The 144,179-nt window shown below is 45.4% G+C and overlaps 2 protein-coding genes across 3 annotated transcripts; one reads left to right on the forward strand and one right to left on the reverse strand.

Moving 5' to 3' along the window:
- Positions 1–323: 323 nt before the first annotated feature.
- On the reverse strand, positions 324–67,228 carry LOC130282688 (uncharacterized). Of its 2 annotated transcripts, none has more exons than XM_056531200.1 (2): positions 67,177–67,228; positions 324–2,599 (listed from the first exon to the last, which is right to left on the reverse strand). In XM_056531200.1, exon 2 carries the CDS (start codon positions 2,269–2,271, stop codon positions 1,279–1,281), a length of 993 nt encoding a protein of 330 aa, XP_056387175.1. In that variant the 5' UTR covers positions 2,272–2,599; positions 67,177–67,228; the 3' UTR covers positions 324–1,278. Both variants share the same exon structure in this region, with proteins under 2 accessions (XP_056387175.1, XP_056387176.1).
- A 74-nt stretch (positions 67,229–67,302) lies between these two features.
- Positions 67,303–109,201, forward strand: PRPF19 (pre-mRNA processing factor 19). The gene is made up of 16 exons (XM_056531199.1): positions 67,303–67,476; positions 69,630–69,779; positions 70,221–70,297; positions 71,053–71,194; positions 72,489–72,559; positions 72,647–72,709; positions 72,808–72,849; positions 76,148–76,222; positions 78,437–78,512; positions 84,674–84,783; positions 85,051–85,206; positions 85,709–85,778; positions 85,860–85,945; positions 98,164–98,334; positions 108,270–108,375; positions 108,786–109,201. The coding sequence occupies exons 1-16, from the start codon at positions 67,458–67,460 to the stop codon at positions 108,881–108,883; spliced, it is 1,512 nt and encodes a 503-aa protein (XP_056387174.1). The 5' UTR covers positions 67,303–67,457; the 3' UTR covers positions 108,884–109,201.
- The last annotated feature ends 34,978 nt before the right edge of the window (positions 109,202–144,179 follow it).

Consider the following 144,179-nt stretch of genomic DNA (forward strand, 5'->3'; position numbering starts at 1 on the left):
CGGGCCAGCCCGAGTCCAAAGATCGCCATCGTTCAGTACTGGACCTAAAAGAAGAGCAGAGACAAGAAACAGGAAGAGACTCAGAAAGAAAGGGGAAGAGCAGGACACAAAAGGAGGGGAACAAAAGGGAGAGACAAACAGGGATACAAAACAGTAAACGAACCACTGGCACTAGAGCCAGAGAGGAGACCTGAGTAAAACAAATCAATAATGCAAGAAGAACAAACAACAACGTTACTATATTTGTCATAGTAACGTGGAAGTGGAAGTACGCATCAGAGGGAGGTCACACCAAGAAATAGAAACCCCATCCACCCAAAGGCCATGCCAAATCTAAACTGTACAAAGGGAGCCAGAAGGGCACCCGTTAATTTAGAGGCAGCAGTAAAAGACAACTATAGTAAATTGCAAGTAAAAGAACACAGCACCCCGCCAGGTAAGGCGAGAACCAGACAAGTAGTCACAGAACATGCGGGCCCAGAACATAGTTCCAGTATATCTATCAGGTAGGGTCATGACGGGATCCAGATGAGGATTGAGCACGCTGGCCCCTACCACCTCCACGACGTTTCCCTCGAACTGGCTGCCATACAGGAGGAGGCGGAGGGGGAGGGGGTTGTAGAGCCCAGTCGGGAAGCTTCGGGATTTGGAGATCTAAGACTGCACAGAACTCCGGGATATCAGGATGTGAACGTAGAACTGCAGAGCGTCCATCCCGACGGGCTTGGAGAGCAAATGGGAAGGACCACCTGTAGGGAATCAGAGCTGAGCGTAGAGACGACAGGAGAGGCTGCAACATCTTGCGCTTACGTAGGGTAATCCAGGAAAGATCCTGGAACAGCTGGATAGGTGCCCCATCAAAATCGAAGTCCCGGAGGGTGCGTGATTTAGCCATAATTCTCTCCTTCAGTTGAAAGTCATTGACACAACAAATCACATCCCTTGGAGGGCCAGAGGTAGGGCGGGGGCGGAGGGCCCGGTGGGCTCGGTCCAGTTTAATCTTGTGGGATGAGGGTTCACCCAGGATCAAGTTGAAGATAGCTTCCAGAGTAGCATGAAGATCTTCGTCCCGGGTAGCCTCAGGCAATCCACGAACCCTAATATTATTTCTCCTACCCCTGTTGTCCAGGTCCTCCACATGTGAGTGCAGGTCACCAAGAAATGCAGATTGAGCAGAGACGGCTTCATGCAGGTTAGCAATGTAAGACCTAGTAGAGTCATGAGCTTCTTCTAAGTCCACTCGGCCTGAGACATGTTGGAGATCTCGGCGCATATCCGCTATTTCGGCCCTACAGGCCTCTCGGACTTCAGCAATAATATCTTGAAGTCCCCCTTTGTCGGCATTTGAGAGAGCAACAGAGAGAGGTCAGGGGTAGCCGGGACAGGAGCAGGGACCCCCGAACACTCCAACTCGGAATCCAGGCCAGCATCCCAGCCACAGGGCGCAGCAGACAAAGAGGGAGCCTCCAGAGGCTGTGTGAGTGGGTTCTGAGGGGTGGGTGCCCCGGGGCGCCCAGCCGAGATCCTGGAGGCAGACATATTCCTCTGCGGCTTAGGAGAGGTGCAAGAGGGCCGGATAAGGGCCCCAGGGAGATCCGTCCCAGCAGCTTCAGCAACAAGGTTGTCAGTACCTGCGACTCCAGAAGAGGGCCCTGGCATGAGAGGAGCCGAGAAGGAGGCCAAGGGGACCGTAGGTGACAAGCCCCGTGTCTGGGTATGGGGCAGAAACTGAGGCGATGGCCCTTTAAGCGGCACAGTTCCAGGCGAACAACCTGCGTCTCTGGGGTCCGGGCCTAGCAGGGCCGAGGGTGCTATGAGGGGGTCCAAAGGAGGAGAGGCAGTCCCAGATGGAGGTATAGGGTGAAATAGGGCCGGAGAGGCACCTACCTCCACAGTGCAGAAATCCACAAGGCTGGAGCCCAGGTCCCCTGCAGCCACCCCCACCTCAGGGGGAGAAGAAGATGGTGGGCAGACTGTCCCTCCAGGTAGCACACCGGGGTCCGGAGCAGTCAGCGGCAGCAAAGGTGATGGTGCAGGAGCCCCCGTAGAGTCAGGAGGGTAGCTGGGCAGGTCCGGTCCTGTAGCAGAGCGCACCACCGCAGGGCCGACTGAGCGGGATCGGAGCGCGCGTTCGTGGCCTGGTGATGCCGGAGGAGAAGCCGGGGCTGAGGCAGAGACTTGGCGCAGGTAGCATGTGATGGCCCCAGGGAGCTGTCGAGGGTCCGTGCAGGATGGTGGGGTCTTCCGGCACCGGCGGGTGCACCTCGGCATGAGAGTACAGGCAGGGAAAGCAAATTAAGCGAAAGAATGGCCTCAGGGTTCATGGAGCTCACAGCTCAGGTGGCCATCTCTGCTCGCGGCAAGCCACGCCCCCCGCAACTACACACATCTACCGGACATCTTAACGAGACCGCTCCCTCTCCAGGCTTGCCAGCATCAAAGACACGCTAACCTGGCAGTGTGTGAGCTAGCTAGTTGGATCTGCAGAGGGCAATTGAGAGAGCACCGTGGGACTTCAAGATCAGTGAGCGGTGCTTAGTAACACGCCACTGTACTGCATATTAACTCCACAGGAGCGGATGTATCTTCATAGAAGATCCTAAAAGAATGGCAAGCAGTGCAGATTACTTTATTTTATATGCCTCAAAGGAAGTCTTCATAGAAGACATTTATACAGTATCAATAAGCTTACCTAAAACAACTCTATGGCCCAGATTTATGAAACTGTGTGAAAGAAAAAGTGGATTGATTTTCCCGCAGCTCAGCTAACAAGCTCTGGTAAAAGTAAAAGCTGAGCTGTGATTGGCTGCTGTTGGAAAATCACTCCACTTTTTCTCTCACACAGTTTGATAAAACTGGGCGTATATGTGCATGAACTTTCTCCTGTCCCTCTCAGTGTGCGGCCCAGTGAGTATTCCCCCCGGGTCAGCCTGACCCGTATCTAGCTGGGAGGCAGAGGGCAGTGCTCCCCTTTACATTCACACCCCTGGACTTAGCACGACACCCCTTGGCACCCCCTGGTTCCTTGGCTTCTTATCCTTAGTGATAGAAGTGACTAACAGGCAGGGCCAGACTGGGACCAAAAATAGGCTCAGGCATTTTAAAATAAACAGCCCATTTTTATGGTGGGGGTCTGACTCATGGGACCCCCACCAATCACCTTGGTCCAAGTGGCTCCCCAGATGTTGGAAAGCTGCAACTCTCATCATGTCTTAAGTGACTACAGCTGATGGGACAGTCAGGAGACTACACAATGATATCAGTGACTACAGCTCTGATGGGACATTCAGGAGAATACACAATGATATCACTGACCTGAGTGACGTCTTCTCTGTTGTCTTTACTTTTCTTCATCTGGTCCAGACACCAGGATTTCTTCCATCTTCTCTGTAGAGTCTGACATCTGGACATCATTGGTTCCTTAATTTGTCAGTAGATCCTCATCCTCTGTATGATGACAATAATCATTATAACCTTGCCACATACTGTACCCCCTGAATATAATACTGCCAACCACTGTACCCCCGAATATAATACTGCCAAATACTGTTCCCCTGAATATAATACTGCCAACCACTGTACCCCTGAATATAATATTGCCAAATACTGTTCCCCTGAATATAATACTGCCAACCACTGTACCCCTGAATATAATACTGCCAATCACTATGCACCACTGAATCACCCCATACACCCCACGCACTCCCTCCTCAGTCTCCTCATCACCCCATACACCCCACGCAACCCATCCTCAGTCTCCTCATCTCCCCCATACACCCCACACACCCCTTCCTCAGTCTTATCCCCCATACACCCCACACAACCCATCCACAGTCTAATCATCACCCCCATACACCCCATTCTCAGTCTTCTCATCACCCCATACACCCCACACACTTCATCCTCGGCCTCCTCATCACCCCATGCACTCCATCCTCAGTCTCCTCATCACCCTCATATACCCCATCCTCAGTCTCCTCATCACCCCATACACCCCACGCACCCCATCCTCAGTTTCATCACCCCCATACACCCCATGCACCCCATCTTCAGTCTCATCACCCCATACACCCCACACAACCCATCCTCGGTCTCCTCATCCCCCCATACACCCCATCCTCAGTCTCCTCATCACCCCATACACCCCACACACCCCATCTTCAGTCTCCTCATCACCCCATACACCCCACGCACCCCATCCTCAGTCTCCTCATCACCCCATGCACCCCATCCTCAGTCTCCTCATCACCCCATACACCCCATGCACTCCATCTTCAGTCTCCTCATCACCCCATGCACTCCATCCTCAGTCTCCTCATCACCCCATGCACTCCATCCTCAGTCTCCTCATCACCCCATACACCCCACACACCCCATCCTCAGTCTCCTCATCACCCCATACACCCCACGCACTCCATCCTCAGTCTCCTCATCACCCCATGCACTCCATCCTCAGTCTCCTCCTCACCCCATGCACCCCATCCTCAGTCTCCTCATCACCCCCATACACCCCATGCACTCCATCCTCAGTCTTCTCATCACCCCATGCACTCCATCCTCAGTCTCCTCATCACCCCATGCACTCCATCCTCAGTCTCCTCATCACCCCATACACCCCACACACCCCATCCTCAGTCTCCTCATCACCCCATACACCCCACGCACTCCATCCTCAGTCTCCTCATCACCCCATGCACTCCATCCTCAGTCTCCTCCTCACCCCATGCACCCCATCCTCAGTCTCCTCATCACCCCCATACACCCCATGCACTCCATCCTCAGTCTTCTCATCACCCCATACACCCCACGCACTCCATCCTCAGTCTCCTCATCACCCCATGCACTCCATCCTCAGTCTCCTCATCACCCCCAAACACCCCATGCACTCAATCCTCAGTCTTCTCATCACCCCATACACCCCATGCACTCCATCCTCAGTCTTCTCATCACCCCATACACCCCATGCACTCCATCCTCAGTCTCCTCCTCACCCCATGCACTCCATCCTCAGTCTCCTCATCACCCCATGCACTCCATCCTCAGTCTCCTCATCACCGCATACACCCCATGCACTCCATTCTCAGTCTCCTCATCACCCCATGCACTCCATCCTCAGTCTCCTCATCACCCCATACACCCCATGCACTCCATCCTCAGTCTCCTAATCACCCCATGCACTCCATCCTCATCACCCCATGCACTCCATCCTCAGTCTCCTCATCACCCCATACACCCCATGCACTCCATCCTCTCCATCCTCAGTCTCCTCATCACCCCATACACCCCATGCACTCCATACTCAGTCTCCTAATCACCCCATACACCCCACGCACCCCATTCTCAGTCTCCTCATCACCCCATACACCCCACGCACTCCATCCTCAGTCTCCTCATCACCCCATGCACTCCATCTTCAGTGTCCTCCTCACCCCATGCACTCCATCCTCAGTCTCCTCATCACCCCCATACACCCCATGCACTCCATCCTCAGTCTCCTCATCACCCCATGCACTCCATCTTCAGTCTCCTCATCACCCCACGCACTCCATCTTCAGTCTCCTCATCACCCCACGCACTCCATCTTCAGTGTCCTCCTCACCCCATGCACTCCATCCTCAGTCTCCTCATCACCCCATGCACTCCATCCTCAGTCTCCTCATCACCCTATGCACTCCATCCTCATCACCCCATACACCCCATGCACTCCATCCTCAGTCTCCTCATCACCCCCATACACCCCATGCACTCCATCCTCATCACCCCATACACCCCACGCACTCCATCCTCAGTCTCCTCATCACCTCATACACCCCATGCACTCCATCCTCATCACCCCATACACCCCACGCACTCCATCCTCAGTCTCCTCATCACCTCATACACCCCACGCACCCCATCCTCAGTCTCCTCATCACCTCATACACCCCATGCACTCCATCCTCATCACCCCATACACCCCACGCACTCCATCCTCAGTCTCCTCATCACCCCCATACACCCCATGCACTCCATCTTCAGTCTCCTCATCACCCCACGCACTCCATCCTCAGTCTCCTCATCACCTCATACACCCCATGCACTCCATCCTCAGTCTCCTAATCACCCCCATGCACCCCATGCACTCCATCCTCATCACCCCATACACCCCACGCACTCAATCCTCATCACCCCATACACCCCACGCACTCCATCCTCAGTCTCCTCATCACCTCATACACCCCATGCACTCCATCCTCATCACCCCATACATCCCATGCACTCCATCCTCAGTCTCCTCATCACCCCATACACCCCATGCACTCCATCCTCAGTCTCCTCATCACCTCATATACCTTAACCCCTTAAGGACGCAGGACGTAAATGTACGTCCTGGTGAGGTGGTACTTAACGCACCAGGACGTACATTTACGTCCTAAGCATAACCGCGGGCATCGGAGCGATGCCCGTGTCATGCGCGGCTGATCCCGGCTGCTGATCGCAGCCAGGGACCCGCCGGCAATGGCCGACGCCCGCGATCTCGCGGGCGTCCGCCATTAACCCCTCAGGTGCCGGGATCAATACAGATCCCGGCATCTGTGGCAGTTCGCCATTTAAATGAACGATCGGATCGCCCGCAGCGCTGCTGCGGGGATCCGATCATTCATAACGCCGCACGGAGGTCCCCTCTCCTTCCTCCGTGCGGCTCCCGGCGTCTCCTGCTCTGGTCTGTGATCGAGCAGACCAGAGCAGGAGATGACCGATAATACTGATCTGTTCTATGTCCTATACATAGAACAGATCAGTATTAGCAATCATGGTATTGCTATGAATAGTCCCCTATGGGGACTATTCAAGTGTAAAAAAAAATGTAAAAAAATGTAAAAGTAAAAGTAAAAAAAAGTGAAAAATCCCCTCCCCCAATAAAAAAGTAAAACGTCCGTTTTTTCCTATTTTACCCCCAAAAAGCGTAAAAAAACATTTTTTATAGACATATTTGGTATCGCCGCTTGCGTAAATGTCCGAACTATTAAAATAAAATGTTAATGATCCCGTACGGTGAACGGCGTGAACGAAAAAAAATTTAAAAAGTCCAAAATTCCTACTTTTTTAATACATTTTATTTAAAAAAAAATTATAAAAAATATATTAAAAGTTTTTTATATGCAAATGTGGTATCAAAAAAAAGTACAGATCATGGCGCAAAAAATGAGCCCCCATACCGCCACTTATACGGAAAAATAAAAAAGTTAGAGGTCATCAAAATAAAGGGATTATAAACGTACTAATTTGGTTAAAAAGCTTGTGATTTTTTTTAAGCGCAACAATAATATAAAAGTATGTAATAATGGGTATCATTTTAATCGTATTGACCCTCAGAATAAAGAACACATGTCATTTTTACCATAAATTGTACGGCGTGAAAACAAAACCTTCCAAAATTAGCAAAATTGCGTTTTTCGTTTTAATTTCCCCACAAAAATAGTGTTTTTTGGTTGCGCCATACATTTTATGATATAATGAGTGATGTCATTACAAAGGACAACTGGTCGCGCAAAAAACAAGCCCTCATACTAGTCTGTGGATGAAAATATAAAAGAGTTATGATTTTTAGAAGGCGAGGAGGAAAAAATGAAAACGTAAAAATTAAATTGTCTGAGTCCTTAAGGCCAAAATGGGCTGAGTCCTTAAGGGGTTAAGCACCTCATCAGTATTACACAGCTGACACCCCCCAGTCCTTCTCATCAACATTAAACCCCCTAATCACTACACCCCTGACCCCCCTTCTGGTCCTCCTTATCAACACTACGCTCTCCCAGACCCCCAATCCTTCTTATCATTACACCACCAACCTCTTCAACACCCCTCCTGTCCTCCTCTTCATCATCATTACAATCCCCTCCCCAACCCCCACCGCCCTGCACCCGATCGTCGCTCTCCTCACCTTATCTGCTCAGCGATGGGGCCGTGTGAGGCGGGAGGGTTTGCTGCTCCTGTCGCTTCTGCCGGGGTCAGAGGCCATGACACGTGACATCAGGGGCTTGGAACAGACGTGCGTGCCTGCGCAGGGCACGTCTGTTCCCATCAGCCCCTGGCCTGTCTGTCCGCCCCGGCCGGTTTAAAGGCAAATTACTGCTGTCAGCTGCAGGTCCGGGACCTGTTGCTGCAGCATTTAGTATGAAGTACTGGCAGGGGGCCCTGCAGGGGCCCAGAATGTGAGGCCCAGGCTGTGACCTGGGCCACTAGGGGGGCCCCCTAACACGCTGGGCCCCTGTGCAGCCGAACCGGCTGAACAAGTGATATGTCCGCCCCTGACCTACACTATAAGTAATATCATCTTCTAATGCCAGCAATTTAAGATAGCAATATTCAAGCTACTCTTTCAGTCTAAACAATCAACTATTTTATTTGTTTTCATTTTACATTGTTTTATTCCTTAAGTGATACATTGATTTTTATGTACCAATCTGTGATGTAACCCATTACATACACAGTATTTTAACTCCTTGGGGACGGAGGGCGTATGGATACGCCCTCGTGTCCCATCACTTAAGGACAGAGGGCGTACCTGTACCCTCCGCAGTTCCGGTCACCGCCGCTCGTCGGGCGGTGATCGGACCAGGATGAATACTGATATCTATCAGCGGGCATCCCATGGCGATGCCTAGGGGGGTCCTGAGACCCCCCCCCATGTCAATTCAGACAGGCGATTTGCGCCAATCACCCAGAAAATAAGAATGATTGGAGCTGTCAGAGACAGCTCCGACCATCCTATGGCAGGAGGGGGCGGGAGGAGTTAGAGTTAATTTTCCCCGCTCTGCCTGCCGATCGAAGTCCGGGCAGAGCGGGGGGGGGGGGGGACACAGGCGGTGAGTGTGGAGCATGGCTGGCTTACCCGGCGGCGGCATCTCCAAGCAGCGGCGGCATCATCGGAGCGGCGGCCGGAAAGTGCGGCGGTGGAGAAGGCTGCAGTGAAGATCACGGTAAGTGATCTTCACTGTGGCCTTCTAAAAGCTGCAAAACTACAACTCCCAGCATGCCATGACATCTAAAGGCTGTCTGGGCATGCTGGGAGTTGTAGTTTTGAAACATCTGGGGGGGCCACAGTTTGGAGACCACTGTGTAGTGATCTCTAAACTGTAGTTCTCCAGATGTTGCAAAACTACAATTTTCAGCATGCACTGACTGTCTGGGGAGTTGTAGTTTTGCAACATCTGAAGTTGCACAATTTGGAGACCACTATACGGTGGTCTCCATACTGTAGCCCTCCAGATGTTGCAAAACCACAATTCCCAGCAAGCCCAGACAGTCAGGGTTGCTGGTGTGTACTTCTGCAATATCTGGCCCTTCAGATGTTGCAGAACTACACCTCCCAGCATGCCTGGACAGTCTGGGCATGCTTGGAGTTGTAGTTTTGCAACATCTGGAGGGCTACAGTTTGGAGACCACTACTTAGCGGTCTCCAAACTGTTCTTCCCCAGTTGTTGCATAACTACAGCTCCTAGCATGCCCAGACTGTCCAGGCATGCTGGGAGTTGTAGTTCTGCATCTGAAAGGCCAGATATTGCAGAACTACACGCCCAGCATCCCTGACAGACCATACATGCTGGGAGTCGTAGTTTTGCAACAGATGGAGGCACACGGGTTGGAATCACTGAGCTAGAGTCTGTTTCTTAACTCAGTGGTTCCCCACCAGTGTGCCTACAGCTGTTGCAAAACTACAACTTCCAGCATGTATGAAATGTCAGTGCATTCTGGGAGTTGTAGTTTTGCCACAGCTGAAGGTTTCGGGCACCCTCCCCCCATGTGAATGTACAGGTTACATTCACACGGGTGGTGGTTTACAGTGGCTTTCCTTCTACAAGTTTGAGCTGCGGGAAATGTTCCGCCGCAGTTCAAACTTCCAGCGGAAAACTCACTGTGAACCCAACCGTGTGAATGTACCATAAAAACACTACACTAACACAAAATTAAAAGTTAAACACTACATATACACCCCCTTACACGTCCACCCCTGCCCCCCCCCCCCCCCTAATAAAAATGTAAAACGTCTCAAACAGCAGTGTTTCCTAAACGGAGCCTCCAGCTGTTGCAAAACAACAACTCCCAGTATAACAGCTGGAGGCACCCTGTTTGGGAAACACTGCTGTAGGGTTTTGGTGGAGACAAGCCCCATCATTGTATCCGGGTCCGCCGCTATTGCAAATTCCTCATTTAGTCCTCAAATGCGCCATGCGCTCTCGTATTTCAAGGCAACAGTTTAGGGCCACATATGGGGTATTTCCGTACTCAGGAGAAATTGCGTTGCAAATTTTGGGGGGATTTTTCTCTTTTTACCCCTTATGAAAAGGTAAAGTTGGGGACTACAATAGCATGTTAGTGTAAATTTTTTTTAATTTTTTCATTTTAACAAGAGGTAAAAGGAGAAAAAGACCCCCAAACTCTCTAATGCAATGTCTTCCGAGTACGGAAATACCCCATATGTGTACATAAAATTCTCTGCGGACTAACTACATGGCTCAGGAGTGAGAGAGTGCCATGTACATTTGAGGCCTAAATTGGTGATTTGCACAGGGGTGGCTGGTAGTAACAGTGGTTCTGATATGAACACAAAAAAAAAACTACATGTGACCCCATTATGGAAACTACACCCCTCACGGAACGTAACAAGGGGTATAGTGAGTTGGACATGAACATTTTAAATTCGTTTTTTTTTCCTGAAATGCTGGTGTTACCGCAAATTTTTCATTTTCCCAAGGGGTAATAGGAAAAAAGGTTCCCACAATTTGTAACACCATTTCTTGTAAGTAAGAACATACCCCATATGTGGATGTAAAGTTCTCTGTGGGTGAACTACAATGCTCAGAAGAGAAGGAGTGCCATTGGGCTTTTTGAGAGAGTATTAGGCTGGAATTGAAGGCTATGTGTGTTTACAAAGCCCCTTTGGTGCCAGAACAGTGGACCCCCTCCACATGTGACCCCATTTTGGAAACTACATCCCTCACGTAATGTAATAAGGGGTACAGTGAGCATTTACGCCCCACAGGTGTCTGACAGATTTTTTGAACAGTCGTCCGTAAAAATGAAAAATGTAATTTTTCATTTGCACAGCTCACTGTTCCAAAGATCTTTCAAGCGCCAGTGGGGTGTAAATACTCACTGCACCGCTTATTAAATTCTGTGAGGGGTGTAGTTTCCAAAATGGGGGTCCACTGTTCTGGCACCATGGGGGGCTTTGTAAACGCACATGGCCCCCGACTTCCATTCCAAACAAATTCTCTCTCTAAAAGCTCAATGTGCTCCTTCTCTTCTGAGCATTGTAGTTCGCCCACAGAGCACTTTACATCCACATATGGGGTATTTCCATACTCAGAAGAAATGGGGTTAAAACATTTTGGGGGCTTTTTCACCTATTACCCCTTGTGAAAATGAAAAATTTGGGGTAACACCAGCATTTTATTGAAATTTTTTTTTTTTTTTTACGTCCCAATTTTACGAAAGTTCGTCAATCACCTGTGGGGTGTTAAGGCTCACTGTACCCCTTGTTACGTTCCTTAAAGGGTGTAGTTTCCAAAATAGTATGCCATGTGGGTTTTTTTACTGTTCTGGCATCATGGGGGCTTCCTAAATGCGACATGCTTCCCAAATACCATTTCAGCAAAATTCGCTCTCCAAAACCCCAATGTCGCTCCTTCCCTTCTGAGCCCTCTAGTACGTCCACACACATCTTTACATCCACATATGAGGTATTTCCTTACTCGAGAGAAATGAGGTTAAAAATTTTGTGGGGAATTTTTTCCTATTAATCCTTGTGAAAATGAAAAGTTTGGGGTAACACCAGCGTTTTAGTGTTGAAAATCAAATTTTTCATTTTCACGTCCCACTTTAACGAAAGTTTGTGAATCACCTGTGAGGTGTTAAGATTCACTATACACCTTGTTAGGGTGCATGCACACTACGTTTCTTAAGATACGGGACCGTATATGGCTGGGGAGAGGGTCGGAGAGTCGGGGGTGGGGCAACCGCACACTGCCGTATGCGGTCCCGTATTTTATGTATTTCTTTGAGCGACCGGAGTGAAACGCTGCCTCCGGTCGGCTCTGTTTTGCCCCGTATACGGTTTCCCGACCGGACCTAAAAACGCTGTTGACTACGTTTGTATTTCCGGTCGGGAAATCATATACGGGCCAAAACGGAGCCGACCGGAGGCAGCGTTTCACTCCGGTCGCTCATTGAATTACATTAGATACAGGACCGCATATGGCAGCGTGCGGTTGCCCCTCCCCCGACTCTCCGCCCCCCTCTCCCCAGCCGTATAGGGTCCCGTATCTTAAGAAACGTAGTGTGCATGCACCCTTACGTTCCTTGAGGGATGTAGTTTCCAAAATTAGTATACCATGTGTTTTTTTTTTACTGTACTGGCATCATAGGGGCTTCCTAAATGTTACATGCCCCCCAAAAACCATTTCAGCAAAATTCGCTCTCCAAAATGCCATTGTCGTTCCTTCCCTTCTGAGCCCTCTAGTGCACCCACAAAGCACTTTACATCCACATATGAGGTATTTCCTTACTCGAGAGAAAATGAATTACCAATTTTGGGGGGCCTTTTTACCTTTTACCCGTTGTAAAAATGAAAAAAATGGGGCTACAATAACATTTTAGTCTAAAAAGTGGAGATTTAGATTTTTTCCCTCCATTTTGCTGCTATTCCTGTGAAACACCTAAAGGGTTAACAAACTTTTTGAATGTCATTTTGAATTCTTTGAGGGGTGCAGTTTTCATAATGGGGTCCATTATAGGGAATTTCCAACATAAAGACCAGATTCACTTCTAAACTTAGCTGGTCTGGAGGCGCATGCGCGTGGCTCACAGGAAGGCAGCACCTGATGTGAGCTCCGTGCTGACCGGATACTTTCAGCCCTCTTAAGCGCCGACATCGGCTCCAATTTTGCAGACACTTCTACCTCTGTGGAAGGGAACATGTCCCACTCCTCCAGGAAGAAAAATCTGAAACTTTCTCAGAGCAGACCTCTTCAGAGCAGGATAAGAAAAAATATGCCTATGATAATAGTACGGTCTGCATATGACCAATATATTCCCGGATAATTCAAGTAAAAAAAAAATCAACAAAAAGTAGTAATATTTCTTGTGCTGATCGGAGGGGAACTCCATAAAATCTAGCTTTTAATGTTTATAGTTAAAAGCCACCAGAGTAATCAGAAAGGAGTGCTCAAAACTATATCCAACACCAAATAATAAATCAAAGGATTACCACATGTCAATGTGGATTTATCAAGAATGATCCCAATCTAATGCTCGTAGTGTAGACCCAACGCGTTTCTACCACATTTGTGTGGTGTCATCAGGGGACTAAAGAAGATACTGGTATGAGGCTATTTGTTCTAAGCCTACCATGCACTAGAAGTAATACAATTAGAAAAATGTTTAGGAACTGAGAACCACGATTACTCATGGAAGGGGTACACCCGATACATAGTGTGCCCCATGCAAACTTTCAGGACACGGACTCCTAAGCAACAGGGTTAGTTGTCATCAGTGGATCTGTAAAGAAAACGTACACAGAATGGATGGTTTCAATAAACATTCCTCAAAAGTGCTAATAGATTCCACTTATAAAATCACTCACATAGCCCTGAAGAGTCCAAAGGTACCTAGAGGGAAATAGAATATAACTTCCATAAGTGTACTGCTTATGTGTACCTGAAAGGAAAAGGGTGCAAAACGCACCAGCAGATGTACTCACTGTTAGGATGTACTTGCTTCCGGCAAATAAGGTCTCAGTGCTGCGCTCCTACCCGCAGTGGCGGGGAGCCGTCTAGTAATCACGGCTGCTGAGCGCACACTGAGACCATGCCGGCGTCTGACGTAATATCCGCTGCCAACCGGAAGCCGCGTCTTAGCGCCCAGCCCTCTAGACGCGAACAGAGGGCGGCGCTAGATGTGACAAAACAGCGTCCTTAGTAACCGCAGCGATATAATAGTAATCTGACAATATGCCTGATAGACAGAGGGAACCCCAATGTGTCACTATATATGTATATACTCGGAGCGAGGTAAGTTAGTTCCTACCAGAGGACAAAACATTAAAGACCAAAGCGTATAAGAATTATGTCACAGACAAAATTAGGGGGGGGGGTTGGGGTTTGTGTGCCTAGCTAGGAGAGGAAGGGGAGATCTGCAACGCATCCATGACCTTTAAAAGGATGCAAGGTCCCGCGAGCTAACTAAGCAGTAAAAACCCATGAATTATGACTCTCCTCACAAAGAAACCCCCATTTAGGTGGAAGGAATTAATGGACTATGATCTGGAGCACCCAAATGTCTCTATACTATTCTAGAGTATATGTATATATAAATATAGATGAATACAAACCCCCACACACATATAACATATCATGCGTATAAAATGATAATCGCTAGTGTGAATAAGTACAATAGGGGATAAAGACTCTTGGTCCATAACTCTAGAAAAATAATCGGTCATAGTAATACCAGATGGAATGGTGGTTATTTATATAGTGAATGATTAGAAAATGATGATGACTAGAGAAAGCGCATGACCTGCAAGGATCAACCCAACCAATAAATGAGGAATAAGAGGTCAGGGTAAATAGTAAATATGGAGAATAGTCCAACTATGTGGACCCTAATTATATATCCTAAATAGGTAAATTAGGAAATTCAAAAACCAGATGGTTAGAAGCTCAAAAGCTGGAACGGCTTGAAAAATCCCAAGGGGGGATAACATGCGGGGGCCTTTTGTGACCTGCAACATACACCAGGGCAAAAACTAGGGGAGAGTGACAGGGAATAGACAGGGGCCTAGGGTGCCTAATCTATCCCTGATCTAGCTAGAATGCCCTAATCCCTAGGCAGGGTGGACGCCCTAATAAGGGCGGCCCCGCTCACGTACCTCCTACTTGGCCTCATAGAGCCCTATCTATATGGTGATACTGACTGGTAGGCCCACTAGGGTCTCCACTAACTGCCTAGGAATCACCATAGAGGTGAGAGCAGGTCACAGAAAGCACGCATAATTAAGTTGTTCATTTAGCCCCTCCGGGCCACTAGTACCTAGTTCATAGATCCAGCGACACTCTTTCTGTAATAACCGTTGATCGAAATTTCCCCCTCTGGGTGAAGGTTCCACTTTTTCAATCCCAAAGAACTTTAAATTGTTGGAGTCATTCCTGTGAAAACAGTTCATATGTCAAGCTAAGGGAGTATCTCGGTCATGCCTCACATCTCCAAGGTGTTCAAGGATCCGTTTCTTAAATTCTCTAAAGGTTTTTCCTATGTACTTTTTAAGGCAGGGACAAATGGCCATGTAGATGATGCCTCGTGTGGTACAGTTAATAAAATTACGGATCCTGAACTCTCTACCTGTGCTTGCACTTCGAAAGGATTTATTCCTGAGAATATGAGGGCATGCTTTGCAATGACCACAAGGGTAGTTACCCATTGGTTTATGGGTTCTATCCAGCCAAGTCATCCGATCCGATGTCACTGGGGAAAGATGGCTATTAGTGATCATATCCCCCAGGTCACGACCTCTTCTATATGTGACCTGGGGGTAATCAGGAATTACGTCCTTGATGTCAACATCCATTTGTAGGATGCCCCAATATTTTTTCAGGACATCCCGCATATGGGTGGCACCTTGGTCAAAGGTGGCGATGACACGCATAGATGGAATAGTATCCGGGCTTTTCTTAGGTACTAGAAGTGTGTCTCTGGGGGTCCTCAAGGCATGTTGATATGCTGATCGTAAGGTGTATTGAGGATAACCTCTATTGGTAAATCTCTTCCTCAGGTCATGCGCTTCTCGAATGAAATCGTGTTTGTCAGAGCAATTCCTCCTGAGGCGGAGGTACTGTCCCCGCGGTATCCCCCTTTTAAGGGGGACCGGGTGACAGCTCTCCCACCTCAGGAGAGAATTGGTAGCAGTGGCTTTACGATGTACTGTGGTACGGATGCTACCGTCAAAATTCTTATGTATGGCTATATCCAGGAAAGAGAGGGACTGTTCATGATATTCATAAGTAAAAGTTAAACCAATATTGTTCACATTTAGTGACTCCAAAAATTGCTCAAACTGCTGCGTGTTCCCCTGCCAGAGAATAAAAATATCGTCAATATAGCGTGCCCACAATAGGGCACGCTCAGTAAACTGTTCTCTGAAATCATAAAAAACTTGGGTAGCCTCCCACCAGCCCAGAGTGAGATTCGCATAGCTGGGGGCACAAGGGCTCCCCATTGCGGTCCCTCTGAGCTGGTGGAAGAATTTCCCATTAAATAAAAAATAATTGTGGGTAAGTGTGAACTGCAGCAGTTCGAGAATGAAATCATTATGTGCCTTATACTGGTTACCTCGAAATGCTAAGAAGTAGGCTACAGCCTTCATTCCTATTTCATGGGGTATTGAAGAGTACAACGCTTCCACATCGATACTGGTTAAGATAGTGTTCCTATCTACAAATATCCCCTCTAGTTTTTTGAGGAGGTCGGTTGTATCTCGAGTGTAGGAAGGAAGAGCTTCTACAAAATCTCTTAGTATCCGGTCAATGTAAATCCCAGCATTCTGTGTGAGACCTCCTATCCCTGCCACTATAGGTCGTCCTTTAAGGGGCGTAACACCCTTGTGGACTTTTGGCAGGGCATAGAAGGTCGGAATGGTGGGATTTTTTGTTAGTAAAAAATCTAATTCCTGGTCACTAATCAGTCTCCTGGATCTAGCTTGTGTCACAATAATCTTTAATTCCTGTTTATAAATATTCGTAGGATCTAAAGTCATTATCTCATAAGTAGATCTATCGTTCAATAATCTATTACACATATTAATGTACTGGAAACGATCCAGTACTACGATGTTGCCACCCTTGTCTGCAGTTTTTATTATCAGATGTTCATTTTTTTGTAATTGCTGGATGGCTTGTTTTTCTACACGAGAAAAATTCATCCTAGATGCAGATAGGGTGGGTACCTCCATCATCTCCATATCTTTACAGCCAAGTTCTAGAAATACATCTATACAAGACGTCTCTCCAATCGGGGGGAAGGCCTTGTTAGATAGTTTGCAAGTAGTGAATGGTCCCTCACCTCGAATGTTGGGGTTATCGTCAAGCAGAGATGCTAGGTCACGTACCACTGGGAGTTCTTGAATACTGATTCCTAGTTCTTGGCATTCCTTTCTCTCTCGAATTTTATGGAATTTATGCCATTTCAATTTGCGTATGAACAGATGGAGGTCCTTGGTCCACGTAAAACGGTCAAATCCCACAGTTGGGACAAATGACAGACCACGGCCAAGGACCCCCATCTGTGCAGGAGTAAGAGTGAATTTAGATAGGTTAATCACTTGTAATGAACCCTCATCATTGTAGTTTATTTTCGGGGTTCCCTGACTCGCTGAGGGTAGGGGTCCCTGGAGGTTTCCCGAGAATCCCCCCCTAAAAAAGGTGGAATAAAGGATGAGCCCGAGGGAGAGGGCCCAGAGGGATTTTCGCCAGACCATTCTGTACCTGGATAGGGCTTTCTATTATTATTCTCTCCTCTACCTCTACCTGAACCTCTACCTCGTCTTGGGTAGTAGTTGCCTCGTCCACGTTTGCCTCGAGACCCTGTTTTATCACCCTCCCCGGGTTCAGTGTCTGATGATGATATTTCTGTATCTGTGTCCCGATAATTAGAACTCCTAGATAGTACAGTGTAAGCCTTATTTTCACGGAATTCCTGCAAATCCCTAATGAACTGGGTGTGTTTACGCTCTTTAAGTTGATATTGGAATCTCTCTAAGACAGTCTTAGTATGTGTCTCTTTTGTGCTGAAATCAGGGTCGTCCTTAAATTTCAGGACGATCTCTCTCTGTTCTTTCAATTTAGATTCAGCTAAAGTTAAGTTGGCCTTCTCTTCCTCCAGGAGGATTTCAATAAATCTCAGAGAGGTGGACGTAGCCTCCGATTCCCACTTCTTTAGGACCAATGGGGTCCTCAGCCTAGCTGCTGGTAATACTGGAATACGGAGGCCTCTAGGGACAATTTTATGTCTCAGATAGTTCTCAAATGCTTGAATCTCCCAGAAAGAGAGGGCATACTGTTTATAGCATACAACCAGATCTCTCAGGGCTATTTTCAATGATGGAGTGTACTTAGGTTGTGTAAATGTTCGCGCAGAGAATACTTCTTTGGCCTCTGTGAGCCACTCAGCCAAATTGGGTACCTCTGTGACCAGACTTGCCATAACAGCTTAATAAGAAAAAATATGCCTATGATAATAGTACGGTCTGCATATGACCAATATATTCCCGGATAATTAAAGTAAAAAAAAAATCAACAAAAAGTAGTAATATTTCTTGTGCTGATCGGAGGGGAACTCCATAAAATCTAGCTTTTAATGTTTATAGTTAAAAGCCACCAGAGTAATCAGAAAGGAGTGCTCAAAACTATATCCAACACCAAATAATAAATCAAAGGATTACCACATGTCAATGTGGATTTATCAAGAATGATCCCAATCTAATGCTCGTAGTGTAGACCCAACGCGTTTCTACCACATTTGTGTGGTGTCATCAGGGGACTAAAGAAGATACTGATATGAGGCTATTTGTTCTAAGCCTACCATGCACTAGAAGTAATACAATTAGAAAAATGTTTAGGAACTGAGAACCACGATTACTCATGGAAGGGGTACACCCGATACATAGTGTGCCCCATGCAAACTTTCAGGACACGGACTCCTAAGCAACAGGGTTAGTTGTCATCAGTGGATCTGTAAAGAAAACGTACACAGAATGGATGGTTTCAATAAACATTCCTCAAAAGTGCTAATAGATTCCACTTATAAAATCACTCACATAGCCCTGAAGAGTCCAAAGGTACCTAGAGGGAAATAGAATATAACTTCCATAAGTGTACTGCTTATGTGTACCTGAAAGGAAAAGGGTGCAAAACGCACCAGCAGATGTACTCACTGTTAGGATGTACTTGCTTCCGGCAAATAAGGTCTCAGTGCTGCGCTCCTACCCGCAGTGGCGGGGAGCCGTCTAGTAATCACGGCTGCTGAGCGCACACTGAGACCATGCCGGCGTCTGACGTAATATCCGCTGCCAATCGGAAGCCGCGTCTTAGCGCCCAGCCCTCTAGACGCGAACAGAGGGCGGCGCTAGATGTGACAAAACAGCGTCCTTAGTAACCGCAGCGATATAATAGTAATCTGACAATATGCCTGATAGACAGAGGGAACCCCAATGTGTCACTATATATGTATATACTCGGAGCGAGGTAAGTTAGTTCCTACCAGAGGACAAAACATTAAAGACCAAAGCGTATAAGAATTATGTCACAGACAAAATTAGGGGGGGGGGGGGTTGGGGTTTGTGTGCCTAGCTAGGAGAGGAAGGGGAGATCTGCAACGCATCCATGACCTTTAAAAGGATGCAAGGTCCCGCGAGCTAACTAAGCAGTAAAAACCCATGAATTATGACTCTCCTCACAAAGAAACCCCCATTTAGGTGGAAGGAATAAATGGACTATGATCTGGAGCACCCAAATGCCTCTATACTATTCTAGAGTATATGTATATATAAATATAGATGAATACAAACCCCCACACACATATAACATATCATGCGTATAAAATGATAATCGCTAGTGTGAATAAGTACAATAGGGGATAAAGACTCTTGGTCCATAACTCTAGAAAAATAATCGGTCATAGTAATACCAGATGGAATGGTGGTTATTTATATAGTGAATGATTAGAAAATGATGATGACTAGAGAAAGCGCATGACCTGCAAGGATCAACCCAACCAATAATTCTTATACGCTTTGGTCTTTAATGTTTTGTCCTCTGGTAGGAACTAACTTACCTCGCTCCGAGTATATACATATATAGTGACACATTGGGGTTCCCTCTGTCTATCAGGCATATTGTCAGATTACTATTATATCGCTGCGGTTACTAAGGACGCTGTTTTGTCACATCTAGCGCCGCCCTCTGTTCGCGTCTAGAGGGCTGGGCGCTAAGACGCGGCTTCCGGTTGGCAGCGGATATTACGTCAGACGCCGGCATGGTCTCAGTGTGCCCTCAGCAGCCGTGATTACTAGACGGCTCCCCGCCACTGCGGGTAGGAGCGCAGCACTGAGACCTTATTTGCCGGAAGCAAGTACATCCTAACAGTGAGTACATCTGCTGGTGCGTTTTGCACCCTTTTCCTTTCAGGTACACATAAGCAGTACACTTATGGAAGTTATATTCTATTTCCCTCTAGGTACCTTTGGACTCTTCAGGGCTATGTGAGTGATTTTATAAGTGGAATCTATTAGCACTTTTGAGGAATGTTTATTGAAACCATCCATTCTGTGTACGTTTTCTTTACAGATCCACTGATGACAACTAACCCTGTTGCTTAGGAGTCCGTGTCCTGAAAGTTTGCATGGGGCACACTATGTATCGGGTGTACCCCTTCCATGAGTAATCGTGGTTCTCAGTTCCTAAACATTTTTCTAATTGTATTACTTCTAGTGCATGGTAGGCTTAGAACAAATAGCCTCATATCAGTATCTTCTTTAGTCCCCTGATGACACCACACAAATGTGGTAGAAACGCGTTGGGTCTACACTACGAGCATTAGATTGGGATCATTCTTGATAAATCCACATTGACATGTGGTAATCCTTTGATTTATTATTTGGTGTTGGATATAGTTTTGAGCACTCCTTTCTGATTACTCTGGTGGCTTTTAACTATAAACATTAAAAGCTAGATTTTATGGAGTTCCCCTCCGATCAGCACAAGAAATATTACTACTTTTTGTTGATTTTTTTTTTACTTTAATTATCCGGGAATATATTGGTCATATGCAGACCGTACTATTATCATAGGCATATTTTTTCTTATTAAGCTGTTATGGCAAGTCTGGTCACAGAGGTACCCAATTTGGCTGAGTGGCTCACAGAGGCCAAAGAAGTATTCTCTGCGCGAACATTTACACAACCTAAGTACACTCCATCATTGAAAATAGCCCTGAGAGATCTGGTTGTATGCTATAAACAGTATGCCCTCTCTTTCTGGGAGATTCAAGCATTTGAGAACTATCTGAGACATAAAATTGTCCCTAGAGGCCTCCGTATTCCAGTATTACCAGCAGCTAGGCTGAGGACCCCATTGGTCCTAAAGAAGTGGGAATCGGAGGCTACCTCCACCTCTCTGAGATTTATTGAAATCCTCCTGGAGGAAGAGAAGGCCAACTTAACTTTAGCTGAATCTAAATTGAAAGAACAGAGAGAGATCGTCCTGAAATTTAAGGACGACCCTGATTTCAGCACAAAAGAGACACATACTAAGACTGTCTTAGAGAGATTCCAATATCAACTTAAAGAGCGTAAACACACCCAGTTCATTAGGGATTTGCAGGAATTCCGTGAAAATAAGGCTTACACTGTACTAACTAGGAGTTCTAATTATCGGGACACAGATACAGAAATATCATCATCAGACACTGAACCCGGGGAGGGTGATAAAACAGGGTCTCGAGGCAAACGTGGACGAGGCAACTACTACCCAAGACGAGGTAGAGGTTCAGGTAGAGGTAGAGGAGAGAATAATAATAGAAAGCCCTATCCAGGTACAGAATGGTCTGGCGAAAATCCCTCTGGGCCCTCTCCCTCGGGCTCATCCTTTATTCCACCTTTTTTAGGGGGGGATTCTCGGGAAACCTCCAGGGACCCCTACCCTCAGCGAGTCAGGGAACCCCGAAAATAAACTACAATGATGAGGGTTCATTACAAGTGATTAACCTATCTAAATTCACTCTTACTCCTGCACAGATGGGGGTCCTTGGCCGTGGTCTGTCATTTGTCCCAACTGTGGGATTTGACCGTTTTACGTGGACCAAGGACCTCCATCTGTTCATACGCAAATTGAAATGGCATAAATTCCATAAAATTCGAGAGAGAAAGGAATGCCAAGAACTAGGAATCGGTATTCAAGAACTCCCAGTGGTACGTGACCTAGCATCTCTGCTTGACGATAACCCCAACATTCGAGGTGAGGGACCATTCACTACTTGCAAACTATCTAACAAGGCCTTCCCCCCGATTGGAGAGACGTCTTGTATAGATGTATTTCTAGAACTTGGCTGTAAAGATATGGAGATGATGGAGGTACCCACCCTATCTGCATCTAGGATGAATTTTTCTCGTGTAGAAAAACAAGCCATCCAGCAATTACAAAAAAATGAACATCTGATAATAAAAACTGCAGACAAGGGTGGCAACATCGTAGTACTGGATCGTTTCCAGTACGTTAATATGTGTAATAGTGTCACGATGCCGGCTGGCAGGTAGTGGATCCTCTGTGCCAGAGAGGGATTGGCGTGGACCGTGCTAGTGGATCGGTTCTAAGTCACTACTGGTTTTCACCAGAGCCCGCCGCAAAGCGGGATGGACTTGCTGCGGCGGTAGTGACCAGGTCGTATCCACTAGCAACGGCTCAACCTCTCTGACTGCTGAAGATAGGCGCGGTACAAGGGAGTAGACAGAAGCAAGGTCGGACGTAGCAGAAGGTCGGGGCAGGCAGCAAGGATCGTAGTCAGGGGCAACGGCAGGAGGTCTGGAACACAGGCTAGGAACACACAAGGAAACGCTTTCACTGGCACAATGGCAACAAGATCCAGCGAGGGAGTGCAGGGGAAGTGAGGTATAAATAAGGAGTGCACAGGTGAACACACTAATTAGAACCACTGCGCCAATCAGCGGCGCAGTGGCCCTTTAAATCGCAAAGACCCGGCGCGCACGCCCTAGGGAGCGGGGCCGCGCGCGCCGGGACAGGACCGACGGAGAGCGAGTCAGGTACGGGAGCCGGGGTGCGCATCGCGAGCGGGCGCCACCCGCATCGCGAATCGCATCCCGGCTGGAGGCGGTATCGCAGCGCCCCGGGTCAGTGGATCTGACCGGAGCGCTGCAGTAACGAGAGTGTAGCGAGCGCTCCGGGGAGGAGCGGGGACCCGGAGCGCTCGGCGTAACAGTACCCCCCCCCTTGGGTCTCCCCCTCTTCTTAGAGCCTGAGAACCTGAGGAGCAGACTTTTGTCTAGAATATTGTCCTCAGGTTCCCAGGATCTCTCTTCTGGACCACAACCCTCCCAATCAACTAAAAAAAAGGTTTTCCCTCTGACCTTCTTGGATGCCAGAATCTCTTTGACGGAGAAGATGTCCGAGGAGCCGGAAACAGGAGTGGGGGAAACAAGTTTGGGAGAGAAACGGTTGATGATAAGTGGTTTAAGAAGAGAAACGTGAAAGGCATTAGGAATACGAAGAGAAGGAGGAAGAAGAAGTTTGTAAGAGACAGGATTAATCTGGCACAAAATTTTGAAAGGACCAAGATAGCGTGGTCCCAACTTGTAGCTAGGGACACGGAAGCGGACATATTTAGCGGAGAGCCATACCTTTTCTCCAGGAGAAAAAATGGGAGGAGCTCTTCTTTTCTTATCAGCAAACTTCTTCATGCGTGATGAAGCCTGTAAGAGAGAATTTTGGGTCTCTCTCCATATGATGGAAAGATCACGAGAAATTTCATCCACAGCGGGCAGACCAGAGGGCAAGGGGGTAGGGAGGGGAGGAAGAGGGTGACGGCCGTACACCACGAAAAATGGGGATTTGGAGGAAGATTCAGAGACTCTGAAGTTATACGAGAATTCGGCCCATGGTAGAAGATCTGCCCAATCATCCTGGCGGGAGGAAACAAAATGTCGTAAATAATCACCCAAGACCTGGTTAATTCTTTCTACTTGTCCATTGGATTGAGGATGATATGCAGAAGAAAAGTTTAATTTAATCTTGAGTTGTTTACAGAGAGCCCTCCAGAATTTTGACACGAATTGGACGCCTCTATCCGAGACGATCTGCGTGGGCAACATGTGTACAAAAAATTGTTTAGCCAACTGAGGCGCTGAAGGAAGACCAGGAAGAGGGATGAAATGTGCCATTTTGGAGAATCGATCAACGACCACCCAAACAACAGTGTTGCCACGGGATGGGGGTAAGTCTGTAATAAAATCCATACCAATCAGAGACCAAGGCTGTTCGGGGACAGGCAAAGGATGAAGAAAACCAGCGGGCTTCTGGCGAGGAGTCTTATCCCGGGCACAGACAGTGCAGGCTCGCACAAAGTCCACGACATCCGTCTCCAGAGTCGGCCACCAATAGAAGCGAGAGATGAGTTGCACAGATTTCTTGATGCCTGCATGACCTGCGAGATGGGAGGAGTGACCCCACTTGAGGACTCCGAGGCGTTGGCGTGGAGAGACGAAGGTCTTTCCTGGAGGAGTTTGCCTGATGGAGGCTGGAGAAGTGGAGATCAGGCAGTCAGGAGGAATGATGTGTTGCGGAGAGAGTTCAACTTCCGAGGCATCCGAGGAACGAGAGAGAGCATCGGCCCTAATGTTCTTATCGGCAGGCCGAAAGTGAATTTCAAAATTAAATCGGGCAAAGAACAGAGACCACCTGGCCTGGCGAGGATTCAGCCGTTGGGCAGACTGGAGATAGGAGAGGTTCTTGTGATCGGTGTAAATAATAACTGGAAATCTTGATCCCTCCAGCAGATGTCTCCATTCCTCAAGTGCTAATTTAATGGCTAGAAGCTCTCGATCCCCGATGGAGTAGTTCCTCTCCGCCGGAGAGAAGGTCCTAGAAAAAAAACCACAAGTAACAGCATGCCCGGAAGAATTTTTTTGTAGAAGGACCGCTCCAGCTCCTACTGAGGAGGCATCAACCTCCAATAGGAAGGGTTTAGATGGGTCAGGTCTGGAGAGCACGGGAGCCGAAGAAAAGGCAGACTTGAGCCGTTTAAAGGCGTCTTCCGCTTGAGGAGGCCATGACTTGGGATTGGCATTTTTTTTGGTTAAAGCCACGATAGGAGCCACAACGGTAGAAAAATTTGGAATAAATTGCCTGTAATAATTGGCGAACCCCAAAAAACGTTGGATAGCCCGGAGTCCGGAGGGGCGTGGCCAATCTAAGACGGCAGAGAGTTTGTCTGGATCCATTTGTAGTCCCTGGCCAGAGACCAAGTATCCTAGGAAAGGAAGAGATTGGCATTCAAACAGACATTTCTCTATCTTGGCATAAAGTTGATTGTCACGAAGTCTCTGAAGAACCATGCGGACATGCTGGCGGTGTTCTTCTAGGTTGGCAGAAAAAATCAGGATATCGTCCAGATATACAACAACACAGGAGTATAAGAGATCACGAAAAATTTCATTAACAAAGTCTTGGAAGACGGCAGGGGCGTTGCACAGGCCAAAGGGCATGACCAGATACTCAAAGTGTCCATCTCTAGTGTTAAATGCCGTTTTCCATTCATCCCCCTCTCTGATGCGGATGAGATTATAAGCACCTCTTAAGTCCAGTTTGGTAAAGATGTGGGCACCTTGGAGGCGATCAAAGAGTTCAGAGATGAGAGGTAGGGGGTAGCGGTTCTTTATCGTGATTTTATTAAGACCGCGGTAGTCTATGCAAGGACGTAGAGAGCCATCTTTTTTGGACACAAAGAAAAATCCGGCTCCGGCAGGAGAGGAGGATTTACGAATAAAGCCCTTTTTTAAATTTTCCTGGATGTACTCAGACATAGCAAGAGTCTCTGGGGAGGACAGAGGATAAATTCTGCCCCGGGGTGGAGTAGTGCCCGGGAGGAGGTCAATAGGACAATCATAAGGCCTGTGAGGAGGTAGAGTCTCAGCTTGTTTTTTGCAAAAAACATCCGCAAAGTCCATATAGGCCTTAGGGAGACCGGTTACAGGGGGAACCACAGAGTCACGGCAAGGGGTACTGGGAACCGGTTTTAGGCAGTCCTTGAAACAAGAGGGCCCCCAACTCTTGATCTCCCCAGTGGACCAATCCAGGGTTGGGGAATGGAGTTGAAGCCAGGGTAGTCCAAGGAGAATTTCGGAAGTGCAATTGGGGAGGACCAAAAATTCAATTTTCTCGTGATGAGGTCCGATGCACATTAGAAGGGGCTCCGTGCGGAAACGTATGGTACAGTCCAATCTTTCATTGTTTACACAATTGATGTAGAGGGGTCTGGCGAGACTGGTCACCGGGATGTTGAACCTGTTGACGAGAGAGGCCAAAATAAAATTTCCTGCAGATCCGGAATCCAAGAAGGCCATAGTAGAGAAGAAGAAGGCAGAGGCAGATATCCGCACAGGCACAGTAAGACGTGGAGAAGCAGAGTTGACATCAAGGACTGTCTCACCTTTGTGCGGAGTCAGCGTACGTCTTTCCAGGCGGGGAGGACGGATAGGACAATCCTTCAGGAAGTGTTCGGTACTGGCACAGTACAGGCAGAGATTCTCCATGCGGCGTCGTGTCCTCTCTTGAGGTGTCAGGCGAGACCGGTCGACCTGCATAGCCTCCACGGCGGGAGGCACAGGAACGGATTGCAGGGGACCAGAGGAGAGAGGAGCCGGGGAGAAAAAACGCCTCGTGCGAACAAAGTCCATATCCTGGCGGAGCTCCTGACGCCTTTCGGAAAAACGCATGTCAATGCGAGTGGCTAGATGAATGAGTTCATGTAGGTTAGCAGGGATTTCTCGTGCGGCCAGAACATCTTTAATGTTGCTGGATAGGCCTTTTTTAAAGGTCGCGCAGAGGGCCTCATTATTCCAGGATAGTTCTGAAGCAAGAGTACGGAATTGTACGGCGTACTCGCCAACGGAAGAATTACCCTGGACCAGGTTCAACAGGGCAGTCTCAGCAGAAGAGGCTCGGGCAGGTTCCTCAAAGACACTTCGAATTTCCGAGAAGAAGGAGTGTATAGAGGCAGTGACGGGGTCATTGCGGTTCCAGAGCGGTGTGGCCCATGACAGAGCTTTTCCAGACAGAAGGCTGACTACGAAAGCCACCTTAGACCTTTCAGTAGGAAACTGGTCCGACATCATCTCCAAGTGCAGGGAACATTGGGAAAGAAAGCCACGGCAGAATTTAGAGTCCCCATCAAATTTATCCGGCAAGGATAGTCGTAGACCAGAAGCGGCCACTCGCTGCGGAGGAGGTGCAGGAGCTGGCGGAGGAGATGATTGCTGAAGCTGTGGTAGTAGCTGCTGTAGCATCACGGTCAGTTGAGACAGCTGTTGGCCTTGTTGCGCTATCTGTTGTGACTGCTGGGCGACCACCGTGGTGAGGTCGGCGACAACTGGCAGAGGAACTTCAGCGGGATCCATGGCCGGATCTACTGTCACGATGCCGGCTGGCAGGTAGTGGATCCTCTGTGCCAGAGAGGGATTGGCGTGGACCGTGCTAGTGGATCGGTTCTAAGTCACTACTGGTTTTCACCAGAGCCCGCCGCAAAGCGGGATGGACTTGCTGCGGCGGTAGTGACCAGGTCGTATCCACTAGCAACGGCTCAACCTCTCTGACTGCTGAAGATAGGCGCGGTACAAGGGAGTAGACAGAAGCAAGGTCGGACGTAGCAGAAGGTCGGGGCAGGCAGCAAGGATCGTAGTCAGGGGCAACGGCAGGAGGTCTGGAACACAGGCTAGGAACACACAAGGAAACGCTTTCACTGGCACAATGGCAACAAGATCCGGCGAGGGAGTGCAGGGGAAGTGAGGTATAAATAAGGAGTGCACAGGTGAACACACTAATTAGAACCACTGCGCCAATCAGCGGCGCAGTGGCCCTTTAAATCGCAAAGACCCGGCGCGCGCGCGCCCTAGGGAGCGGGGCCGCGCGCGCCGGGACAGGACCGACGGAGAGCGAGTCAGGTACGGGAGCCGGGGTGCGCATCGCGAGCGGGCGCCACCCGCATCGCGAATCGCATCCCGGCTGGAGGCGGTATCGCAGCGCCCCGGGTCAGTGGATCTGACCGGAGCGCTGCAGTAACGAGAGTGTAGCGAGCGCTCCGGGGAGGAGCGGGGACCCGGAGCGCTCGGCGTAACAAATAGATTATTGAACGATAGATCTACTTATGAGATAATGACTTTAGATCCTACGAATATTTATAAACAGGAATTAAAGATTATTGTGACACAAGCTAGATCCAGGAGACTGATTAGTGACCAGGAATTAGATTTTTTACTAACAAAAAATCCCACCATTCCGACCTTCTATGCCCTGCCAAAAGTCCACAAGGGTGTTACGCCCCTTAAAGGACGACCTATAGTGGCAGGGATAGGAGGTCTCACACAGAATGCTGGGATTTACATTGACCGGATACTAAGAGATTTTGTAGAAGCTCTTCCTTCCTACACTCGAGATACAACCGACCTCCTCAAAAAACTAGAGGGGATATTTGTAGATAGGAACACTATCTTAACCAGTATCGATGTGGAAGCGTTGTACTCTTCAATACCCCATGAAATAGGAATGAAGGCTGTAGCCTACTTCTTAGCATTTCGAGGTAACCAGTATAAGGCACATAATGATTTCATTCTCGAACTGCTGCAGTTCACACTTACCCACAATTATTTTTTATTTAATGGGAAATTCTTCCACCAGCTCAGAGGGACCGCTATGGGGAGCCCTTGTGCCCCCAGCTATGCGAATCTCACTCTGGGCTGGTGGGAGGCTACCCAAGTTTTTTATGATTTCAGAGAACAGTTTACTGAGCGTGCCCTATTGTGGGCACGCTATATTGACGATATTTTTATTCTCTGGCAGGGGAACACGCAGCAGTTTGAGCAATTTTTGGAGTCACTAAATGTGAACAATATTGGTTTAACTTTTACTAATGAATATCATGAACAGTCCCTCTCTTTCCTGGATATAGCCATACATAAGAATTTTGACGGTAGCATCCGTACCACAGTACATCGTAAAGCCACTGCTACCAATTCTCTCCTGAGGTGGGAGAGCTGTCACCCGGTCCCCCTAAAAAGGGGGATACCGCGGGGACAGTACCTCCGCCTCAGGAGGAATTGCTCTGACAAACACGATTTCATTCGAGAAGCGCATGACCTGAGGAAGAGATTTACCAATAGAGGTTATCCTCAATACACCTTACGATCAGCATATCAACATGCCTTGAGGACCCCCAGAGACACACTTCTAGTACCTAAGAAAAGCCTGGATACTATTCCATCTATGCGTGTCATCGCCACCTTTGACCAAGGTGCCACCCATATGCGGGATGTCCTGAAAAAATATTGGGGCATCCTACAAATGGATGTTGACATCAAGGACGTAATTCCTGATTACCCCCAGGTCACATATAGAAGAGGTCGTAACCTGGGGGATATGATCACTAATAGCCATCTTTCCCCAGTGACATCGGATCGGATGACTTGGCTGATAGAACCCATAAACCAATGGGTAACTACCCTTGTGGTCATTGCAAAGCATGCCCTCATATTCTCAGGAATAAATCCTTTCGAAGTGCAAGCACAGGTAGAGAGTTCAGGATCCGTAATTTTATTAACTGTACCACACGAGGCATCATCATCATGGCCATTTGTCCCTGCCTTAAAAAGTACATAGGAAAAACCTTTAGAGAATTTAAGAAACGGATCCTTGAACACCTTGGAGATGTGAGGCATGACCGAGATACTCCCTTAGCTAGACATATGAACTGTTTTCACAGGAATGACTCCAACAATTTAAAGTTCTTTGGGATTGAAAAAGTGGAACCTTCACCCAGAGGGGGAAATTTCGATCAACGGTTATTACAGAAAGAGTGTCGCTGGATCTATGAACTAGGTACTAGTGGCCCGGAGGGGCTAAATGAACAACTTAATTATGCGTGCTTTCTGTGACCTGCTCTCACCTCTATGGTGATTCCTAGGCAGTTAGTGGAGACCCTAGTGGGCCTACCAGTCAGTATCACCATATAGATAGGGCTCTATGAGGCCAAGTAGGAGGTACGCGAGCGGGGCCGCCCTTATTAGGGCGTCCACCCTGCCTAGGGATTAGGGCATTCTAGCTAGATCAGGGATAGATTAGGCACCCTAGGCCCCTGTCTATTCCCTGTCACTCTCCCCTAGTTTTTGCCCTGGTGTATGTTGCAGGTCACAAAAGGTCCCCGCATGTTATCCCCCCTTGGGATTTTTCAAGCCGTTCCAGCTTTTGAGCTTCTAACCATCTGGTTTTTGAATTTCCTAATTTACCTATTTAGGATATATAATTAGGGTCCACATAGTTGGACTATTCTCCATATTTACTATTTACCCTGACCTCTTATTCCTCATTTATTGGTTGGGTTGATCCTTGCAGGTCATGCGCTTTCTCTAGTCATCATCATTTTCTAATCATTCACTATATAAATAACCACCATTCCATCTGGTATTACTATGACCGATTATTTTTCTAGAGTTATGGACCAAGAGTCTTTATCACCTATTGTACTTATTCACACTAGCGATTATCATTTTATACGCATGATATGTTATATGTGTGTGGGGGTTTGTATTCATCTATATTTATATATACATATACTCTAGAATAGTATAGAGGCATTTGGGTGCTCCAGATCATAGTCCATTTATTCCTTCCACCTAAATGGGGGTTTCTTTGTGAGGAGAGTCATAATTCATGGGTTTTTACTGCTTAGTTAGCTCGCGGGACCTTGCATCCTTTTAAAGGTCATGGATGCGTTGCAGATCTCCCCTTCCTCTCCTAGCTAGGCACACAAACCCCAACCCCCCCCCCCTAATTTTGTCTGTGACATAATTCTTATACGCTTTGGTCTTTAATGTTTTGTCCTCTGGTAGGAACTAACTTACCTCGCTCCGAGTATATACATATATAGTGACACATTGGGGTTCCCTCTGTCTATCAGGCATATTGTCAGATTACTATTATATCGCTGCGGTTACTAAGGACGCTGTTTTGTCACATCTAGCGCCGCCCTCTGTTCGCGTCTAGAGGGCTGGGCGCTAAGACGCGGCTTCCGGTTGGCAGCGGATATTACGTCAGACGCCGGCATGGTCTCAGTGTGCGCTCAGCAGCCGTGATTACTAGACGGCTCCCCGCCACTGCGGGTAGGAGCGCAGCAGTGAGACCTTATTTGCCGGAAGCAAGTACATCCTAACAGTGAGTACATCTGCTGGTGCGTTTTGCACCCTTTTCCTTTCAGGTACACATAAGCAGTACACTTATGGAAGTTATATTCTATTTCCCTCTAGGTACCTTTGGACTCTTCAGGGCTATGTGAGTGATTTTATAAGTGGAATCTATTAGCACTTTTGAGGAATGTTTATTGAAACCATCCATTCTGTGTACGTTTTCTTTACAGATCCACTGATGACAACTAACCCTGTTGCTTAGGAGTCCGTGTCCTGAAAGTTTGCATGGGGCACACTATGTATCGGGTGTACCCCTTCCATGAGTAATCGTGGTTCTCAGTTCCTAAATTTTTCTAATTGTATTACTTCTAGTGCATGGTAGGCTTAGAACAAATAGCCTCATACCAGTATCTTCTTTAGTCCCCTGATGACACCACACAAATGTGGTAGAAACGCGTTGGGTCTACACTACGAGCATTAGATTGGGATCATTCTTGATAAATCCACATTGACATGTGGTAATCCTTTGATTTATTATTTGGTGTTGGATATAGTTTTGAGCACTCCTTTCTGATTACTCTGGTGGCTTTTAACTATAAACATTAAAAGCTAGATTTTATGGAGTTCCCCTCCGATCAGCATAAGAAATATTACTACTTTTTGTTGATTTTTTTTTGACTCTTCAGAGCAGGGCCTAGCAATAAGATGGCCGCCTCCCGCTCCAGCTCTCCAGCACCGCACACTGATGAGGAGTGTTACGCCGAGCGCTCCGGGTCCCCGCTCCTCCCCGGAGCGCTCGCTTCACTCTCCCCGCGGCAGCGCCCCGGTCACGTCCTCTGACCCGGGGCGCTGCGATTCCGCTGCCAGCCGGGATGCGATTCGCGATGCGGGTAGCGCCCGCTCGCGATGCGCACCCCGGCTCCCCTACCTGACTCGCTCTCCGTCTGTTCTGTCCCGGCGCGCGCGGCCCCGCTCCCTAGGGCGCGCGCGCGCCGGGTCTCTGCGATTTAAAGGGCCACTGCGCCGCTGATTGGCGCAGTGGTTCCAATTAGTGTGTTCACCTGTGCACTTCCCTATATCACCTCACTTCCCCTGCACTCCCTTGCCGGATCTTGTTGCCTTAGTGCCAGTGAAAGCGTTCCTTGTGTGTTCCTTGCCTGTGTTTCCAGACCTTCTGCCGTTGCCCCTGACTACGATCCTTGCTGCCTGCCCCGACCTTCTGCTACGTCCGACCTTGCTTCTGCCTACTCCCTTGTACCGCGCCTATCTTCAGCAGCCAGAGAGGTGAGCCGTTGCTAGTGGATACGACCTGGTCACTACCGCCGCAGCAAGACCATCCCGCTTTGCGGCGGGCTCTGGTGAAAACCAGTAGTGGCTTAGAACCGGTCCACTAGCACGGTCCACGCCAATCCCTCTCTGGCACAGAGGATCCACTACCTGCCAGCCGGCATCGTGACAGTAGATCCGGCCATGGATCCCGCTGAAGTTCCTCTGCCAGTTGTCGCTGACCTCACCACGGTGGTCGCCCAGCAGTCACAACAGATAGCGCAACAAGGCCAACAGCTGTCTCAACTGACCGTTATGCTACAACAGTTACTACCACAGCTTCAGCAGTCATCTCCTCCGCCAGCTCCTGCACCTCCTCCGCAGCGAGTGGCCGCTCCTGGGATACGCTTATCCTTGCCGGATAAATTTGATGGGGACTCTAAGTTTTGCCGTGGCTTTCTTTCCCAATGTTCCCTGCATCTGGAGATGATGTCGGACCTGTTTCCCACTGAAAGGTCTAAGGTGGCTTTCGTAGTCAGCCTTCTGTCCGGAAAAGCCCTGTCATGGGCCACACCGCTCTGGGACCGCAATGACCCCGTCACTGCCTCTGTACACTCCTTCTTCTCGGAAATCCGAAGTGTCTTTGAGGAACCTGCCCGAGCCTCTTCTGCTGAGACTGCCCTGTTGAACCTGGTCCAGGGTAATTCTTCCGTTGGCGAGTATGCCGTACAATTCCGTACTCTTGCTTCAGAATTGTCCTGGAATAATGAGGCCCTCTGCGCGACCTTCAAAAAAGGCCTATCCAGCAACATTAAAGATGTTCTGGCCGCACGAGAAATTCCTGCTAATCTACATGAACTTATTCACCTAGCCACTCGCATTGACATGCGTTTTTCCGAAAGGCGTCAGGAACTCCGCCAAGATATGGACTCTGTTCGCACGAGGCGTTTCTTCTCCTCGGCTCCTCTCTCCTCTGGTCCCCTGCAATCTGTTCCTGTGCCTCCCGCCGTGGAGGCTATGCAGGTCGACCGGTCTCGCCTGACACCTCAAGAGAGGACACGACGCCGTATGGAGAACCTCTGCCTGTACTGTGCTAGTACCGAACACTTCCTGAGAGATTGTCCTATCCGTCCTCCCCGCCTGGAAAGACGTACGCTGACTCCGCACAAAGATGAGACAGTCCTTGATGTCTACTCTGCTTCTCCACGTCTTACTGTGCCTGTGCGGATGTCTGCCTCTGCCTTCTCCTTCTCTACAGTGGCCTTCTTGGACTCTGGATCTGCAGGAAATTTTATTTTGGCCTCTCTCGTCAACAGGTTCAACATCCCGGTGACCAGTCTCGCCAGACCCCTCTACATCAATTGTGTAAATAATGAAAGATTGGACTGTACCATACGTTTCCGCACGGAGCCCCTTCTTATGAGCATCGGATCTCATCATGAGAGGATTGAACTTTTGGTCCTCCCCAATTGCACCTCGGAAATTCTCCTTGGACTTCCCTGGCTTCAACTTCATTCCCCTACCCTGGATTGGTCCACTGGGGAGATCAAGAGTTGGGGGTCCTCTTGTTCCAAGAACTGTCTAAAACCGGTTCCCAGTAACCCTTGCCGTAACTCTGTGCTTCCTCCAGTAACCGGTCTCCCTAAGGCCTATATGGACTTCGCGGATGTTTTCTGCAAAAAACAAGCTGAGACTCTACCTCCTCACAGGCCTTATGATTGCCCTATCGACCTCCTCCCGGGCACTACTCCACCCCGGGGCAGAATTTATCCTCTCTCTGCCCCAGAGACTCTTGCCATGTCCGAATACGTCCAGGAGAATCTAAAAAAGGGCTTTATCCGTAAATCCTCCTCTCCTGCCGGAGCCGGATTTTTCTTTGTGTCCAAAAAAGATGGCTCCCTACGTCCATGCATTGACTACCGCGGTCTTAATAAAATCACGGTTAAGAACCGCTACCCCTTACCCCTCATCTCTGAACTCTTTGATCGCCTCCAAGGTGCCCACATCTTCACTAAATTGGACTTAAGAGGCGCCTATAACCTCATCCGCATCAGAGAGGGGGACGAGTGGAAAACGGCATTTAACACCAGAGATGGACACTTTGAGTATCTGGTCATGCCCTTTGGACTGTGCAACGCCCCTGCCGTCTTCCAAGACTTTGTCAATGAAATTTTTCGTGATCTGTTATACTCCTGTGTTGTTGTATATCTGGACGATATCCTAATTTTTTCTGCCAATCTAGAAGAACACCGCCAGCATGTCCGTATGGTTCTTCAGAGACTTCGTGACAGCCAACTCTATGCCAAAATTGAGAAATGTCTGTTTGAATGCCAATCTCTTCCTTTTCTAGGATATTTGGTCTCTGGCCAGGGACTACAGATGGATCCAGACAAACTCTCTGCCGTCTTAGATTGGCCACGCCCCTCCGGACTCCGTGCTATCCAACGCTTTTTGGGGTTCGCCAATTATTACAGGCAATTTATTCCACATTTTTCTACCATTGTGGCTCCTATCGTGGCTTTAACCAAAAAAAATGCTGATCCCAAGTCCTGGCCTCCTCAAGCAGAAGACGCCTTTAAACGACTCAAGTCTGCCTTTTCTTCGGCTCCTGTCCTCTCCAGACCTGACCCTTCCAAACCCTTCCTATTGGAGGTTGATGCCTCCTCAGTGGGAGCTGGAGCTGTTCTTCTACAAAAAAATTCTTCCGGGCATGCTGTCACTTGTGGTTTTTTCTCTAGGACCTTCTCTCCAGCGGAGAGGAACTACTCCATCGGGGATCGAGAGCTTCTAGCCATTAAATTAGCACTTGAGGAATGGAGGCATCTGCTGGAGGGATCAAGTTCTCCTGTTATTATCTACACCGACCACAAGAACCTCTCCTACCTCCAGTCTGCCCAACGGCTGAATCCTCGCCAGGCCCGGTGGTCTCTGTTCTTTGCCCGATTTAATTTTGAGATTCACTTTCGTCCTGCCGATAAGAACATTAGGGCCGATGCTCTCTCTCGTTCCTCGGATGCCTCAGAAGTTGAACTCTCCCCGCAACACATCATTCCACCTGACTGCCTGATCTCCACTTCTCCTGCCTCCATCAGGCAGACTCCTCCAGGAAAGACCTTTGTTTCTCCTCGCCAACGCCTCGGAATCCTCAAATGGGGTCACTCCTCCCATCTCGCAGGTCATGCGGGTATCAAGAAATCTGTGCAACTCATCTCCCGCTTCTATTGGTGGCCGACTCTGCCTGTCCCCGAACAGCCTTGGTCTCTGATTGGTATGGATTTTATTACTGATTTACCCCCTTCCCGTGGCAACACTGTTATTTGGGTGGTCGTTGATCGATTCTCCAAAATGGCACATTTCATCCCTCTTCCTGGTCTCCCTTCTGCGCCTCAGTTGGCTAAACAATTTTTTGTACACATTTTTCGTCTTCACGGGTTGCCTACGCAGATTGTCTCGGATAGAGGCGTCCAATTCGTGTCTAAATTCTGGAGGGCTCTCTGTAAACAACTCAAGATTAAATTAAATTTTTCTTCTGCATATCATCCCCAGTCCAATGGACAAGTAGAAAGGATTAACCAGATCTTGGGTGATTATTTGCGACATTTTGTTTCCTCCCGCCAGGATGACTGGGCAGATCTCCTCCCATGGGCCGAATTCTCGTATAACTTCAGGGTCTCTGAGTCTTCCTCCAAATCCCCATTTTTCGTGGTGTACGGCCGTCACCCTCTTCCCCCCCTCCCTACTCCCTTGCCCTCTGGTCTGCCCGCTGTGGATGAAATTTCTCGTGACCTTTCCATCATATGGAGAGAGACCCAAAATTCTCTCTTACAGGCTTCATCACGCATGAAGAAGTTCGCGGATAAGAAAAGAAGAGCTCCCCCCGTTTTTTCCCCTGGAGACAAGGTATGGCTCTCCGCTAAATATGTCCGCTTCCGTGTCCCTAGCTACAAGTTGGGACCACGCTATCTTGGTCCTTTCAAAATTTTGTGTCAAATTAATCCTGTCTCTTATAAACTTCTTCTTCCTCCCTCTCTTCGTATCCCTAATGCCTTTCACGTCTCTCTTCTCAAACCACTCATCCTCAACCGTTTTTCTCCCAAATCTGTTCCTCCCACTCCTGTTTCCGGCTCCTCGGACATCTTCTCGGTCAAAGAAATTTTAGCTGCCAAAAAGGTCAGAGGGAAAAATTTTTTTTTAGTGGACTGGGAGGGTTGTGGTCCTGAAGAGAGATCCTGGGAACCTGAGGACAACATCCTAGACAAAAGTCTGCTCCTCAGGTTCTCAGGCTCTAAGAAGAGGGGGAGACCCAAGGGGGGGGGTACTGTTACGCCGAGCGCTCCGGGTCCCCGCTCCTCCCCGGAGCGCTCGCTTCACTCTCCCCGTGGCAGCGCCCCGGTCACGTCCTCTGACCCGGGGCGCTGCGATTCCGCTGCCAGCCGGGATGCGATTCGCGATGCGGGTAGCGCCCGCTCGCGATGCGCACCCCGGCTCCCCTACCTGACTCGCTCTCCGTCTGTTCTGTCCCGGCGCGCGCGGCCCCGCTCCCTAGGGCGCGCGCGCGCCGGGTCTCTGCGATTTAAAGGGCCACTGCGCCGCTGATTGGCGCAGTGGTTCCAATTAGTGTGTTCACCTGTGCACTTCCCTATATCACCTCACTTCCCCTGCACTCCCTTGCCGGATCTTGTTGCCTTAGTGCCAGTGAAAGCGTTCCTTGTGTGTTCCTTGCCTGTGTTTCCAGACCTTCTGCCGTTGCCCCTGACTACGATCCTTGCTGCCTGCCCCGACCTTCTGCTACGTCCGACCTTGCTTCTGCCTACTCCCTTGTACCGCGCCTATCTTCAGCAGCCAGAGAGGTGAGCCGTTGCTAGTGGATACGACCTGGTCACTACCGCCGCAGCAAGACCATCCCGCTTTGCGGCGGGCTCTGGTGAAAACCAGTAGTGGCTTAGAACCGGTCCACTAGCACGGTCCACGCCAATCCCTCTCTGGCACAGAGGATCCACTACCTGCCAGCCGGCATCGTGACAAGGAGGAAGCCCCTGCAGCGGTGAACCTGACACCTGCGGCAATGTATCGCAACATTAAAGATACGTTCCAGACATCCCTGGCCAAGGCGGTGTCCGAAATTACCTCGCAGCTTCAAGATTTCGGTCAGAGGGTGGCAGACTCTGAGGCTAAGATAGAGGACCTCACGGATGCGGTGGACACAGACCGCCATGACATTGAGGAACACGTGGCACAGCTCCACGCTCTGGAGCTGAAACTAGAGGACCTTGAAAATAGATCCAGGTGGGCAAACCTGCGACTCCAGGGACTGCCAGAGGAAACAGTAGACCTCGGTAAGACTGTTTCTGCTTTATTCTATGATATGGCCCAACAACTGGAACTTGAGATGCTCAGATTTGACAGGATCCATCATCGGGCGCTTGCTAGGCCCAAAAATCCAGAGACTCCCAGAGATGTGGACCTCAAACTACACTATCCCAAGGGATATCCTACTCCAAGCGGCTAGGAACACTCCTGTACTCCCGGGAATGGCTCCCTCTGTGCACCTGTACTCTGATTTGGCACCATCTTCTCTGGCTCATCGCAGGGAGATTCGGCCGATCACCTTGGCACTTCAAAGAGAGGGGATCCGCTATAGATGGGGGTTCCCATTTTCCCTATCCTTTCAATTGCATGGACGCATTCATGTTGTTAAAACCTACCCTGAAGCCAGGGATTTCCTCAGCAAGGACCGGATAGCACTGGTCGACCCACCGCCGCTGCCGCAACGTGCGGGACGCCCGGACAGAACCTGGACCCCTGTCACCAGAGACCGCCACAGCACGCATCCCTCCTGGATGGATGCTGGACCCCCTTGAAAGACGCTTTCCTGTTGCACTCTGTTTCTCAGTGACTCAGGGATGTGGAAATCCTATCGCCCAACGCCCAGGACATTTCCGGGCGCCAGGCAGGTGAATTTTTCATAGATTTAGCCCTGCATCGGGCTAGCAGGGACAGACCGACTTCCCCCTTATTTTTCTTTAATGTCGGTGTGAGGTGCAGCCGATGTAAGTCTGCACCTCACACCAGCAATCAGGGTGTATGGAGGGGGCGGCGGCGTCCCCCAGCTGATTTCAGTAGCCGGAGGCCGCTGCTCAGAGCCCCCCATCCGGTGTTTCTGCCTGTCTACGTGATTGTCACTGGGAGCAGATTTGCAAACGTGCGCTGCGCAGGCACAAGTCTGCTCTTAGCCCCTGAGGTGCCGGTGTGAGGTGAAAAAAATCCAACCCATGAAAAATTCAGATCGCTCAGAGCCCAAGATCGCACGTCTGCACATCCCTGGTGACTGGATGCTGGTTCCTCATAAGAATTCTACGTGCATAATATGGGGACTCTCCTTTTTACCTTACGGTTCCCGTTAGTTACCTCCTACCTTCTCCGGGACACTATCCTGACACCCTAAGACACCCTTGCCTATCCCTCGTCCCTTCTACAAGACTGCCTTCCTGCCCTTCCCCATCCCTCTATCTCCCTGTCCCTGCAATGTCCCTACATGAGTCTGCGGAGAGCTTAGCCGGGTCCATCTGTAAACCTTGGGCGGAAATTATGTACCCCAGGAAGGGCAGACTGGACCGATCGAACAGGCACTTCTCGATTTTTGCGTAGAGGCGGTTTTTTCGAAGGCGTGAAAGGACTTGGCGTACATGTTCCCAGTGTTGCTCAAGGTTTGAGGAGAAAATGAGAATGTCGTCAAGGTAAACGACCACGCAGGTGTAAAGCAGATCTCTGAAAATGTCATTGACAAATTCTTGAAACACGGCAGGCACGTTGCAGAGGCCAAAGGGCATCACCAGGTATTCAAAATGGCCATCCCGTGTGTTAAAGGCTGTCTTCCACTCGTCACCCTCTCTAATTCGGATCAGGTTGTAAGCTCCACGGAGATCCAGCTTGGTAAAGATTCTGGCCCCACGCAGACGGTCAAAGAGCTCAGAGATCAAGGGGAGAGGGTAACGGTTCTTAACTGTGATCTTGTTAAGTCCTCTGTAATCTATGCATGGGTGGAGGGAGCCGTCCTTTTTAGTAACAAAGAAAAAACGGCTCCAGATGGAGAAGAGGACTTCCTTATGAAACCCCTCTGCAGGTTTTCTCGGATGTACTCCGACATGGCAAGAGTCTCTGGTGGAGAGAGTGGATAGATACGACCCCGAGGAGGAGGAGTCCCTGGCATCAGATCGATCGGACAATTATAGGGTCAGAGTTGAAGCCAAGGAAGCTTGTCAGGCTGAGATTGCTGATATGCGTTGAGATCTCCAACATGTCTCAGATCGAGTGGATGATTTGGAGGATGCCCGTGATGCTACCACGGGATATGTTGCCCAGCTCCATTCCACAATTGCCTCCCAAAGGGACTTTCTCTGAGATCTTAATGCTAATGCTCATGTCGAAGACTTAGACAATCGTGGGAGGCGAAATAACATCAGGGTTCGGGGGTTGCCGGAAGCTACCCAGGATGAAGATTTATCGGTTGCCTTGGAAGCCATCTTCAACCTCATACTTGGTGAACCGTCATCTCACAAGATCAAGCTGGACATGGCTCATAGGGTTCTTCATCCTAAGTCTGCCTCTGGAGCTCTGGAGCTCCGTGGGATGCGATTTCCTGTGTGACTTCCAGGTTAAAGAAACTATCATGTCCAAGGCGCGCTCCCTGAGGAATTTTGATTTTGATCGAGCTCCCATTCAACTTTACCAGGACTTATCTTGGCTGACCCTCCGTAAAAGATGTTTGCTACAACCTCTCCTTGCAGTCCTCCGCTCCCATCAGGTGCCTTACAGATGGACTTTTTCGTTTGGGTTGCATGCTCGTAGGGATGGACGCTCTGCGGTTCTACGCACCTACTCGGACCTTCTGGACTTTTGCTCCACATTGAATCTATCTACTCCCCAGTTGGTGGACTGGGACCTGATGCCACCCCCCCCCCCCCCTCTCCCCTGCCTTCTGTGTGGCAGGCTGTCCGGCCCAAAGGAGCTGGTCCACAGAGGAAGTCGTCCTCTCCCCGAGAGTGGCTTTGGGTTCTTTTCTTTGATATGCCTCTCCTAGGCCTGATCTGCTCCTTTTTGCCTACCTATTGGCTGGGGATCCCTCCCCTTACTGTTGGCACTCTCGTTTTGCTATGGTCTCGGAGTGGGGTTTTGGACTTCTTGACGGCACTCTTTGGTGGTGTCTTCCATATACCCCCTTGAGGCCATGGCAATGGTGTGCCCATGCTCTGGTCTAGGGTCCACTGTTGTGGTCTTGACCTCCGCATTGGCTTACTGGTCAATGGTTCCCCTTTTTGCTAAGTGTTGTCTATGTTGTCTTGTTGGTCTGTGGTTGGTTCTCCTCCCCTCATGTTCTTTCTTGTCCCTTCTTCCTCTTTTCTTTACTGCAGGTCTCCTCTCTTGGTGCTTTGATCCTGGGACGCAGAGCCCGCTGATGCCTCTCTACTGTTCTCCGCTGACTTCTCTGAAAGCCTTTGTAAGTATGTTTCCCTATATGCTGTTTTCTTCTCCTTTAGATCGACCATGGTTAAGTGCATCTCGCTGAATGTTAAGGGGCTTAATTCCCCTACCAAAAGGCGTTTGTTACAGAGGGAGCTCACTGGGCTTCATGCGGACATAGTTTTCCTTCAGGAGACACACTTTGACTGTTCTGGATCCTTCCAATTCCTCCAACACCTCTACCCGCAAGCTGTCTCTGGTAGGAAAGTTGCAGGGGTAGCTATATTGGTCTTTAGGACTCCAGGTTACCTCTTCTCATCTTGATCCTCAGGGGCATTTTGTGGTAGTGGAGGATGTCCTAAGTGGTGTCCCACTGCTAATTTGTAATGTTTATGCTCTTAATACCTCTCAGATCCCCTTTCTGCGAAGAGTTGTTGCTAAGTTGCATAAATACCCTTCCTCTGCTTGGTTGCTTGGGGGGGACTTTAACCTCATCATTTCTCCTTCTCTGGATCGACACTCTCTGACTGATGCTCCTGCGCCCCCTTCCCAGTTGCGCTTAGTGTCGCTTTTTTGACGATTTATCAGGGCATCGTCGCTGTATGACCTGTGGCGTATTAACCACCCAACGGAATGCTCTTTTAGCTTTTACTCCCACCCTCATAAATTGCATACGCGTATTGATTACTTTTTTGGCAATTTGCCTATGGTGCGCATGCATTCAGATGCCTCCATTGACCCTATCTCCTGGTCGGATCACTGTCCTGTCCTTCTTTCCCTCGCCTTCCTCTCTTCGGTCTTGCCACTGGTGACTGAACGATTCTCTCCTCAAGTCGCTGCCTTCCCAGGAGTCGATTCAGAAAAGTATCACTGACTATTTTGCTACCAATGAGGGTTCAGTCTCTTCCCAGGCTGTTCTCTGTAAAGCGCATAAAGAGCGGTTGCTCAATCTCCTTCTGCCTTGAAAGACTCTTCTGGGGTTCTCGATTACCACCCCGCTGATATTTCTCGTCTCTTTGTGGACTATTATCCTAAACTTTGCTCCCTTCCCTCCCAATTGCCGTCTGATCCGGTGGAGCGGGCTGCTGTTCTTGACTCCTATCTCTCCCGATGTGGCCTGCCTTCACTGACGGAGGCTGATTGGAGCGTCTTAAATGCACTTATAACAGGGGAGGAACTCTTTGAGGTCCTTAAGTCCCTGCCTATGGGTCGTTCCCCCAGCCCAGACGGCTTCACATACCTCTACTATAAGACTTTCTCTTCCACACTTGTCCCTAAGCTTGTTCCGCTCTTTAACTCTTTTATGGGGGGTGCACTGATCCCACAGTCTTTCTTACACTCTCTTATCACTCTGATACCTAAGCCGGGTAAAGACCCTCATGATTGTTCTAGTTACCGTCCTATTGCCCTTCTCAATTCGGATTAGAAATTGTTTTCCAAGGTGTTGGCAACCAGACTTTGCTCTTTTCTTCCCTCCCTTATCCACAAGGATCAGGTTGGGTTTATTCCCTGCCATCAGGGGGTGACAACACCAGGAGGGTAATAGATCTCGTTGGCTTAGTCAATCGGAGGTCTGAACAAGCACTACTTCTTAGCTCAGATGCTGAGAAGGCTTTTGATAGACTGGGGTGGCCATTCCTTTTTGCTACTCTTAAGAAATTTGGGATCACAGTTAATTTTTTAACTGCACTACGTGGCCTTTACTCTTCACCCACTGCCTCTCTTAAGCTTCTTCATACTCCTTCTCCTGTTTTTCCCCTTTCTAATGGGACCCGTGAGGGATGTCCGCTGTCTCCTTTGGTTTTTGCTTTGTGTATTGAGCCTCTGGCTGCCATGATCAGGGGGGACCCGGACATTACTGGTGTTTCTTTACATGATAAGGACTTTGGGGGAGATTTATCAAAACCCGTGCAGAGGAAAAGTTGCCAAGTTGCCCATAGCAACCAATCAGATCGCTTCTTTCATTTTGCAGAGACCTTGTTAAAAATGAAAGAAGCGATCTGATTGGTTGCCTTGGGCAACTTTTCCTCTGCACAGGTTTTGATAAATCTCCCCCTTTAAGATCTGCTTGTTTGCTGATGATGTTCTTCTTACCCTCACACGTCCTCTAATTTTCCTTCCTAATCTATACAAAGCTTTATATGCTTATGGGGAGATCTCAGGCTATAAAGTTAACCTCTCCAAATCAGAAGCCATTCCGCTGAATCTCCCCGTCTCTTTCTAATCAGCTATGCTCTAACCACTCTTTTAGGTGGTCTCCCTCTGCTGTTAAATACTTGAGTATTCAGATTACTTCTCACTACTCTTCCCTTTACTTTACTATCTCCCTCTGTTCCGTTGGGCCCTGTTAGATAAGTGGCGCTCGCAGTATATTTCTTTCTTTGGCCGTATTGCGGCAGTAAAAATGACCATCCTCCCGAAACTGCTCTATTTTTTTTTGAGACATTGCCGGTGCGGATACCGCTGTCTGCCCTACGTGCTTTTCAGTCAGCTATTTTTAGTTTCATATGGGATGGTAGGAGGTATCGGCTCCCGATGTCGGTTATGATGGCCAGTCGGGAGATGGGCGGACGAGCAGTCCCGGATGTAGTCAAATATTACTGGGCGGGTAACCTGAGACACCTTGTGGCCTGGTCTTCTTATCATGCTTACAGCCACTGGATGCAAATTGGCTTACAGCCGCTGGCTAGCACCTTATCACCCTAATATGCTTCTGTGGACCCCTCCGGCACCAACTACTATTTTATCTCCTTTACTAGGCCCAATGGCTTTCTCTAAGTACATTTGGGGTTACTGCTCTGAGAAGTTTCGCCTGTCCTCTTTTCCCTCCCGTCTTACATCCTTTCTCTATCACCCTGACTTTCCTTCTGGTCTGACATCTGTGATGGTACGGGAGTGGGGGTCTCTGGGGCTTTTTTGTTGGGCGGATGTTGTGGATCCTCTTACGCATTCTCTCTTGCCTTTTGAGCAGTTGATGTCTTGTTGGGATCTCCCCTTGTCTGAACGCTTCCATTACCTGCAATTGAGGCATTTCATGTCGACCATGATGGGCTCCGCAACAGTATCTTTGCCGACTGGATTTAAGCGACTTTGCTGAAGTGGGCCTCAGACAAGGGGCCTCCTCTCTGCTATTTACTCTCTCCTTCTCCAACCTCCTGTGGGTGTTCCAGTGTCACATAGCTATATGGGGCGGTGGGAGACAGCTCTCAACACTACTATTTCCTTCCCTCAGTGGAGGGTTATCTGGGAAAGGGCTTCTAAGGCCTCTATTTGTATTGTCTACAAGGAAGTCCAGTATAAGCTACTTATGGGTTGGTATCATACTCCAGAATAATTGAATATATTGAACCCTGACATTGCTCCTCAGTGCTGGCGCTGTGGGGTAGGTCTGGGTATGGTGGAACATATATTCTGGTCATGTGTTCTCATAGGGACATACTGGGCAATAGTTCAGAGACTGGTGCGTGAGGCTTTGGTGTGTTAGTACCTCTAGACCCGCTTGTCTATCTTCTTCACCTCTCTTACAAAGCACTGGCTAAGAAACCTTTTAAGCTCTTTATGCATATAGTTTTGGCTGCTAAAACCTGTTATTGCCAGGTAGGTGTTGGAAGAAGGATCTTCCCCTCCCCCCTCGGAATCTGATCTACTCACTCGGATCCGTGAGATCCGGTCACTGGAGTTTCTTACAGCTTCCCTGAACAACACTATCCCCTCATTTCTATTGGTCTGGGAGCCCTGGGATCTGCTTCTCCAACAGCCGCCTTGACTTCTTGCTCTTTCTCCCATCTTTTTCCTCCCTTCCTTCCGACTTCCCTTTTGTGGTGGGTTTGTGTCTGTCTTACATGTTGTCTGTTTGTCTCATCCACCCCTCCCCCTCCCTTGTTTGTGGCTTGGCAAGCCTTTTCAGACATGTCAATTGGCAGTTGGATATTCGACTACTCTAACTACTCTTTGGTTAATGTATGCTAGGAGTTTTTTTCCGGGTCGCCTATGGGCTTGATTTGACTGCATGTCTGCCTGTTTTTGCTTTACATTTTGTGGATTGTTTTAAGGCCTCGGCCTTTCTGATGTTCTTTCTATGTTATTTTCATGTCTGGATAAATTTTCCTGTAAAATCTTTAATAAAAACTACAGTTTAAAAAAAAAAAAAAAGAAGACAGTTTACATGTACATCCAAGGCAAGACGCGTTTGGTGTAATATCCTACCCTTAATCAATTGCAGATGTGTGTCATACCAGGCACATAGCCTCTATATATATTCACAAAAGAGAGCCAATACGCATAGGGGCGTGATTAGCCTGACACAGTACATGTATATACAAAAATAGAAAATGTAAGACAGAGTGTCATAAAAACAACCACATAAACAAATTGGTAAAAATACATCATAAAAATTATTGTAAGGAAAGCTTAAACAGAACATCGTTGTAAAATATATCTGGTTACGTATTGTAGCCCGGATATGATCAAGTGGAATCCTTCCGGATGGTTTGTGAACTTTACACTTGCTGAGTAGTGTTGCTCGCGAATATTTGCAATATGAATTTTATTCGCGAATATCGCATATTCACGAATATAGCACTATATAATTTTTTTTATTTTTATTTTTTTCACAGTACACATCACAGTGATCATCTCTCTGCTTCCAGCTTGTGTGGTGTAAAGAAGGCTCTAATACTACTGTGTGAGACTGGCGTACGAATTTTCGCATATGTGAAAATTAGCATATGCTAATTTTCGCATATGCGAATTTCCGCATATGCAAAAATATAACGCGAATATTACGAATTTAGTGAATATATGACGAATATTCGTCCATATATTCGCGAAATATCGCAAATTCGAATATGGTTTATGCCGCTCAACACTATTGCTGAGACCCAAAGGTCACGTATATTAACCTCTTAACCCCTTAAGGACCGGGGTTTTCCGTTTTTGCATTTTCGTTTTTTGCTCCTTGCCTTTAAAAAATCATAACTCTTTCAATTTTGCACCTAAAAATCCATATGATGGCTTATTTTTTGAGCCACCAATTCTACTTTGTAATGACGTCAGTCATTTTGCCCAAAAATTTATGGTGAAACGGAAAAAAAAATCATTGTGAGACAAAAAAAACACCGTTGTTACGCCTAGCGCTCCGGGTCCCCGCTCCTCCCCGGAGCGCGTACGGCGTCTCTCTCTCCGCAGCGCCCCGGTCGGTCCCGCTGACCGGGAGCGCTGCCCTGTCCTGGCCGTTGGGGATGCGATTCGCACAGCGGGACGCGCCCGCTCGCGAATCGCATCCCAGGTCACTTACCCGTTCCCGTCTCCTGCTGTCATGTGCTGGCGCGCGCGGCTCCGCTCTCTAGGGCGCGCGCGCGCCAGCTCCCTGAGATTTAAAGGGCCAGTGCACCAATGATTGGTGCCTGGCCCAATTAGCTTTATTGGCTCCCACCTGTTCCCTGGCTATATCTAGTCTCCTCCCTTGCACTCCCTTGCCGGATCTTGTTGCCCTTGTGCCTAGTGAAAGCGTTTTGTGTGTTTATTGCCAGTGTACCAGATCTCCTGCTATCTCCCCTGACTACGAATCTTGCCGCCTGCCCCCGACCTTCTGCTACGTCCGACTTTGCTTCTGCCTACTCCCTTGTACCTCGCCTATCTTCAGCATCTTCAGCAGCCAGAGAGGTGAGCCGTTGCTAGTGGATACGACCTGGTCACTACCGCCGCAGCAAGACCATCCCGCTTTGCGGCGGGCTCTGGTGAAAACCTGTAGTGGCTTAGAACCGGTCCACTAGCGTGGTCCTCGCCATCCCTCTCTGGCACAGAGGATCCACTACCTGCCAGCCGGCATCGTGACAACCGTTTTGTAACTTTTGGAGACTTCCGTTTCTAGGTAGTACATTTTTCGGTAAAAATGACACCTGATATTTATTCTGTAGGTCCATACGGTTAAAATGATACCCTACTTAGATAGGTTTGATTTTGTCGTACTTCTTGCATTGATAGGACTTATTGATCGCTTTTTATTCATTTTTTCCCGATATAAAAAGTGAAAAAAAAATGCACTATTTTGGACTTTGGAATTTTTTTGCGCGCACTCCATTGACCATGCGGTTTAATTAACGATATATTTTTATAATTCGGACATTTCCGCACGGGGCGATACCATATATGTTTATTTTTATTTACACAGGGTTTTTTTTATGGGGAAAAGGGGGTGATTCAAACTTTTAATAGGGAAGGGGTTAAATGATCTTTATTCACTTTTTTTTCACTTTTTTTTGTAGTTATAGGTCCCATAGGGACCTATAACACTGCACACACTGATCTTTCACATTGATCACTGGTTTCTCATAAGAAACCAGTGATCGATGATTCTGCCGCTTGACTGCTCATGCCTGGATCTCAGGCACTGAGCAGTCATTCGGCGATCGAACAGCGAGGAGGCAGGTAGGGACCCTCCTGCTGTCCTGTAAGCTGTTCGGGATGCTGCGATTTTGCCGCGGCTATCCCGAACAGCCCACTGAGCTAACCGGCACACTTTCACTTTAGACGCGGCGTTCAACTTTGAACGCCGTGTCTAAAGGATTAATAGCGCGCGGCACTGCAATCAATCAAAAAAAGTTAACAAAGGTCATTTAACCCCTTCCCTAATAAAAGTTTGAATCACCCACCTTTTCCATAAAAAAAATATATGTGTAAATAAAAATAAACATGTGGTATCGCCGCGTGCAGAAATGTCCGAACTATAAAAATATATCATTAATTAAATCACACGTTTAATGGTATACACTCAAAAAAATTCCAAAGTCCAAAATAGCGTATTTTTGGTCACTTTTTATATAATGAAAAAATGAATAAAAAGCGATCAAAAAGTCCGATCAATACAAAAATGGTACCGATAAAAACTTCAAAACACGGCGCAAAAAATGAGTCCCATACCGGCCCGTACATGGAAAAATAAAAACGTTATAGGGGTTAGAAGATGAAAATTTTTAACATATAAATTTTCCTGCATGTAGTTATGATTTTTTTCCGAAGTACGACAATATCCAACCTATATAAGTAGGGTATCATTTTAATCGTTAAATTAAAGGTTAATTACAAAAAAATATGATAAGAATTGGTACATCTGCAAAATAGTTAAAAATGAAAAATGTATAAGTTTAAAGAATATGGCCATGCGTGTTATAGTCCTATCCGTGTGTGTAAACATAGTAACGGCATATTTTTTATGAATGAAACAATTGGACGTCATGATGTAAGTTCAGTGACGGCTGCGGGCTGGGACATATTAAGAATGAACGGGCATATTGCGAAACGGTTGTAGCAGGGAAAGGTCAGACAGTGGTTTACTGGTCGGCGGGCGTAATAGTTAATACAAATGAACTAGCCGCTAGAAATGATGCAAACGGGCTATCGGTTGGTAAATAGAGGGAAAAGATATATATAGATAGATAGATAGATAAAAAATTATAATAAATAAAAATATTTATTTCTTATTATGTTTTATCTATATATAGATTCCTTCTTCCTTCTAGTAAGATGTTGCAGGATCTGGGTCTGAAAAACGTAAGTGATTTTTCACCAAACATTGAAACACAAGCAATTGATGTATACTCAGACTGTGTTAAGAGAGATGTACTTAGATTAAGAACTAGTAATACTAGATTGAAAAACCCTAACATCACCAGGAAAGAGATGGATTCTCTTGCTGATCTGGACCGTGACCACAACCGCATCATCAAGCCTGCTGATAAGGGTGGTGCGGTCGTGGTCATGGACCGGGATCCGTATATGAGGGAAGCCGAGAGGCAATTAGGAGATGTATCTGTATATGAACGTCTGACCAGGGATCCTAAAATTGAGATAGAGAAGAGAATTACTGTCATTATAGAGAGAGAGGGTTGAGAAGTGGACTCATTGATGAGGAATGTGGTACATTTCTTAGTTATGTTTCCAGTTACACCACAATAATACCTTTTACTGAAGGTACATAAGGACCTTAGAAATCCCCCAGGACGTCCGATTGTCTCAGGTAAAAATTCTGTCACTTGTCGTTTATCCATTTTTCTTGATAGACTATTGAGGCCCTATGTTACAATGCTAAATCCTACATCAGAGACACCAATGATTTTTTGGAGAAGATTGTTAATGTACATGTACCTGATGGTGTCATTATAGCATCTTTTGACGTGGTCAGCCTCTACACCTCCATCCAACATGATGGAGGTGTAGAGGCTGTAATGACCAGACTACAGAGGGCCCACTTTACAGAAGAGAATATTGATTTTGTGATCTCACTGTTAAGATTAGTTCTTGAGAATAACTACTTCATGTTTGATGACAAACTGTATTTGCAGCCCTTTGGGACCGCCATGGGCAGTAACGTGGACCCGACTTACGCAAATCTGTTTATGACGGAATTTGAGGAACGTTTTGTCTATGTGCCCCACCACTCCAGGTTCATCCTGGAGTGGTGGAGGTACATAGATGACATTTTTCTGATATGAACTGGTAACCTTGATCAATTACTTTCATTTCAGGACTATCTGAATAGCCATCTCCCAGACATTCAATTCACTCTCTCTGACTCATTCGACACATGCCATCAGTTTCCTTGATGTACTTGTCACTATTGAGGAGGGACACTTAGCCACAGATCTGTTTACCAAAGACACGAACAAGAATACACTCCTGAGGTATGACAGCTGCCACCCTAGGCCAATGGTGAACTCCTTGCCCTTCAGTCAGATGCTGAGGGCAAGGAGGATCACTGATACACCAGACAAATTAGAAAAGGCACTAGAACGTATGACTTCTAATTTCAGACAGAGGAGCTATCCACAACATCTGATTCAGAGACAACAAATTAGGGTCATGAATGATGATGGAGTGGGACAGATGACACAAGACCGCTCACAATCAACACGTATAGCCTTTGTCAGCACTTACAATGACATGTCACCTGTGATAGGCAAAATCCTACGTAAACACTGGCATGTTTTAAGTGGCTATGGTAACATTCCTCAGTTCACCTTGCTCCCCCTAATGTCTTATAGGAGGGCAAGAAATTTGAAAGACAGACTGGTGAAGGCAGATTTTTCATTGAAAGGAAGGACGACACAAAGATATTTTTCTGTGGAAAGAAAGGGTAGTTCTCCTTGTAGAAGCTGTGTCAATTGCAGATATATGGAAAGGGAGAGAAGTTTGTACATCCTGTCACTAAGGATGAATACCCTATTAAATACTATCTGGATTGTAATTCTTCATTTGTGTTTTATGCCTTGTGGTGCCCATGTGGCCTCCTCTATATTGGGGAGACCACATGGGACATGAAAACAAGGCTAAACCAACATAGGTGTCAGGATTCGGCAGGCTGGAGGTGGATCCTCTGTGTCAGAGAGGGATTGGCGTGGACCGTACCGGTGGACCGGTTCTAAGTTGCTACTGGTATTCACCAGAGCCCGCCGCAAAGCGGAATGGTCTTGCAGCGGCGGTAGCAACCAGGTCATATCCACCAGTAACAGCTCAACCTCTCTGACTGCTGAGATAGGCGCGGTACAAGGGATTAGGCAAGAGCAAGGTCGGACGTAGCAGAAGGTCAGGGCAGGCAGCAAGGATCGTAGTCAGGGGCAACGGCAAGAGGTCTGGAACACTGGCTTGGGACATGCAAGGAACACTTTCACTGGCACAATGGCAACAAGATCCGGCAAGGAAGGGCAAGTGAGGTTATATAGGGAAGTGCACAGGTGAATACACTAATTAGGACCAGGCGCCAATCAGCGGCGCACTGGCCCTTTAAATCGCAGAGAGCCGGCGCGCGCGCGCCCTAGGGAGCGGGGCCGCGCGTGCCGGGACAGTACAGACGGGGAACGAGACTGGTAAGCGGGCCGGGATGCGAATCGTGAGCGGGCGCGTCCCGCATCGCGGATCGCATCCCGGCTAGGGACATTATCGCAGCGCTCCCGGTCAGCGGGTCTGACCGGGGTGCTGCGAATAGGAAAACGCTGCGAGCGCTCCGGGGAGGAGCGGGGACCCCGAGCGCTCGGCGTAACAGTACCCCCCCCCTCTTGGGTCTCCCCCTCTTTTTGGAACCTGAAAATTTGTGAATGAGGTCCTTGTCGAGAATGTTATCCTCGTGTTCCCATGACCTCTCCTCAGGACCGCAATTCTCCCAATCTACGAGAATTTTTTTTTTACCTCTGACCGTCTTAGATGTGAGAATTTCTTTAACCGAGAAGACATCTGAGGACCCGGAGACAGGAGTAGGAGTGACAACCTTGGGAGAGAAGCGGTTAAGGATAAGCGGTTTAAGGAGAGAAACATGAAAAGCGTTAGGAATACGGAGTGAAGGAGGAAGAAGGAGTTTGTAGGAGACAGGATTGATTTGGCACTTGATTTTAAAGGGTCCAAGATAACGTGGTCCCAGTTTATAATTGGGGACATGGAAGCGGATATATTTGGCGGAGAGCCACACTTTTTCTCCAGGAGCAAAGACAGGAGGAGTTCTCTTTTTGTCGGCATGCTTCTTCATCCGGGATGAGGCCTGTAGGAGGGATTTTTGAGTCTCTTTCCAGATGGTGGAGAAGTCCCGGGTAAACTAGTCAACAGCGGGCAAACCAGAAGGTGTGGGAGTGGGGAGGGGGGGAAGAGGGTGATGGCCGTACACCACAAAGAACCGGGATTTAGCGGAGGATTCAGAGATTTTGAAATTGTACGAGAATTCAGCCCAGGGTAGAAGATTGGCCCAATCATCCTGGCGGGAGGAAACAAAATGTCGCAAATAGTCACCAAGAACCTGGTTAACTCTCTCTACTTGCCCATTGGATTGGGGATGAGAGGAAGATGAGAAGTTTAATTTGATTTTTAGTTGATTACAGAGAGCTCTCCAGAATTTGGACACAAATTGAACGCCTCTATCCGAGGCGATATGCGTGGGGAGCCTGTGAAGGCGAAAAATGTGCACAAAAAATAGTTTCGCCAACTGTGGCGCAGAAGGAAGACCTGGAAGTGGAATAAAATGTGCCATCTTGGAGAAACGATCAACGACCACCCAAATGACTGTGTTGCCATGGGATAAAGGCAGGTCCGTTATAAAGTCCATGGCAATCTGAGACCATGGTAGCTCAGGGATAGGCAGACGATGAAGGAGGCCGGCAGGCTTCTGGCGAGGAGTCTTGTCCCGGGTACAGACTGTACAAGCCCGAACAAAATCAGCAACATCTGCTTCCAGGGTAAAATAAAATCGAGAGATGAGTTGGATGGACTTTTTGACGCCAGCATGGCCGGCGAGGTGCGAGGAGCGTCCCCACCTGAGGATCTTGAGGCGCTGGCGTGGAGGGACGAAAGTCTTTCCAGGAGGTGTTTGTCTGATGGAAGCTGGGGAAGAGGAGATCAGACACTCAGGAGGAACAATGTGTTGCAGGGGGGCTTCCATTTCGGAGGCATCAGAGGAAGGAGAGAGGGCGTCAGCCCTGATGTTCTTGTCAGCAGGGCGAAAATGAATCACAAAGTTAAAACGGGCAAAAAACAACGACCACCTAGCCTGGCGTGGGTTCAGCCATTGGGCAGACTGAATATAAGAGAGATTCTTGTGATCTGTGTATATGATAATTGGGTATTTGGAACCCTCCAGCAGGTGCCTCCATTCCTCGAGGGCTAGTTTTATGGCCAGCAGTTCTCGATCACCAATGGAGTAATTTTTCTCCGCCGGAGAGAAGGTCTTAGAAAAGAAACCACAAGTAATGTTATGTCCAGAAGAGTTTTTTTGTAGGAGTACAGCTCCGGCTCCCACCGAGGAGGCGTCTACCTCCAGTGAGAAGGGTTTAGATGGATCAGGTATGGAGAGTACAGGAGCAGAAGAAAAGGCAGTCTTGAGACGGTTGAATGCCTCCTCTGCTTGGGGAGGCCAGGACTTAGGGTTGGCGTTTTTCTTGGTTAGGGCCACAATTGGAGCCACAATGGTGGAAAAATGTGGAATAAATTGTCGGTAGTAATTGGCAAACCCCAAGAAGCGTTGGATAGCTCGGAGTCCGGAGGGGCGTGGCCAATCTAACACGGCTGACAGTTTGTCTGGGTCCATTTGAAGTCCCTGGCCAGAGACTAAATATCCTAGGAAGGGAAGAGATTGGCATTCAAAGAGACATTTCTCCATCTTGGCATATAATTGATTGTCACCGAGTCTCTGGAGCACCAGGCGGACATGACGGCAATGTTCTTCGAGGTTAGAAGAGAAAATCAAAATGTAGTCCAAGTAAACCACAACACAGGTATATAACAGATCCCGAAAAATTTCATTCACAAAGTCCTGGAAGACAGCAGGGGCGTTGCAGAGCCCAAAGGGCATAACCAGATATTCAAAGTGTCCGTCTCTGGTATTTAATGTGGTCTTCCACTCATCCCCTTCTCTGATGCGGATGAGATTATATGCACCTCTTAAATTCAATTTGGTGAAGATGTTAGCGCCACGTAGGCGGTCAAAGAGTTCCGAGATAAGAGGCAGGGGATAGCGGTTTTTTATAGTGATCTCATTAAGACCGCGGTAATCGATGCATGGCCGTAAGGAACAGTCTTTTTTGGAGACAAAGAAGAACCCCGCTCCGGCAGGGGAGGAAGACTTGTGGATGAATACCCTTTTTAAATTTTCTTAAATGTAATCCGACATGGCTTGTGTTTCAGGAGCTGACAGAGGATAGATCCTGCGCCGGGGTGGAGTAGTACCAGGAAGGAGATCAATAGAGCAGTCATAAGGCCTGTGAGGAGGCAAAGTCTCTGCTTGTTTTTTGCAAAAAAAATCGGCATAGTCCAAATAGGCCTTGGGGAGACCTGGTATAGGAGGAGCCATAGGGGTTTGACTGGGACCAGATGTGAGACATTTTTTGTGGCAAGAAGCACCCCAGTTCTTGATTTCCCCGGTGGTCCAGTCAAGGGTAGAGAAGAATTTCAGAAGTGCAGTTAGAGAGGACCAGAAATTAAATTTTTTCGTGATGAGGTCCAATGCACATTAACAGGGGTTCTGTGCGGTAACGCACAGTACAGTCCAATCTTTCACCATTAACTGAAGCGATATAGAGAGGTCTGGCGAGACTGGTCACTGGGATGTTGAACCTGTTAACAAAAGAGGCCAAAATAAAATTTCCTGCAGATCCAGAATCCAAGAAGGCCACAGCTGAGAAGGAGGAGTTAGAAGAAGAAATCCGCACAGGCACAGTAAGACGTGGAGAAGCAGAGTTCACACCTAGAGCTGTCTCACCTTTGTGCGGAATCGGAGTGCGTCTTTCCTGACGTGGAGGACGGATAGGACAATCCTTCAGGAAGTGTTCGGTACTGGCACAGTACAGGCATAGGTTCTCATTGCGGCGGCGTGTCTTCTCTTGTGGTGTCGGGCGAGACCGGTCTACTTGCATTGCCTCCACAGCAGAAGGCACAGGAACAGATTGCAGCGGACCAGAGAAGAGAGGAGCCAGGGAGAGAAACCGCCAAGTGCGAACAAAGTCCATATCCTGACGGAGCTCCTGGCGTCTTTCGGAAAAGCGCATGTCAATGCGGGTGGCCAAATGAATAAGTTCATGCAGGTTGGCAGGGATTTCTCGTGCGGCCAGCACATCTTTGATGTTACTGGATAGGCCTTTTTTGAAGGTCACGCAGAGGGCCTCGTTATTCCAAGATAATTCAGAGGCGAGGGTACGAAATTGGATGGCGTACTCGCCTACTGAAGAATTACCCTGGACCAGGTTCAGCAGGGCAGTCTCGGCAGAAGAAGCTCGGGCTGGTTCCTCGAAGACACTTCGAACCTCAGCGAAGAAGGACTGTACAGTGGCAGTGACAGGATCATTGCGGTCCCAGAGCGGTGTGGCCCATGACAGGGCCTTCCCAGACAGGAGACTAACCACGAAAGCCACCTTCGACCGTTCAGTTGGAAATTGGTCCGACATCATCTCCAAATGCAGGGAACATTGCGAGAGAAAACCACGGCAAAGTCTAGAGTCCCCATCGAATTTGTCCGGCAAAGATAAACGGAGGCTGGATGCGGCCACTCGCTGCGGAGGAGGTGCAGGAGCTGGCGGAGGAGATGGTTGCTGAAGCTGTGGTAGTAGCTGCTGTAGCATAACAGTCAGTTGAGACAGCTGATGGCCTTGTTGCGCCATCTGTTGCGACTGCTGGGCGACCACCGTGGTAAGGTCAGCGACAACTGGCAGCGGGACCTCAGCGGGATCCATGGCCGGATCTACTGTCAGGATTCGGCATGCTGGAGGTGGATCCTCTGTGTCAGAGAGGGATTGGCGTGGACCGTACCGGTGGACCGGTTCTAAGTTGCTACTGGTATTCACCAGAGCCCGCCGCAAGGCGGGATGGTCTTGCAGCGGCGGTAGCAACCAGGTCGTATCCACCGGTAACGGCTCAACCTCTCTGACTGCTGAGATAGGCGCAGTACAAGGTATTAGGCAAGAGCAAGGTCGGACGTAGCAGAAGGTCAGGGCAGGCAGCAAGGATCGTAGACAGGGGCAACGGCAAGAGGTCTGGAACACTGGCTTGGGACATACAAGGAACGCTTTCACTGGCACAATGGCAACAAGATCCGTCAAGGAAGGGAAGGGGAAGTGAGGTTATATAGGGAAGTGCACAGGTGAATACACTAATTAGGACTAGGCGCCAATCAGCGACGCACTGGCCCTTTAATTCGCAGAGAGACGGCGCGCGCGCGCCCTAGGGAGCGGGCCCGCGCGTGCCGGGACAGTACAGACGGGGAACGAGACTGGTAAGCTGGCCGGGATGCGAATCGCGAGCGGGCGCATCCCGCATTGCGGATCGCATCCCGGCTAGGGACATTATCGCAGCGCTCCCGGTCAGCGGGTCTGACCGGGGCGCTGCGAACAGGAAAACGCTGCGAGCGCCCCGGGGAGGAGCGGGGACCCGGAGCGCTCGGCGTAACAATAGGTATACCATCAGAAAACGTAAAATAGACTTACCTGTACCAAAACATTTTGTGGAATTGGGACATGCAGAGAGCACACTGCGGTTCATGATTATTGACCATGTTCCCCCCATAAAGAGGGGTGGGGATAGACAGGCTATACTCAAACGATTAGAACTAAAATGGATATTCCAGTTGGGTTCATTGAAACCAAATGGTCTAAATGTAGATTTCAAAATATCTTCCAGGATAGTGGGGAGGTAGCTTCTTTATACACAGCCCAGTGATATGACATGTGTGTATCTGTATATTCAGTATACATTGTTTTATTTAATTTTACATAAGTTTCTGTATATATGAGTAATTTTGTATTCTGGCTTTTCTTACAGTGATTCTTTGTGGGAGAAAGTCTACTCACCGGACATATACATTTTCCATGATTTTTTTCTTTCTGTATTTATTTATCGTTATAAAAATGTTATCACCATTTATTTGTCTGTGTTGTCTAAAGAGAGTGAGCATCAAATGGGTACCCTAATACCTTTTGCATACTTTTAGGGATCCTGCTCTACATTCCTTTTTAATTTTTTAATTTTGTTTTATTATATAATCTTTTTTTGTTTTTCCTTTTTTTTTTTTGGTTTCTGTATCTTTTGAACAGAGGTGCTTTTTAAGTCCTATACATGCAATCACGCTGTCTGTACAGAGCGTTGCGCATGCGCAAACATGTTCGTGTGCGGCCGTGGGAATGGTGCGGCTTGGCACGCATGCGCTGTTTCATTGTTTACAAGCCATACTGAGATCATTATGGAGTCCCGGTGAGTGAGCGCTCCCCAGATCACTGTATGTATTGTTTTTAATTCACAGGTGGTGGTTATCCGTAATCACTGTTTAGCTAGATGTGATTTAATTTCACGAAATGTATATACATTTGTATGTATTATATATCTTTTGTAATATTACATGTATGTACATATCACTATAAGGTTTTGATGATGCACTGTTATACTGATGTTCAGATTTGAATATGTATTTTTGAGTTGTTTTGACGCGTATTATCTAATCACTTGTTTGCTGGTACTTGATTGGTACCCTTATAAAAAAAAATGTGTGTTTCACTCTGTATACTGAGCTTGAAAAAGACCAGGAGAGCTGGTTGAAACGTTGTTCCCTACACAATGTTTTTTCTGATTAAATAAACCACCGTTTGATTTTTTCCTCCAATACGTGTGTGCTGCGGTTATTTCTTATATATACAGTGGTCCTTCAACATACGATTGTAATTCGTTCCAAACGACCCATCGTTTGTCGAATCCATCGTATGTTGAGGGATCCGTGCAATGTAAAGTATAGGAAGTTATACTCACCTGTCCCCGTCGCTCCGGACCAGGTCCTCAACGCTCCTGATGCTGTCTCAGTGGCTCCCGATGCTGTCCCGCTGCTCTGGCGTCTTCTACGGGATCCTCTGGCTGCTTCCGCATGTTCTGCAGGGTCCGGGCCTCGCATTCTGGTGACGTTACTACGCTGCTGCGCCGGCGCGGCGTGCGTAGTGACGTAATAACGACGCCGGAAAGCGAGGCCCGGACCCTGGAGAAGATGCGCAAGACACCGGAGGATCGCGAAGTGGACCCGGAGCAGCGGGAATAGGTAAGCGAACCTGCCAGGGATGCTTAAACTGCTATCCGACAGCAGCTTAAGCATTTTGCGCTGTCGGATAGCAGTTAATGCGATGGCCCTGACATATAAAAGCATTGTATGTCAATGCTGACATCGACATGCGATGGCCTCTGAGAGGCCATCGTATGTCGATTTTATCATATGTCGGGGCCATCGTAGGTCGGGGGGTTACTGTATATGCACAGGAAAGGACGGCAGCAAACAAAAGAAATTATTTCAAATCCACGTGCAGTTTATTTCATCCTCAGCACAATAAACAGGTGCGACGTTTCAACGATATCACATCGTCTTTCTCAAGCATATATATCTTTTCCCTCTATTTACCAACCGATAGCCTCTTTGCATAGAAAAAAAGATATATATAGAGAGAGAGAGATGAAAAACAATAATAAATAATGTTTAATTTATTTATTATTTTTATCTATCTATCTATATATATTTATATATATATATATATATATATATATATATATATATATATTCCCTCTATTTACCAATCAATAGCCTGTTTGCATCATTACTAGCGGCTAGTTCATTTGCATTAACTATTACGCCCGCAGACCAGTAAGCCCCGCTGTCTGACTTTTCCCTGCTACAACCATTTCACAATATGCCCGTTCATTCATAATATGTCCAAGCCCGTGGCCATCACTGAACTTACATCATGACGCCCAATTGTTTCATTCATAAAAATATGCCGTTACTATGTTTATATACACACACGGATACTACTATAACAAGCATGGCCGTATTCTTTAAACTTATACATTTTTCATTTTTAACTTTTTTGCAGATGTATCAATTTTTATCATATTTTTTGTAATTTAGCTTTACTTTAAAATTCGGGACCTTTGGGTCTCAGCAAGTGTAATGTTCACAAACCATCTGGAAGGATTCCACTTGATCATATCCGGGTTACATTACGTAACCAGATATATTTTACAACAATGTTCTGTTAAAGCTTTCCTTACAATCATTTTTATGATGTATTTTCACTAATTTGTTTATGGAGCATGGTCGCACCAAGGCATCGAATCCATGGAGGTCTGGGGAGACAAGAAGAGGAGGGGTGGCTTACAAAAATCATATCTACCGTTATCTACTGTAAGAGTAATGAGCTGGGATATAATAATCTTGCCTGGGAGTAGTGTACACCAAGCATCCACCAACCTATGAGAGTGTAATCCCCTGCATACTCTACAGAGTGCTGCAAAGGAGATAATACCGTTATATGTATATTTGTAACATACATTGGTTAAAAAATGGGTAGATTTTCAAGTAAAAAGGCTATCCCTTGCTGCTATTGCCCCTGTGTCTCTGTGAGGAGACCAAAAGAAAGAGTGGGCAGGACAAGCAGGGCTCTGTACAGGCTCCTGGCTTGTCAGTTAACCGGCTGTGTGAGCCAGAGGCCTCACTGCACAGAGCTGTTTGTCCTCAGTGCACAGAGCCCTGCTTGTCCACCCACACTTCCTGAACTTGGTCTCTTTACAGAGACACACAGGCAATAGCTGCAGGGACAAAAATATACACATTTTTTAACCACTGTATGTTGCAAATATACATATAATGTTATTTTCTACATTATATAAAATTTTTTGCTAATGACAGTTACACTTAATAAAGATTAAATAAATAATGATTAGTATTATGCAGGAAAATAAGCTCTGTCTAACCTACTCATATAAATTATATTTTATATATGAATGTAAGTAAGTTAGGTATGAGTATAGCACTGATAAGTATTAGCAATCTAAGGATTGCTATTAACCCCTTAAGGACCAAGGGCGTACAGGTACGCCTTTGCTCCCTGGTACTTAAGGACCAAAGGCGTACCTGTACGCCCGTGGGAATTTCGGTCCCCGCCACGCGCCGGGCGTGGAACGGGCCCGGGTGACTGCTGATATCTATCAGCAGGCACCCCGCGCAAATGCCCAGCGGGGTCATCAGACCCCCCCATGTCGGCGATCGCCACAAATCGCAAGTGAATTCACACTTGCGATTTGCGGCTATTCCGGGTCATACGGGACTATAGTGACCCGGAAAATAAAGGGGATCGCGGATGTCCTAGACACCCACGATCCCCTTGAAGCAATAGGAGTGAGGTGGCAGAGGGTTTACTTTCGGTTTCCCCGTTCTGCCCACCCGCAATAGGCGGGGCAGGACGGGGAAACCGACAGGAACCGGCGCCGAAGATCCACTTACCCATCGGCGACGGCAGCAGGCGATGATCAGCGGCGGCAGCGGGCGACAATCGGCGGAAGAAGAGGACGGCGACGCAGCTCCCTGGATCCGACGTAAGCCGGTAAGTTACTTAGCAACATCTGGAGGGCTACAGTCTGAGACCACTATTGTGGTCTCTAAACTGTAACCCTCCAGATGTTGCAAAACTACAACTCCCAGCATGCCCAGAGAGCTGTTTAGGCATGCTGGGAGTTGCAGTTTTGCAACAGCTGGAGGTCTACAGTTTGAGACCAATGCACAGTGATCTCTATACTGTGCACCTCCAGATCTTGCAAAACTACAACTTATAGCATGCCCACATAGCAGTTTGCTGTCTGGGCATGCTGGGAGTTGTAGTTTTGCAACATCTGGAGGTCCACAGTTTGGAGACCACTGTGCAATGGTCTCTAAACTATAGCTCTCCAGATGTTGCAAAACTGCATCTCCCAGCATGCCTAAACAGCAAACAGCTGTCTCGGCATGCTGGGAGTTGCAGTTGCATACCTCCAGCTGTTGCATAACTACATCTCCCAGCATGCCTTTCGGCGATCAGTACATGCTGGGAGTTGAAGTTTTGCAACAGCTGGAGGCACACTGGTTGGAAAATACTGAGTTAGGTAACAGAACCTAACTGAAGGTTTTCCAACCAGTGTGCCTCCAGCTGTTGCAAAAGTACAACTCCCAGCATGCACGGTCTGTCAGGAGTTGTAGTTTTGAAACAGCTGGAGGTTTGCCCCCCCATGTGAACGTACAGGGTACATTCACACTGGTGGGTTTACAGTAAGTTTACTACTTCAAGTATGAGCTGCGGCAAATTTTTTGCCGCAGCGCAAACTCCTAGCGGTAAATTCACTGTAAACCTTCGCCAGTGTGAATGTACCCTAAAAACACTACACTAACACATAATAAAGGGTAAAACACTACATTTACACCCCCTTACACTGTCTCCCCAATAAAAATAAAAAACGTATTGTACGGCAGTGTTTCCAAAACGGAGCCTCCAGCTGTTGCAAAACAACAACTCACAGCATTTCCGGACAGCCACTGACTGTCCAGGCATGCTGGGAGTTTAGCAACATCTGGACGCACCCTGTTTGGGAATCACTGGCGTAGAATACCCCTATGTCCACCCCTGTGCAATCCCTAATTTAGTCCTCAAATGCGCATGGCGCTCTCTCACTTCAGAGCCCTGTCGTATTTCAAGGAAACAGTTTAGTGCCACATATGGGGTATCTCCGTACTCGGGAGACATTGCACTATTAATTTTGGGGGCTTTTTTTCCTTTTACCCCTTATAAAAAAGAAAAATTGGGGTCTACACCAGCCTGTTAGTGTAAAAAAAAAATTTTTTTTGCACTAACATGCTGGTGTTGTCCTTTACTTTTTATTTTCACGAGAGGTAAAAGGAAAAAAAGACACCCAAAATTTGGAACGCAATTTCTCCTGAGTGCGGAAATACCCCATATGTGGGCGTAAAATGTTCTGTGGATGCACAACAAAGCTCAGGAGTGAGAGCGTGCCATTCATTTTTCACTAAAATGCTGGTGTCACCCTAAATTTTTCATTTTCACAGGGGAAAATAAAAAAAAGCCCCCCAAAATTTGTAACCCCATTTTTTCTGAGTAAGAACATACCCCATATGTGGATGTAAAGTGCTCTATGGGTGCACTACAATGCTCAGAAGAGCAGGAGCGCCATTGGGATTTTGAAGAGAAAATTTGTCCGGAATTGAAGGCCACTTGTGTTTACAAAGCCCCAATGGTACCAGAACAATGGACCCCCCCCCCACATGTGACCCCATTTTGGAAACTACACCCCTCATGTAATGTAATAAGGGGTACAGTGAGCATTTACGCCCCACAGGTGTCTGACAGTTTTGGAACATTGATCCGTGAAAATGAAAAATTTTATTTTCCATTTGCACAGCCCACTGTTCCAAAGATCTGTCAAACGCCAGTTGGGTGTAAATGCTCACTGTACCACTTATTAAATTCTGTGAGGGGTGTAATTTCCAAAATAGGGTCACATGTGGGGAAGTCCACTGTTCTGGCACCACGGGGGGCTTTGTAAATGCACATGGCCCCTGACTACCATTCCAAACGAATTCTCTTTCCAAAAGCTCAATGGTGCTCCTCCTCTTCTGAGCATTGTAGTTCGCCCGTAGTGCACTTCAGGTCAACTTATGGGGTACCTCCATACTCTGTGGGGTATTAAGGCTCACTTTATTCCTTGTTACGTTCCTCAAGGGGTCTAGTTTCCAAAATGGTATGCCATGTGTTTTTTTTTTTTGCTGTTCTGGCACCATAGGGGCTTCCTAAATGCGACATGCCCCCCGAGCAAAATTTGCTCTCAAAAAGCCAAATATCACTCCTTCTCTTCTGAGCATTGTAGTTCGCCTGTAGTGCACTTCAGGCCAACTTATGGGGTACCTCCATACTCAGAAGAGATGGGGTTACAAATTTTGGGGGGTATTTTCTGCTATTAACCCTTGCAAAAATGTGAAATTTGGGGGGAAACACACATTTTAGTGAAATTTTTTATTTTTTTTTACATATGCAAAAGTCGTGAAACACCTGTGGGGTATTAAGGCTCCCTTTATTCCTTGTTACGCTCCCCAAGGGGTCTAGTTTCCAAAATGGCATGCCAAGTGGTTTTTTTTTTTTGCTGTTCTGGCACCATAGGGGCTTCCTAAATGCAACATGCCCCCCAACAACCATTTCTGAAAAACGTACTCTCCAAAATCCCCTTGCCGCTCCTTCGCTTCTGAGCCCTCTACTGCGCCCGCCGAACAATTTACATAGACATATGAGGTATGTCCTTACTCAAGAGAAATTGGGCTACAAATATAAGTATACATTTTCTCCTTTTACCCCTTATAAAAGTTCAAAAATTGGGTTTACAAGAACATGCGAGTGTAAAAAATGAAGATTTTGAATTTTCTCCTTCACTTTGTTGCTATTCCTGTGAAACACCTAAAGGGTTAAAACACTTACTAAATGTCATTTTGAATACTTTGGGGGGTGCAGTTTTTATAATGGGGTCATTTGTGGGGTATTTCTAATATGAAGACCCTTCAAATCCACTTCAAACCTGAACTGGTCCCTGAAAAATGGTGAGTTTGAAAATTTTGTGAAACATTGGAAAATTGCTGCTGAACTTTGAAGCCCTCTGATGTCTTCCAAAAGTAAAAACACGTCAATTTTATGATTCAAACATAGAGTAGACATATTGGAAATGTGAATCAAAAAAATTATTTTGAATATCCATTTTCCTTACAAGCAGAGAGCTTCAAAGTTAGAAAAATGCTAAATTTTCAAATTTTTCATAAAATTTTGGGATTTTTCACCAAGAAAGGATGCAAGTTACTACAAAATTTTACCACTATGTTAAAGTAGAATATGTCACGAAAAAACAATCTCGGAATCAGAATGATAACTAAAAGCATTCCAGAGTTATTAATGTTTAAAGTGAAAGTGGTCAGATGTGCAAAAAACGCTCTGGTCCTAAGGTGTAAAATGGCCTGGTCCTTAAGGGGTTAATAGTACCCTGTGGAGACTAAAAAAGTGTAATAAATAAATAAAATAGTGTTTATGAGGCTGGAATTCCACTGAGTTTTTTTTTTGCAAAAACGCCATGTCCAGATGTTAGCTGCAAGTCAATAGTAAACTGCAACATGCCAGATCCACTTTGCATTTTTCAGTTTGGCGGGTTTTTTAATCCTTTTGCCATTTTTCAGCAATTTCAGGCTCAGGGGCTGGATTTTCAAAACGCCCGACAAAACCTAGTTTGCCGTTTTTTGCCCTGAAATCGTGGCGTTTTCCTCCCATAGAAGTCTATGGGAGAGCAAAAACGCCCAAAAAAACGCCATGTTGGTTTTAACTTTTGCATTTTTGCAGGCGGTTATTATTCTTTTTTGGACTTCAGCGATCCAACAAAGTGATGGAGATACCTTTTTTATTGAAATTTCGTAGGGTACCATTAAAAAATAATAATAAAAAAGATACAGTAGTGATGGAAAAAATTGTATCTAACGAAATGTATCTTTTTTATTTCGAAATTTTTTTTAATTTTTAAACAGGGATCAATTTATGTGGGCGGGTAAAGCACTAAAAATGTAGCCGACAATAATAAAAATGTAGTGTGTGTGTGTGTGTGTGTTTTTCACTTTTTTTTTAAACATTTTTTAGGTAGTACTACTACTGCCAGCATGGAACACACTGTTCCATGATGGGAGTAGTAGTACCTGTATTAATTGACAGATCGCCCCTTTGCGATCCTCCTGTATAATTTATAGATGCGGCGACTGCCCTTCTATGGTTCCCTGCACTGCCGTGTATATACACCTATTCATATTTCCCGCAGAGAGCTCTGATTGGTCAGATGGTTCCAGCCATTCACAACTCTGTGGGAAATATGTGTATATATACGTCAGTGCAGGGGACCATAGAAGAGCAGCCGCATCTATACATTATACAGGAGAATCACAGCGGGTGTCAGAAGTTACACTCGCTGCGATCTGTCTATTAATGCAGGTTCTACTGCTCCCAGCATGGAGCAGAGTGTGCTCCATGTTGGGAGTATTAGTACCTGCAGTAAGGGACAGATCCCAGGGATGTCACTTCTCCTGACACCCGCTGCGATCCTCCTGAAGTGACTGTCGGGATCAGCTGTTTTCAAGACTACAGAGTCGGGAGATCAGCTGATTCTGAGCAGAATATATACATCGTATATCCACTGCCCAGCAAGAATTTACAGTGAGCCTGCAATGTGTGTACAGTATACACATTGCTGGCTCACTTAACCCCTTGCTGAGCTGTGCGCTAAGCCAGCCCGGCAAGGAAAGAGTTAACTTACACTGCTGGACAGTGTAGGTTAACCCTTTGGGCGGTATACAATATATACGGCTATCTATAGTTAGCTGTATATAGTGTATACAGAAGACAAAGAAGTCCCCTTACCTCCCTCCAGTCCCCGCAGTTCAATGTAGCTCCGCCCCAAGTGATGATGTCATTAGGGGGTGGGCCTACAGAAGGGATCCAGGCTGGTAAGGGTATAAGGCTCTCTTAACATTGTCCGTTTGGTATAATGTGAACAGACCCTTCTGCCAGTGTCTTACCAGACAGGTGGACTCCAGCTGTTGCTAAACTTCAACTCCCAGCATGCCCAGACAGCCAAAGACTGTCTGGGCATGCTGAGAGTTGTAGTTTTGCACCAATTGGAGGCTCCCTGTTTGGGAAGACATTGCATTATGGGCGATCTCCCCTGCGGAGAGCACAAAAAATGTCGTAATCCATTTTTTTGTGGTTTTTTTTCTTCTTGTTTCAGATCCGTGTATGCAGAGGATTATGGCGGATTCGATGGATTACGACGGATGAACTGGATTTTTTTAATTTTAATAAAATGGTTAACGAGGGCTGTGGGGGAGTGTTTTTTCAAATAAAATAATTTTTCCAATGTGTTGTTTTTTTTTTTTTATTGAACTTTCAGGCTTAGTAATGGAGGCTGTCTAATAGATGGAATCCATTACTAAGTCAGGGCTTAGTGTTAGCCCCAAAAAAAGCTAGCGCTAACCCACAATTATTACCCCGGTACTCACCGCCACAGGGGTGACGGGAAGAGCTGGTACCAACAGGCCCGGAGCGTCAAAAATGGCGCTCCTGGGCCTAGGCGGTAACAGACTGGCGTTATTTGGGTTGTAACAATGGTCCTCACCCACCCTGGTAATGTCAGGCTGTTGCTGCTTGGTTGGTATCTGGCTGAGAATGAAAATACGGGGAATCCTATGCGTTTTTTTAAATGTATTTATTTATTTTTAAAAAAAATGCATAGGGTTCCCCGTATTTTCATTCTCAGCACAATACCAACCAAGCAGCATCAGCCTGACGTTACCAGGGTGGGCGAGGACCATTGTTACTGGCCATCCCCAGCCTAAATAACGCCAGCCTGTTACCGCCTAGGACCAGTAGCGCCATTTTTGATGCTCTGGGCCTGTTGGTACCGGCTCTTCCCGGCACCCCTGTGGCGGTGGGTACCGGGGTAATAATTGGGGGTTAGCGCTAGCTGTTTTTGGGGCTAACGCTAAGCCCTGGCTTTATTCCGTCAATAAGACCGGTTTCCACTACTAAGCCTGAAAATTCAATAAAAAAAATAAATAAATAAAAATACTCCCCCACAGCCCTCGTTAACCATTTTATTAAAAGAAAAAAATCCCGTTCATCTGCCGTAATTCATCGAATCCGCAGTAATCCTCTGCATACACAGATCTGAAACGAGAATAAAGAAAAAAACACAAAAAATTGTTTAGTACATTTTTGGCACTCTCCGCTGGGGAGAGCGCCCATATTGCAATGTCTTCCCAAACAGGGAGCCTCCAATTGGTGCAAAACTACAACTCTCAGCATGCCCAGACAGCCTTTGGCTGTCTGGGCATGCTGGGAGTTGTAGTTTAGCAACAGCTGGAGTCTCCCTGTCTGGGTAGACACTGCCAGAAGGGTCTGTTCACATTATACAAAATGGACAATGTGAACAGAGCTTCAGACCCTTACTAGCCTGACTCCCGTCTGTAGCTCAGCCCCCTAATGACGTCATCACTAGGGGCGAAGCTACACGGACCCGACGGGGACAGGGAGCGAGGAAGGTAAGTGGACCTCCTGTTCTGTATACACTATATACAGCTATCTATAGATAGCTGTATATATTGTATACTGCCCAAAGGGGCTATAGCAGCAGGGAGTCCTGTCAGTCTGGTGACAGGATTCCCGGCTCCTGTATAGTATACACGGGTTACACTATGCACCCCTGTATACCATATGGCCGGGCGAGGGGAGTAGTGATGCTGTACATCCCTCCTCATCTCCCTAAACTCTATTAAAAACTTGTATTCCTTTCAGTACTTTTTAGCAGCTGTTTGCTACAGAGGCAAATCTTTATTTTTTTTTGTCTTGTCCACAGTGCTCTCTGCTGACACCTGATGCCCGTATCAGGAACTGTACAGAGCAGGAGAGAATCCCCAGATCAAACCTATGCTGCTCGGGACAGTTCCTGACACGGACAGAGGTATCAGCAGAGAGCACTGTGGAGAACACAAAAAAGAAATTCAAAAAGTAAAGAATTTCCTCTGTAGCATAAAGCTACTAAAAAGTACCAAAAGGATTAAGATTTTTTAATAGAAGTAATTTACAAATCTGTTTAACTTTCTGGCACCAGTTTGTTTTAAAAAAAAGTTTTCCACCGGAGTACCTCTTTAATAAAAAAAAAAAAAAGGTTAATGTCAGTCTGTCACCTGTCTGTCAGATCTCCCTGTGATGTCACGCATATATAATTAATTATGCAAATTAGTATGGCCGGTAATTTATTTATTTTATTGCAAGAAAGGTTACAAACCTACATGAACATAATCCTATCCAGCTGCAGCAGTTGTCTATTGGCGGTTTCTAGTGATCTATGACTATTACACTATTTCCCAATCATAGTGCCTCCAGTTGTAGCCTTACAACAGCTGGGAGCACGCTAGTTGTGAAACCTTACACCATGGTTTTATGGTGGAACCAGGTGGCTTCCAGTTGTTACCAAAATACCAACTCCCAGCACGTTAGGAGTTAAATTTTTGCAACAGCTGGAGACCCACTAGTCGGTACATACAGCTATAACCTCTCTGAACTCACATCAATTGGAAAGCGCGACTGACAAGCTTCCCTTACAGCACCGGAAGTGATTAGGCGTTCTCTAGCAACCATGGAAAAGCAAAAGCAATTTACCGGAAGTGCCGTGCTGTCTGACGGAAGCGGAAGTCGGGTGCATGGTCGCGTCTTGCTAGTTGGCGGCACGTTTTCCCTATTCTTTTAGACCGTCGTAAGGAGAGCGCTTTCGAGAGCGGGGTGGGCGCCAGCAGAACAAATTTAGGAGAGCGGCGAGGAGGCCTGCAAGCGCCAGAAAGCTCAGCGACATGTCTCTTACGTGCTTTAGTAAGTCTACTTATTGCGCGCTTTGCTCTCAGTCTGTATACAAGCCCATGTGTTAGCGGTAATGCCAGTGTCGCGACATTTCAGGGGTTAATGTTCCCCTCTCTTCTGCCGTCATTTAACGGGGAACTAGTTACTGCACTAAGCCATACCAGCACTTCCCTTGAAGTCTATCTGCACTAGAGGTTAATTCAAAAATGTTAAATTATTTTGTATGAAATTTAACTGCAATGTGTAGGATATATATGTATATCTCGTGTGTGTGTGTGTGTGTGTGTGTGTGTTTAATGAGTAGATCAGTATCTATGTGCAGAAAGTAATATAAAATGAAGACATAGTTTGGGCTAAGGTGAGATTGCACCAACTTTAACTTCTCTCCTTTGCTAAGTTGGACATTTTTCAAGCAGGGAAATTCCCCCACCCCCCATTGTCCTCAATAGGATTGTGCTGCACAATGCAGAATTCAAATTTCTTTGAAAGAATAAATATTTTCATTATTTTTGCAGAAACCACATTGAAATGCATTGCTGTCAATGGTGACAGTTTGGTTGAGATCGAGCAGACCAGAAGATCACTGATAATACTGATCAGTGCTATGTCCTATACATAGCACTGAACAGTATTAGCAATCAACCTATGGGGACTATTAAAGTGTAAAAAAAAAAAAAAAAAAAAAAAAAAAAATTTGAAAAATCCCCATCCCAATAAAAATTTCAAATGTCCTTTTCTCATTAAAAAAAAGTAAATAAAAATATGTGGTATTGCTGTGTGCGTTAATGTCCGAACTATAAAAATATGTTAATTAAACCGCACTGTCAATGGCGTACACATAAGAAAAATTCCAAAGTCTAAGATTGCGTATTTTTGGCCACTTTGTATACCCTAAAAAATATATAAAAAGGATCAGACAGTCCCATTCAAAGTAAAAAGGTACTAACAAAAACTTCAGATCACAGCGCAAAAAAATAGCCCTCATACATCCCTGTATATGGAACAATAAAAAAGTTATAGGGGTCAGAACCTATATAAATTAGGTATCCTTATAACCGTATGGACCTACAGAATTAAGAGGTGTCATTTTTACAGAAAAGTGCACTGCATAGAATTGGAAGCCCCCAAAAGTTACAAAATGGATTTTTTTCAATTTAGCCCCACAAATATTTTTTTCTGGTTTTGCCATGAATTTTGTGGTGAAATGATTGATGTCTAATTCTAAAGTACAATTGGTGGTGCAAAAAAATAAGCTCACATATGGGTCTTTATGCGCAAAATTGAAAGCATTATGACTTTTAGAAGATGAGGAAAGAACTAAAGTGGAAAAACACTGCATCCTTAAGGGGTTAAAGGGGTACTTCACTGGAAAACCTATTTTTCTATCAACTGGTGCCAGAAAATTAAAAATATTTGTAAATGACTTCTATTATAAAATCTTAATCCTTCCAGTTATCAGCCTCTATATGCTCCACAGGAAGTTCTTTTCTTTTTGAATTTTCTTTCTGTCTGACCACAGTGCTCTCTGCTGACACCTCTGTCCATGTCAGGAACTGTCCAGAGCAGGAGAGGTTTTCTATGGGGATTTTCTCCTACTCTGGACAGTTACTAAAATGGACAGAGGGGTCAGCAGAGCACTGTGGTCAGACAGAAGGGAAAAGTAAAGAACTTCCTGTGGAGCAAATAGCATTTGATAAGTACTATTTATTATATATAATGTATAAATAAATATTCCATTTACAAAGGAACAAAATAAGTACGGCTTTGGAACAAAATGGGAGGGAGTTTTTCCTTTATTTTTCCAGGCCTCCCAATTAGAGATGAGCGAAGTTACAGTAAATTCGATTCTTCACAAACTTCTCGGCCTGGCAGTTGATAACTTTTCCTGCGTAAATTAGTTCAGCCTTCGGGTGCTCCGGTGGGCTGGAAAAGGTGGATACATTCCTAGGAAAGAGTCTCCTAGGACTGTATCCACCTTTTCCAGCCCACCGGAGCACCTGAAAGCTGAACTAATTTATGCAGGATAAGTCATCAACTGCCGAGCCAAGAAGTTCGTGACGAATCGAATTTACTGTAAGTTTGCTCATCTCTACTCCCAATATCTAATTCTACCTTTCTTAATTTCTAGTGACTTTTGTGATTTTTATTTTTTCTTCTTCTTACAGTCAGTAATGAGGTCACAGACCGGCCTTGCGTGTCTCCACTATCAGGTCATGTCTTTGATAGACGCCTGATTGAGAAGTATCTGGCTGAAAATGGGACAGATCCAGTAACTAATCAACCATTGAGTGAAGATCAGTTAATTGATATTAAAGGTTTGTTTTGTCTTAATGTTAACTTTTGAATTCTGTAACCAAACCTTGTAAACCAGAATTTGAAGAGATATGACAGCACTTTATGATTTGTGGGCGTACAGCCTCTGGGACCCCCATTGGTCGCATTGATTCAGCCTTTGGTTTTCCCTGTACAGCTGAGGATGCCCGCAGCAGGACTTCTTTCCAACTGACTGCAAGGAAAGACTATGAAGGGGCTGCAGCACTGAATCAACTATGTAGCCTCTTCATTGTCAGGATCGCTGGGGTCCCAAAGGTCAGACCTCCATGGATCACCAAGTGATTGCATGTTTTAGCCATCATTTTGATATAGGAGTATCCGTTTTAGAAATATTCTTTGGTAAATAGTAAACAGCAATTCCAATAAACAAAGTATGTTTGAAAAATGAATTACTTTTTTACTTTGTCATGTGCCTTCTTTAGTTGCTCATCCAATTCGTCCAAAGCCACCTTCAGCTACAAGTATCCCTGCAATCCTCAAGTCCCTGCAGGATGAATGGGTGTGTATTTGATCTCCCTTCTAAAGTCATATGAATGCTGCTATTCATTTTTTTTTTTTCTTCTCCTCTACTCAAGTGCTGTCATATGCAAATGTCCTTTATGAAGTAAATTAAGATAACTTGATTGCATGTGCATATTAAATGTATATGATTAATTTATAATACAAATACATGGATAGACTGTGGACGTTGACCTCCTATATTATAACAAATGATGAAAAAAAAATTATAAAAAAAAAAACAAAAAACACATACACAAACTAGGTATGCCCAGACCCTCTGCGATCTGACACTTGGAGTACTGTGGTGCTAAAAGTATTCCTTTATCCACAGGTTAAATGAGTACTGTGGAGCTAAACAATTTATCCCCTACCTAAAGGATTGGGATATGTGTCTGATCGCTCTTCCCATGAATGGAGCACTGTCCATCCCCGCACAAAGTGGTTGCCAACACTCCCCCTCCATGCATTTCTAGGATGGCCGGAGACAGTTTGTGTATCTCCTGCTCTCCCATAGAGATACATGAAGGGGAGGTCCCAGTGGTCGGACACCCTGCGATCAGACACTAATCCCTTATCCTTTGGATAGGCGTTAAATTGTTTATCACCACAGTGCTCCTTTAAACTTGTGGATAAGGAAAAAGTGTATTAAATTGGGATACCCTTTTTAAAGCTTTGTTATGGTAAATGGTGTTAAATAAAAAAAAAAAAAAAATAGTGCTAACTTGTATTTCAATTAAAAATTTTTTTGTTTAGGATGCAGTAATGCTTCACAGCTTCACTCTGCGGCAGCAGCTACAGACAACTCGCCAAGAACTTTCACATGCTCTCTATCAACATGATGCTGCTTGTCGTGTTATAGCCCGTCTTACTAAAGAAGTAACAGCCGCACGTGAAGGTACATAGTTTTTGCTTTTAAGGCTTGTTTACAAGTAAACATTGCCATGACTGTAGTTATTACATGTGATATTCATTAATACAAAAATGCAAATTTGTTCATTAAAAAGGTTAGGAAATATGCCGGAAAAAAGATATTCCATCGCATACTTGTTGTGGGGCAATTAACTTTAATAGATCTAAGAGAGTCTTTTCCATTGATTAAAAGGGTAATTCACAGTAATTTGTTTTTAGTACTTACCTGCCAGACAGTAATGGACATGTTTAGGAAGGGTCCGTGCTTGCCTTGGGACTAAATGGCTGTAATTGATGTATCTGCGTATGTGTATATATATATGTATATGTATATATATATGTGTGTATATATATATATATATATATATATATATATATATATATATATATATATATATATATATATATATATATATATATGTATGTGTGTATATATATATATATATATATATATATATATTTATTTATTATATAATGTGTGTGGATATAGAGAGAGATAATTTACACACACTCTACTTTGTAGATTAACTCTTCACATGCTCAGTCAAATCATGAGAACTACATGTGAGGATTGTTTGTGTGCAGCTTACCTCCAGCATCTCCCAGCCTCCCTACAATACTTGACAGGGTGGGGGGGAGGGGGGGGGGTCTGTGTACCCGGCTTTGCTGTGCAGCATGGCCAGATACATTGCATTATGTCAGCATTATGCTAACAGTCTGAATACAATGCACTATGTACTTGGGCAGTGTATTTATTATATGGTGTAAGTGTAAAATGCAAAAATCTATGACAAAATCAAATTATTTCCATTTGGCCAGCAAGATTAGTTGATAAAAAATAACCAATGCAATACAGTATATGATCCCCAAAATGGCATAAAAAGTACAACTTGTCCTGAAAAAAAACATGCCCTTATGGGAGCGGAGTTACTGCTTTTACAATGTGGTAAGGGTGATGACTGGAGATGAAACACTAGAGTGGGAAATTACTGCATTTATAGCAGTTGGCTCCAAATTCTAAAAAGCTTTCCTAATCTACACCTACTCATGGAGCAGCACGTTTTTTACGTCACAACGGCGTGATGTCACACGGGGGCGGAGTCGTGATTTCACGACACTCCGGCCCGTGGTAGTCATGCTTCACACTTGGAGCCTCCAGCGCTGTGGTGGGTGGTGTAAAGGTGGGTTCATAATGACAGATTGCGGGGGTCCTTTGGATAGGGGATAAGATGTATTAGGGCCGGCGTACCCCTTTAACAATCCTTTTTCCTGTTTTACAGCTCTGGCAACACTGAAGCCACAAGCTGGTATTTCTGTGCAGGCCAATCCTACCCCTCAAGCAGGGGTAGCGGTAAGTATATTTGCCTCCTATTGTTTCTTTGTAAGTTTGTGTGTGCCTTTCTTTGACTTGACCCATTTCAAAATAACTGTTTTTCAGGGATCAGTGGAAGCTATGGACTTGGGAGAATTGGTGGGAATGTCGGCAGAAATCATACAGAAGGCAAGTGTGTCTAAAGTTAAACTCCCATACAGTTGTGCTTGTTTTGTTTTTGACTCATTTATTCCTTTTTTTTTTTTTTTTTTTCACTTTTTATGTAGCTTCAAGACAAAGCAACTGTGCTCACCACAGAGCGTAAGAAGGTAAGGAAAGAATGGCTTGCCTAAATTGATGGTTTCAACTAAAATAGACTTGGTTAATTTATCTTTTAACGCGTATCGGTCATATCCCACAAACAAAAGAATTGTTACTCCAGTTACTAACCCTAACATGATGATTACATTTTTATGCCCCTATCAACTATATTATAAAAAAAAAAAAAAACACTTTTAATTACCTCAGTGTTAGAAATTCTCTCAGGGGAAGAGGGGGCGTGTCCCTCCCTTGTGGTGGGAGGTGAATGGTGTATCTGCTCATCCAGGCTTGTCCATGACCCATGGACAAGCTGATGCTGCTGCAGCAGGACTGGTTAGTGTCTCAGTAAGTATGGGGACCCCTAGTGGTGGGATTTTCAGGGGCTGTTTTTTTAATTAAATATTCAAAACATTTTTAAACAACCATATTACAAAAGGTCTTTAATTTTCATCAGTAACCACTTATAAAATGCAAAATTTTTAAAAGGTTTTGGATCGGACAGTGCCAACTTAATTGTTTGGGTTTTTTTAGTTGTTTTTCCAAGGCATAAGCTAGAGTGGGCTAGTTAGTAATGTTCAACCTAGTTATTTGCTATAAAGAAAAATGAAGCAAAAGCCTATAGAACAGTGGTTGTTTAAAGGACAACTGCAGTGCTAATGAAGTAGTGCTCTAATGTAATTAAATAAGAAGTTATGCAACTTACTAATTGTGCTCCATTACCTTTTCTGCACAGTTAAGCTGCTTTGCTGTCACAGGAAGTTGCTGCCTGGGGCTCTAATGTGAGTAGCGTCTACGATGCTACGTCACAAACTCCCAGGATCCTTCACTCCCCCTGCAGCTCCTCCAACCTCATACATATTCATTAGGCTGTTATGTGCTCGGCTCTAATTGGCTGAGCGCACAGTAGGGGAGTTTCAGGGCTGTAAGCTGAGCCGTTTGGATGTGAGCAGAAACGGAGCCTGTGCCTGCAATCAGCTTCAGCACGGCCTTCGCCCCCCTCCTCCCCCCTCAGTCTCCGTGGTGACATCTGCCCGGCTGCTAAAGTGTGCTGCTGTCAGTGAAGGCAGTAACCCTTTATGTGCCTGCCTCTCACAACCATGTTAGCTATTGTACTGTGTCCCTTTTCTCACTGCCCTCTTGGAATAAAGTTTACTGCAGTGTGCTGCTGAGAGAAAGCATAGCATTCCTGTGGGTCACTGCTGCTGAGAGGTCCATAAGTCCACATTGTCCCCCTGACCTCAGTCCCTAAATGTTGCACCATAATCTATCCGTGTTTCCTAACAAGAGCACCTCCAGCTGTTGCAAAACTACAACTCCCAGCATGCCCTGACAGCCGTTGGCTGTCCAGACATGCTGGAAATTGTAGTTTTGCAACAGCTGGAGGCACCCCTGCAACTCCACACTGTACATTATAGCTATGTAAGCTGTTTTCCAGGCAGCCGCAGCCGGCTCTCCTATTGGACAGGGGAGAACATGTGGTGAGGATGGGAGGGGATAACCACAAGGGAAGGAGCTGTGGGCGCCACTTTATTATAATTTATTATAATTTCCTAGTGGGGGGGAGAGCAGCAGCTCACAGGAAGCAGGCGCAGGGGGTCATGGGTAATGTAGTCTTAATGACATGGCTGCTTACTGCTTTGGGTGGCATTTTTTTTTTTTTTTTTTTTAAAGTACCAGTGCTGCAGATGTCCTTTAACCTTGTTGGAGGTACTGAACTGCACCAGTTTCATATGTGCATTGACCGAACCCCTCTTAATTGGAAAGATAAAACAAATTCAAAACATAGGAGGTATATATTTATACATAGGTGCAAAAAATTAACAAAACCATTAAGAACAAAGAACAAAACCATGAAAACATGATTTTCACACAAAAACACAATGAATATTTACTGCAAATCACTGTGACTTCTGCTGCTGTCTTTCAGAGACCAGCTCAGAAATGCGCAGCTTTACCTTGGCAAGTGCCACTCTCATGTCATTTTCGCAACAATGGCATGGCTCCCCCACATTTTGCGCAGGCAGGCTTCCCCCCCCCCCCCCCCACATTAGGCGCAGGTAGGCTTCCGCCCCCCCCCCCCCCCCCCCCCCCACATTAGGCGCAGGCAGGCTCCCCCCCCCAACATTAGGCGCAGGCAGGCTTCCCCCCCCCCACATTAGGCGCAGGCAGGCTCCCCCCCCCACATTAGGCGCAGGCAGGCTCCCCCCCCCCCCCCCCCAACATTAGGCGCAGGCAGGGCTCCCCCCCCACTACATTAGGAGCAGGCAGGGTTCTCCCCCCCCCCCCCCCCCACATTAGGCGCAGGCAGGGTTCCCCCCCCCCACATTAGGCGCAGGCAGGGTTCCCCCCCCCCCCCCCCCACACACACACACACACACACACACACATTATGAAGGCCAGTGATCTTCAACCTGCGGACCTCCAGATGTTGCAAAACTACAACTCCCGGCATGTCCGGGCATGCTGGGAGTTGTAGTTTTGCAACATCTGGAGGTCCGCAGGTTGAAGACCACTGATGTAGGCAGTGTTCCCCCACAGACATACAGCCTCCAGCCATATACAGTGTATGGCTGGAGGCTGTATGCCTGTGTACTGCCCACTTCAGTGCTCCGACCACCGCTCCAGCTATAGCAGTAGGTTTAGGGACCGGTGATCGGAGCACCGAAGATGAAGTGCCGCTGGTCACTTACCAAGCTGGCCAGTGCGAGTCTTCCTCCGGTCCTTGGCGCCTTCGTTTCCATGGGGAGCACGCACAGGACGACAGTGACGTCCCGGCGTGCGCTATGTCCCGGCGGCCCTGCGTTTTTAAACTTAACGCGGGGCCGCAGGGAGTTAATAGTGATGGGGGAAAACACCGGCTCTGCTCATGGGCCCCAAGCAATTGCTTGGTTTGCCTGTCCTGCTACGACCTCCCCCGCCGAACCCCCGGGACTGACTCACCGAACCCCTGGGGTTCGATTGCACCCAGGTTAAGAACCACTGCTATAGAAGCTTAAAGTCTTTAAGGGTGGAAATATTTCCTGATCCCACCAGGGCAAGCTAGATGAACTTGACAGTCATTCCCGCACATAGCTCATTATGTACTTAAAATGAGTCCTGTAATATGGCTGCAGCAGTTACTGTCTTGTAAGATTGCTACATGGTAAAATAAGCCCATCCATCCATGTTGAAAACCAGTATACTAGTGCTTACAATCATTGTTGCTTAACGTTATGAATTCCATGGATTTTTTTTTCCTCTTATATGCTGAAAGTCAGTTAAACGTTTATATTTTGCTAATCATGTTTTTCTAATTAATTTCTTCAGCGAGGAAAGACAGTCCCAGAGGATCTTGTCAAGCCAGAGGAACTCGGCAAATATCATCAAGTTTCCTCACATGTGGTAGGTGTCTGTACTTTACACTGTGCGAAAAAGTAGCATCTGTGAAAATTTAAAAATGTAAATCAATTGTACTATAAAGCCCATAAGTTAAGTTATCTGCACAAGAAAGGTATTTTTCTTGAAACACTGTGGCTATAAGCAATACCAGACCCTAACTTTTTGTAGCATTACAAGGTTGATTTTAACTATTTGTAGTCCACAAGATTGCATGCAACTCAACATTTGGACTGCAGCTTGATAACTCATTTAGGGCACTGCTGCTTTACAAAAAACTTTTGATATGTTGTAGAGAAATGTCAGTCGAGTGGTCAGACCAAGAGCTAGAACTAGCTGGGAGAAGGACTCACGAAGCGAAACACTCTGAACACTCGATCAATCAACACATTTAACATGTCAAAAAAAAATTTTTTTTTTAAGCGACAGGTACACTCTAACCCCTTAACGACACAGGACGTATATTTATGTCCTGCTCCCGCGATATGAAGCTGCGACCCCGCATCACATCGAGTCGGTCCCAGCGCTCATCAACGGCCGGGACCCGCGGCTAATACCACACATCGCCGATCGCGGCAATGTGCGGTTTTAACCCTTTAGAAGCGGTGGTCAAAGCTGACCGCCGCTTCTAAAGCGAAAGTGAAATTATCCCGGCTAGTTAGTCGGGCTGTTCGGGACCGCCACGGTGAAATCGCGGCATCCCGAACAGCTTACAGGACACCGGGAGGGCCCTTACCTGCCTCCTCGGTGTCCGATCGACGAATGACTGCTCCGTGCCTGAGATTCAGGCAGGAGCAGTCAAGCGCCGATAACTCTGATCACAGGCGTGTTAATACACGCCAGTGATCAGCATGAGAGATCAGTGTGTGCAATGTTATAGGTCCCTATGGGACCTATAACACTGCAAAAAAAAGTGTTAAAGGTCATTTAACCCCTTCCCTAATAAAAGTTTAGATAAAAGTTTAAGTGTAAATAAAAATAAACATATGTGATATCACCGCATGCATAAATGTCCGAACTATAAAAATATATCATTAATTAAACCGCACGGTCAATGGCGTACGCGCAAAAAAATTCCAGTCCAAAAAAACTTATTTTTGGTAATGTTTTTTATACCGTTAAAAATGAATAAAAAATGATCAAAAAGTCCGATCAAAACAAAAATCATACCGATAAAAACTTCAGATCACGGCACAAAAAATTAGCCCTCATACCGCCCTGTACGTGGAAAAATAAAAAAGTTATAGGGGTCAGAAGATGACATTTTTAAACTTATAAATTTTCCTGCATGTAGTTATGATTGTTTCCAGAAGTACGACAAAATCAAACCTATATTAGTAGGGTATCATTTTAACCGTATGGACCTACAGAATAATAAGGTGTAATTTTTACATAAATATGCACTGCGTAGAAATGGAAGCCCCCAAAAGTTACAAAATGGCGTTTTTTCTTGATTTTGTCGCACAATGATTTTTTTTTTTCGTTTTGCCGTGAATTTTTGAGTAAAATGACTAATGTCACTGCAAAGTAGAATTGGTGACGCAAAATATAAGCCATAATATGAATTTTAGGTGCAAAATTGAAAGGGTTATGATTTTTAAAAGGTAAGGAGGAAAAAACAAAAGTGCAAAAACTGAAAAACCCTGAGTCCTTAAGGGGTTAAAGACATCAGGATTTTTCATTTTTGTGCTTTTTCCTCCTCATCTTCTAATAGCCATAACACTTAACAATTTTCCACCTACTGAGTGCTTGTTTTCTACGCTACCAATTGTACTTTGTAATGACATTACTCATTTTATCACAAAAGCTATAGTGAAACAAAAAACAATTTGTGGGGCAAAATTGAAAGAATTTTTTTTTTGCTAATTTTGGGGGCTTTTGGCCAATTAACTCATCAGTTTTGCAGCGGTGGTCCCAATCATCTTCCTGAGCTAGCCGGGGAATGCTTATCAGTTTTAGGTGCCACAATCAATATTGATCGCTGCACGTAAAGGGTTAATGCCGGACTCGCCAGGTATGAAATGCGCTCAGCTACTGACTGCTTCATACAGCAGGATGAGGGTATACATTTATGCCGGATGTCCTGAATGGGTTAAAATCAATCTTTAAGTGCTACAGAAAGCCAGTATAGCCCTGGCCTGAATTGGAGCTAGAAAAATGTCTAATTTTTATTTATTTTTTGTCACCATGGTTGTCAGATTTTTAAATGTATGTTTTCAGGGATTACACAGTGCGAGTGTTCCTGGCATTTTGGCTTTAGACTTGTGTCCAACAGACACCAACAAAACCCTTACAGGTGAGAAATCCATTGTAAGTTCTGCACAGTATACTAGAGAGATAGATACATAACATTAAAATTTGTTTTTAATTAAAATAAAGTAAGTGAGCAAAGAAGCATACAGGGTCTCCATAGGGGTTTGTCCAGCTGTCAGTGGGAGGTCACCTGTAAAGATCATATTGGAGCATAGGCATCTCAGAGGGGGAGGGGTTCAGGTAATTGATTGTGGAAAGCGAACACTGGTGAGTCAGAGGGGAGAAACTTTCTCAAATTTAGCAAGACATTTCCTATGTTTATACACTAATTGGAAGAACAAAGTTAACTAGCATTTTCCATTTGACAAGGGTTGAGGGTCTAGAGTCCTTTGTACAAAAGAAAAATATTATGAAACATCTGACACACACTAGTCCCAGAAGTAAACGTGTGCTGGTCTTAGTTATGTTAGGCTGCTTTCACACAATAAAATTCATCCGTTTTAAAGATCCGTTTGATGTTCCGTTATGAAAACCCTGAAAATCGGCCATTAAACGTTCGTTAGAAAATCCCATATGTCTGTTAGAAAATCCCATTATAGTCTATGGGATTTTTACATTATCCGTTATAGTCAGTTATTAATAACTGACATTATTTTGTGACGGGAGAAATAGTGCATGCACTATTTCTTCCATTCATTCTCCCGTCACAAAATAACGTCCGTTATTAATAACGGACTATAACATTTCTTTTGCTTAATTCGGGGCATGTTAATGGCCACGTGCTCCGCCCACCTGCGTCGGCTGGATTTTTTCCTCCCTATCACATACAGGCCCGCGAAAATGGCTTGTGATATCTGCCAATCAGCACTCTCGGAGCGTGGCAGGCTGCCCAGGACCAATGGGAGGCATTCTAGCCTTTCATCCGACCCCTGCTTCTCATTGGTCCTGAACTCCTCCTCTCCTGTCTCCTCAGCTGCAGAAGTTCTCTCAGCTGCTGATTTTTGCTGGGGACACAGACGCCAGGTGAGATTGTTTCATCTCTTTTCCCTGCTATATCCGTACCCAGAACTGTCCCTCCCTCTAAACAGGCACCTGGAGCCCTGGTCACCTATTATACTTGAGAGGGCTGTAATGCAAAAATGTCTGGTTCTGCTGAACCCACTTGTTCTGCCTGCACTACTGCACCCCCTGGTATTTCTACTCAGAATGCTTCCCCAAACTCTGTGGACTCTGCTATCCCTCCTGTTTAGGTTTCTTCCCTTTCCCAGTCTATTTCCGACTTGGCGCAGGTCTCCCGTTCCGTGGTGACTGCCTGGGAGAGTTCCTCCTTACGCTGGCCCACCCTCTCCCCATGCTAAATGCTCTCACAAGCGTAATAGGGGTATTTCCTCTGACTTATCTCCAGAGTCCTCTAGCAGATGTAGGCGCTCCCCTCACAGGTATCGCTCCTCTGCTCCAGCCTTCCGTACGCATACCTCCTCTGGTCGCCACTCTGGCTCTCCAGAACCGTGTACCAGGTCAGGGTCTCCCTCCTCCAGGGCTGACTCCACTCGTTCTCACTCTCCTGGAAAACTTGTTGATGAGGCTTCTGACTTGGCCTCTGATTCAGAGGACCGCACAGATTTGTCTGATACGGTGGACACATTGGTTTCGGCCATAAGAGACCCCTTCCATTTAGGGGACCCAGGAACTTCAGACACAGCTCCAGAAGTTTCCTTTCACCATGCCGACTGGCACCCAAGGTTTTCAGCTCTCATGCTAAATTTGAAGCCTTGTTGGAGTCTGTCTGGAGACGTCCTCACAAGAAGTTTCAAGAAGCACGGAAGGTTCAAGCGCAATATCTCTTCGCCAAGGACCTCATTGCTCAGTGGACCTCTCCTCCTACTGTGGACCCACCCATCTCCCGCCTATCAAAGGTGACTACCCTGTCATTGGCTGATGCAGCTTCCTTCAAGGATCCGGCAGACAAAAAGTGGAGACTTCGGCAAAATTTTCTTCCTGCTTTTGCTTCTGCCTTGGTGTCCAAAGCCCTTTTTGATCTGGGCTTCTCAACTCCGCCAGGGTATGCCCTCCGCCGATCCATGTGGCTCAAAGCCTGGGATGCTGATGCCGCTTCCAAGAAGTCCCTGACAGAACTTCCCTTTACTGGCTCCCGGCTCCTTGGCAAGCGCCTTGATGAGATTATCTCAGAGGCGACAGGGGGAGGGAAGTTCCTTTATTACCACAAAATAAGGCTTGCAATGCTCCTTCCCGTCGCAAGTCAGCCTCCTCCTGGTCCTTTCGGACCTCGGCTCCCCATAAGGGGGCTCGGCAAGAGTTTTTGAGGGACAAAAAAAAGCTCCCTCCGTCCAGTCCTGTTCCTCCTGGTAATCGGACAACTGCTCTGGCCGTTTTTGCGGCCATGGCGGGCACCCGCAAACCTACCTCTGCCTGAAGGGACGCTCCCACCCGCAGATTTTTCTCGGGTGGGAGGTCATCTATTACTCTTCTGGGACGTCTGGGCCATGCATGTTACCGGATCGAGTTTGCCTCCCTTCCAGGGGATCGCTTTTTTCTTTCCTGGGCCCCTCGGTCCCCCTCTCTGGCTCAGGCGTTTCACTGGGCGCTCCAATCCCTTCTCATCCAGGGAGTAATTTTCTCTGTTCCTCCCAGGGAGTGCTTTTGAGGTTTTTATTCCAACCTCTTCGTGGTCCCCAAGAAAGGGGGTTCTGTGCGCCCAATCTTCGATCTGAAGAGTCTCAACCGGCATCTTCTCCTGCGCCATTTCAGCATGGAGTCCCTCCGTTCGGTTGTGGTGTCCATTGACGAAGGGGAGTTCCTTTCTTCGGTGGACATAAAGGATGCCTTCCTCTACGTTCCAATTTTCCCAGGACACCAGCGGTACCTCCGCTTTGCCGTTCTGGAATGCCATTTTCAGTTTGGCACTCTTCCCTGAGTGTCTTCACCAAGGTCCTGGCGCCGGTGATCGGCCTTCTACGGACCAGAAGGGTCTCGGTGATCCCTTACTTGGACGACCTCCTGATCAAGTCCCCGACCAGAGCCCAGAATCTGGAGAGTCTCAACCACGTCCTTCAGACCTTGTCCCGCTTCGGCTGGATGGTTAATCAGTCCAGCCTCTCTCCCACTCAGTCCCTAGTCTTCTTGGGACTCCAATTCGACACGGCGTCCGCCCAGGTTCGTCTTCCGCTGGACAAGCGGTTGTCTCTTCAGTCATGGGTTTGGATACTTCGGAACCCTGCCCCTGTGTCCATTCGTTTTGGCATGGAAGTCCTGGGGCGGATGGTAGCGGCCATGGAGGCCGTTCCATTTGCCCAGTTTCATCACCGACCTCTTCAACTGGCGATTCTATCCCGGTGGGACAGATCTCTATTGTCTCTAGATCACAGGATCATTCTTCCTCTGAGGTCTTGCCTGTCCCTTCTGTGGTGGCTTCATTCCCCCCTCCTTCAGGGTGGCTCTTTCTGCCTCTACTGGCAAGTCGTCACAACGGACGCCAGTCTCAGGCTGGGGAGGTGTTTTCTGGGACAGGACAGTCCAGGGCCTTTGGTCCACCCGAGAAGCTCCTCTCCCCATCAATATATTAGAACTAAGGGCAATCTATCTTTGCCTGCTACATTGGGAGATCCTTCTTCAGGGTCGCCCTGTTCGGATCTAGTCTGACAACTCCACTGCTGTAGCATACATCACTCGCGAGGGGGTACTCGCGGCGATGTCCGAGGTCTCCAAAATTCTCCTCTGGGTGGAACTGAGTTCCGGCCATCTCAGCGATTCACATTCCAGGTGTGACCAACTGGGAAGCGGACTTTCTCAGCCGGTCCTCAGCGGACCCAGGCGAGTGGTCCCTTCATCCAGAGGTGTTTGCAGAGATCTGTGATCTCTGGGGCACCCCAGACGTTGACCTCTTCGCGTCCCGCCACAACCAGAAGCTTCCTCACTTTGGGTCGAAGGCCCGAGACCCCTTGGCTCTGGCTGTGGATACCATAGTGATACCCTTCGCCCTGCCCTATCTTTCCCCTCCTTCCCAGGGTCCTGAGGAAGCTCAACACGGAGGGTGTTCCCGCTATTCTCGTGGCTCCGGACTGGCCCAGGAGGGCGTGGTACGCCGACATGGTCCGGCTTCTGGACGGCGTGCCGCTGCGCCATCCTCTTCATCCAGACATTCGCTCTCAAGGTCCCCTGTGCCACGCCAATTTACTGTCGCTACATTTGATGGAGTGGCGGTTGAGACTGCGGTGCTAAGGGCACGAGGCTTCTCTCCCCAGGTGATTCACACCATGCTAAAGGCGCGCAAGCCCTCCTCTGTGAAGATTTACCACCGTGCCTAGCAGTTTTGTTGGTGCAAATCTGTCTTTTGCTCCCGTTGTTTTTTCCCTTCCCGACTTCTTTCCTTTTTGCAGTCGGGGCTAGACCAACGGTTGGCTGTCGGCTCCCTCAAGGGTCTGGCTTCGGCCCTTTCCATTCTCTTTCAACGTCCTCTGGTGTCCAATTCTCATATTAGGGCCTTCCTTCTAGGAGTGGCCCACGCTGCCCCTCCCTATCGATTTCCCCCCCCCAATGGAGAGAAAAGGAGATTTTTATGCTTACTGTAAAATCTTTTTCTCCTTTTTACCATAAAATGTACGGCGAACCCAAAAAAATATTTTTTTTAGGGAGAAATGAAAACAACAATTTTGCACATTTTGGAGGGTTTCGTTTTCACGCTGTACACTTTACGGTAGAAATGAAGTGTTCTCTATTTTGTGGGTCAATACTATTAAAATGATACCCATGGCCCTATTTTGACCACCTATAACTTTTTCATTTTTCCGTATATAGGGCTGCATGAGGGCTCCTTTTTTGCGCCATCATCTGTACTTTTTATTGATACCACATTTGCATATATAAAACTTTTACATAATTTGGAATTTTTTTGGGAATAAAATGTGACAAAAACAGCATTTTTGGACTTTTTATTTTTAACGTTTACACAGTTCACCATACAGGATCATTAACATTATATTTTGATCGGACATTTACGAACGCGGCAATACCAAATGTTTCTAAAAACATGGGGGTTATATGGGGAAAAACTGATAATTTTTATTGGGGGAGGGGATTTTTCACTTTATTTTAACATCTATTTTAACGTGCGCGTTGCCGCAGATGCCGTGATCTGTACTGATCACGGCATCTGAGGGGTTAATGGCGGACATGGCGTGTATGACACGAGCACCGCTGCGATGCACGCGGTCATACTCAGGGCGTAAATTTGCGTCCTGGTGCGCAAAGTACCGCCAAGCCAGGATGTTCGTTTAGGTCTGTGGTCGTTGAATAAACTGGTACCAGAAAGTTTACACAGATTTGTAAATTACTTCTATTAAAAAATCTTAATCCTTCCAGTACTTATTAGCTGGTAAATGCTACAGAGGAAATTATTTTCTTTTTGGAACATAGAGCTCTCTACTGAATCACAAGCACTGTGCTCTCTGCTGACATCTGTCCATTTTAAGAACTGTCCAGAGTAGGAGAAAATCCACATAGCAAACATATGCTGCTATGGACAGATGTCAGCAGAGAGCACTGTGTTCCAAAAAGAAAATAATTTCCTGTAGTATTCAGCAGCTAATAAGTACTGGAAGGATTAAGATTTTTTTAATAGAAGTAATTTACAAATCTGTTTAACTTTCTGGCACCAGTTGATTTAAAAAGTTTTCCACCGGAGTACCCCTTTAACCACTTAATGACCGGACCAGGTTTCATTTATGAATTTGTTCTTTTACTTCTCACATTCTTATAGCCATATGTTTCTTACTTTATCTACAGGGCTATGTGAAGGCTTGTTTTATGGAGGACAAATTGGACTTTGTAATGACATAATTTATTCTACCTCAAAATCACTTAGTGATCTGTAGTTTTTCAGTACCGTTGTTCAGATGGGACTTTAATAGCTTTTTTATTTTTTTTTATTTTTTTAATACATGTTTTCACTTATAGAATGAAATAGGAGGGGGGGTTGCATTCTACTTGTACAGACTACCTAAGCATGCCTCTACAGCCCTGCGTGTATGCATTGGCCAATTAGCCAAAATATGCAAGCGTTTGGCAGCTTGAGTAGAAACAGCCTAAAAGTGGAGAATAAAAAGTGGATAATGTTTTGAGATTAATGCATATGTTCTATGTACTGTGAATTAATATAGGTGTATTTTTTTTTTTTTTTTTTTATAGGTGGGGCTGATAAGAGTGTAGTGGTATTTGATGCCATGTCTCAGCAGATCCTTGCAACTCTTAAAGGTCATACCAAGAAGGTCACTAATGTTGTGTTTCATCCTTCCCAGGTACTGTACCTTGACATCTAGATTACATCTGAATTTATCAGAGGCTTCTCAAATTATAAAACAATCGGCCATAACTTTCAAGAACTGTATGTCCATTGGCTGCCTATTATATAACTCCTCCATAAGAGAATGCTATTGTCAAAATGTTATTTATACCACCTGTCATGGCTGATTGGTATATTTCCTTAAAAAATTAAAGTTGGTCAGTTTATTCACTATGTATGTTGTATATGCATAAACATTATTTTCTTTTAAATTTATATAAAGGAGCTTGTGTTCTCTGCCTCGCCTGACTCTACAATACGTGTCTGGTCTGTGCCAGAAACCTCCTGTGTTCAAGTTTTAAGAGCTCATGAAGGAGCGGTGACTGGTTTAAGTCTGCATGCAACTGGAGACTATCTTTTGAGCTGCTCAGATGACCAGGTAATATCAAATGCTGGGTTCACATCACAATTAGTTATTCCAAAGCACAGATAGGTAGAAACTCAAAATTTGCTGCTGACTTATCTGTGCTCTTAGCGGCACAGGCCCTATTCAAACTAAAATCGGCTGTCGAAGTATCCGTGTTATGATCTGAATGGGCCCCATTTAAACTAATGACCCATTCGTACTTGACTGCTTTTAGGCCCTTTTCCGAACATATCCCATGTTTTCTAGTCCGAGCCCAAACATGAATACACTCATAAGATAAGCTGAACATAATCACTGGTTGACTAGATTTGGATCTTTGGTTTGAATGAGGTCCATGCCAATTCAATCAGATACATCAGCATCATCTTCTGACATATCCATGTCTTGGAGGCACTAATCATAATGTTAATGCACCTTTTAAAAGTGAACTTTTTTATTTTACTTACTTTTTTTTCAAGAAAAATGTTGCTCCTTTACTTTATTGAGCATCTTGTCTGTTTCATGTCATTTCAAGTACTGGGCATTTAGTGACATTCATGCAGGACGTGTTCTCACAAAAGTAACAGATGAGACTTCAGGCTGTGGTAAGGATGATTCACTTCACTCAGTAGATATTTACAAAATTCAGATGCAAATTACCTAAGATTGTATGTTTACCTCTGCAGCTCTTACCTGTGCTCAGTTTCATCCCGATGGACTCATTTTTGGAACAGGGACAATGGATTCTCAAATTAAGATCTGGGATTTGAAGGTAAATTGTTAATACATAGCCACTGAGTTTTCGAGATTTAAATCTCCTTACTGCTTGTGCAATGATTGTCCTTTTTCTGTAAACACAGTAGTTGAAAAATAGATTAGAGCTATTCAGAGGCAGTTTAAGGAATTCTTCCGTTAATTGGAATTATAACATCACCAGACTGCACTGTGCATGTGTGTCTATGAACATAACCAGTGTATGCACCTTAGTGCCTGCTACTGTGTGCTTCCCACTGACACTTTAGCAAATGTGCTTCCCACTGACACTTTAGCAAATGTGCAGATCCCTTTTTAGTATGATGTATTTATACATGCACTAGCTAAAAATACACACATGACTGTTTTTTGTATTAGCTGTGACATGTTTGATGATGTCATTACTTTATCACAGAAGATTGTTTTACATGCATAAAGTGCAGAATTTAGAGAATAGGTACTGTTTACTTTGAAGTTAGTAATCTTGCATACACAAATATAAAGTTAAAAGGGTTTCCAGTGAAAGACAAGGTATCCACAGTATAGGGGATAAGTGTCTGATCATAGGGAGTCCAACTGTTACTCAGTACCTAATCCTGAACATGTGTATATATAATTTTTGTGTCTCAATGCCTTTTATTTTTTACTAGTTTTATTGTAGCTCACTTGCTTGATTTTCTCTCAAAGGGAGAGGGCATGGCCTCACTGTGCAGACCTCAGCCTCCTCCCTCAGCCTGTCAGCTCGCCTCTTTGTATTAGCAAAACTACAACTCCCAGCATGTCTTCATTGTCCGGGCATGCTGGGAGTTGTAGTTTTGATAACCCTAGGGGTGCTGTGTGCTCCTGCAGGATGAGTGGCAGGCCGGAAGCAGAGCAGTGTCCAGAGCACGGCGCCAAAAATGAGCCCTCATACTGCCTCTTGTATAAAAAAATGAAAAAGTTAAAGGTCGTCAAAATAAAGGTATTTTAAACGTACAAATTTGGTTAAAAGGATACCCACGATTACAAACTTTTTAATCGTATTGACCCACAGAATAAACTCATGTCATTTTTTTACCGTAAATTGTACGGCATGAAAACGAAACCTTCCAAATAGAGCAAAATTGAGGTTTTCTTTTCAATTTGCCCACACAAATAGTATCTTTTTGGTTGCGCCATACATTTTATGGTACTCATTACAATGGACAACTTGTCGCCCAAAAAACAAGCCCACATACTAATCTGTGGATGAAAATAGTTATGATTTATAGAAGGCGAGGAGGAAAAAAAAATTATGTAAAAATTAAAGTGGCCTGGTCCTTAACCCCTTAAGGACCGAGCCCTTTTTCACCTTAAGGACCGGAGCGTTTTTTGCAATTCTGACCACTGTCACTTTAAACATTAATAACTCTGGAATGCTTTTAGTTATCATTCTGATTCCGAGATTGTTTTTTCGTGACATATTCTACTTTAACTTAGTGGTAAAATTTTATGGTAACTTGCATCCTTTCTTGGTGAAAAATCACCAAATTTGATGAAAAAAATGAAAATTTTGCATTTTTCTAACTTTGAAGCTCTCTGCTTGTAAGGAAAATGGATATTCAAAATATATTTTTTTGGGGTTCACATATACAATATGTCTACTTTATGTTTGCATCATAAAATTTATGAGTTTTTACTTTTGGAAGACACCAGAGGGCTTCAAAGTTCAGCAGCAATTTTGCAATTTTTCACAAAATTTTCAAACTCGCTATTTTTCATGGACCAGTTCACGTTTGAAGTGGATTTGAAGGGCCTTCATATTAGAAATGCCCCATAAAAGACCCCATTATAAAAACTACACCCCCAAAGTATTCAAAATGACATTCAGTAAGTGTATTAACCCTTTAGGTGTTTCACAGGAATAGCAGCAAAGTGAAGGAGAAAATTCAAAATCTTCATTTTTTACACTCGCATTTTCTTGTAGACCCAATTTTTTTAATTTTTACAAGGGGTAAAAGGAGAAAATTTTTACTTGTATTTGTAGCCCAATTTCTCTCGAGTAAGCACATACCTCATATGTCTATGTTAATTGTTCAGCGGGCGCAGTAGAGGGCTCAGAAGGGAAGGAGCGTCAAATGGTTTTTGGGGGGCATGTCACCTTTAGGAAGCCCCTATGGTGCCAGAACAGCAAAAAAACACACATGGCATACCATTTTGGAAACTAGACTCCTCAGGGAACGTAACAAGGGGTAAAGTGAACCTTAATACCCCACAGGTGTTTCACGACTTTAGCATATGTAAAAAAAATTATATTTTTTTTACCTAAAATGCTTGGTTTCCCAAAAATTTTACATTTTTAAAAAGTGTAATAGCAGAAAATACCCCCCAAAATTTGAAACCCAATTTCTCCCGATTCAGAAAACACCCCATATGGGGGTGAAAATTGCTCTGCTGGCGCACTACAGGTCTCAGAAGAGAAGGAGTCACATTTGGCTTTTTGAAAGCAAATTTTGCTCTGGGGGCATGTCGCATTTAGGAAGCCCCTATGGTGCCAGAACAGCAAAAAAAAAAACACATGGCATACCATTTTGGAAACTAGACCCCTCGGGGAACGTAACAAGGGGTAATGTGAACCTTAATACCCTACAGGTGTTTCACGACTTTTGCATATGTGAACATTTTTTTATTTTTTTTTTTACCTAAAATGCTTGTTTTCCCAAAAATTTTACATTTTTAAAAAGGGTAATAGCAAAAAATACCCCACAAAATTTGAAGCCCAATTTCTCCCGAGTACGGCGATACCCCATATGTGGCCCTAAACTGTTGCCTTGAAATACGACAGGGCTCCAAAGTGAGAGCGCCATGCGCATTTGAGGCCTAAATTAGGGATTGCATAGGGGTGGACATAGGGGTATTCTACGCCAGTGATTCTCAAACAGGGGGCCTCCAGCTGTTGTAAAACTCCCAGCATGCCTGGACAGTCAGTGGCTATCTGGCAATACTGGGAGTAGTTGTTTTGCAACAGCTGGAGGCTCCGTTCTGGAAACAGTGGCGTACCAGACGTTTTTCATTTTTATTGGGGAGGGGAGGGGGGCTGTGTAGGGGTATGTATATATGTAGTGTTTTTTTACTTTTTATTTTTTGTTAGTGTAGTGTAGTGTTTTTAGGGTACAGTCGCACGGGCGGGGGTTCACAGTAGTTTCTCGCTGGCAGTTTGAACTGCGACAGAAAATTTGCCACAGCTCAAACTTGCAGCCGGATACTTACTGTAATCCTCCGCCCATGTGAGTGTACCCTGTACATTCACATTGGGGGGGGGAAACATCCAGCTGTTGCAAAACTACAACTCCCAGCATGTACGGTCTATCAGTGCATGCTGGGAGTTGTAGTTTTGCAACAGCTGGAGACACACAGGTTGTGAAACACCGAGTTTGGTAACAAACTCAGTGATTTGCAACCAGTGTGCCTTCAGCTGTTGCAAAAGCTACAACCCCCAGCATGTACGGACAGCGGAAGGGCATGCTGGGTCTTGTAGTTATGCAACAGCCGGAGGCATACTACATATTTCTGGGGATGCTGGGGATTGTAGTTATGTAGTTATGCTGGAGACACACTGGTTTACTACTTAACTCAGTGTGCCTTCAGCTGTTGCAAAACTACAACTCTCAGCAGTCACCGACAGCCAACGGGCATGCTGGGAGTTGTAGTTATGCAACCACCAGATGCACCACTACAACTCCCAGCATGCACTTTAGCTGATTGTGCAAGCTGGGAGTTGTAGTTACACAACAGCTGAAGGTACACTGTTACATAGAAAGAATGTGCCTTCAGCTGTTGCAAAACTACAAGTCCCAGCATGCCCATAAGGGCATGCTGGGAGTTGTGGTGGTCTGCCTCCTGCTGTTGCATAACTACAGCTCCCAGCATGCCCTTGTTGCATGCTGGGAGCTGTTGCTAAGCAACAGCAGGAGGCTGTCACTCACCTCCAACGATCCTCGCCGCACAGGTCAGTCCCTCGTCGTCTCCGCCGCCGCTGCTCCTGGGGCCCTGATCCCAACAGGGACGCCGGGGATCGGGGTCCCCAGCACCGGGGGTCGTCTTCCCGCACCCGCTCACGTCCTCCGGAAGAGGGGCGGAGCGGGTTGCGGGAGTGACAACCGCAGCAGGCGCCCTGATTGGTCGGCCGGTAATCCGGCCGACGAATCAGGGCGATCGTGAGGTGGCACCAGTGCCACCTCACCCCTGCTGGCAATGGCTGTTCAGCCAGTAATTCCAGGTCATCGGGTCACTGGAGACCCGATTGACCCGGAATCTGCCGCAGATCGCTGGACTGAATTGTCCAGCGATCTGCGGCAATCGCCGACATGGGGGGACATAATGACCCCCCTGGGCGATATGCCGGGATGCCTGCTGAACGATTTCAGCAGGCATCCGGCTCCGGCTCCCCTCCGGCTAGCGGTGGGGGCCGGAAATGCTCAGGGCGTATCCATACGCCCTCAGTCCTTAAGGACTTGGAAACGGGGGCGTATGGATACGCCCTATGTCCTTAAGGGGTTAAGGTCAAAATGGGCTTGGTCCTTAAAGGAGTACTCCGGTGGTCAACGTGTTTTTCCGTTTTTGACTTACCCTATTTGTTTTGTTTTTGTTTCATTTCTATTCTTGTTGTTTAGGCAACACTATTTCCGTTCTTTGTTGTCTTTCTATCCCCCACTTTGTTTTCCTATCTTTGCTTCTATTTTCTGTTGTTGGTTTGCTGTGCTGAAATCAACAAATCCCAGCATGCCCCATGCCTTGCTGGTTTGAGGCGGCTCCTTTTTATTTTTTCTCCCCCTTTACCTACCCTACTATTTTCCCGGCTCGGCCCCCTTATACACAGCACACTAATATAATCAGCCCTGGTTGGGATAGACTGGCATACACACACAAAAAGGGATTACAACTCCCAGCATGTGTCATTCAGGAGTCTGTGGTATAACACCTGCATGCTGCCTCTGTAGTCTCCAGGGGGTTGTAGTTAACCACACCTCTATAGGGCATACACCAGTGTTTCCCAACCAGGGTGCCTCCCGGTGTTGCAAAACTACTACTACCAGCATGTCTGGACAGCCAAAAGCTGAGCATGCTGGGAGTTGTAGTTTTGATACAGCTAAAGACACCCTGGTTGGGAAACAATGCACTTTGTTTGTAATATACTCAATAGGGTAGGCCAATGTTTCTCAATGTGCCTCCAGCTGTTGCAAGACTACAACTCTCAGCATGCCCAAAGACTGTTCAGGCATGCTGGGAGGTGTAGTTTTGCAACAGCTGGAGGCACACTGTTTTGTAAACACTCGCATACACAAGCATAACAGGAACTACAACTCCCAGCATGTCATTCAGGAGTCTCCTCCCCCCCCCCCCCCCTTCACACATAGAAATCATCCCCAGCCCGAGATTTATTCCCCTGCAGTCTATACATCCCAAGCCCATGCACCTTGTTATCCTCCCCTTCACATAACTCTTATCTTCTCTGTCTTCTTTCAGTGCAGACCTGCGTCCTCAGAAGACAAATTAGGGGAGGGGAGATGAGTAGCTGTGTAGGAGCTTCTTGCGCTCATGCACACCTGCGTCCTCCAGTAGGTGGAGATGAGGGGGCTTGGCCTATCTCTCTAATGCAGTTCTGAAAGAACAGAGAAAAAGAGCTCCGACATCTTGTCCACATTAAAAGATGCAATATAGCCAAAAATCTTAACCACCAGAGTACCCCTTAAAGGGGTTAAACATTTACACCCTTTTACTAATATTATTCTGTCCATCACCTGATATTCACTCCCTTCTTTAAATTAAGCTCACGCCCATCAGACAATTACCTTACACAGTAACCTAGTTTGTAAGGTTGAAAAAAGACCAACCTAGAACCCTACTGTGTTTATCCAGAGGAAGGGAAAAACCTCCATGAGGCTGATGCCAATTGCCTCATGACAGAGGAAAAATTCCTTCCTGACCCCAATGTGGAGATCAGAATAAATCTCTGGATCAACTATCCACAGAAGTCTAGTATTCATAATCTGTAATATTGTCAAACTATAAACTCTCCTCTCAGGAATGGGAAAGTGTATCAAGAAACTGTAAAAGGGAGTGGAATCAATTTATTGATAGTTAAGTCACACGTTTGTGTTTGTCAGCCTCCTGGTAGCAATAGCCTAAACCTGTGGTGCCAATGTCCCAATAAGTAACAATACTCTCCCCTTCATGATGCTGATGTTGCAAGCATAGGATAGGCTACGTTTTGGTTTACAAATGCTCATTGATGTGGGTTCTGTAAGCAGCCTTCTTTTTTCATGAATCCTCTAGCTTTGGCTGGGGTGTTTAATTATTGCAGCTGTTCATCTAATTAGTCTGCTGGTGCTGAACTCATTAGGGTCATAAATGGGTTGGTGTCAGTTCACACTGCAGCTCTGATGCGTTTTCTTATTCAGGGTAGGGTGTAACACAACGCATCTGCAGCATATTTTACACTGCAGATTTGCTGCCGGCAGTCCAGAGCGACGGCAGGAGCAGCTCCTTGTAGCTCTGTGTGTCCGCTCTTAGTGCTGGCTGCAGCAGGGAGCTTGCTCTGCAGTGGCTCTGTGACTGCCGGCAGCACATTGATAACATCAAATATGTGCTGTGTATGACCCTACCCTTAACCCCTTCCCGCTATTGGACGTATGCATACATCCAGGCGAACTACACGTTCGCGCAAATGGACATATGCATACGTCCAAGCGATCTCCTGCTCTGCCGCGGGCAGCGCAGGAGAACGCGGGTGGGACTCAGCTGTCAATCACAGCCGGAGTCCCACCGCAGCTGCCGGGGCCGCGATCGCGCCGGTCCCGGCAGCATTAACCCCATAGATGCCGTGATCAGTTCTGATCACGGCATCTACGGTGTTTGCAGGGGAGCGCTCTCCCCCTGCCCATCAACGGCGGTGCCGCAATAAAATAAGGGGGATCGGGGGTGTCCAAGACACCCTCGATCCCCCTTGAAGAGAAAGGAGTGAGGTGGCAGGGTTGCCACCCCTCCTATCCCTGCTATTGATCGGCGGAGCGGCCGACCAATAGCAGACTGGGGGCGGGGGGGTTAAAGTTCGGTTCCCCTCCGCTATGCCCACCCATCGGTGTCCGGGCACAGCGGGGGGAACCGTGTAATAGCGGCGGCAGCGGCGGTCACTTACCCGGCGGCGGCTGTGATCATGGTGGAGGTGAGTATGGCGCCGCGTGTCTGGGAGTCTGTTGCCTAGCAACATCTGCAGGGCGACAGTTTAGAGAGTGGTCTCTAAACTGTGGCCCTCCAGATGTTGCAAAACTACAACTCCCAGCATGACTTGACAGCTGTTTGCTGTGTTGGCATGCTGGGAGTTGTAGTTTTGCAAGATTTAGAGGGGTTCAGGCTAGAGATCACTGACAGTGGTTTCTAAACTGTAGCCCTCCAGATGTTACAAAACTACAACTCCCAGCATGCCCAGACAGCAGTTTGCTGTCTTAGCATGCTGAGATTTGTAGTTTTGCAACATCTGGAGGGCCACAGTTTAGAGACCCCTGTCAGTGATCTCTAGCCTGAACCCCTCTAAATCTTGCAAAACTACAACTCCCAGCATTCAGGAACAGCAAATGGCTGTCTCGGCATGCTGGGAGTTGTACTTGCGTGCCTCCAGCTGTTGCATAACTACATCTCCCAGCATTCCCTTTGGCAATCAGTACATGCTGAGTTGTAGTTCTGCAACAGCTGGAGGCACACTGGTTGGGAAATACCGAGTTAGGTAATAGGTTCTATTACCTAACTCAGTATTTTCCAACCAGTGTGCCTCCAGCTGTTGCAAAACTACAACTTCCAGCATGCACGTTCTGTCAGTGCAAGCTGGGAGTTGTAGTTTTGCTACCCCCCCCCTCCCATGTGAATGTACAGGTTACATTCACACTGGCGGCGGATTACAGTGAGTTCCCGCTTGAAGTTTGGAGAAGTTTTTCTCCTAGCGGGAAACTCCGTCAGTGTGAATGTAACCTAAAAACACTACACCAACATAAAATAAAGAGTAAAACACTACATATACACACGTACACTGCCCCCACCCCTTCCCCCCCCCCCCCCCCCCAATAAAAATGAAAAACGTATCCTACAGCAGTGTTTCCAAAATGGAGCCTCCAGCTGTTGCAAAACAAAAACTCCCAGCATTTCCGGACAGCCATTGACTGTCCAAGCATGCTGGGAGTTTAGCAACAGCTGGAGGCACCCTGTTTGGGAATCACTGGTGTAGAATACCCCTATGTCCACCCCTATGCAAATCCCTAATTTAGGCCTCAAATGCGCATGGCACTCTCACTTTGGAGCCCTGTCGTACTTCAAGGCAACAGAATAGGGTCACATATGGGGTATCGCCGTACTCTGGAGAAATTGCCTAACAAATTTTGGGGGGCTTTTTCTCCTTTTACCCCTTATGAAAAGGTAAAGTTGGGGTCTACACCAGCATGTTAGTGTAAAAAAAAAAAACATTTTTGTACACTAACATACTGGTGTTGCCCCATACTTTAAAATTTCACAAGCGGTAAAAGAAAAAAAGCCTCCAAAATTTGTAACGCAATTTCTCCAGAGTACGGAGATACCGCATATGTGGGCGCAATGTGCTCTGGGGAAGCACAACAAGGCTCAGAAGGGAGAGTGCACCATGTAAATTTGAGGTCTAAATTGGTGATTTGCACAGGGGTGGCTGATTTTACAGCGGTTCTGACATAAGTGCAAAACAAATACCCACATGTGACCCCATTTTGGAAACTACACCCCTCACTGAATGTAATAAGGGGTACAGTGAGCATTTACACCCCACAGGTGTCTGACAGATCTTTGAAACAGGGGTCTGTGAAAATGAAAAATAAAAATTTTAATTTGCACAGCCCACTGTTCCAAAGATCCGTCAAATGCCAGTGGGGTGTAAATTCTCCCTGCACCCTTTATTACCTTCCGTGAGGGGTGTAGTTTTAAAAATGGGGTCCCATGTGGGGGGGTCCACTGTTCTGGCACCACGGGGGGCTTTGGAAATGCACATGGCCAAATTCTCTCTCCAAAAGCTCAATGATGCTCCTTCTCTTCTGAGCATTGTAGTTCGTCCCCAGTACACTTCACGTCCACTTATGGGGTATTTCAATACTCAGAAGAGATGGGGTTACAAATTTTGGGGGGTATTTTCTGCTATTATCCCTTGTAAAAATGTAAAATTTGGGGGAAAACAAGCATTTTAGTGTAAAAAAAATAATTTTTTTTTTACATATGCAAAAGTCGTAAAACACCTGTGGGATATTAAGGTTCACTTTACCCCTTGTTACGTTCCCCCAAGGGGTCTAGTTTCCAAAATGGTATGCCATGTGTTTTTTTTTTTTTTTTGCTGTTTTGGCACCATAGGGGCTTCCTAAATGCAACATGCCCCCCAAAAACCATTTCAGAAAAACGTACTCTCCAAAATCCCCTTGTCGCTCCTTCGCTTCTGAGCCCTCTACTGCGCCTGCCGAACAATTTACATAGACATATGAGGTATGTGCTTACTCGAGAGAAATTGGGCTACAAATTCAAGTATAAATTTTATCCTTTTACCCCTTGTAAAAATTCAAAAATTGGGTCTACAAGAACATGCAAGTGTAAAAAATGAAGATTTTGAATTTTCTCCTTCACTTTGCTGCTTTTCCTGTGAAACACCTAAAGGGTTAAAACACTTACTGAATGTCATTTTGAATACTTTGGGGGGTGCAGTTTTTGTAATGGGGTCATTTATGGGGTATTTCTAATATGAAGACCCTTCAAATCCACTTCAAACCTGAACTGGTCCATGAAAAATAGCGAGTTTGAAAATTTTGTGAAAAATTGTAAAATTGCTGCTGAACTTTGAAGCCCTCTGGTGTCTTCCAAAAGTAAAAACACGTAAATTTTATGATGCAAACATAAAGTAGACATATTGTATATGTGAATCCCAAAAAAAATATTTGGAATATCCATTTTCCTTACAAGCAGAGAGCTTCAAAGTTAGAAAAATGCAAAATTTTATATTTTTTCATCAAATTTGGGGATTTTTCACCAAGAAAGGATGCAAGTTACCACAAAAATTTACCACTATGTTAAAGTAGAATATGTCACGAAAAAACAATCTCGGAATCAGATTGATAAGTAAAAGCATTCCAGAGTTATTAATGTTTAAAGTGACAGTGGTCAGATGTGCAAAAAAGGGCTGCGTCCTAGAGGTGAAAATGGGCTGTGTCCTTAAGGGGTGAAGGCCGGGTTCACCCGGCAAAATTTCTGCATGGTACTCTGCATGAAAATTCTACACTTCAATGGGATTCCACTAACCCATTCACACAGATTTTTTTTTTTTTTAAAGAAATCTTGACAAAGCAAAAGTGATTTGATTTGACAATGGAGTTGTTCTATGAAGATTTAACATTACTTGCCTGTGTTATCACACAGAATGTTTACAACATATAACTGCAAGACCATTATGATACCATATAATGTGTGAACACTATGGGGGAGATTTATCAAAACCTGTGCAGAGGAAAATTTGCACAGTTGCCCATAGCAACCAATCAGATTGCTTTTTTTCATTTTGCAGAGGCCTTGTTAAAAATGAAATGAGCAACCTGATTGGTTGCTATGGGCAACTGGGCAAATTTTCCTCTGCACAGGTTTTGATAAATCTCCCCATATGTATTCTGATTCAATAGAGATTGCAGATTAAGCTGGCAAGAGTGGGGAGGGATTTGGGAGCTATTAAGAGGGGATCTTGTAGGTGATGATGCCATCCACAGGAAGTGTGATATCTATTAGGCACTGGAAGATTTGGAGAGTCAGACTAGTAATCACATAACTAAACTAGTTATTGGGGCTGTATGACTATGATGAATGTACATGATAAAGGCAAAAAAAATGGAATTCTTCAAGGGTGTCGGTGGTCATAAAGCTCACCCCTTCTGCATTTGTATCTACAGAAGCTCCCAGTCCATGCTGTTAAGTGCTGCCCTCCAACCTGAGGAAATTTGCCTTTTTATGGTTAGGGTAGGGTCACACGTAACAGATCTGCAGCATATTTGACGCTGCATATCCGCTGGTGACCCGACCCATTTTGTGCCTCCAGTTGTTGCCTCGTCCCTGGCCTGCAGCCACAAGGCGCCTGCAAGTCGGCGAGTGCACTCTGACATTGCAGAGCTGCCGCGATGTCTGAGTGCACTGCGCATGTGTGGTGTACCCAGACATAGTGGCAGCTCTGCAATGTCTGAGTGGACTCACAGACTAGCCCCTGTGTGGCTGCTCGTAGTGGCGGATTGCTGCTGGGAGCAGTCCAGGGGCGAGGCGGGGGAACGGGTGTTGGCAACAGTTGGATGCACAAAATGGGTCGGGTCACCAGCGGATCTGCAGAGTAAAATATGCTGCAGATCGGTAATGTGTGAACCTACCCTTAGAGTGGTTATTTAGCATTAGAAAAAAAGCTGGTTTCTTAAGGGCACGTTGCCACTTGATGTATACACAGCGTATTTCACGCTGTGCAAAATCTGCAGTAGCAGTGGGAAATATGCTGCGTATCCCTTACTCACCATACACACAAGGCTTTCCGGCGGCAGCCCTATGTGTGTAGAGAGTTTTGGAGGCGGGGCAGTGTGCCAGTGTGACTGACGCGTGGCTCCGCCTCCAAAACTTTCTGCACACTTAGGGGTGCCGCCGGAAACCCTTGTGTGTATGGTGAGCGAGGGATATGCAACGTATTTCCTGCTGCTGCTGCAGATTTTGCGCAGCGTGAAATACTGCGTATACGCCAAGTGGGAACGTGCCCTAAAAAGAAAAAACTGCAACACATTTGTCTACAGGTTGGGTGTGTTGCAGCCTAATTCCATTGAACTGAGTGGAGCCAATCTGTAATACCACACACAACCTGGTGTGGTATTTGGAAGAAACTTTTTTTTTTTTTTTTTTGTGGAAATCCCCTTTAAAAAGACAACCTTGGTGCAATAGAAGTAGTAATACATCTCATGGCAGGAAAGAAGGACTATTGCTGACACAATCAAACCTCCACCAGGGTTTCTTCTGGGCAAAGTAATCATATTTTTTTGTAAAATAAAGCACATGCGAGATGTTTCTAGGCTGGAATGGCCCCTTCCTCAGGCAGTATTAACCTTCAGATTAGGTTTATACACAGACCTAACTTTACATACTGACTTAGAAAAACATGTTTTACTACAGTCCATGTTGCAGTAAAAAAATTATGTTCATAATGTTTAACAGGAACAGTCAAATGTGGCTAATTTTCCTGGACATTCTGGACCTGTATCGTGTGTGGCATTTTCAGAAAATGGTTATTACCTAGCAACTGCTGCTGACGACTCCAGTGTCAAATTGTGGGATTTGCGTAAACTAAAGAACTTCAAGACACTGCAACTAGAAGAAGGATACCAGGTATTAAAACATAAATACAATATATATATATATATATATATATATATATATATATATATATATATATATATATATATATATATATATATATATATAATTAAGACATTTTTTATATAGAGAGATATATATCTCTGTCTGTCTGTCTGTCTGTCTGTCTCTCTCTGTCTGTCTCTCTCTGTCTGTCTCTCTGTCTGTCTCTGTCTGTCTGTCTGTCTCTGTCTGTCTCTGTCTGTCTGTCTGTCTCTGTCTGTCTGTCTGTCTGTCTCCCCTATTGTTATCCTGTTTAGAAAAAGTTATCCATAACCGCAGATATAAGAGCGCTGTATCTCTAGGTTTCCTAAAGAGATGCATGGAGGGGGCATGTCAGCCACCTCTTTGCTCCGTGGTCAACATGACTTCATGAGGAGAGCCAAGATGCCAGACAGGAGATCGCAGGGGTCCCAGCGGTTTCCCCACCCACGATCAGACCCTCATCCCCTAACTTGGACTACTCCTTTAACGACGACGGACGTATATTTACGTCCTGCGCCGGCTCCCGCGATATGAAGCAGGATCGCGCCGCGATCCTGCATCATATCGCGTCGGTCCCGGCGCTCATCAACGGCCGGGACCCGCGGCTAATACCACACATCGCCGATCGCGGCGATGTGCGGTATTAACCCTTTAGAAGCGGCGGTCAAAGCTGACCGCCGCTTCTAAAGTGAAACTGAAAGTGACCAGGCTGCTCAGTCGGGCTGTTCGGGACCGCCGCGGTGAAATCGCGGCGTCCCGAACAGCTGACCGGACACCGGGAGGGCCCTTACCTGCCTCCTCGATGTCCGATCGACAAATGACTGCTCCGTGCCTGAGATCCAGGCAGGGGCAGTCAAGCGCCGATAATGCTGATCACAGGCGTGTTAATACACGCCAGTGATCAGCATAGGAGATCAGTGTGTGCAGTGTTATAGGTCCCTATGGGACCTTTAACACTGCAAAAAAAATGTTAAAAAAAAGTATTGTTAAAGGTCATTTAACCCCTTCCCTAATAAGTTTGAATCACCCCCCTTTTCCCATAAAAAAAAAAATAAAACAGTGTAAAAAAATAAAATAAATAAACATATGTGGTATCGCCGCGTGCGTAAATGTCCGAACTATAAAAATATATCATTAATTAAACCGCATGGTCAATGGCGTACACGCAAAAAAATTCCCACTTCTAAAAATGCGTATTTTGGTCACTTTTTATACCATTAAAAAAATGAATAAAAAGTGATCAAAAAGTCCGATCAAAACAAAAATCATACCGATAAAAACTTCAGATCACGGCGCAAAAAATGAGCCCTCATACCGCCCTGTACGTGGAAAAATAAAAAAGTTTTTTAAACGTATAAATTTTCCTGCATGTAGTTATGATTTTTTCCAGAAGTGCGACAAAATCAAACCTATATAAGTAGGGTATCATTTTAACCGTATGGACCTACAGAAAAATAAGGTGTAATTTTTTTACCGAAATATGCACTGCGTAGAAACGGAAGCCCCCAAAAGTTACAAAATGGCGTTGTTTTCGATTTTGTCGCACAATGATTTTTTTTTTTCTGTTTCGCCGTGCATTTTTGGGTAAAATGACTAATGTCACTGCAAAGTAGAATTGGCGATGCAAAAAATAAGCCATAATATGGATTTTTAGGTGGAAAATTGAAAGGGTTATGATTTTTAAAAGGTAAGGAGGAAAAAACGAAAGTGCAAAAAAACAGAAAAACCCTGAGTCCTTAAGGGGTTAAAGTTTTAATCCAGAGATGCAGCTCCTCAAGCTCACCAGAGTTCAACGTAGATAGCTGCAGCGCATGCTGGGCAGTTAGGTTGCCAGAGTACCATAGGACAGAAAATTATTTCCGTGCATTAATTAGAATAGTGCACAGAACTTGATGGGTGGTGTTGCCTGCATCACTACATGCGGAACTGTGTACAGCATGTTGAGCTGCATCTCTGGAGTGACACTTTAACATTATTCAAACAGCAGTTTAAACAGTATTAAGTTAACCTCTTAAAGGGTTTATCCAGGAAAAAAACTTAGAAGCAAATACCCCATAGCTTTTCTACTCTGTGCAGTTCCCGAGACAAGCAGAGAGCACGGTTACCAGAAAGAAAAGAACAACTTGACTACAGCAGCTGATAATTATTGGAAGGATTAAGATTTTTTTTTTATAGAAGTAATGCTGGAGCCAGTTGATATATTAAAAAAAAAAAAAAAAACCCTTTAACCTGTTAAGGACCCATAACGTACCGGTACGTCATGAGTCCGCTCCCGTTCTATAACGCGGGGCCACTGCGTCATAGCGGGTCGGGCCCGACCGGGACCCATGGCTAATAGCGAGCGGCACTGATCGCGGTGCCGCGCGCTATTAACCCTTTAGACGCAGCGTTCAAAGTTGATCGCCGCATCTAAAGTGAAACTAAAACATTGCCGCCTAGCTCAGGGGGCTGTTCGGGATCGCCGCGGCGAAATCGCGGCATCCCGAACAGCTGAGAAACAGCAGGAGGGTCCCTTACCTTGCCTCCTGGTGTCCGATCGCCGAATGACTGATCAGTTCCTGAGATCCAGGCAGGAGCAGTCAAGCGGCAGAATCTATCAATGGTTTCCTATGAGAAACCATTGATCAATGTAAAAGATCAGTGTGTGCAGTGTTATAGCCTCCTATGGGAGCTATCACATTGCAAAAAAAAAGTGGGGGGAAAAAAGTGAATAAAGATCATTTAACCCCTTCCCTAATAAAAGTTTGAATCACCCCCTTTTTCCCATTTAAAAAAGTGTAAATAAAAATAAACGTGGTATCGCCGCGTGCGGAAATGTCCAAATTATAAAGATATATCATTAATTAAACCACGCGGCCAATGGCGTACGCGTAAAAAATTCCAAAGTCCAAAATTGTGTATTTTTGGTCACTTTTTAGATCATGAAAAAATGAATAAAAAGTGATCAAGAAGGCCGATCAATAGAAAAATGGTACCGCTAAAAACTTCAGATCACAGCGCAAAAAATGAGCCCTCATACTGCCCCATAAGCGGAAAAATAAAGTTATAGGGGTCAGAACATGACAATTTTAAACGTATACATTTTCCTGCATGTAGTTATGATTTTTTCCAGAAGTACGACAAAATTAAACCTATATAAGTAGGGTATCATTTTAATCATATGTACCTATAGAATAAAGAGTACATTTTTTGGTAAAAATGACACCGTGTAGAAACGTGAAGAACAAAAGTTACAAAATGGCTTTTTTTTTTTTTTTTTTGTCAATTATTTTTTTCCTGTTCCGCAGTAGAATTTTGGGTAAAATGACTGACGTCATTACAAAGTAGAATTGGTGGTGCAAAAAATAAGCCATCATATGTATTTTTAGGTGCAAAATTGAGTTATGATTTTATTGAAGGTAAGGAGGAAAAAACGAAAATGGAAAAACCCCGGACAGAGCATAAATGTACGGGTCTGCACCTGCTCCCTTGATATGAAGAGAGCTTGGGAGCTGAGTGCACTTCATACTGGCTGATGCCGGAGGACATCACTGATCTGGCCAATGTCTGGCATTAACCCCTTAGACACTGCAATCAAAGTTTATTGCGGCATCTAAAAGTCCTGTAAAACACATTCTGGGGTTGCTGATTGGGACACCTGCTGCAAAATTGCGGGGTCCCGATCAACTTATAAGATGGCGGTGGAGAGGAAGTCTCCTGCTTCCCTGCCGTCCGATTGGCACTCCTTAGCCATGGCAGGCTGTAGCAATGGAGTGCCAATAACATTTATCAATGCTGTGATATGATACAGCATTGTTCATTATATGCAATTTAAAGATTGCATGTAATAGTCCCCCATGTGGACTTAAAAATTGTGAAAGGGGGTGTGAAAAAAGTTAATAAATCCTAATAAAAATGTACCCCCTTTTTCCATAATTTTTTTTAAAATAAGATAATGAAAACAAAAATAAATAGAAATGTATGTGGTATTGCCGCATGTGTAAATGTCAGGTATTAAAATATTATGTTAATTCACACGGTCAATGCATAAATGTAGAAAGTGCCAATGTCTAGAACATCGTATTTTTGGTCACTTCATATAACAGAAAAAATGTTACGGTCATTAGTAAGAAAAAAAAGTTAAATGGGCACTCTCATTAAAACAAATTTTTGCTATTGTGCTCCTTATGGTAAATAAAAAAAAAAAAAAACTTTCTAATGTACTTTAAAGCAAAAAAAAAAGTTCTGTTTTGTTTTATAAGAGCTGCCACTAGGTGTCTCCCTACTTCTCCAGAGCACACTTTCACCCATCTTTTGCATAGACTTTGAACTCCTCCTGGCCTGGCATAAGTCCAGAATCAGGAAATGCTGAGGGGGGGGGGTTAGCTCATCTGACACACTGTATAGAGTCAGATGATGTCACACCTTCTGGGTAACGCTCCTTCCCAGTCTGTGAATCTGACTGAGCAGAAAACAGAGCAATATTAAAGTAGAAAACAAATAATAAAAATAAAGGCAGGGGGTGGTTTATCATGATGGGGGCAGTGAACTGGGAGGATTATAAAATTTAACAAAATCATGAGGTACTCTTTAAAGGAGTACTCCACTGGAAAACATTTATTTTTTTAATCAACTGGTGCCAGAAAGTTAAACAGAGTTGTAAATTCTATTTAACAATCTTAAGGGGTACTCCGCTGGAGCCAGGAGCTCGTGATGTCATATCCCTGTCCCTCATGATGTCATGCCCCTCCCTCTCAATGTAAGTCTATGGGAGGGGGCTTGACGGCAGTCACTCACTCTCCCATAGACTTGCATTGAGGTGAGGTGGGGCGGGGCTATGACGTCACAAGCTCCCGGCTCCTGCGTTCGGATCAGTTTGTTCCAAACACTGAGCAGTGGCGTACCCCTTTAATCCTTCTATTCCTAAAATGGACAGCTGTCAGCAGAGAGCACTGTGGTCACAGAAAGGAAATTCAAAAAGAAAAACTTTCTGTGGAGCATATAGCAGCTAAGCACTGGAAAGATTAATATTTTGAAATAGTAATGTAAAGTAATTTACAAATCTGTTTTTTGGCATCAGTTATAAAAAAAAAAAAAATTCAGGGAAGTACCCCTTTAAGTTGGTATAGTAATGTGCACTAAGAGCTCTATGCATAATAATATGCATGTGTTAATATGTAAAATACCTTTTGATCTATGTATCTTTTGCTCAGTCTGCCTGCATTTCTCTTGGGAGGTTGGGGGGCCTTTCTCCAGGAGCATGATGAGCTTAACCCCTTAAGGACTAAGCCCATTTGAGCCCATTATTTTTATGTTTTTGTTTTTTCCTCCTCGCCTTCAAAAAATCATAACTCCTTTTTATATTTTCATCCACAGACTAGTATGAGGGCTTGTTTTTTGCGCGACCAGTTGTATGTTGTAATGCCATCACTCACTTTACCATAAAATGTATGGCGCAACCAAAAAAATACTATTTGTATGGGGAAATTAAAAAGAAAACCGTAATTTTGCAAATTTTGGAAGGTTTCCTTTTCACATCGCACAATTTACGGTTAAAATGACATGTGTTCTTTATTCTTTGGGTCAACACAATTAAAATGATACCCATGATAACATACTTTTCTACAGGGGTACTCCAGTGGAAAACTTTTTATTTAAATCAATTGGTGCCAGAAAGTTGAACAGATTTGTATATTACTTCTATTTAAAAAATCTTAATCCTTCCAGTACTTATTAGCTGCTGAATAATACAGTGGAAATTCTTTTCTTTTTGGAACACAGAGCTCTCTGCTGACATGACCACAGTGCTCTCTGCTGACATCTGTCCATTTTAGGAACTGTCCAGAGCAGCATATCTTTGCTATGGGGATTTTCTCCTACTCAGGACAGTTCTTAAAATGGACAGAGATGTCAGCAGAGAGCACTGTGTTCCAAAAAGAAAACCATTTCCTCTGTAGTATTCAGCAGATAAATACTGCAAGCATTAAGGTTTTTTAATAGAAGTAATTTACAAATCTGTTTACCTTTCTGGCACCAGTTGATTAAAAAAAAGTTTTCCACCGGAGTACCCCTTAAAAAAAAAAAAAAAAAAAATTTTTAAAGGGGTACTCCGGTGAAAACCTTTTTTTCTTTTAAATCAACTTGCTCCGGAAAGTTGAACAGATTTGTAAATTACTTCTATTAAAAAATCTTAATCCTTCCTGTACTTATTAGCTGCTGAATATTACAGAGGAAGTTCTTTTCTTTTTGGAATGCTCTCTGATGACATCACGAGCATAATGCTCTCTGCTGACGTTATTATAATAATAATAAGTCTTTATGTATTTATTGTTGTCCTTAGTGGGATTTGAACCCAAGTCCCCAGCACTGCAAGGCAGCAATGCTAACCACTGAACCACCATGCTGCCCTTAGCATACATCTGCTATGCATGGTTGCTAAAATGGACAGAGATGTCAGCAGAGAGCACTGTGCTTGTGATGTCATCAGTGTTCCAAAAAGAAAGGAATTTCCTCTGTAGCATTAAGCAGCTAATAAGTACTGGAAGGATTAAGATTTTTTAATAGAAGTAATTTACAAATATGTTTAACTTTCTGGCACCAGTTGATTTAAAAGAAAAAAGGTTTTCACCGGAGTACCCCTTTAAAGTAGATTAGGGAAATGCCTAGTTTTTAAAGTATTAATTGGGGCGGAAAGTTTTTTAATGACAGTAACACTTTAATAAAACGTAATCCAAAAAGTTCCATCAAAACAAAATAGTATGAATAAAAACTGCAGACCACGGCGCAAAAAACGAACCCTCATATCCCCGTATACTGAAAAATTAAGTTATAGTGGTCAGAAGGGGACAATTTTAAACATACTAGTTTTTGTAGAAAAGGTATTTTTTTAGTAAAATAAAACAAAACCTGTATAAGTTGGTTATCACTGTAATTATATGGACCTACAGAATAATAGCATGTCATTTTTATTTATTTTTTTACCAAAAAGTGCACTGTGTTGAAACAGAAGCCCCCAGAAAGTTTCAAAATTTCAGTCTTACCTCCCAAATATTTATTTATTTAATCATAGATTTTGTGGTAAAATGAGTGATGTAATTACAAAGGTACAATTGGTGGCAAAAAACAAGCCCTCATATGGGTCTGTAAGTTTAAAGTTGAAACAATTATGGGGGAGATTTGTCAAAACCGGTGTAGAGGAAGAGTGATACTGTTGCCCATGGCAATCAATCAGATCGCTTCTTTCATTTTTCACAGGTCTATAGGCAACTGTACCACTCTTCCTCTACACAGGTTTTATTAAATCTCCCCCTATGATTAACCCCTTAAGGACCGAGCGGTTTTCTGTTTTTGCACTTTCATTTTATTCCTCCCTACCATAACCCTTTCAATTTTGCACGTAAAAATCCATATGATGGCTTATTTTTTGCGCCACCAATTCTACTGTGTAAAGACATCAGTCATTTTACCCAAAAATCGACAGTGAAACGAAAAAAAGCTTTTGAGGGCTTCCGATTCTACACAGTAAATTTTTTGATAAAAATGATACCTTATCTTTATTCTGTAGGTCTATACCATTAAAATGGTACCCTACTTATATAGGTTTGATTTATACGTTTAAAATTGTCCTCTTCTGACCCCTATAACTTTATTTTTCCGCATACGGGGCAGTATGAGGGCTCAATTTTTGCGCCGTGATCAGAAGTTTTTAGTGGTATCATTTTTGTATTGATCAGACTGATGGCTTTTTATTTTTTCATGATATAAAAAGTGACCAAAAAGACGCTATTTTGGGCTTTGGATTGTTTTTGCGCGCACGCCATTGACCGTGGTGATATCACATGTTTATTTTTATTTACACTTTTTTTTATGGGAAAAGGGGGGTGATTCAAACTTATTAGGGAAGTGGTTAAATGATCTTTAACTTTTATTTATTTTTTTTCCCTTTTTTTTTCCTTTGCGCACACTAATCTTTTACATTGATCAATAGTTTCTCATAGGAAACCATTGATCAATGATTCTGCCGCTTGACTGCTCATGCCTGGATCTCAGGCACTGATCAGTCATTCGGCGATCGGACCAGGAGGCAGGTAAGGGGACCCTACTCGTGTCCTAAAGCTGCTCAGGATTTCCCGGGATTTCGCCACAGCGATCCCGAACAGCCCCCTGAGCTAACTGGCAGCAGTTTAGTTACACTTTAGATACGGCAATCAACTTTGAACGCCGCGTCTAAAGGGTTAATAGTACGGCGATCAGTGCCGTACGCTATTAGTCACTGGTTCCGGCCGTTGCTAGGTGCGGGGCCTGACCCGCTATGACGCTGGGTCGCGCCGTGGCCCCTATGTTATAGTAAGGGAGAGGGTTCAGGACGTACCGGTACATCCTTGGTCTTTAACACCTTAAGGACCACGCCCATTTTCACCTTAAGGACCAGGCCAATTTTATTTTTGCGTTTTCGTTTTTTCCTCCTCGCCTTCTAAAATCAATAACTCTTTTAAATTTCCATCTACAGACCCATATAAGGTTTTTTGTTTTTTTTTGCGTAACCAATTGTACTTTAATGAAACCTCTCATTTTACCATAAAATGTACGGCGACCCCCAATTTTTTTTTTTTTTTTATGGAGGAAATTTAAATGAAAACCACAATTTTGCACATTTTGGAGGGTTTTGTTTTCACAATGTACACTTTACGGTAAAAATGACATGTGTTCTTTATTCTGTGGTTCAATACATTTGGGACTTTTTTTATTTTCTACGTTTACGCCATTCACTGTATGGGATTATTAACATTATATTTTGATCGGATATTTACACACGCGGCAATACCAAATGTTTATAAAAAAAAAAAAAATTACGCTTTTTGGTGGTAAAATTGGAATCTTTTACATTTTTCCATATTTTTTTTACTTTTTTTTTTTTACACTTATGTCCCCATAGGGGACTATCTATAGCAATCATTTGATTGCTAATACTGTTCAGTGCTCTGCATAGGACATAGCACCGATCAGTATTATCAGTGATCTTCTGGTCTGCTCGATCTCAGACCAGAGCAGAAGACCCCGGTAGACGGCCATAGCCAGGTGAGGGGACCTCCGACCGCCATGCTGGATGATCGTATTGCTGCGGCAGTGCTGCGGGCGATCCAATCATCCATTTAAAGTACCGCACTGCCGCAATCTGTATTGATCACGGCATCTGAGGGGTTAATGGCAGACATCCGCGCGGATCCCCGGCTATTGCTAGCAGCCAGAACCTGCCGTATATGACTCGAGCACCGTTCCGATGCTCGCGGTCATACACAGGATGTAAATGTATGTCCTGGTGCGCGAAGTACTGCCAAACCAGGACGTAAATTTCCAAAAATGAAAAATTCTATGTCTCACGTGATTGAGATTCAGTCTAACTGTAAGCCTATTGGGCATGTCTCAATCGCGTGACACAACAGGGAAAGAAGCTCATGGCTGCGCATCTCCTGATTGGTGGAGGTCTACTCCAGAGGTCTACCTCCGTTGATCAAAACTCTTGATATTTATTCTTATATCACAATTAGAGATGAGCGAACTTACAGTAAATTTGATTCGTCACGAACTTCTCGGCTTGGCAGTTGATGACTTTTCCTGCATAAATTAGACTCTTTCCTAGGACTGTATCCACCTTTTCCAGCCCACCGGAGCACCTGAAAGCGGAACTAATTTATGCAGGAAAAGTCAGCAACCGCCGAGCCAAGAAGTTCGTGACGAATCGAATTTACTTTAAGTTCGCTCATCTCTAATCACAATTGAAATTTCTGCTTCATTTATGTCTGTGGTAGATTTGGTTCTCAATTTCTAGAACACCATGTTTTTTTTTTTTTTGTTGTTAAAATGCCAAAACACTAGATCTGAAGTCAAATGCGTAGCAGGTTTCTATTTTTTACAATTAATTGAAGCATTTCCATCTTCAACAGGTGCGATCATTGGTATTTGATCAGAGTGGTACATATCTCGCAGTTGGAGGGACTGACATCCAAGTTTATATCTGCAAGCAGTGGGCTGAAGTTTTGCACTTTACAGGTCTGTTTTATTGCTTTATGGCATATGGTGTAAATAGGGCATACTATTAGGGTTATTTTGTTTAACTGAACACATATTTATCAATATAAAACACTATTGTGACAGTCCACCAATCTTAGGCTTACATGTGTTTTTAAAAATAATTTCTTTCCCATCACAATGTTTGGGGTTAAAGTAATGGATCCATTATTGATATGTAACTAAGGCATTTTTTGGCTTACTAAATGTATGACTTTAGAAGTCTTACCAGTATTGTTGCTAGATTTAAAATTTGGGTGATGCTTGGAAGAAATGTCTTCCCTAGGGCCATGTATGTCTGCTAGGTTGAAGAATTTGTGTGGTCCTAACTCTGGCAAAAAATAGTAAGCTAATTCCTTGTATAATACATTTTCTAAATTTTCTTTCCACAGATCACAGTGCGCTTACAACAGGTCTGGCATTTGGCCAGAATGCGAAGTTTCTGGCATCTACAGGCATGGATCGAAGTCTACGTTTTTACAGTCTTTGACGTGGCAGTGTGGACATAATGCTGTTGAAACCACGCCATTGACATAGTTTGCATAACATGCTTATGACTTGTAATATGTTTGTAACATCTGTGTGGTTGATAGCTGAACTATTGGAGTGTATTCTCTTCTGCAGGAGCTGTTCTTCATAACTACTAAGATGCTACCAGAGCATAGTGCTCTTATACAGCTTTATGTGGCTTCTACAAGCTTCTCTAGCAGTTTTGTATCTTGACCCCTGGAACTTTATTTTATTCTTTTAACTTAGTGATTTTTCTTTTCCTCCTCTGTTTTCTTTTTTCTTTTTTTTTTTTTTTTAACACACTTCTAATTAAATGAGCTGATCTAGCCTTAGTCATTTTGTCATTGTGCGTGCCCAAAAGCCCAGTTTTGATCTTTTTTTTTTTTTTTTTTATAATCCTCCTGCATTTGGTAATGCTTTATCAAATTAGTAATAAAAACAGTAAAAGTCACTGCCAATGGTTGTTGTATATTACCAAAATAAAACTATTTTGTGAGTAAAATGAATACCTTTCTCAAGGCCTCACTTACGGCTTTTAGGGAATACCTCTTCTTACTGTATTAATATGTAAAGATACTGTATCAATTATCTAGCTGTACAGTTCATTATTCAAAAATTTTCATATCAATCTACACACACAATACTCAATAGTGACAAAGCAATATCAGGTTTGTTGAAATTGGTATGTATGGATACTTCTATTAATTTCAGACAGGGGAGGAGAATCGGTAAAGATCTGTGTTTTCCAAGTGTAGTCCTCAAGTACCCCAAACGGGTCATGATTTGAGGATATCTTATACAGAACACCTGTTAAAAATAAAAATCCTGAAAACATGACCTGTTGAGGGAGGGACTCTGCTTGGGAAACAATGGTGTTGATGAAAGGAAACAAGGAGTAAATATAAGGACTATTTTGACCACCTATAACTTTTTCATTTTTCCATATATAGGGCGATATGAGGGCAAATTTTTTGCGCCGTTATCTGTAGTTTTTATCGATGCCACATTTGCATATATAAAACTTTTAGATTATAATTTTTTTAATAAAATGAGACAAAACTGCATTTTTGGACTTTTTCTTTACGTTTACGCCATTCACCGTACGGGATAATTAACATGATATTTTGATAGTAGGGACATTTACGCATGCGGCAATACCAAATGTTTTTTTTAATCTACGCTTTTTGGGGGTAAAATGGGAAAAACTGAATTTTTATTGGGAGGGGATTTTTCACTTTTTTTATTTTTATATTTTTCAACTTTTATTTTACACTTTTTATGTCCCCATAGGGGACTATCTATAGCAATCCTTTGATTGCTAATACTGTTCAGTGCTATGTATAGGACACAGCACTGATCAGTATTATCGGTGATCTTCTGCTCTGGTCTGCTCAATCTCAGACCAGAGCAGAAGACCCCGGGAGACGGCCGGAGCCAGGTGAGGGGACCTCCGGCCGCCATGCTGGATGATCGGATCGCGGGAGGATAGGGGATAAGATGCCGGATCGCGGGAGGATAGGGGATAAGATGCCTGATCGCGGGAGTCCCGCCGCTGGGGATCCCCGGGATCTTGCACGCGGCACCCCGTTTGTAATCAGTCCCCGGAGAGTGTTCGCTCCGGGTCTGATTACGGACGACCACAAGGCTGGCGGCGTGTGACGTCACGCTCAGCCCCTCAATGCAAGCCTACGGGACTGGGTGAGATAGCTGTCACTTGCATAAATGGCACGATGCATGCTCACTTGCTTGCGTAGTGATATCCGAATTGTCACCATTCGGCAGCGGGATGACTTCTGGGTCTCCACCTTATTGGGCGCTCGCTACCGGCACAAAATGGGTGCTTTTTTTTTTTTAATTTTTTTTTTACACCCACTGAGAGGGAGGACAAACTGATCTACTACAGAGAGATCCTACCTAGTCAGTTGGCTGATGCCTATCATCCATCCACTAGCAGGTCTTACTCTGGGGGCCCTCTGCACTCACCTTCCACTGCCATGGCTGCTGGGGAGGGGTGGCAAAGAGCAGTACCAGCTCGATCAGCAGAAGCCTGAGTCTATAGTCGCTGTTGAGTACCATTCTTCACCCGAATAGTGAAGCAACTCCTCAGCAGCAAGTAGACATGGAGCAGGACCTGAACCAGCAGGTGGTGGCATACCTTGACATGCCCATGCCAACACACCTTGAAGATCCGCTGGACTTCTGGGCAGCCAAACTTGATTTATGGCCACAACTTGCAGAGTTTGCCCTGGAAAAGCTGTCCTGCCCGGCCAGTAGTGTGGCATCAGATGTTTAGTGCAGCGGGGGCCATAGTCACCCAAAGGAGAACTCGTCTGTCCACGAAAAATGTGGAAACTGACCTTTGTGAAGATGAATCAAGCATGGATCAGCCAGGATTTCCACCCACCAATGCCAGATGCATCAGAGTAGATTGGCCATGGTGCTACACCAACACTGCACAAATATGGATATTGAATAGATTTATATAAAACTCAATGGGGGACATGTATCATTTCCAGTGTAATAGAAGTTTTTTTTTTACCCCTCTGCCCATCTCACAATAATACCACTTTTTGCACCCAATTATAACACATCAATTATACCAATGTCCTTATTCTTCATTTAACATCTGTGACACCCCTGTGCAAATCACCTCAAATGTACATGGTGCACTCTACCTTATGGGCCTTGTTGTGCGCCCGCAGAGCACTTTGCGCCCACATATGTGGTATCTCCGTACTCCGGCTAAATTGTGTCCCAAAAAATGGGGATTTTTTTTTCCCATTTACCTCTTGTGAAAATGTAAAGTATGCGGCACCACCAGCATGTCAGTGTAAATAATTTTATTTTTATACACTAACATACTGGTGTAGGCTCCAACTGTTCCTTTTCATAATGGGTAAAAGGAGAAAAAGCCCCCCAAAATCTGTAAGGCAATTTCTCCCGAGTACGGCGATACCCCATATGTGTCCCTAAACTGTTGCCTTGAAATACGACAGGTCTCCAAAGTGAGAGAGCGCCATGCGCATTTGAGGCCTAAATTAGGGTTTTGCATAGGGGTATTCTATGCCAGTGTTTCCCAAACAGGGTGCCTCCAGCGGTTGCAAAACTCCCAACATGCCTGGACAGTAAATGGCTGTCAGGCAATACTGGGAGTTGTTGTTTTGGAAACAGTGCCATACCAGACGTTCATTTTTATTGGGGAGGGAGGCTGTGTAGCGGTATGTGTATATGTAGTGTTTTTTTACTTAAGTTTAGTGTGTTTTTAGGGTACAGTCACACGGGGGGGGTTTCACAGCGAGTTTTCTGCATTTCAATCTTGCAGCACTCCCTGTAAACCTCCGCCCATGTGAGTGTACCCTGTCCATTCACATTGGGGGGAGGGGGGGGGGGGGGAACATCCAGCTGTTGCAAACCTACAACTCCGAGCATGCCCTTTGGCTGTCCGTGCATGCTGGGAGTTGTAGTTTTGCAACAGCTGGAGGCACACTGGTTGCGAAACACGGAAACAGACTCAGTGTTTCGCAACCAGTGTGCCTTCAACTGTTGCAAAAACTTCAAATCTCAGCATGCAGTGACAGCAGAAGGACATGCTGGAACTTGTAGTTATGCAACAGCTGGAGGCATACTGCTACAACTCCCAACATGCCCTTTCGCAGTCCGTGCATGCTGAGGGTTGTAGTTATGCAACAGCTGAAGGCACACTGGTTGCAAAACACTTTAAGTAAAAAAACTTGTGTTTCCAAACCAGTGGGCCTCCAGCTGTTGCACAACTTCAATTCCCAGCATGCATGGTCTGTCAGTGCATGCTGGGCGTTATAGTTTGGAAGCACAGCTGGAGGCACACGGGTTGGGAAAAAGAGTTAGGAAACGAACAATGTTTCCCAACTAGTGTGCCTCCAGATGTTGCAAAACTATAATTCCCAGCATGGCCAGACATGCTGGAAGTTGTATTTCGGCAACATCTGAAGGGTCAGATGTTGACGAACTACAACTCCCAGCATGCTTGGGCAGTCTGGGCATGCTGGGAGTTGTAGTTTTGCAACAGCTGGAGGTCCACAGTTTGTAGACCACTGTATAATGGTCTCCAATCTGTGGTCTTCCAGATGTTACAGAACTACAACTTCCAGCATGCCTCGACAGAGTGGGCATGCTGAGATTTGTAATTTTGGAACGTCTGGAAGAGCACAGATTGGAGACCATTATACAGTGGTCTCCAAATTGTGGCCCTCCAGATGTTGCAAAACTACAACTCCCAGCATGCCCAGAAAGCCAAAGGGTATGCTGGGAGTTGCAGTTTTGAAACTCCCAGAGGCAGCAGTGAGATCGCTTTACGGCGACCTCACTGCTGCCAATCAAGATGCCGCCCTGCTGCTGCAAACTCACTGCGGGGACGCACCACCCCCGGGACCGCCTGGAGGACGCCGCTCGCGCTGGGACCGCTCGGGACACCGCATGGCCGGGTAACTGACGCCGGGGGACGGGTAAGGGACACTTAGCAGAGCGGTGTGTGTCCCGATCCCCGTGATCCGGACTCGCACACCGCGCTGCTATCAGCTAGTTAGATTTGACTAGCTGATAGCAGCGATCGCTGGGGTGGGGGTGGGGGATGAAACCCCCCCGTGGTCGCATGGTAAGATGGCCACCATCTTACCAGGCGCTGGGGAAAAGTATAACGGAAAGCAGATAATTTTAAAAATAAAAGGAAAATGATCTACAGTGTTAAGTGGATTACAAAGCTATTTTAATGTGACGGAGCTTGTTCAATGATAAGTAAGCTATCAAACATTTCCTATGTAAATGTATTAAATTGTTGGATCATAAAATAACAAAACCAATATACAAGTGATCTAATGAATAACTGAACTGTAAACAAATATTTTATATGCAAATTATTTTAAAAGTGCTTTGGAATAACCAAGGAGTAAAAAGCAATATAAAGCAAACCAAATGAGGAATTGAGATAGGAAAGTTAAAATAGAAAGTAGTACTTTCCTCCAGAAATAGAAAGGATTGCTACGTGCAGTTAAAGTTGGCTTATATTTGCGGGGAAAAAGACGCACTTGCGTCAAAATTTTTGGTGCAAAGGAAAAGTACGCAGGTAATAAATCCATGCGTACTATATATGCAGCTCCAAGGTAGCCCGTTTCGGCCACATCTGGACAACATGCTCTACCAAAACGTGCGCAAAAAAAGGGCTTGCGCAAAATTTTGCGCAATAAAATACACACAAAACGGGTAAAATCTTTCATACATGTCCCCCAATGTGTGTGTATGTTCCAGCATCACGTCTAAATCGTTAAAGATATTAACATGAAACTTGGCATACATGATACTTATGTCAACAACAAACATAGGATAGGTGATTTAACCCTTACTCAACCCCATTTGCCAGGGTCACATGTTACTTATATGTTCACTTAAAATATAGGATAGTTAATTTAACCCTTAACTACCCCTATTTGTGAGGGTCAGGGCTTTTGTTTAAAGTCCCATGCAAATCAATGGGAAATATATGTTCCCACATAATATCCGTAGGGCTGGAGATATTTCAATACCTGGTACACATATTACGGGTCGGTATAGGAGGTTGGGATAGGAGGTCGAGATAGGAGGTAGGGATTGGAGGTCTGGATAGGAGGTCGAGATAAGGATAGGAGGAAGGGAAAGGAGATCGAGATAGGATGACCGGTTAGGAGGTTGGGATAGGAGATCAGTATAGGAGGTCGGGATAGGAGGACGGGATAGGAGGTCGGGATAGGAGGACGGGATAGGAGATCAAGATAGGAGGTCGGGAAAGAAGGACGGGATAGGAGGTCGAGATAGGAGGACGGGATAGGATGATGGGATAGGAGGACAGGATAGGAGGTCGAGATAGGATGACGGGATAGGAGGTCAGGATAGGAGGACGGGATAGGAGGTTGGGAAAGGAGATCAAGATAGGAGGACGGGATAGGAGGTCGAGATAGGAGGACGAGATAGGAGGACGGGATAGTTGGTTGGGATATGACAACAATATATGAGGACGAGATATGAAGTCAAAAGCTTCCTCCTTTGTTTATTTTCCTTCCCAACAAGGATTAGGAAGAAAAAAACGGGCAACGCCGGGTACTCAGCTAGTAAATTATATAAAACCAGTCCTCAAGGATATTGAAATAAAGAGATAAAAAGGAGATAAAATGAACGAGAAAAAAAAAAGGTGATGTGGAACCAAATAAATGTAAAATCAATAAGTTAAATGTCATTAAATAGATACTGAATAAATAATGATAGTAAATGAATAATATAATGATAAGAAAAGACTTGAATTAAGGATAATGCAGTAAAATAATACAATATAACATTTATTCACAAGATAATAGCTTACATCTGGGCAGGGCCCTTGCACGAGATGTTAATAAGATATTGATATTAAAATAGATGTAATACTAAAAAGTCATTTATAAACCACCTAAAATAGGGCTAAAAAATGTGGAAATGTCCAAAAATAAAACGGTTCGGTAATATAGTTCAGAAATAAATTGGTCTGGTAATGCAGTTCATGAAATGATATAATGGAGCAGTTCAGGGAGCGATATGCAGATAATGTAGGTTTGATAATATTAGGTAGTACCTGTATGCCAATTTGAGTGGTATCACTTACTGGCGGCATCCTTAGGAGTAGCAGTCTCGTGGTGAGGGTTTCTGTCGGCAGTGGCCGGCCTTTGTGATCGATGGTGATCCCAGTAAAGTGGATTGGATGGGTCCGGCAGAGACAGGTTGGCACGGGATAGCGTCCGGCCACAAGTGGAGTATCGTGGATGAAGAGGTGATCGCTGACCCTGGCGTCCTCGTGTCCTAAGGAGAGAGGATTGTGCATGTGGTCCACAGAGGTCCCAGAATAAGGGGTCTGCAGCGCTGCCAAAGCCGAGGTGGGCTTTAAACGTAGCATAAGGTGGTTGCCGTAGGTAATGGGTATAAGACCAAGGCTATATGCGTTTCAAGACAACTGTCTTATTCTTCAGTAGCCATAGATAATGAGTATCCTGGATACTCATTATCTATGGCTACTGAAGAATAAGACATATGTTACGCCGAGCGCTCCGGATCCCCGCTCCTCCCTGGAGCGCTCGGAGCGTTTACCTGCTCGCAGCGCCCCGGTCAGACCCGCTGACCGGGAGCGCTGCGATAGTGTCCCTAGCAGGGATGCGATGCGGGACGCGCCCGCTCGCGGTTCGCATCCCAGCCTGCTTACCGGACCCGTTCCCTGTCTGTTCAGTCCCGACGCGCGGCCCCACTCCCTAGGGTGCGCGCACCGGCTCTCTGCGATTTAAAGGGCCAGTGCGTCGCTGATTGGCTCCTGGCCCAAATTAGTGAATTCACCTGTGTCCATGCCTATACCTCACTTCCCCTTCCCAGCATCGCCGGATCTTGTTGCCATTGTGCCAGTGAAAGCGTTCCTTGTATGTCCCAAGTCTGTGTTCCAGACCTCCTGCCGTTGCCCCTGACCTTCTGCTACGTCCGACCTTGCTCTTGCCTAATCCCTTGTACCGCGCCTATCTCAGCAGTCAGTCGGGGTTGAGTCGCTATCGGGTGGAACGACCTGGGGGTTACCTGCCGCAGCAAGTCCATCCCGCTTTGCGGCGGGCTCTGGTGAATACCAGTAACCCCTTAGACTCCGTTCCCCTGGTACGGCCCACGTCATCACCCCACTGACACAGAGGATCCACCACCAGTATCCTCACAGTACCCGGATCCTGACAACATATACTACTTTTAAAGCCCACCTCGGCTTTGGCAGTACTGCAGACCCCTTATTTCTGGGACCTCTGTGAACTGCATGCACGACCCTCTCTCCTTAGGACACGAGGACACTAGGGTTAGCGATCACCTCTTCATCCACGATAATCCACTTGTGGCCGGGCGCTCCCTGAACTGCTCCATTATTTCATTTCATGAACTGGATTACCGGACCATTTTATTTTTGGACATTTCCACATTTTTAGCCCTATTTTAGGTGGTTGCTTTATAAATGACTTTTTAATATTACATCTATTTTAATATCATTATCTTATTATCATCTGGTGCAAGGGCCCTGCCCAGATGTAAGCTATTATCTTGTGAATAAATGTCATATTGTATTATTTTACTGCATTATCCTTAACCCCTTAAGAATCAAGGACGTATGAGTATGTCCTTGGTCACGCTCCCGTGATATAACGCGGGGTCCCACGGTGACCCCGCATCATATCACGGCGGGCCCGGCGTCATAGTGAAGCCGGGACCAGCCGCTAATAGCGTGCGGCACTGATCACGGCGCCGCGCGCTATTAACCCTTTATATATCAACAGAACAAGAGAACAGTGTATGGAGGGTTAATTTCCAAAATTATTTCCTATAGACCATCAAAGGATTGCCCAGTGAAGTACCCATTCTTCCCATAGAATGGGGTAGTGTAAAAGGTTTTAAAATTGTGTAGCCACTAGTACTCCTGATCAGCATCTGGATTGCACTGCAGGCCTTCCAGAGCTGAGAACTCAAAACGTTAGGCTGAACCAGATGGTCAGCACATACATGCATACAGATAAGGAAGATCTATTTGGCACCTGAGATTTTAAATTAACCCTTCGTGCGCAACTATCAATAAAGATTGCACTTGTATTATACTAGATGGTATATGGGAAGAATGGGTACTTCACTGGGCCATCCTTTGATGGTCTATAGGAAATAATTCTATTAACCCTTTAGCCGCGCGCTCAAAGATGAGCCACGCGGCTAAAAAGTGAAAGTAAAAAGTGCCGGTTAACTCAGTGGGCTGTTCGGGATAGCCGCGGCAAAATCGTGGCATCCCGAACAGCTTACAGGACAGCCGGAGGGTCTACCTGCCTCCTCGCTGTCCGATCGCCGAATGACTGCTCAGTGCCTGAGATCCAGGCATGAGCAGTCAAGCGGCAGAATCATCGATCACTCGTTTCCTATGAGAAACCAGTGATCAATGTAAAAGATCAGTGTGTGCAGTGTTATAGGTCCCTATGGGAGCTATAACACTGCAAAAAAAAAGTGAATAAAGATAATTTAACCCCTCCCCTATTAAAAGTTTGAATCACCCCCCTTTTCCCATAAAAAAAAACACAGTGTAAATGAAAATAAACATATAAGACATCGCCGCATGCGGAAATGTCCGAATTATAAAAATATATCGTTAATTAAACCGCACGGTCAATGGCGTACGCGCAAAAAAATTCCAAAGTCCAAAATAGTGCATTTTTGGTCACTTTTTATATCATGAAAAAATGAATAAAAAGCGATCAATAAGTCATATCAATGCAAAAATGGTACCGTTAAAAACTTCAGATCACGGCGCAAAAAATGAGCCTTATACCGCCCCATACGCGGAAAAATAAAAAAGTTATAGGGGTCAGAAGATGACAATTTTAAACGTATTAATTTTCCTGCATGAAGTTATGATTTTTTCCAGAAGTACAACAAAATCAAACCTATATAAGTAGGGTATCATTTTAATCGTATGGACCTACAGAATAAAGATAAGGTGTCATTTTTACCAAAAAATTTACTACGTAGAAACGGAAGCCCCCAAAAGTTACAAAACAGGGTTCTTTTTTCAATTTTGTCTCACAATGATTTTTTTTCCGTTCCACCGTAGATTTTTGGGCAACATGACTGACGTCATTATAAAGTAGAATTGGTGGTGCAAAAAATAAGCAATTATATGGATTTTTAGGTGCAAAATTTAAAGAGTTATGATTTTTTAAAGGCAAGGAGCAAAAAACGAAAGTGCAAAAACGGAAAAAACCCCGGTCCTTAAAGTTTTTGCACTTTCATTTTTTCCTCCTTACCTTTTAAAAATCATAACCCTTTCAATTTTCCACCTAAAAATCCATATTATGGCTTATTTTTTGTGTCACCAATTCTACTTTGCAGTAACAGTCATTTTACCCAAAAATTCACGGCGAAACGGAAAAAAAATCATTGTGCGACAAAATCAAAGAAAAAAAAGTGACCAAAAATACGCTTTTTTGGACTTTGGAATTTTTTTGCGCGTACGCCATTGACCGTGCGGTTTAATTAATGATATATTTTTATAGTTTGGACATTTACGCACGCGGCGATACCACATATGTTTATTTTTTTTTTATTTACACTGTTTTTTTTTTATGGGAAAAGGGGGGTGATTCAAATTTTTATTAGGGAAGGGGTTAAATGACCTTTATTAACACTTCTTTTTACCTTTTTTTGCAGTGTTATAGGTCCCATAGGGACCTATAACACTGCACACACTGATCTCTCATGCTGATCACTGGCGTGTATTAACATATCGCGGGAGCCGGCGCAGGATGTAAATATACGTCCTGCGTCGTTAAGGGGTTAATTCAGGTCTTATATTATCATTATATTATTCATTTACTTTCACTTACTATCATTATTTATTCAGTATCTATTTTATGACATTTAACTTATTTATTTTACATTTATTTGGTTCCACATCACCTTTTTATAATTTATTATATATACCTATTCACTTTACTTGGTCTTTTTGGGATTTAGACCATTCCAGTTAACCTCGGAATAGTATACCCCAGTGAGCTACACATACCCTTTTCCTTCTCAAATATGGATAGTGCCAAACAGATTTAAGCCACTCCTCCCCAGTTACAAACATTCAAGCCACCTTCATCACCGGGTACTGGTATTGCCACCAACCGCACCACTCTGTAACTGGGTCACTTTCAGAACTCCTGATGCTGCTGCTGCCACCTCCAGGATGTTTCATTCAACCACTATTTCTCTATCGGATCCATTGGATGACACAGACCGTGGGTGTATGCTGCTGTCTCTAGGAGGTGTGACATTATGGTAATTAAAAAAAGTCTGCTCCTCCCAGCAGGATATACCCGCCTCCAGGCCCTGAGCTAATCAGTTTTAGCTTAGTGTCTTGCAGGAGGTGGACATGGTCTGGAATTCTCCAGACCAGGTCTTCTGATTTATTGTTTTTGCTAGTATAGGGACGTGTTAGTTTTTTATTCCTTTTTCTTTCGTGTTTTCAGGTGGGGACTCAGGGACTTCGGTTCCCTGTATTCCCATTGCGAGTAAGGGGGCACAGACATTGCGTATATGCGCTGTTCACCCCCCCCCCTCACCAACGGTCAGCGCCTGGGTTGGTACCTCATGGGTCCGGGTCCCCCAATTCCCCTGCATTTACCCCCGCTTACTCCGTGGATTCAATTGAATTTTTGGATCTACAAATTACCCACCAGGAAGGAAGGTTTGCTATGTCAACCTTTTTCAAAATGGTTGACTCCAATAGCTACATTCCATTTAGTAGCGGCCATTATCGTAAATGGAAACAGAACATCCCCTTTGGGCAGTTTAAGAGAATAATTGCACCAATGACTCCATGTTCACGGAACAGGCAAATATCCTCAGAAAACGGTTTATGGCCAAAGGGTACCCAAAAGAACTTATAGAAAATGCATACAAAAAAACAAAACTACTCACCCAGGAGGAATGTCTAGGAAAGCCGATGGAACCAATTCACCTAAAAGAAAAGGAATAAGAAGGAACAACAACAGAATTCAACAAATATAGTTGTATTTTTATTACCACATACTCAGCCGGACAGAGAGATATCCCTACCTGAAACAATCTCTACCGCAACACCCAGGAGTGACCTATAGGCGTGCTCCCACACTAAAAGGCACGATTGCTCCCAGTAATCTAAAACGACATGAAAAACCGGTAACCAAGGTCAAAACACCAGAAAATATAGGAATAAAAAAATGTAAGAAAGCACTCTGTCTCTGCTGCCAGTCAATAGGGCACGGGTAACAGTCCTTCATGAGCACGTTCACAGGAGACACCTTTCCCATTAAGCAACAGCTTACTTGTCAAAGTGATTTCGTCATCTACCTAATAAAGTGCTGCTGCGGGAAGCAGTACGTGGGACGTACAACCCAACCCCTTCATCTGAGGTTGAACCAGCATCGGTCAAATACAAAGAGGAAGTTCATGCAGCACAGCCTGTCCAGACATATCTGCACAAACCACGAAGGGAAATTCACATGTATTACCATCATTCCACTGGAACAAATTTCCATCGAAAATAAAAATAAAAAGAGATGTATTGGATCTATAGCCTTCAAACTTTACAGCCTCATGGGCTGAATGAGGCAGTTGAACTAATTCACTAAAGAATTGGAATTATCATAGCACCCTTAAAAGAAATAAATAGATCCCCGTGCACTAACGTATAAAAGTAACATCAACAACAAGACTGTTCTATATAATAAAAAATGTGTCCATGCTATACAGAATTACCGGCTCTCTAAAAATAGAAGCACTCACTGGAACATAGAAATACCAGCTCTCTGGAAATAGAAGCGCCCACTGGAACACAGAAATACCGGCTCTCTGGAAACAGAAGCGCTCACTAGAACACAGGAATACCGGCCCTCTGAAAATAGAAGCGCCCACTGTAATACAGAATTACCGGTTCTCTAAGAATAAAAACGTCCACTGAAATACATAAAACATCGGCTTTCTGAAAGTAGAAGTGCCCACTGTAATACAAGATTACCGGTTCTCTAAGAATAAAAGCGCCCACTGGAATACAAAAACATTGGCTCTCCGAAAGTAGAAGCGCCCACTGAAATATCGGCTCTCCGAAAGTAAAAGTGCCCATTCACTAAATGTAACTCAAAGCGCGCTATATATAATATAATTAACAGTAATTATTGATCTGCGCATTATCCTCATCTTCTGGATGATGGATGACCAAGGAGGGATGATGGATCACTTCGACGGGTCTCCCATCCAGATTGCGATCAGGCATGGAAGTGTTCAGCACAGTAAGCATGAGTGCTTGTCTGCAGCACAGGGCCATGAGTTCGCTGTTAAGTCACCCCACATAAACCAACAGACACAAGAATGTAGAAATAGGACCAAGTTACTTTGCAATATTGTTAATTTTAAGACACACTAGAGAAAGAATGTTTTTATGTTCAATTTTCACTTACAGTATCGCACAGATGATGATTTGTATCTGTCATTTATTTTTGTAGTATGTATTTCATTTTGAAGTTGTTTAATTTTCCTGGGCTTTTTGACGTGCATAAAAGGCACGTCGGGCCCCATTACCAATCAGAACCTGACGAAGAGGGGGTCTCCACCCCTCGAAACGCATTGCTCCTGTTTTACTATTGCAAATAAAATCCTCCATGGTTTTATGAACAAGCCTGTATCCTGACGGTTTATTAAGCTGCCGATTGACAGGAGGTGAGCGCCGCTCCGCAAGCACCATTTTTCTCTGGAAGATCCCTGCATCTTCCCTTTTTCTTCATTGTCCGAACCGTCCTCCACGGGTGGAAGCACGGGACAGGTGCTGGCAGCACTCCTTCACACATCTTCCCCGAAAGCGTGGGAAATAAGCGACAATAGGTGTTGTGCTCCCAGCGCAACACGGCAAGGTGAGCAAAACCTTCTCCTGAGTTTTTCTGATCTTTTTAGTATTTAAAAAGATAATTGTGCTTAGATGCGCATGGGTCCTTTTCTGTTTTTGTCTATACATTTACTGTTCTGAAGGTTAAGGGAATATGCTGGAGATGACATGCATCCCATTTCTTGATGAAGTCTGGATCATTGGTGAATTGCGATGGAGTTTTATACGGCCGAAGCCCTCTGGGTGGTATATGGTTGTCAGTGTAGGCTTTTAACGAGTTAATCGTCCAGAAAATACGTGCTTTCTTTTCCACAAGTGAACTGATTTTAAACTCAAGTGCTTTAGTACTAAGCACTTGGAGATGGTCTTGCATTTCGCATGTGGTGAAAAATTCCCCCACGTCCGCTCTCCCTGCATGTATAGCCAGGGACAAAGCTCCTGCGGTAGCGTCTGTGACCATAACGTGAGGATCAGAGTCCATGCTGTGAGTCTTTAGCGTGCTCAGGGTAGTGAATGTAGAAATAGTTGATGAGATCATCCAAAACAGATAATACCTGGCACTGCAACTTCCCTAACAAATAACCCGCTTGGCTTCCCTGGAGCTGCGACCTTCCCGGTGCTCACATGAATGAGTCCAAGACATAATCCGCACAGTAGAGGAAAAGAATGAAGCACTCACCAGGTCGTTGTGGAACCGCAAACTTCTTTATTGTATATCAGCTTGGCAGCATTCCTACATGTGTTGGAGAGCGAACAGATGGAGCGGGGTGGGGGAATAGGTTGGGCGACGGTCCATATTGCGCAATCAGCGCTTCGTCGGGCCCCTAATTGGTTCACGTGTGCAGGTGTGTATATATAGGTAAGAACAAACCATCACCATGGTTACAAGAAAAATACATTAATACAAACACAAATCCGTGTAAAAGTGAGTTACCTATAAAAACAAGCAGCTCACATGCAAGACGTGAAAACAGCGTTTAATCAGTTAAATGATAAGAGGGTCTATGATAAGCTAGATAATGATCCAACTTTGAAAGTTATTAATAAATTGCGTTCCTTCCTTAGGACTTACACAGAGAAAGGTATCATCAATGTTAAAACGGCAGAAAAACATCTTCCTACCCATCCTATGCATATTGGTTTATGCTGCCCAAAATTCATAAAAATCATATTGGACAGGCAATGAGGTGCAGTTTAATGATTTTGTCACCTATCTGAACTCAGCCAATATGATGAATATGTCCTTCACATCACACTACGGAAACACTATGCTCGAATTTCTGGATGTGCAGGTTAATATCAAAAATGCAGAAATTATTACTTCTGGTTAAAGAAAGCCCACATCCATAAATGCTTTATTCATTACAACTCTTCACATACTACCTGTACTAAAAACAGTATCCCTTTCAGCCAAATGATTCGTTTAAAAAGAATTAACAACATGGAAAATACTTACCGCAGGCTAGTTGAAGAGCTGGAGGGTAGATTACGTAATCGTGGCTATCCAGAAAAGGTTATTAGGGATGCTAGAGTTAAAGCAGATACAATTAATCGTAAAGATTTGCTAAAAACGCACCCTAAAAAAAAACAAATAAATTTACGTTTGTTTTTGCAAATACCGCCATGAATTAAGCCATCAGGATAGCAATTATGAAAAACTGGTTTATTTTACAGCAAGATAAAGACTTATGTGAACTGGTCAAGGAGACACCTATTGTGACATACAGAAGAAGCACAACCATTGGTGATTATATCAAAAGACAAACGAAAAAAACAGAGAAAAAATGAAAAAACGCATTGGCTGTCTGAATATAGACCTACAGGCAATTACCCATGCGATTCCTGCTCCTTCTGCAGTCACAATACGAAATCTAAAGAACTTAAATTAGGAGGCTACACAGTAAGAGTTAACCAGTTCATTACCTGTAAATCAGACTTTGTGGCCTATGCCATTTTCTGTGACTGTGGGCATTTATATATCGGAAAGACTATACGCCCATTGTTTCATAGAATAACGGAACATTTCCGATCCCTCAAAACTGGAGTGGGAGCTACTAAATATATTGCCCACGTCACAGAAATACATGACGGATCCAGGAAAAAATCTGAAATTTTCTGCATTAGAAAGAATTGAACTTTCAAATTCTAAAGAAAACAAGCATCAATTATAACTTACCAAAGAATCCAGGTGGATATTCAGACTTAATGCAACTGGAGGCCTGGGGTTAAAGGGGTACCCCAGTGCTGAGACATCTTATCCCCTATCCAGAGGATAGGGGATAAGATGCCTGATTGCGGGGGGTCCTGCCGCTGGGGACCCCCGTGATCTTGCATGTCGCACCCCGTTAGCATTGTGACATCACGCTCCGCCCCCTCAATGCAAGCCTATAGGAGGGGGCGTGACAGCTGTGTGTGATCGACAGTAATCAGACCCGGAGCGAACACGCTCCGGAACTGATTTTAACGGGGTGCGGCGTGCAAGATCACGCCGCCTATCCTTTGGATAGGGGATAAGATGTCTAAGTGCCGGAGTACTCCTTTAAATGAAAGAAATGAGAAAAGCTTTAATTATAATTGATTACCTGTAACTGTCCAGAGCAGCATATGTTTGCTTTAGGGATTTTCTTCTACTTAGTAGAATTCAGAAGCTAATAAGTACTGGAAGGATTAAGATTTTTTAATAGAAGTAATTAACAAATCTGTTTAACTTTCTGGAATTAGTTGATTTAAAAAAAAAAAAAAAAAAAAAAAGGTTTTCACCGGAGTACCCCTTTAACCCCTTAATCCCTTAAGGACACAGCCCATTTTCACCTCTAGGACGCAGCCCTTTTTTGCACATTTGACCGCTGTCACTTTAAACATTAATAACTCTGGAATGCTTTTACTTATCAATCTGTTTCCGAGACTGTTTTTTCGTGACATATTCTACTTTAACATAGTGGTAAATTTTTGTGGTAACTTGCATCCTTTCTTGGTGAAAAATCCCCAAATTTGATGAAAAAATTGAAAATTTTGCATTTTTCTAACTTTGAAGCACTCTGCTTGTAAGGAAAATGGATATTCCAAATATCAAATATTTTTTTTTTGGATTCACATATACAATATGTCTACTTTATGTTTGCATCATAAAATGTACGTGTTTTTACTTTTGGAAGACACCAGAGGGCTTCAAAGTTCAGCAGCAATTTTAAAATTTTTCACAAAATTTTCAAACTCGCTATTTTTCATGGACCAGTTCAGGTTTGAAGTGGATTTGAAGGGTCTTCATATTAGAAATACCCCATAAATGACCCCATTACAAAAACTGCACCCCCCAAAGTATTCGCAATGACATTCAGTAAGTGTTTTAACCCTTTAGGTGTTTCACAGGAAAAGCAGCAAAGTGAAGGAGAAAATTCTAAATCTTCATTTTTTACACTTGCATGTTCTTGTAGACCCAATTTTTGAATTTTTACAAGGGGTAAAAGGATAAAATTTATACTTGAATTTGTAGCCCAATTTCTCTTGAGTAAGCACATACCTCATATGTCTATGTAAATTGTTCGGCGGGCGCAGTAGAGGGCTCAGAAGCGAAGGAGCGACAAGGGGATTTTGGAGAGTAAGTTTTTCTGAAATGGTTTTTAAGGGGCATGTTGCATTTAGGAAGCCCCTATGGTGCCAAAACAGCAAAAAAAAAAACACATGGCATACCATTTTGGAAACTAGACCCCTTGGGGAATGTAACAAGGAATTAAGTGAGCCTTTATACCCCACAGGTGTTTCATGACTTTTGCATATGTAAAAAAAAATGTTTTTTTTTACCAAAAATGCTTGGTTTAGCAAAAATTTTACATTTTAATAAAAGATAATAGCAGAAAATACCCCCCAAAATTTGAAGCCCAATTTCTCCCGATTCAGAAAACACCCAATATGGGGATCAAAAAGTGCTCTGCTGGCGCACTACAGGTCTCAGAAGAGAAGGAGTCACATTTGGCTTTTTGGAAGCAAATTTTGCTCTGGGGGCATGCCGCATTTAGGAAGCCCCTATGGTGCCAGGACAGAAAAAAAAAACACATGGCATACCATTTTGGAAACTAGACCCCTTGGGGAACGTAACAAGGGGTAAAGTGAACCTTAATATCCCACAGGTGTTTTACGACTTTTGCATATGTAAAAAAAAAAATTTTTTTTACACTAAAATGCTTGTTTTCCCCCAAATTTTACATTTTTACAAGGGATAATAGCAGAAAATACCCCCCAAAATTTGTAACCCCATCTCTTCTGAGTATGTAAATACCCCATAAGTGGACGTGAAGTGCACTGGGGACGAACTACAATGCTCAGAAGAGAAGGAGCATCATTGAGCTTTTGGAGAGAGAATTTGGCCATGTGCATTTCCAAAGCCCCCCGTGGTGCCAGAACAGTGGACCCCCCCACATGGGACCCCATTTTTAAAACTACACCCCTCACAGAAGGTAATAATGGGTGCAGGGAGAATTTACACCCCACTGGCATTTGACGGATCTTTGGAACAGTGGGCTGTGCAAATTAAAAATTTTATTTTTCATTTTCACAGACCCCTGTTTCAAAGATCTGTCAGACACCTGTGGGGTGTAAATGCTCACTGTACCCCTTATTACATTCCGTGAGGGGTGTAGTTTCCAAAATGGGGTCACATGTGGGTATTTATTGTTTTGCACTTATGTCAGAACCGCTGTAAAATCAGCCACCCCTGTGCAAATCACCAATTTAGACCTCAAATTTACATGGTCCACTCCCTTCTGAGCCTTGTTGTGCGTCCCCAGAACACTTTGCGCCCACATATGGGGTATCTCCGTACTCAGGAGAAATTGCATTACAAATTTTGGAGGCTTTTTTTCTTTTACCGCTTGTGAAATTTTAAAGTATGAGGCAACACCAGTATGTTAGTGTACAAAAATGTTTTTTTTGACACTAACATGCTGGTGTAGACCCCAACTTTACCTTTTCATAAGGGGTAAAAGGAGAAAAAGCCCCCCAAAATTTGTTAGGCAATTTCTCCCGAGTACGGCGATACCCCATATGTGTGACCCTATTCTGTTGCCTTGAAGTACGACGGGGCTCCAAAGTGAGAGCGCCATGCGCATTTGAGGCCTAAATTAGGGATTTGCATAGGGGTGGACATAGGGGTATTCTACACCAGTGATTCCCAAACAGGGTGCCTCCAGCTGTTGCTAAACTCCCAGCATGCTTGGACAGTCAATGGCTGTCCGGAAATGCTGGGAGTTTTTGTTTTGCAACAGCTGGAGGCTCCGTTTTGGAAACACTGCTGTAGGATACGTTTTTCATTTTTATTGGGGGGGGAAGGGGGGGGGTGGTGGGGGGGGGGGCAGTGTACGTGTGTATATGTATTTTACTCTTTATTTTATGTTAGTGTAGTGTAGTGTTTTTAGGTTACATTCACACTGACGGCGGATTACACTGAGTCTCCCGCTAGGAGTTTGAGCTGCGGCTGCAGCTCAAACTTGAAGCGGGGAACTCACTGTAATCCGCCGCCAGTGTGAATGTAACCTGTACATTCTCATGGGAGGGTGGGGCAAAACTACAACTCCCAGCTTGCACTGACAGAACGTGCATGCTGGGAGTTGTAGTTTTGCAACAGCTTGAGGCACACTGGTTGGAAAATACTGAGTTAGGTAATAGAACCTATTACCTAACTCGGTATTTCCCAACCAGTGTGCCTCCAGCTGTTGCAGAACTACAACTCTCAGCATGTACTGATTGCCAAAGGGAATGCTGGGAGATGTAGTTATGCAACAGCTGGAGGCACGCAAGTACAACTCCCAGCATGCCGAGACAGCCATTTGCTGTTCCTGAATGCTGGGAGTTGTAGTTTTGCAAGATTTAGAGGGGTTCAGGCTAGAGATCACTGACAGTGGTCTCTAAACTGTGGCCCTCCAGATGTTGCAAAACTACAAATCTCAGCATGCTAAGACAGCAAACTGCTGTCTGGGCATGCTGGGAGTTGTAGTTTTGTAACATCTGGAGGGCTACAGTTTAGAGACCACTGTCAGTGATCTCTAGCCTGAACCCCTCTAAATCTTGCAAAACTACAACTCCCAGCATGCCAACACAGCAAACAGCTGTCAAGGCATGGTGGGAGTTGTAGTTTTGCAACATCTGGAGGGCCACAGTTTAGAGACCACTCTCTAAACTGTCGCCCTGCAGATGTTGCTAGGCAACAGACTCCCGGACACGCGGCGCCATACTCACCTCCACCGCCGCCATGATCACAGCCGGGTAAGTGACCGCCGCTGCCGCCGCTATTACACGGTTCCCCCCGCTGTGCCCGGACACCGATGGGTGGGCATAGCGGGGGGGAACCGAACTTTAACCCCCCCGCCCCCAGTCTGCTATTGGTCGGCTGCTCCGCCGATCAATAGCAGGGATAGGAGGGGTGGCAACCCTGCCACCTCACTCCTATCTCTTCAAGGGGGATCGAGGGTGTCTTGGACACCCCTGATCCCCCTTATTTTATCGCGGCGCCGCCGTTGATGGACAGGGGGAGAGCGCTCCCCCTGCAAACACCGTAGATGCCGTGATCAGAACTGATCACGGCATCTATGGGGTTAATGCTGCCGGGACCGGCGCGATCGCGGCCCCGGCAGCTGCGGTGGGACTCCGGCTGTGATTGACAGCAGAGTCCCACCCGCGATCTCCTGCGCTGCCCGCGGCAGAGCAGGAGATCGCTTGGACGTATGCATACGTCCATTTGCACGAACGTGTAGTTCGCCTGGACGTATGCATACGTCCAATAGAGGGAAGGGGTTAAGGACCCAGACAATTTTCACTGTAGGACCCGGCCATTTTTTGCACATCTGACCACTGTCACTTTAAGCATTATTAAAGGGGTAGTCCAGTGGTGAAAAATGTATCCCCTATCCTAAGGATAGGGGATAAGTTTGAGATCGCGGGGGGTCCGACCGCTGGGGCCCCCTGCGATCTCTCTGTACGGGGCCCCGGCTCTCCGCCGAGATAGCGGGTGTCGACCCCCGCACGAGGCGGCGGCCGACACGCCCCCTCAATACATCTCAATGGCAGAGCCGGAGATTGCCGAAGGCAGCGCTTCGGCTCTGCCATAGAGTTGTATGGAGGGGGTGTGTCGGCCGCCGCTTCGTGCGGAGGTCGACACGCCCCCTTCCCGCGGGCTGTCGGGGCTCCGTACAGGAGATCGCGGGGGGCCCCAGGGGTCGGACCCCCCGCGATCTGCAACTTATCCCCTATCCTTAAGATAGGGGATAAGTTGTAAACCACTGAGTCACCACTGGACTACTCCTTTAACTCTGGGATGCTGATTCTGATTCTGAGATTGTTTTTTCGTGACATATTCTACTTTACGTTAGTGGTAAAATTTTGTCGATACTTGCATCGTTTCTTGGTGAAAAATTCCCAAATTTGATGAAAAAATTGAAAATTTTGCATTTTTTTTATTTGAAGCTCTCTGCTTATAAGGAAAATTAATATTCCAAATAAATTATATATTGATTCACATATACAACATGTCTACTTTATGATTGCATCATAACATTGACATGTTTTTACTTTTGGAAGACATCAGAGGCCTTCAAAGTTAAGCAGCAATTTTCCAATTTTTCACAAAATTTTCAAAAACAAAATTTTTCAGGGACCAGTTCTGTTATGAAGTGGATTTGAAGGGCTTTAATATTAGAAATGCCCCACAAATTACCCCATTATAAAAACTGCACCCCCCAAAGTATTCAAAATGACATTCAAAAGGTTTGTTAACCCTTTAGGTGTTTAACAGGAATAGCAGCAAATTGCTTCATTTTTTACACTGGCATGTTCTTGTAGACCCAGTTTTTGAATTTGTACAAGGGGTAAAAGGAGAGAAATCTTCCTAAAATGTGTAGCCCAATTTCTCTCGAGTAAGGAAATACCTCATATGTGTATGTCAAGTGTACGGCGGGCGCACTAGAGGGCTCAGAAGGGAAGGAGCGACAATGGGATTTTGGAGAGTGAGTTTTTCTGAAATGTTTTTTGTGGGGCATGTCGCATTTAGGAAGCCCCTATGGTGCCAGAACAGCAAAAAAAAAAAACACATGGCATACTATTTTGGAAACTACACCCCTCAAGTCACGTAACAAGGGGTCCAGTGAATCTTAACACCCCACAGGTGTTTGACAACTTTTTGTTAAAGTTGGATGTGTAAATGATTTATAAACTTTTTTCCACTAAAATGCTAGTTTTCCCCAAAATTTTACATTTTTACAAGGGATAATAGGACAAAATGCCCCCAAAATTTGTAACCCCATCTCTTCTGAGTATGGAAATACCCCAAGTGTGGACGTCAAGTGCTCTGCTGGCGCACTACAATGCTCAGAAGAGAAGGAGTCACATTTGGCTTTTGAAAAGCGAATTTTGCTGAAATGGTTTTTGGAGGGCATGTTGCATTTAGGAAGCCCCTATGGTGCCAGAACAGCAAAAAAAAAAAACACATGTCATACTATTTTAGAAACTACATCCCTCAAGGAACACATCAAGGGGTACGGTGAGCCTTAAAACCTCACAGGTGTTTGACGACTTTTTGCTAAAGTCGGATGTGTAAATGAAAAAAAAATGTTTTTCATTAAAATGCTGGTTTTCCCCCACATTTTATATTTTTACAAGGAGTAATAGGAGAAAATGACCCTCAAAATTTATAACCCCATTTCTTCTGAGTATGGAAATACCCAATGTGTGGACATCAAGTGATCTGCTGGCGCACTACAATGCTCAGAAGAGAAGGAGCACCATTGAGCTTTTGAAGACAGAATTTGGTTGGAATAGAAGTCGGGGGCCATGTGCGTTTACAAAGCCCCCCCCCCCCCCATAGTGCCAGAACAGTGGACCCCCCCATGTGACCCCATTTTGGAAACTACACCCCCCACAAAATTGAATAAGGGGTGCAGTGAGTATTTACACCCCACTGGCGTTTGACAGATCTTTGGAACAGTGGGCTGTGCAAATGAAAAATTACATTTTTCATTTTCACGGACCACTGTTCCAAAAATCTGTCAGACACCTGTGGGGCGTAAATGCTCACTGTACCCCTTATTACATTACGTGAGGGGTGTAGTTTCCAAAATTGGGTCATATGTGGGGGGTCCATTGTTCTGGCTCTATGGGGGCTTTGTAAACACACGTAGCCTTCAATTCCGGACAAATTTTATCTTCAAAATCCCAATTGTGCTCCTTCTCTTCTGAGCATTGTAGTTCGCCCGCCGAGCACTTTACATCCACATATGGGGTATTTTCTTACTCAGAAAAAATGGGGTTACAAATTTTGTTGGGCTTTTTTTCCTATGTTTCCTTGTGAAAATGAAAAATTTTGGGTAACACCAGCATTTTTGTGAATTTTTTTTTTTCATTTTTCCATCCAACTTTAATGAAAATTGGTCAAACACCTGTGGGGTGTAAAGGCTCACTATACCCCTTGTTACTTTCCGTGAGGGGTGTAGTTTCCAAATGGGGTCACATGTGGGTATTTAAGTTTTTGCGTTTATGTCAGAACCACTGTAAAATCAGCCACCCCTGTGCAAATCACCAATTTAGGCCTCAAATGTACATAGTGCGCTCTCACTCTTGAGCCTTGTTATGCGCCCGCAGAGCATTTTACGCCCACATATGGGGTATTTCCGTACTCAGGAGAAATTGCGTTACAAATTTTGGGGGTCTTTTTTTCCTTTTAACACTTGTGAAAATAAAAAGTAAAGGACAACACCAGCATGTTTGTGTAAAATTTTAAATTTTTTTACACTGACAGGCTGGTGTAGCCCCCAACTTTTCCTTTTGTAACGTAATTTCTCCCGATTACGGAGATACCCTATATGTGGCCTTAAACTGTTTCCTTGAAATACGACAGGGCTCTGAAGTGAGAGAGCGCCATGCGCATTTGAGGACTAATTTAGGGATTGCATAGGGGTGGACATAGGGGTATTCTACGCCAGTGATTCCCAAACAGGGTGTTTCCAGTTGTTGCTAAACTCCCAGCATGCCTGGACAGTCAGTGACTGTCCGGAAATGCTGGGAGTTGTTGTTTTGCAACAGCTGGAGGCTCCGTTTGGAAACACTGCCGTACAATAAATTTTTCATATTTATTGGGGGGACAGTGTAAGGGGGTGTTTATGTAGTGTTTTACCCTTTATTATGTGTTAGTGTAGTGTAGTGTTTTTAGGGTACATTCACAGGGGCGCAGGTTTACAGTGAGCTTGCCGCTAGAAATTTGCGCTGCGGTGAAAAATTTGCCGCAGCTCATACTTGAAGCAGGAAACTTACTGTAAACCTGTCCGTGTGAATGTACCCTGTACGTTCACATGGGGGGGCAAACCTCCAGCTGTTTCAAAACTACAACTCCCAGCATGTATTGACAGACCGTGCATGCTGGGAGTTGTAGTTTTGCAACAGCTGGAGACACACTGGTTGGAAAACCTTCAGTTAGGTTCTGTTACCTAACTCAGTATTTTCCAACCAGTGTGCCTATAGCTGTTGCAAAACTACAACTCCCAGCATGTACTGATCGCCGAAGGGCATGCTGGGAGATCTAGTTATGCAACAGCTGGAGGGATCGCAACTACAACTCCCAGCATGCCGAGACAGCTGTTTCGGCATGCTGGGATTTGCAGTTTTGCAACATCTGGAGGGCTACAGTTAGAGACCACTGCACTGTGATCTCCAAACTGTGGACCTCCAGATGCTGCAACACTACAAATCTCAGCATGCACAGACAGCAAACAGCTATGTGGGCATGCTAGGAGTTGTAGTTTTGCAAGATCTAGAGTACTACAGTATAGAGATCACTGTGCAGTGGTCTCTAAACTGTAGACCTCCAGCTGTTGCAAAACTGCATCTCCCACCATGCCCAGCAGCTGTCTGGGCATGCTGAGAGTTGTAGTTTTGCAACATATGGAGGGCTACAGTCTCAGACTGTAGCCCTCTAGATGTTGCTAGGCAACTTACCGGCTTCCGTCGGATCCAGGGAGCCGTCCTCTTCTGCCGCACGACATCGCCGCCCGCGCCGATCACCGCCGCCGATCCCGTCCCGCAGCTTCCACCGATGGGTAAGTGGATCTTCGGAGTTCGGTCCCCGTCGCTTCCCCGTTCTGCCCCGCCTATTGTGGGTGGGCAGAACGGGGAAAACGATAGTAACCCCCCCGCCCCTGATCTGCTATTGGTGGTCGCGTCTAGACCACCAATAGCAGAGATAGGAGGGATGACCCCCCTGGGCATTTGCACGGGGTGCCTGCTGATCGATATCAGCAGTCACCCCGGCCCGATCCCTGCCCGGCGCGCGGCGGGGACCGAAATTCCCACGGGCGTACAGGTACGCCCTGGGTCCTTAAGACCCAGGTACAGAAGGCGTATCCATACGCCCTAGGTCCTGTACGGGTTAAACATTGCTGGGATTGACAGTCGGGATGTTTCTGGCAGTAGGAAACAGTAGGCAAGAGACGTCTGGTAGAGGAAGACAATGGGCAAGAGACATCTAGCAGTGTGAGGCAGTGGGCAAAAGGCATCTGTCAGCAGGAGACAGTAAGCAAGACACATCTAAAAGTGGGAAACAGAAGGCTAATGACATTTGGTAGAGACATTTGGTAGCATATTTTGAGAATTTTGTGAAATATTAAAACATTTTGAAAAATGGATTAAAAAATATTAAATTTGGTGACACGTTCCTTTTAATAGATCATAACTTCTCCTTCAATAAGGCAACCTTTCAAGGAGCCACAAGAACAATAAACTTTAGGAAGGCGAAGTTTAGTCTGCTCAGAGAAGCTCTTAACATTATAAACAAGGATAATGTCCTCAAAAACAAGAGTGCAGACATAAAATGTAAAAATCAAGAGGAAAAAGCTAATATTTTAAATGCATTCTTCTCCACTGTATTTACAGAGGAAAATGATATGCCAAGTGAAATACAGTGGGTTAAGGTAAACTCACCAGTGCCTGTCTAACCCAGGAAGAAGTACAGCACCGGCTAAAAAAAAAAAAAATCAAAATAGACAAATCACCAGATACAGGTGGCTTTCCCCCTAACGGTCTAATGGTGTTCAGTAATGTAACAGACAGACCCCTATTTCTAATAATCAAGGACTCTACAGTGACACGGTCTGTTTCCCAGACTGCCACATTTTGGTGATAATATAGAAAAATTAACCAAAAAGTGACCCCAGAAATTAAAGGTCTGTTAATTGAACCTACATTGTATGTAAATTGTTTGAGGGTTTTCTAAAAGCTGCTATTTTGGATCTCAATAAATGTATTACCCCATATCAGCATGGGTTTATGAGGGATCGGTCCTGTCAAACTAACCTGATTTATGAGGAGGTGAACTCATAACTGGACCAGGGGTAAATGTTTGTAAGTGGGTAACTGGATCAGTGATAAAAAAAAACAAAAAAACAGGGTGGTTATTAATGGTACATACTGTTGATTGGGTGACTGTTACTGGTAGGGTACCAAAGAGGTCAGTTTTATAGAGGGATTAACTCCTTAAGGACGCTGCCTGTTTTGGCTTCAAGGACACAACCTGTGTCACTTTATGCATTTATACCTCTAAGATGCTTTTACTTATCTTTCTGATTCTGAGATAGTTTTTTCATGACATATTCTAGATAGCTAAAAAGGGAAAGAAGAGCGCTCCATAGCGTAATACCGCAAGGTAAGGGGTCCACAAATACAATAGGAAATGCCCTTACCATAAGCCGTTGTGTAAGCTCACACACAACAGTGGTCAGAGTGGGTGAGAGACAGGTCCAGTCTGCAGCCTTCCCATCCAAGCAAGACAATGGCCCTCATTTACTATTCTAAACCCGACTTGTTTTGTCGTGTTTTCTTGTCGCATCTTTGTCTGCGACATGTCGCAGACATCATGCACCAGTCTGCGACATGACGCAACATTTTTTCCCGACGGACCCGATGTGGATTCTCCCAAACCCGAAAAAGGGGCGTAACCTGACATTTCTGAGCTTTCCCACGTATTTATAAAGGTTTACAATCCGAATTTGTTCAATTGTTGTGGATTTTTTCCCGACAACTCAGAGGAGTTGGAAACCAAGCCAAAAAGACGCACATGCGACAAACAGGATGTGACATAATAATAAATACCAGGGAAAAAAAAGCAATCGGGTAAGAAAGCAACATAGACTTACAACCCGATTTTCTAAGTAAATGAGGGCCAATGGCAAGAAGGGACTTTTAGGTGTGATGGGATTCAATGGCGCTGAACAGGAGCAGACACATCAGGTAGGACGGAGAATGGCTTTATTAAAATAATGCAATGCGTTTCACCGCAGGTGCGGCTTCATCAGGCATGATTGACATGGAAGGGGGAGGCCTTTATATACAGGTAGGGGTATTAACCCTTTCCTAAATATTTTAAATCTCATTGCACAACATACATACATACAAAATGAATTATCAAGATGCCGCCGACAACATGCCTGGCATGCAAATCTGACAATAAAAATAGATAAAAGAAAGGGGTATTTCACATAAAATTACACAAGTATGAGGGGCGTGGTGAGACACCGACGAAGATGTCCGCACGGACCTAGAGCTCCTGACCACGATGTCTGATGCCTGCTCCATTAGCCTAACACCGCTGCCTGCCTATGGGGAAACCGTCCAGGAAGCCACCTAAGAGACCCCCTGCTGCTACGCGTCCGTCCCTGACCTCTGGAGACCGTAACGTCCCGGACTTCTTCTGCCTGTCTCCTGCCCCAGGCCTTCTCCACCAACCTGCCGGAGCGAGCCCTGCCTACAGCCTGCGCTCCTGGCCGGGACCTCCTGCATCCCCCCGGATGGCTGAAGATAGTGTGCGGCCGCGGCTGTGTCCCTGCCTGCTGTGCCACTTTCCTTACCTGCTCTGGCGGCCTCCAAGCTCTCTGATCCTGGGGTGAAGGGCCCAGTTAAGCTGCCTGAAGATCTGACTGCGGGGACGAAGACACCTCCTTCTGCCTGGCTCTCTGCACACAGTGAGGTACCGCTCTCAGCTCCAGCTGTCCCCCAGTGCCCCTCTGCATCTCCTGCCCGGCCTCTCTCCCTCCTGCCCGGGAGTCTGATCTCCCCTGCCTCTCTCCCTCCTCATTGAGCCCTCTCCATAAAGGGCCCCTGGACACTCCTCAGCATACCTGGGCCTCAGTAGTTGGGAGTTCCCTGGCCTACACTCTCCCCTCATCCTCCCTGCTTCAGACCCCTGCAGTGCACAGACCCCAATCTGCTGCTCTGGCTCTCGGGCAGGCCCCTGTGGACTGGGCTTCCCCCTCTGCCTGTACGGCTCCTGCAACTCCTGAGGGAGCCCTGGCCCCCAGACCGCCTGGACCCCCCCACGGCTTGCACCACCTGTGGAACCCTTAGTAGCCCCCACCCTGGAAGTAGCCACGCACCCCACTCTGATGTCTGACACCAGCCCTCTCATGGATGATGGGGGTCCCCTCCTTGGGACGCCCTCTCTGGGGTTCCCCTGGAGCCCTATGGCCACCCTGCACCTCCTCAGACACCTATTGACTTTTCACAGCTTTCATCACTTCTACCCTCCAAAGAGGAGTTCCGCTCCATAATTGCTGAAGTTAAGGAGGTCTGTCGGGCGGAGATTGCCTCCATTCGTCAGGAGTTACAGCATGTCTAGGATCGAGTGGAGACTTTGGAGGAGACCCATGACTCTACCAGGGACTATGTCGTTCAACTCCAGTCTGCGGTTGCCGCCCAATCCGAGTTCCTCAGCGACATGCATAACCATCTGGAGGACTTGGACAACAGGGGCCGTCGCCATAACATCCGGGTGCGTGGCCTCCCTGAGTCTACTGGAGATGCGGATCTCCCAGACACGCTGTAAACTATTTTCAACCTTATCTTGGGTGAGTCGCCACCCCTCCACATTAAGCTGGACAGAGCTCATCGTGCCCTCCGTCCCAGACCGTCCAGCGGACCCCCTCGGGATGTCATCTGTTATGTCAACGATTTCCGCCTCAAGGAAGCTATCATGACTAAAGCACCAGCTGTTTCAGGACCTCTCCTAGATCACTCTCCGGAAGAGACGTATGCTCCAACCGCTCCTGGCAGTCCTCCATGACCACCACATGCCTTATCGCTGGAGCTTCCTGTTTGCCTAACTAGCTTGCAGGGATGGACGCTCTGCCGTACTATGCTCCTACTCAGATATCCCAGGCTTCTGCACTGCCCTAGATGTTCCTACTCCCCAGGTGGTGGACTGGGGTCTCTCACCCCCACCTCCACCCCTCCCCCCGTGTGGCAACCAGTCCGCCGTCGACGATCAGGAGGACATAAGATGAAGACCTCATCTGCCAGGCCCGGGGCTCCTCCCTTGCCTCCTTGATCTCAGTGCGGACTAACCGGCTAATTCTTGTACCCTGTGTGTGGACTTTGAGGTACCTTGGATGGGTTGCTTGATTGCTCCCACTGGACTTCCCCGGTTCATGGACGGTTGTGGTTTTTTGTGTGGTTTCTCCTGCATTTTTCTTTTTTGCCAAAAGTTGCAGCGGTTCTTCTCCTTTTTATTGCCTGCTTTTGGCATGGCCTCATGGGGAGATGTTGCTTCGTGTTAGAGTTGCCTTACTGATTGGTGTTCTCTCATTTCCCCTCTGAGGCCTTCCCAAATGCTGTAGTACTCTATGGGTGCCTCTGTGTTCCCGAGGTAGACCTGATTTTGGCCTCTTCTTTGACCTTGGTGTCAAAGGTTAATTTCCTGACTTGTTGTTTTGATGTATTTTTGCATTATTTGTTTGGTTTTTTGTTTTATATTTTGTCTCCTTGTTACTTTTGTCTCCTTTGTGTACTCCCCCTCTCCTTTCCCTCCCCTTCCTCTCTTTCAGGCCTCTGGAGTTGTCTATGGTGCTTCCCCCTTCCGGCCTCCTGGTGTTGGGTGCATAGTTTCCGAAATCCCTTGGCTGAGTGAGAACTCTTCGTTAGCTCCTGGGTCCCTTCATTTTTGTGACCATGGCTAAATGTGTCTCCTTGAACGTAAAGGGCCTTAACTCCCCCCTAAGCGATGCCTTCTGCAACGGGAGTTGTTGACGCAGAAGGCGGATATAGTTTTTCTTCAGTAGACACATTTTGACCACTCTGGCTCATTTCAATTCCTGCATCATCTCTATCCGTTTGCCTTTTCGGCCTCTTCGGGTAGGAAGACGGCCAGAGTGGCAATGCTTATCTCTAGGTCTTTCCCTATTCAAGTCGCTTCCTCCTTTCTAGACCCCTATGGGAGATATGTGGTGGTGGAGGGTTCCCTTGGTGGTAAGCCCCTTCTTCTCTGTAATGTGTACACCCCGAACACCTCCCAGATCCCCTTTTTGCGTCGGGTGCTCGCGCGGCTGCATAAGTATCCGCCGTCGGCCTGGCTTTTCGGCAGATATTTTAATCTTATTTTTTCCCCCTCCATGGATCGGCACTCTGTGCAGGGTGCCCCCGTTCCCCCGGTCCAACTGCGTCTCGCTTCTTTATTTCGCCGTTTAATTCGTTCTTCCTCCTTGTATGATTTGCGGAGGGTTAATCATCCTGCTGATAGATCATTCCCGTTTTATTCCCATCCACATAAATTGCATACTGGCATAGATTATTTTTTTGGTAATCTGCCTATGGTGCGCATGCTGTCCTCGGCCTCCCTAGACCCCATCTCATGGTCTGATCATGGGCCGATTCTTCTGTCTTTTTCTCCCTTTTCTTCCTTTCCCCGGCGCTGCCACTGGCGCCTTAATGATTCTTTGCTCAAGTCTCTGCCCTCCCGGGAATTGATCCAGGCCTCCATTGTTGAATACTTCTCTCTCAACCAGGGGTCGGTCTCCTCTCAGGCGATCCTCTGGGAAGCCCACAAGTCGGTGGTCCGGGGTCACTGTATTGCCCTGGGTTCCCGTTTGAAACGAGATGCTGTGGCCCGGTCCCGGGAGTTGCAGACACTAATTCGCTCTCTGGAGGTGGAATTGCTAACTACCCCTTCTCTTTCAGTCCTGAGGCGTCTGGTCGCAGCACGTGCTCAATTGGGTGAGCTTGCTCTTCGTAAGGTGGAGCAGCAATTGCTTTATGCTAAACAAAGGTTCTATGAAAAGGGCAATAAAGCCTGTTCACTATTAGCTAGACGTTTAAGAGACCGCGCTGCTGCACAGAAGCCCTCGGCTCTGAAGGACCCCTCTGGCACGCTTCACTATCACCCTGATGCTATTTCTCGCCTTTTTACCGACTACTATTCTAAACTTTACTCTCTTCCTTCTCAACTCCCGTCTGACCCCGGGGAGTGGGATGCCCTACTTGACTCCTTCCTAGCGAATTGCCATCTCCCATCCCTTACTTCCGCTGACTTGGCTACTCTTAATGCTCCGATCACGCTGGAAGAATTAACGGAGGTTCTTAAGTCTTTACCTTCCGGAGGCTCCCCGGGACCCGATGGCTTTACTTACCTATACTACAAGACCTTTTCTGCCCTGCTTCTTCCCCACCTTGTTTCTCTCTTTAACTCTTTTTGGGGGGAAACGAGATCCCGCAGTCTTTTTTAAACTCCTTGCTCACCCTTATCCCCAAGCCCGGGAAGGACCCCCCACGATCTAGCTACAGGCCTATTGCCTTACTGAATTCTGACCTTAAATTGTTCTCTAAAGTTTTGGCCGCCCGACTCGGTTATCTCCTCCCCTCTCTCATCCATAAAGATCAAGTGGGCTTTGTTCCCTGTAGACAGGGGGGAGATAACACGAGGAGGGTGATCAATCTCATAGATTTGATTAATCAACGCTCTGAGCAAGCTGTGGTCCTTAGCTTGGATGCCGAGAAGGCCTTTGATAGGCTGGGTTGGCCTTTCCTATTTGCCACCCTCAAAAAATTTGGGATATCGGGTTCTTTCTTGACAGCACTGCGGGGTCTCTATTCTTCTACTACGGCTTCTTTAAAGCTTCCTCATGCTTCCTCTCTACCCTTCCCTCTGCATAATGGTACCAGGCAGGGATGTCCGCTATCTCTTTTGATCCTTGTTTTATGTATTGAATCTTTGGCAGCTATGATACGTGGGTGTGCAGACATCTCTGGGGTTACTCTTCATGACCGGGAATTCAAAATTTGTCTGTTTGCGGACGATGTCCTTCTCACTCTTACTAAGCCTGTCCTCTCTCTCCCCAGCCTCTACAGGGTCTTGAGCACTTTTGGCACTCTCTCTGGCTATTAAGTTAATCTTTCCAAAACCGAGGCTCTTCCCTTGAACCTCCCACCCTCCTTCTCTGACCAACTTAGAACTGCCTACTCCTTTCGATGGTCCCCCTCTGCTATCACCTACCTTGGTGTTCGTCTTACTTCTAGCTACTCTTCTCTTTACTCTACCAACTTTCTCCCCTTGCTCCAACAGCTGTGTGCCCTGATGGATAAATGGCGCTCCCAATATATCTCGTTTTTTGGCCGTATAGCGGCGGTTAAGATGACTGTACTTCCTAAACTGCTTTAGTTTTTTGAGACACTCCCGATTCGTGTACCATTGGCGGCGCTGAAGGTTTTTCAATCGGCTATTTTTCACTTTATTTGGAACGGTAAACGACATCGCCTCCCCATGTCGGTAATGCTAGCTAGTCGGAACACGGGAGGGCTATGTGTACCAGACGTTACTAAGTATTACTGGGTTGCTCATTTGCGTCATCTTGCTGCCTGGGCAATGTACCCTGCATACAGCCACTGGATGGAGCTGGAAAAACTTTGGTTGGCCCCCATCCATCCTAACACATTTCTTTGGAGCTGCCCTCCCCCACCCCCCGACGGATCCCTTACTGGGTCCTATGTCCTTCTCCCGTTATGTCTGGGGAGACTGTTTCAGGAAATTCCAGCTTTCTACTCGTATTTCTCCTCTACGCTCTTTTTCTCTATCACCCATCCTTCCCCCCGGGCCTCACTTCCCCTATGGTTAGGGAATGGGGGGGGGGGGGTAGAGGGTTATTCTGTTGGGCGGACTTGGTTAACCCCCTTACACGTGCAATACTCCCGTTTGAGGAACTAGTATCCCGTTACGGTCTTCCCCTCTCTGAACGCTTCCGTTACTCCCAGCTTCGGCACTTTATGATGTCGTCTCTGGAGACTTATGTGGTTTCACTACCTACTACGTTTGAGAGGTTGTGCTGTACGGGACCTCAAATGAAGGGCCTTATCTTTGATATATATGCTACAATCCTTGCCCCCCGAGATGGTGAAGCCCCTTTTCATAGGTATATGTTCCTCTGGGAGGAGACCTTGTGCACTACCATTACTCTACCGCAATGGAGGGTCATCTGGGAGAGGGCATCCAGGGCTTCCATTTGTACAGCCTATAAGGAAACCCAATTTAAGCTGTTAATGGGCTGGTATCACACGCCCGTGTTGTTGAACATTCTGAATCCTAGTATTCCCCCTCAGTGTTGGTGCTGCGGAGTTGGCCTGGGTACAGTCTTTCATATTTTCTGGTCTTGCCCGCTGATTGTGCCCTATTGGGAAATGATGAGGCGGGTGGTGGGGAAGGTCTTGGGGGTCCAGGTTCCTCTGGATACCTTGGTCTATTTATTATTTCTCTCTTTTAGACCTCTGGCTAGGAGGCTCTTTAAGCTCTTTATGCAGATGGTCCTGGCGGCCAAAAAGCTCATTGCTAAGCATTGGAAATCCCCCCTTCCCCCCTCTGAGGCAGATCTCGTGGCTAGAATACGGGAGATGCGTTCTCTAGAATCTCTAACTGCCTCCCTTAATAATACTGTGTCTTTCCTCCTGACAGTTTGGAAGCCCTGGGATGACTATGTGGACCGGCAACCTCATTAACTGCCTGACCCCCCCCCCCCCCCCTTCTGGCCTGCCTATCCCTTCTCCTTTCCCTTCAGCAAACATTAACATTATGTCTAACTTGTACTTGTACTTTCCTGTTAGACATAATGATAATGTTAGCTACTTAGCTTATGTGAGCCCTCACCATGGTTCCAGTTCCTGGACTTGTCTCTTTTCCCAATGTCTATGGGTTTATATGTATGTCCATATGATTTTTAACATCATCTAATAAAGTTCATTCATTTTAAATCCCATCAAACGCTTTTCTCTTGTTGTATTCATTTTTTCAAATATCTAAAATGCACACAATATTTGGAAAACCAAGCATGTGTACATAAAGATAAATAAATGTGCACAGGCAATGCAATTTACACCATCGCAACAATTGCATACATACATCCACATATATATGTATATATGCATGCAGGCCTGCTAGCACACACCCACATACACACATGCATGCAAATATAAAATTCAGCCTATCTAAAATGATACAAAAATTAAACAAAAATCAGCATTTATGACACACCTATATGCACATACACATATATAAAAAAAAAAATGAAATTAAAAAAAGCACAGTGTGAACAGAGTGCCAGGATATTTGTCCTTTTTCTTTTTTAACTTACATTCTGTATGGTCTCATTAAATCCTCGGGGAGATTAATCAAACGTTGGTAGCGATTGGGATAATTTTCCGCAATTTGTTCCAATATTATTTATCTTAAAGAACTTATGTCACCCTTATGGACGATAGAAAAATGGCGTGAGACACTATGTAACAAAAAAATCTGAATCGTGCGACCCACGTATTGAATATTGCAACAACAGGACAATAAATAAATCACAAACTGTGAACTACAACTAAGGTAATCCTTTATTATATATTTATTTTGTGTTTGAAAAGACATAAAACTGTTAATCCTGGCACTCTGTAACATACTGCAACACAAACAACGATTTTTATCACAGGGGACACATCCTCCAGCTCTACCCTCTCCTTTATTTCTTTAAATTTTATCTTCTGTAGTTTTATCTTCTATATTTTTAAGTCTGCTCGGGGCTACTACATTTTTTACGCGTCTATATATGACCCCCAGATACTTAAGGATAATTTGATTTAGTACCGGATCCACTATTATAATAAACCAATTTCTCGCTAAGATTTTTTTTATTTCACTGGCTTTATTATTATAATTTGTAATGAAATTATGTCTAAACCTGTTCTCTCCATTGTGGTTTTCAATCTTGTGTTTATACGTCAAAAAATCGAATTGTTTTTTTCTTTTTACTTTATTATACACTTCAGGATATCCCTTTTCTCGAAACCGTTTTTTTATCACTGCTGCCTGCATTTTGCAATCTGTCTCACTGGTGCAATTTTTTTTTATATGAACATCCTGCCCATAAGGCAAATTTTTTAGCCAATTCGGGTAATGCGCACTGTCATAACTTAAAAAACTATTTACATCAACCCGTTTAAAAAATGTACGGGTGACAATCTGATTTTCTATATTTCTTGTTATCTCGAGATCCAAAAATTCTATTGTGACCAGAGAGTAATGTAGTGTAAATTGTAACCCCCCATGAATCATTATTCAAAAACGTAATAAAATTTTTCTGCCTCTAGTTGGGTCCCTGTCCAAATAAAAAATAAATCATCAATAAATCTTCTGAAAAATAAAACGTATTGATGGAATAGGGGGGACTGTGCCATGTATTGGGACTCGAATCGCCCCATGAATAAATTAGCGTAACTTGGGGTGAAACGAGTCCCCATGGCACAGCCCCTCGTCTGTCTGTAAATAATATTATTGATTTTGGGAAAAATACCGCTTGCTCATTTTTAAAATCCTGATCATCATTCAGGAAATGTTTGATACTACTCAAACCTAATTCTGCATTAATAATTGAATAGAGAGAACACACATCCAGGGTTAAAAACTAAAAAGTGGGGGGGAGGGATAATTTTTTCATATCCTTGCCCGCTGCCGACCCGTTGCCCTTGACAACCGCCTTGTGAACCCTTGCTGCCTGCCCTGACCTGTTGCCTGACTATC

Source organism: Hyla sarda, chromosome 7, assembly GCF_029499605.1.
Source record: "Hyla sarda isolate aHylSar1 chromosome 7, aHylSar1.hap1, whole genome shotgun sequence".
NCBI lineage: Eukaryota > Metazoa > Chordata > Amphibia > Anura > Hylidae > Hyla > Hyla sarda.

Coding starts and splice junctions, on each gene's coding strand:
- LOC130282688 (XM_056531200.1), bottom strand. CDS start 2,271: ATGCCGAGGTGCACCCGCCGGTGCCGGAAGACCCCACCATCCTGCACG.
- PRPF19 (XM_056531199.1), top strand. Junction 71,195..72,488: donor AGTAACAGCCGCACGTGAAG/GTACATAGTTTT, acceptor CCTGTTTTACAG/CTCTGGCAACACTGAAGCCA. Junction 72,710..72,807: donor CGGCAGAAATCATACAGAAG/GCAAGTGTGTCT, acceptor CTTTTTATGTAG/CTTCAAGACAAAGCAACTGT.